Source organism: Ips typographus, linkage group LG3 (assembly GCF_016097725.1).
Source record: "Ips typographus isolate SLU linkage group LG3, UJ_Ityp_2.0, whole genome shotgun sequence".
In the NCBI taxonomy this organism is placed as follows: Eukaryota; Metazoa; Arthropoda; class Insecta; order Coleoptera; family Curculionidae; genus Ips; species Ips typographus.
Genome location: NC_138424.1, coordinates 6,008,122 through 6,127,721, shown reverse-complemented (window position 1 = coordinate 6,127,721; position 119,600 = coordinate 6,008,122). Strand labels below are relative to the sequence as shown.

The 119,600-nt window shown below is 34.0% G+C and overlaps 9 protein-coding genes and 1 long non-coding RNA gene across 32 annotated transcripts; 5 read left to right on the top strand and 5 right to left on the bottom strand.

Annotated features, from left to right (window-relative positions):
• The first annotated feature begins 9,181 nt into the window (after positions 1–9,181).
• On the top strand, positions 9,182–37,688 carry myo (growth/differentiation factor myoglianin). Its single transcript, XM_081975391.1, has 3 exons — positions 9,182–9,943; positions 31,228–31,607; positions 35,477–37,688. Exons 1-3 carry the CDS (start codon positions 9,472–9,474, stop codon positions 35,852–35,854), a joined length of 1,230 nt encoding a protein of 409 aa, XP_081831517.1. The 5' UTR covers positions 9,182–9,471; the 3' UTR covers positions 35,855–37,688.
• A 7,357-nt stretch (positions 37,689–45,045) lies between these two features.
• On the bottom strand, positions 45,046–49,692 carry LOC145727206 (uncharacterized). 5 transcript variants are annotated; one of them, XM_081976703.1, is made up of 11 exons: positions 49,533–49,692; positions 49,235–49,479; positions 49,034–49,175; positions 48,792–48,983; positions 47,799–47,962; positions 47,461–47,742; positions 47,259–47,409; positions 45,706–45,771; positions 45,576–45,638; positions 45,443–45,513; positions 45,046–45,291 (listed from the first exon to the last, which is right to left on the bottom strand). In XM_081976703.1, exons 1-11 carry the CDS (start codon positions 49,575–49,577, stop codon positions 45,096–45,098), a joined length of 1,617 nt encoding a protein of 538 aa, XP_081832829.1. In that variant the 5' UTR covers positions 49,578–49,692; the 3' UTR covers positions 45,046–45,095. The 5 variants fall into 5 exon arrangements, 4 of the variants coding, with proteins under 4 accessions (XP_081832829.1, XP_081832826.1, XP_081832827.1 ...); XR_014177805.1 differs by lacking the exon at positions 45,046–45,291 and having other exon boundaries at positions 45,379–45,513; positions 45,690–45,771; positions 49,034–49,187; positions 49,533–49,691; XM_081976700.1 differs by lacking the exons at positions 45,443–45,513; positions 45,576–45,638; positions 45,706–45,771 and having other exon boundaries at positions 45,046–45,305; positions 49,034–49,187; positions 49,533–49,691.
• A 3,087-nt stretch (positions 49,693–52,779) lies between these two features.
• On the bottom strand, positions 52,780–69,008 carry plx (PTB_TBC1D1_like and TBC domain-containing protein plx). 5 transcript variants are annotated; one of them, XM_081976693.1, is made up of 18 exons: positions 68,418–69,008; positions 60,406–60,531; positions 60,189–60,356; positions 60,014–60,137; positions 59,764–59,966; positions 59,586–59,706; positions 59,384–59,531; positions 59,171–59,332; positions 55,910–56,090; positions 55,667–55,851; positions 55,220–55,605; positions 54,795–55,111; positions 54,459–54,711; positions 54,231–54,400; positions 53,869–54,180; positions 53,466–53,815; positions 53,300–53,415; positions 52,780–53,242 (listed from the first exon to the last, which is right to left on the bottom strand). In XM_081976693.1, exons 2-18 carry the CDS (start codon positions 60,508–60,510, stop codon positions 53,094–53,096), a joined length of 3,450 nt encoding a protein of 1,149 aa, XP_081832819.1. In that variant the 5' UTR covers positions 60,511–60,531; positions 68,418–69,008; the 3' UTR covers positions 52,780–53,093. The 5 variants fall into 5 exon arrangements, with proteins under 5 accessions (XP_081832819.1, XP_081832815.1, XP_081832817.1 ...); XM_081976689.1 differs by lacking the exon at positions 68,418–69,008 and adding an exon at positions 68,227–68,411; XM_081976691.1 differs by lacking the exon at positions 68,418–69,008 and adding an exon at positions 68,227–68,411 and having other exon boundaries at positions 59,764–59,960.
• On the top strand, positions 64,506–65,123 carry LOC145727208 (uncharacterized). The gene is made up of 2 exons (XR_014177806.1): positions 64,506–64,642; positions 64,703–65,123. It is a non-coding gene; the product is annotated as an uncharacterized LOC145727208 (long non-coding RNA).
• A 498-nt stretch (positions 69,009–69,506) lies between the features above and the next one.
• On the bottom strand, positions 69,507–75,262 carry MFS16 (major facilitator superfamily transporter 16). 5 transcript variants are annotated; one of them, XM_081976695.1, is made up of 12 exons: positions 75,084–75,262; positions 74,859–75,035; positions 74,637–74,800; positions 74,361–74,581; positions 74,020–74,152; positions 73,774–73,934; positions 73,613–73,720; positions 73,450–73,494; positions 71,159–71,354; positions 70,957–71,105; positions 70,701–70,902; positions 69,507–70,407 (listed from the first exon to the last, which is right to left on the bottom strand). In XM_081976695.1, exons 2-12 carry the CDS (start codon positions 75,008–75,010, stop codon positions 70,244–70,246), a joined length of 1,695 nt encoding a protein of 564 aa, XP_081832821.1. In that variant the 5' UTR covers positions 75,011–75,035; positions 75,084–75,262; the 3' UTR covers positions 69,507–70,243. The 5 variants fall into 5 exon arrangements, with proteins under 5 accessions (XP_081832821.1, XP_081832823.1, XP_081832822.1 ...); XM_081976697.1 differs by having other exon boundaries at positions 73,613–73,696; XM_081976696.1 differs by having other exon boundaries at positions 74,859–75,015.
• A 223-nt stretch (positions 75,263–75,485) lies between these two features.
• Positions 75,486–103,938, bottom strand: CdGAPr (GTPase-activating protein CdGAPr). 5 transcript variants are annotated; one of them, XM_081976358.1, is made up of 21 exons: positions 103,798–103,938; positions 93,247–93,451; positions 92,946–93,133; positions 91,456–91,644; positions 91,211–91,395; positions 90,392–90,637; positions 90,202–90,333; positions 87,077–87,232; positions 86,854–87,016; positions 85,832–86,004; positions 85,534–85,774; positions 85,235–85,392; positions 84,796–84,982; positions 84,088–84,741; positions 82,001–82,329; positions 80,797–81,024; positions 80,034–80,705; positions 76,750–77,152; positions 76,453–76,666; positions 76,210–76,396; positions 75,486–76,152 (listed from the first exon to the last, which is right to left on the bottom strand). In XM_081976358.1, the coding sequence occupies exons 2-21, from the start codon at positions 93,413–93,415 to the stop codon at positions 76,080–76,082; spliced, it is 4,947 nt and encodes a 1,648-aa protein (XP_081832484.1). In that variant the 5' UTR covers positions 93,416–93,451; positions 103,798–103,938; the 3' UTR covers positions 75,486–76,079. The 5 variants fall into 5 exon arrangements, with proteins under 5 accessions (XP_081832484.1, XP_081832481.1, XP_081832482.1 ...); XM_081976355.1 differs by lacking the exon at positions 103,798–103,938 and adding an exon at positions 95,653–95,913; XM_081976356.1 differs by lacking the exon at positions 103,798–103,938 and adding an exon at positions 95,653–95,913 and having other exon boundaries at positions 84,796–84,967.
• LOC145727031 (uncharacterized) lies at positions 86,333–88,709 on the top strand. 3 transcript variants are annotated; one of them, XM_081976413.1, is made up of 2 exons: positions 86,333–86,470; positions 87,948–88,709. In XM_081976413.1, exon 2 carries the CDS (start codon positions 87,952–87,954, stop codon positions 88,525–88,527), a length of 576 nt encoding a protein of 191 aa, XP_081832539.1. In that variant the 5' UTR covers positions 86,333–86,470; positions 87,948–87,951; the 3' UTR covers positions 88,528–88,709. The 3 variants fall into 3 exon arrangements, with proteins under 3 accessions (XP_081832539.1, XP_081832540.1, XP_081832538.1); XM_081976414.1 differs by lacking the exon at positions 86,333–86,470 and adding an exon at positions 87,635–87,832; XM_081976412.1 differs by lacking the exon at positions 86,333–86,470 and adding an exon at positions 87,641–87,873.
• Positions 103,939–104,044: 106 nt separating the features above from the next.
• On the top strand, positions 104,045–105,529 carry LOC145727017 (co-chaperone protein HGH1 homolog). The gene is made up of 5 exons (XM_081976394.1): positions 104,045–104,271; positions 104,327–104,881; positions 104,937–105,129; positions 105,181–105,342; positions 105,402–105,529. The coding sequence occupies exons 1-5, from the start codon at positions 104,184–104,186 to the stop codon at positions 105,502–105,504; spliced, it is 1,101 nt and encodes a 366-aa protein (XP_081832520.1). The 5' UTR covers positions 104,045–104,183; the 3' UTR covers positions 105,505–105,529.
• LOC145727013 (uncharacterized) lies at positions 105,521–106,986 on the bottom strand. Its single transcript, XM_081976389.1, has 2 exons — positions 106,796–106,986; positions 105,521–106,745 (listed from the first exon to the last, which is right to left on the bottom strand). Exons 1-2 carry the CDS (start codon positions 106,907–106,909, stop codon positions 105,546–105,548), a joined length of 1,314 nt encoding a protein of 437 aa, XP_081832515.1. The 5' UTR covers positions 106,910–106,986; the 3' UTR covers positions 105,521–105,545.
• Positions 106,987–107,491: 505 nt separating this feature from the next.
• Positions 107,492–118,732, top strand: Nep3 (M13 family metallopeptidase neprilysin 3). Of its 5 annotated transcripts, XR_014177758.1 has the most exons (14): positions 107,772–108,160; positions 109,689–109,755; positions 109,807–109,976; positions 110,408–110,639; positions 110,696–110,869; positions 110,928–111,313; positions 111,372–111,520; positions 112,832–112,998; positions 113,049–113,231; positions 113,622–113,783; positions 113,839–114,111; positions 115,988–116,175; positions 116,276–117,078; positions 117,153–118,732. XR_014177758.1 is itself a non-coding variant. In XM_081976368.1 (13 exons), exons 1-13 carry the CDS (start codon positions 107,595–107,597, stop codon positions 116,450–116,452), a joined length of 2,340 nt encoding a protein of 779 aa, XP_081832494.1. In that variant the 5' UTR covers positions 107,492–107,594; the 3' UTR covers positions 116,453–118,732. The 5 variants fall into 5 exon arrangements, 4 of the variants coding, with proteins under 4 accessions (XP_081832494.1, XP_081832492.1, XP_081832493.1 ...); XM_081976368.1 differs by lacking the exon at positions 107,772–108,160 and adding an exon at positions 107,492–107,606 and having other exon boundaries at positions 116,276–118,732; XM_081976366.1 differs by having other exon boundaries at positions 116,276–118,732.
• The last annotated feature ends 868 nt before the right edge of the window (positions 118,733–119,600 follow it).

Here is a 119,600-nt window from a genome sequence, read left to right as displayed (position 1 = left end):
AAAAATGGGACAAGTGGAGAAGTCCGTTCAGAGTGTAACTATTTTGCCATGCTTGATGAAATATAGAGTGCCAGACCATCATCCAGTTTATGGGGTGACTCTTGACGAATATGAAAAAAGAAGTGCATCGGAACTCAAATGACACATCTCAATCGTTTCTGCGTTTTGTCAAAAGCTCAATCTAGTTTTAAAACGGAATTGAAAATTAGCATGGATACTCTAACAAATTTCAATTTTGAGACGTTTTAAAAACGCCTTCAATTGCATGGAAACGTACTATATACTAACATAGTATTTTAGTGCTGCTTTTTTTCATAAAACATAACATTGTAAAAGTTGTAGAGTAGTTGTATAGAAAATTAGCACTTTTCTCTCTTGTTGTCCTAATAATTATTAAATTAATTCTCCTTTTTTACATACATTTTTATTCCTGTATTTTTGCAACAATTTTAGACTTCTCTTTTAGATTCTTTATCCAATATTCTCACTTCGTTTTTAGCAAATGTCAAATACAACATGTCCTTGATGACAAAAAATGATTAGTTGCCTACTGATGATGTACACATGAAAATTGGTTAGTTGGTGGCACAAACATTTCACGTACCACAATTCTTGGGTTTTTTCATGTTGGGTCCTACGTTTTTTACAGAGAACTTTTCGGTCGTTGTTACGCAAGTTGTAGTTGTTATATCAATTTAGAATTTAAAATCAGATCTCTGAGTAGATTATGTGAAAGGAAAAGTTGCAATAAATTGTGAGAGAGATAATATTTGAAATTTACAATAAATAATTACACTAACATTGTCTGAAAATTGATAATCATGAACGAAGATTATTTGAAAATCTGCTCCAACTTACTTGGATAAGAAATTGATTTTGTGTATTGCTTTTAAAATTGGTTTAGGACGATTTTGTAAGCTGAATAATTTAAATATTACGATAATTACACTATCATAATTAAGATGTCAAGAACTTCTGAAATCTAAACTTACACTTATTTGAACGCAAAAATGGCATGCTAAATACAAATTTGTAAAATGGGAATAATTGTCTTGGTGCTGTTACACTTCTTTAGTAGACTATCATCAGTCATCAACTGTAAAAACTTTGAAAGTTCAAAAATTCTCTAAGGATTACCATGAGAAAAAGGAAGATGGATCAATACTTTTAAAATAAATTATAATGCAAATATCTATAATTTTAAAACCATATTTGGACAACTCCAGCCGTCTGCCATTGTAATAGAAGCTTGAACTCCAAATATCTCAAAAACGACTCTTTAAATTTTTCAATAAAAATCAAATCATATTTAATTATTTGGCGCAATAAGAATATTTCTGCATAACAATTATAATGTCAAGTAAATGATAATAAACAACCTATTTCTGGTCAATTTAAAATAAAGTTTGGAAGTCCCACGTTGGTGGAAAAAGTATCAGTTACTTCTTAGTATGCAATTTGACCACCAATTTGTATTCATCATCTTCAATGATCTTTTGTTGTAAACCAATACTTTAGCTAGACAAAGATGGACATAAACTACGCGTGTGTGTGTCAGTTGCTAATTTGACAACAGCGCAAGAAAAAGTCCAATTTGAAAATAAGAATATTGCTCAATATCTAAATTTAAATTACATTATTTCATTATTAAAAAAATTAGCTTTATCGATAAAATTTGTATTTAGGTGGTTGAAATGTAATAACTAGATTATACATAAATTTTTAATCAATTTGAAGACAGTCACGACAAAATACAAAGAGATAACGACTTTCTACAATTCAGGAAACCACAACTTATTTATGGAATCTTGTATAGCTTCATACTTTAACACAGACACACTATTAAGCTGTTTGACTCACCCTGTATAAACATTTTTTCAGAGTGCCCAAAGTTAAACCGTTTAGCCGCTAGAGGGCGCCTAGAATCCAACTAAAAATAAAATAGTTTTCACTAATGTCATCAGGATTCACTAATGCCATTTTAGTGTTTCAGACCTGCAAAAACCGTTTGAGAATCTCTTGTAAATAATACTTTCAAGACTCAGAAGACAGTTTGAAAGACAAGAGTGACATTTTGGTGTTTTTGAGTTGGAAAAAAAAAATTTGAAAGCTTCTACTGACTTTTTTTTTAAGGTTCAGAAGACAGTTTTGGAAGAAGTAATAGCATTTTCGTTTTTCTGAGCTGCAAAAAAACTTAAAAATGAATCATCAAAAAAATACAAAAACCTTGACACCCACGAACATGCTTCATAAAAAGTCATTCATTGGTTCATGATGTTTTACTAATGGCTCACTTGGTTGCAGATCAAAATAAACGATTTCTTAATAGTTAAAGTGAGATAAAAAAATATACTTATTTTCCTTACGTAGTTCCACTACTGGTTTCTTCAAAGAGCAATATCCAGAACAAAGTAATTTAGAAATTTACATTTTTTTTTGTCAAAATACGGTCCTGCCATTGATTATGTCAAAATTCAGATTTAAAGCACTTGTTAATTTTAGACATTTTAAATGTCAATTTTTCTGTTTTGTTAGAAAATTGAAAGTGCTTCAAACTATGTATTTATATGAGTAGCAATTACCTTATTTAACATTTTTTACTATTGTTGCTTCAATAATATTGTTTGTTTTAGTAGTTAAATTTCGCACACTCTGTACAATTTAATTATTTTTAAAAACAAAATTTAAAATTTTTTCTACTAATATCGGTCTTATTTCAATGTATTAGTCGCACGCACCTAGAAAATGATAAATGTCTCTGATTTCACCCGTTTCCGCAACGTTTTTTTTGAATAACAATTTCACGGATATATTTAAACTTGACCAACGCGAGTTTTGATTTGATGTTCCGATTTAAAAGTAAAATTCTATTCAAATTAGACGTTAGATTAGCCCTCATTCAAGCTTGGAAGTTACAGGATATGATTTTCCGTTATACAGCGAGAAAACCGTAATCAGCCCAGTATATCACGTACTGTGACGTAATTCGATGGCATTGAAAAGGTGAAATGCTACAGGAGTGACCTACTAGATTAAGCACGCCACTGTTGATTTTTTTCGGAAAAATGTTTTATAGGAGGAAGGCGATTCTATCGAATATTTCCATTATTTTATATGCGACAATTTATCGCTTACTTTGTCGATTCGATAATCGATAATCGAGCTGCATAAAATTATACCTTATCCGGCGCTGACAAGGATGTTGCCCATTTTCTGGTTTTTAATGCCTGCCGATGTCTAATTAAACATGTACGTATTTAAGATAATGAAACTAACTAAACAGGTAGGTACAAAGTAGTTTTTCTAAAGTGGATCAGGCACGCACCGTTAAACTACTATATGAAACTGCACCTAATCTAACAGAACAATATCCATTTAGCGGAAAAAAGTTGATCCATGAGGCCTTTACCTTTTTTGGCTTTGTCAACATTGTTTAGCTTGACGGGGCCCCGATTCCTCAACCCATCACGCAATTCCATTCAATCTTGGCTTTGTCAATACCAAAGTACTTTAATCGAAACGATTTGTAACAGTAAACTAATTAGACTCCCACTCAGTCACATCACTATAAACACTCCTGTTAGACCATTCGTTATGTGGGTTATGGTTAGGATGTGACTGTTAGGTAAAGAACCGCAGCCTGCAATGTGCAATTCTGATGACTTTTTTCCAAGCATCGCGAGATATGTGAGAAAATTTCATTCTTCGGCTTGTCAAGTTAAAATTCACGATTACGCGGATTTTTTGCTACCGATCGTATTCGATAAGAGCGTTTTAAAATTGCAATTCGTAAATGTGGAACGAGTCCATACATTTATAGAGCATGCTAAAAAATCGCTCCCGATTGTTTTGGCGTACATTTCATCGGGTCCAAGAGACGAAACAAAGACATGGCGCCACTTGAATATTTCAGTACTGGCCATTACACACATTTTGTTAACCTGATTACTCGTACAATTACTCTCTAACCATGCATTTGTTGTTCTTCCTGGTCAGTGATGTTATTTACAACTTTACCAAATATTTTATAGGAGAGCAAACTTTCCAGTCCTAAAAAATGGAGAAAATCAGTTTTTGTTCATCTTTACTATCTCTGCACATTTTCGTCATTTGTATGGTCAGAAGTTATCTATGTAATAACTTTCGTTGCAAGCTGTGCTAACTAAATTATGTGCAGCATTTGGGTAAATCACATCAGTGACTGTAGTTTGTGATTGGTCATAAAAAGCAGCAAGCTGGAAACTGCTTTTTTTACCAATCGCACAACTTGACTGTTAAGGTCACTTACAAAAGTCAACCAAATGATTGAAATCTTGAATTGAATGCCCTGAAATAAATCGATTTCTAATCAAAAAAGCATTACTTAAAGGTCATTTTTCGATTGCTAATCGATTGATCTTATGAATGTGGCCATTATCTATGTAATAACATTTCGAGGGCTCTATAAAACAGATACATTTGACAGTTGATCGGTGACACGTTGAGACGCTCAAAAAATTGCTCTAAGTAGAGTTATTAATTTTGTTCAAAAATCTTTGATATGTGCGTGAAAATCGTAAACAAAAACTTTAAATTTGTTATAAATAACCTATAATGTGTTATTAATTATATATGTATAAATATTTAGGAAAAACTAGTTTAATGCAACAAATTTTCAAATTAGTATAAGTTGCGGTTTGAAATTTGAACACCCTGTAACTCGGTTATTTCTGGGTACAGGGAGGTTAAACCACTCAATTTAACCGTCTTGAGCTCGTTTTTCCAGTGGTGTTGAGAAAAAGTATCTATCTGAAAAATTGCCTGTAGGGTGACCAAAAACAGTTAATCATCATAATTTTCATACACATTTTCATAATTTTCGCTACAACTCTTCTTATTACACCTCTTTGATATTTTTTCTAATAACCGAGTTATGCACTCGTTTTATTTTTTAAAACTGTTTTGAAGGAATATCTCCCTCAAATGACTTTTTAGGGCAAAAGTGCGCTAATGCAATCTTGTAGCGAATTAAATTCGCTACAACTCTTCTTATTATCCTTTTTTGATATTTTTTCCAAATAACGGAGTTATGCACTCGTTTCGTTTTTTAAAACAGTTTTGTTGAAATATCTCCCTCAAATGACCTTTTAGTGCAAAAGTGCTCTGAAGCACTGAAGGTAAATTTATAGTGTTATTAAACTATAAATTTACCTTTGCAGTGTTGTTAATAATAGCAGTTAAACATAACCAACGCCATCTAGTTGCTACAAAACTGTGCAAATTTTACTCTGATAAATTTGACAGCTCCTAACATTTTGTCAGTTATCAGGTGTTTTATGATCACCCTAAATGTGGTTTATTGCAATAGAGAAATATTTCAAGAAAATGGATAAATAATTTAAATGACATTTTGAATATGAGTAAATTCAAAAAACATTCCAATAGTTATTTACCTAAACAGTGTTGAAAGTGGCACTTTCCCGCACGAGATTGCAGTTGTTAAAGGACGGGAAAGACGCTTTCCGCATGTGTTAGGTTCAACATTTTTTCTACGAGTATAATTTTTCATTAAATTAAACGAAAATGTATAGTAAAATTGCTAAAATGAAAGCCTCTATTTACAAAGATGATTGAAAGTGTATTCTTAATTGAGAAATCAAATATACAGTTATGTTTTTTTGATATAAATGATGGTTTTTTAAAAATAAAATGAGTGCGGTAAAGTTAATATCCGCTCTCATTTTTTCTTCGCTTCATCTCATAAAAAGGTTGGTGAAATAGGTATATTCGTTGTACACATATAAACTTCAAAATTGCAGGTTTATTATTCACTTATAGTAAATTAGACTTGCAATGCGGAAAAGTACCTTTACCGCACTAGTGTTCCTACCACATCACTTGGCTAAAAAAGCTCCCTTTACGGACAACTAATTCAGTAAAGTTAGTTTACGCTTTCAATCAATGCCGTCACTATCAACGGGCGGTAAAAATGAACAACTTCTTTCAGCCCTCTATACGTAAATACCTTTTGTAGTGAAATTGACCGTTAACCATAATATGTGTTATGAGTGCAGATATACAGATAGAACTATGTTTAGAAACCTTAATCATTCTAATCATTTAAACAAAATGAGCCTCTAAGTTAGTAAAATTATTTTTGTAAAATTCTAGATTTATTGTCAAGAAAGGTGTTCGTTGTTTTAATCCGCACTCTTCAAGCTTCATAGTATCATAAACCGCAGAAATAAAACCTGATGGGATAAACTTAAGATAACTTTTAAAAAAAATTGCCGAAACTACACCTATTAATTTGCGTACAGGCAGATAAGAGTGGTAGATAGCAGAACGAAGAGAAATGGCCAATTATTAGGAGATAATTTCGGGGCCTTAGTGTTCCGCTTGGCACTGTTTCTGGGAGGGTTCTCACCGTGTATACCAGGCCAAACCAAAACTTATGTTTCACTCAAATTTATTAATTTATTAAAGTATTTGATTAATTTTTTCTACTCACATGATTAATCAAAATTTGCAGGTGTTGATTAAAGAATTTCAAAAGTTCTGTGCACGTGTGATTCTGGGGATTAGTCTAGATTAAGAGGTGAAGGCTGATGTTTACAGAGTGACCCATTAAATAAAGAATGTTGAAATTTGTTTTTTGGAAGCTAGAGGAAATGAAGTGTAGAAACAGCTAGTCTCTTATACAGAGTGTACCAAAGTCATGACAAACAGTCTGTTTTTATATAATCAGAAAACATCTAAATTATCAAAAAATATGAAAATAATTCAACAATTGAGATATGCAACACTACAGTTCTTTGGTTTTCAGTTACACATTATTAAGACAGTTTTTTAAAATTTATTAGCTTTTTACGACTTTTTAATTCTGAATACCAGCAGACCTTACATTTTTTTTCTTTGCTCTATCTTTCTATTGGTTTTAGTATTGTTACCTTTTTCCATTTCCTGGCTGTAACAGTATTTTCAGAAATTTTTCGTCGTAAAGATTAATTCTTAAACTAGATTACGTTCGCTATTTTTATGCAACTTTTTGATAGTTTTTTTTTGTTGAAGGTGGAGGAAAAGAACAGTGAGAGTAACAAGACAAAAATTAATGTAAATAGTATAATTATTATGAAAAATAACAAGGATAATTTCTACTGTCTATCTATAAGTAATTTGTTTAAAACTTCCAAATTTTGATGGTTTAGCAAGTGTACAATAACGATATTTAGGAACAAAAAATTGAAAGAATTGTTACAGAAATTGAATAAAATGCAGTGTTGCCAGTTTGAACAACAAAATGACCTACTTCAACATTCCTTTTCTGCTTATTTTTTAAATTTATTTAATAAAAACATCGTTGCCACACACACCAAATTTGCGTTAATTTTTTTACAAAACGAAACATTGAAAATTGTTTAGACACAAATATGTTATATTTTTATGGAAAGTCATTCATTCGCCTACAATGTATGTAAAAATAGCGCCACCCTCCTATAGGGTGGTTAATAATATTTACCCTCATATTCCTGGAATACATGCATTCCAGGAGCTAATTTACTTGTTTACAACACCACGAAAGGAGAGGCTGATAAATGCATTTTTTTCTATTACAAGCTCTTGGGCGAGAGTGATTAATTTGCACTATTTTTAAATGACCTGATGCCAAATCTACCAAACACTCAATTCCAGGGTCAAGTATGGCGTTCAATTGTGGGTCATATCAAAAAATTTGGAAAATCACAAGTTGCGTAACACGGTCCACCAATTTAGCTATGTAATTCAGTTCCCAGAACCCAACATTAAAATTAAATTTGATTTTTTAATTTTGATCGCGATGGTTCCTAGAAAGATCAAATCCGTATTTGCACTGTACTTGTTCGGGTTATGTAACGCGAAAAAAAGAGTGTTTTTCCCTTTGGTATACTGTTTGAATTACTCGACACAATTTGGACGTGTGTCTTTGTTGTGGTTTGGAAGGCGACCGTGAAATCATCCAAAGTCTGTTCAAAAATTGAATTAGGAAATTTTGTTACTGTAATTTGATGCAATTTTTGGGCACCGTGACGTCTACCACCGCGAATTGTTTGGTTTTTTTGATTGGTAGAATTCAACAGGGACGGGCTTTATTTTTTGTTTAACTGATTTTTGATAAAATCAAAATGACTTCGCAGTGGGTGTTTATTAGTTAGCTAATTGATTTGAATTAATTTTTGGTTAAGTAAGTAATAAATGAAAGTTGCCATAATTCTACTTTGGTCCATCCTGTATAAATGACAAAAATTTACAATGCATACCTGACATCTAATTAAAATATTTTTTTTCAGAATTAAAAATCATTTTTTTACAATCTTTTCGTTCTTAATATATCAAAGCTAATTAGCACACTGTGGACTTTGAAATAATCACTTTACCCCTTTCAAAAACTGCAAAAGTCTGTAATCATATTATTGAGCTTACAATATAAATCTTTTAGCATCTACTTCGTTATTTAGTGGTAGTGATTTTTTACTGTTACTTTCTGAAAAAGAAAAACTCTATTATTACATGTTAATCGTTTTCCAAATTTAAACTGATGAATATCTGAAAAGCTGGAAAAGCTTAACTGAAACAAATCAATTGTGAAACCCTGTATCACTGCAACAAAGCATTACATATGTTTATAGAAACATTTGCTTAAAATGGATCAGTCTTGGAAGGAATAACTCATTAGGGATTATTTTGTTCTTATTCTGCTTTCTCTCTGCTTTTTGGCCTCTCATAATTTTGGAGATATTTACCCAAAAAACAGCAAAAAAACTACCCTGAGTAACGTGAAATAATTTAAATATGCCATAGAAAAAGTTGATTTATTGGACATATTGGTAAATATAACAACATTAATATTTTATTTTTTAGTTTTTACACATACAATTTCGTAATTTTTTAAATATGTAGTGTGTAAACAAAAAAATTAATGCACACACTTTTCAGCTCATTTTCGTGCTAGATTTAAATAATTATTATATTTTGTTTATGTGTAATCTTTATGTGATTTTTGTTGTGCAATCTCTGACTTGACTCCTATAATTACTAGTGGTACTTGCAGAAGAGAGTAGAAATGAAAAATTCAGCCAAAAAACCTCAAAATAGCGCGCAGGCTGCGGCTTTGTCGCCGCGATACGACTAGCCCAATAGCGTGCGAGCTCTTTACACACATATATAGGGTCACTTTAGCTTACATTTTTCAGTATGCTCGCTAATACACACTCAAATCGTGAACACCACGAACATAGACGAGCTGGTGGCGCGCTACTTTCGAAAGATTTTTCCGAAATTTGCATCCCGACTCAAATCGCGTTCCTTGTGCGTCCGGACTAAAATTCCAGGTGCCAGTAATTAAGTGAGAATGCCCAGGCCCTTCGTTTTTAAGTGACTGAAATTTTTTTTGAGAAAAAAAAACGCGAAATTGTGCCCAGCCCTCAAAAACTCACTCCAAGAAACACCACAACTATGTTGGGAAACGACAAACGACTCACTGGAGAAATTACCACAAAAAAAATGTTAAAGTTCTTCCTCATCATCTCCGCGTTGCCCTTCACGATAGAAGGAGCTAAACCTTCCGAGTTCAATCAAGTCCAAAAGAAGAGCTACCAAACATTGGAAGAACCCATGTCAGAAGATTACCCTTCAATGCCCCCCTCGCCCCCTACAAGGGGATGCAGCCTCTGCAAAGACAGAGAAGCGCTGAAAAACATGAATCTGGCGATGATCAAGGATGAGATCCTGAAAAGAATGGGACTGAGTCGACCTCCAAACATCACGGGGAAGATACTCCCCCAAGTCCCTGCTCATTATCTCGCTCAAGTGGAGGAAGAGCGCGGCTACCAAAGCGATCAACCCTACAAAACGGGAGAAAGTTTTACCGAAGAAGATGATGATTATCACGTAAGGACTCAGAAGGTGCTTACGTGGGCCGAAAATTGTGAGTATTTCACTTTCTAGTGTTTATTTTGGGTTTAGAGTTCATTAATCTGTAGTTTTGGAATTATTTCACAAATAGTCAAATAGTTGGTAATTATTGCAAAATGCAGGAAACGCGATTTATTGCTGACCAAGTCGATTCGAAATAATGGAAAAACGAACAATTTTAATTGTTTTTTTTGCAAAATAATGATTTTTACGGAATAATTAACACAATTAATTAGTGACTAGTAATGAGTTTTTTTTGGCAAATTTTGTTTATCGAGTTTTCACCTAGATACGATACGCTGATGAATCAAAAAAGAAATTAATGAAAGATTTTCATTTTTTTTTACTAAGTAATTACTATACTAACTGATTACTTTGAGATGCTTTAGAATGTCCGATTAGCCGCATAACCGAATTTATTGATACTGCTTTTTTGCTGTAATACTTTACATAACTTTTATAAGTGGTTACTCATAGATTTTTTGGCAAATTGTTTTGTCTACTTAGTTGATTCAACAGAGAATGACTAGAAAGAGATGAGATAATTTTTTTTATTTATTATTTTTAGAGGTATCAGTTACACAGCAAAACCTAAATTATTGTATTACCAGAAACCAAATTAACTTGATTGCTGATCTAGTTGAGCCGATCCAGAAAAATAGTGTAATTTTTACGAATTTATTTATTACAAAAAGTAATTCAAGGAACCCTTTGTATTAAAAGTACTACTTAGTAACAACACAAATTTCTAGATATTTTTTTGAATATTTCTTCATATTCATCAATTTTAATAATAGTTATTTCTACTTTTCAACATAAATATTCATTTTTTTTAAATACTTACTACTAAATCTGAAAAATTAGTCAGTATAGGAAAAGGTTGAATTAAAACTTGAATTTCCTGTGGTGAAGGAATGTTTTCGAACTTATACCTTTTTCACGATAAACGTAAACATAATATGAAAGATACACGTAAACGAATAAGAAAACTTTAATGATACATGCCTACATTGTTCCCAATTAAATGCTGCTTTTCCTGAGGGAATCCAATTAATCATAACTTATACAAAACGTTGAAAAACATTAACTGAAACTTTATGTTTACGTTTATTGAGAAAGAGGCATTATGTTTGTTTGAAAATTGTGTCATATTTTTGGACATGGAACAAGGTGTTAAAATATTGCAAACTAATTTTAGATCATTCTTTATACTGCGTCAAAGTGGTTTTGACATGTTTTGTAAAAATTTAAAAAATTACAAGGTTGAGTCTTTTTTAGGCCGAAATTTGTATATCAAATACCGCTTATAATTGTGGGCAAATATGACAAAAACTCAGTATTGTTCTCTCATTTACTATTTGACTTTTGCACGTTTTCTACTAAATTTAGCAAAAAAATATAGGGTGTTTCTATCATAAGCAAAAACTTGGTTTTTGAGATACTTAAAAACGCGTTGAAATTTAGTTTCAATTTTTACAGTTTTTCAGATATTTACCTGGATTTTTAAAGGCTCTCACAGGGTTCAGTGTGTCAAATGTACTCAGGTTTATTAGGGTGATGTTTTTCTGAAGGGTTATGTGTTCTTTTTGGCTTAAACTGTTTTGTTGTTTTTTGTTTGATTGCTTTGCTGCTTTTTTTGACCAATCACAAACCCTAGAAAACCAATTTCAAACTTGAAAAACGCTTCTCAACCCAAATTCAAACTAAAAATCTTAAAATCGCCACATAGAATATGCACACCAGTCACGTGACCTCTGTAGACTCTGACAGGTCTGACAGGTTGCTAGAAATGTAAACGAAACTTGACCTTAGAAGGACTATTACAAACTTGGAAAACGCTTTTTAACCTAAATTTCATCTAAAAACCATGAAATTATCATACAGAACAGTCACGTAGGCTTCTGTAGACCAACAGCAAGCTTTACAAGCCTCTGGCAGATGAATGTAAAATGGAATCAAATCAGTCACGTGACCTTAGAAAGCCAATTTGCAAACTTGAGAAAACGCTGTTCCTGTACTAAAAACCATGAAAATACCAAACAGAACATTTTGGATTAAAATGGTTTTTGATCCAAATTTAAGATATAATTGTTAAAAATACCATGCAGAACAGTTACATGATTTTATAACCACAATTGTAAGGATAAACAATGCTTTTTAACCAAAATTAAAGAAAGAAAATGTCATGCAAAACAATCACGTTACCGCGGTAATCCAATTGAAAGTTTGAAAAAACTCTGACAGGCTTAAAAGTTATGCAGAACAGTCACATGACCTTAGAAAGCCAATTTATAAGCTTGAAAAAAGGTTTTCAAGTAAAATTTAAGCTAAAAGTCTTGTAAATGTCATGCCCAACAGTCACGTGACCACGCATCAATTCTCTATATCAGAGACAGAAAATTCACACAAACCACCAACTGACTTCTTCTCAGCCCGTATTTATCCACTCCTGGATGTAGACCTCTTCCAAATCCCTCCACTGTTTTCTATTTCTAGCAGGCCGGGTCCAATTCCTTCCTGCAACATTCTGGATATCGTCTCTGGGGCCTACCAATGTTCCGTTTGGTCTCTTTTGGGCGCCAAACTAGTATCTCTGCCACATGACCAGCCCATCTCCATTTCAGTTGTTTTAGTTACAAGCCTTAGAACATCTGTCACTTTAGTTCTTCTACGAATTTCCTCGTTGCGGATTCTATCCCTTAGAGTGATTCCTATCATAGCCCTCTCACTCGTTGGGTGGTTTGCAGTTTATTGGCAAATTTGCGGGTAATTGCCATTGTCTCTAGTTGATATGTGAGAACCGGCATCACGCAGGCATCAAACACTCTCCTTATCAAATTTATAGAAAATTCACTAGATTTAAGGATAAGGAAGGTAATCCTAGTCTGCTAAAGGCTGCCCAGGAGAGGCCGATTTTTCTTGTGATTTCAGAAGATTGATTTTCTTTGCCAAGTTGAATTTTGTGGCCTTAGTAAACATATTCCGAGACAACCTTCAGGGGTTAGTCGTTAACGGTCACTTGTATGTCTTCTGTACTCATGATTTTTGTTTTGTTCAAGTTCATTTCAAGTCCAATTTGCAGCGATGCTCGATGAAGCTCCCGAAGCATGTTTTCAGCTCTTCAACGACCATAATATCGTCGGCAAATCGTAAATGGTTTAGACGCACTCCATCGATATTAATCCCATTCTCTTGCCAGTCAAGCTTTTTGAAGACATGCTCCAGGGCAAGGGTAAAAAGTTTTGGTGAGATGGTGTCTCCTTGCTTTACTCCTCTTTTGATTGGAATTCTGTCGGTTTTTAACTTATCATCTATTTTTACATGAATGGAAGCGTTATTATACATAGATACACACCAACTGACTTACCAATCATAATCTACCAACTAACTGACGGTTAGTTTGTGATTGGTCACGTGAAGCAGCTTTTTTTTTACCAATCATCAACTACCAACTGACTTACCAATCACAATCTACTAACTGACCGACAATCAGTTTTACCCATGTAAAAACTTAATGTGGTGATATAATGACATTTTCTGTATACAAAGTGTGCCAGCGTCATCATTAAAAATCAAAGTTGGATTTTGCAATACCGTTTACGTTTCTGGGGACAAGCGTATACATTGGATAAAAATGTGAATAAAGTTCAAGACCGTTTTGATATACGAGAAGCATTTAAAAGATACGTGTGTTATACATAATATAGGTAAACTGCCAGTTAAAAATGTTGCATTGATGACCCTAGAGCGTTTTTATCAAAATTTTATAATCTGGAGGTTTGGTAACCGAATCAGCTGTTTTAAAAAGGTAGCAAACACCCGGCAGTTGTAATAGCAGGTGCCAACAATAGGAAAATGTCCAATTACCTATTACTAAGCCGGCTCGAAAGTCTAGGCCAAATCAATTCATCAATGATAGGTGTCTAGCAGTTCGTCTGATTGTAACGCTTTATTTTTGGAGTCGCCCATGGTCGTACTGACTTTTGCTTTTACACTTTCACTTTCCGCAATCATCGGACAAATCGAGATTTTTTAATCTTCTGACTGACGAGTTATTAACAGCGGTTTTTCAATACAAATTGCCGTTTATTGTGCTAGAGTGTGATAAAAGAGCACAAAAGCTTCTACGCCACTGATTGTCTGCAAATAATATACAATTAGAAAATTGATAATCGCTTTCTGACCTGCAATTTCGATTCTTTTTTTCAACAGCTAATTACTTAACTGATTTTGAAAAACCACTGTGACTATACAGTTTGCACTGCAATCTGCAATGGCTACATAATGAACACGCTAATTAGCGTTCTCACTTAGCAGGAAAGGTTAGTGTTTGGGTCAAGAGCAGTCAAGGCCACTTTGGTCAAACAAATTTTCCTTATTTTGTCAACTTTTTTAGATATAGGTACTGCACGCGCTCTTCTCATTAGTCCAAAAGTACCATCAAACTATCACGTACGCCTAGCTTGAACGCGTGTAAAGTTAAAAGTAGCGATCAAATTAGTGCGGTTCTTTAAAATTTTAATTTGGTCTAATTACCGCATTATATAACAGAATGGAGTAAAATCAGCCTTGTGACAAAAAAAAGTAGGTACTGCTATGTATGGTTGTCTTCCATATTGAATCGAAACAAACCGGGGAAAATTATGTATGAATGGGCACGGACTGAGGATAATGGGCCTGTCCCACAATTTTTTTTTATTTCATAACTACAAAGACGGATTGAAAATATTATACCCGTATTTTTTTGTTTTCAAAAATATTAAGTCTAAATAGAAAAAAAATGATGATAAAAACTACATTAATCTCATGTTTCAAACGCCCGCCGCCGGTGACGTACTACACTATCAACCAATCAGCGACAAGAAGTGAAACAGTTGGCGTGCAATAGCCAATAAAATCGCCCAGAATTACGTACGTCACATGCGCGCCAAAACAGATCTTTTAAATTTAATGGACAAATTCAAACTAATGTAGGAACATTTACGACCATAATTTTTTCTTCAAGAATATGAAAAATTAGTTTTTTGATCCTATTCTTTCATTCCAGTCATTAAAACAAAAATGTATGATATGTGGGATAGGCCCATTGACGCCAGGGGGTCAATTATTGAAAGTGTTAGGGTATGTCATATAGTTTCTCTGTCAAACTGTCAAATTGTGTTTAAAAATCCTTAAAACAGTCACCTGTCCGTAAATAATGCAGTTTTGACGTTGAAATTTATCTCAGCCGTCAAATTTTATCTGTTAAAGTACAAATCGAAAAAACTCGTTTAAAAATAGTTAAAACCGTCACGTGACCCTAATGAATACAGTTTTGAAATTGAAAATTTTCTGAAAAAATTAAATTTCAAACTGTCAAAGTTCAAATGAACGAAACCAGTTACGTCACCCTAATAAATTGTTTTGAACGAAAATTGTCTGGGACGTCGAATTCTCGGTCGAATTGTTGTCAAAGTAGAAATTGGAAAAAAATGACAGCATAACAACATGACAGCAATCACGTGACGACCCAAATAATGTAGTTTGGAACTTAAAAATGTTGCGGAACGGCAAATTTAAACTATCAAAATTCAAATTAAATTAGTCATGTGACTCTGAAAAAGAAATTGAATTAGCTGTTAACAAATGATATCATTTCACGACCCCATTCCTAACCGCAATCTTATCTGTAATATACGTCAATGTCATTTATTACAGTTGAGTTTGACAGTTGTCACGTGATTAACCTGCTTGATATGTTCTATATGTTTGTTGAGACAAGTTATTCATTAAAACGTGTGGTTTTGGCCACTTTTTGGTAAACTTTGTTAGAGAGGCAGAACCAGGCAAAAAACGACTGAAAAGTTAAAAAAGGTTACTCAAACGACGTAAAAATCAAAACAGAAGGTGTAAATTTCTACCAATTTACAAACTGTAATTTGTTTTTTTTGTCCGCGTGTGGTAAAGTGCATTTTCCCGCACTAATTTGAGTGTGAGGAAATCAACTTTTTCCATTTTCCAGAATGACGTCATTTGACAAGGTATGCCCCAAAGCAAACACGGTGGATAGATTGTTCAAATCACGTTTCCTGGAGTGTTTTTTTTGTCAAATTTGTCAAAAGAACAAGAATGTTTTCAATTAAAACACATTTTTCTACAAACATTCAATAATGATGCATTTCGCTTCCAAATCTCAACGAAAATTAACCCTTACTGAGGAGTTTACTTTATCGCGCGTTGCGAAGGGTAGCGAGCGATAAATTTTTTTTCGCTTGCTGTCCAGAGCAACCGCCACAATCCATGCCATTATTGGAAATGTCAGTGTCAACAGTTTGATGTCAGTATTCAATTGTGTATAGTTTTAGCTCGAATGATTCATTCTCAGCGCATTAAAGGCATACTTTTTGCGCTTAATACATAAATAACTATTAAAGGACAATATCGGAATTCTAAAACGTCTTGATATCAATCAGATCAGTAATTTGACAGTTGTCATAGGATAATAGTGTGTAAGTGTACAGGGTGGCCTAATTTGCTTGTTTTTATATGGAAACTGCCAAAACCATTAAGAAATCAAAAAGGCGTTGCCGGGGCCTTTTTTCAAGTTGAGTTCAAATTTTGACTTTTTGGACAAGTCCCTGTAACTTCGTTATTATGAGATTTTGGTGAAATATTAAGGCACAAAGTAACAGAGCTACAGAGTCGGTTAAAAGGGGAAAGTTTTACAGAATTTTAAGTGAAACCTATTTTCGGTTTCCAAATTCAATTATCTTTCTCCGTTTTCCGGAAAATTGGCTGCATTTTAAACAATTACTTACAGCGCTTTAACAAAGCCAAAGAAAGTTTTGAAACTCAGACATTGTTAAGGCACTTTTTTACGTAGAACTCGATGACGTAATTAGAAAAAATCTATCATATACACCGAGAAGATGTATAATGTAAGACATGTAAAACCAATTTGAGACACACTGTATATCTAATATCTCTTCTTTGTCAGTAAATATCTCTCAGTCGTCATAATATCTCTTCTTATCAGTGAATAACAAAAAATGTGTTAATTTGTCTTTTTTACCTAACGATGATTTTTATTGAAACGCATCACGTGACGGTGTATAGGGTGATGCACACTAAGCAGGGTCTTAACTGTAAATGAGTGACTTCAAGGTACCCAAGATACCTAATTTGGGGAGCTTTTTTCGACAAAACTGGATAATTGCAAACTTTTTCGCGATCCTGTATCACGCAGGAGTTGAGTTAGTGTTCTATTATGTTTTGCCCAATAAAAAATTTGCTCATTGTAAAATGAATTTTTCGACGACTGACTTTGAAAGTACCTCATGTACGCTTCCATTTCAAAGCAGAAAGTGAATCATTTTCTGCTCTAGAGCGTTTTCGCTTTCTACTAACAATCTACTCACCAACTTTTTCGGCGTTTCCATAACAACGCTTGACATACCTGTTTGAAATAAAGTCATTCCGTCAAAGTGATTCGAGCTACGGTGACAATGAGTTCGAGCTACGAAGATGTGAGTTGTCCTTCTACTCCACCCCACAGTAGTCGTCGAAAAAATATCGTTTATATTTCGAGCCGAAAGTACTTTTGCTGCTTTTACATGATTTTCATGTGCAAGCGGCAAATATGTACTTTCCGCTCTTAATATAGAATATTCTATTATATCCCAGTAAGTCAATTTCTCCCTTAGTAACAAACCAAGTTTTCATATGCAACATTCAACACTAAACGTATTACTGAATGAAAATTGAGTCAAGGACAAGTCAATTCGAATATTACACGCATAAAGGAGTACGTAATAGACCGGGGGTTGTGGGTGTTCGGGAGGTAAAGTTGAAGAAACGCGGATCTGACTTTACAGTTTTCGCGATCCTCGAGGCTGCGATTGGGTCATTCGCAGTTGTTTCGACAACCACATAAATCTAACTTTTTCTGGTGGTCGTGATGACATACAAAAGGATAATCGAAAGTAGCCGGCCACCGATCAACAAAAACCCCCTTAAACATACAGTCGAAGCTCTTTATTGCGATCGATAAATTGCCTATCGAATCGACAGAAAAAAGCAATTATTCTCGTTGAATCTCGAGATATTTCCTTGCGAAAGCCGGCGTGGACCTCCCAAAGTGTATATTTAATTCGCGCTGTACAGGGAACGAAACTATTAAACTTTAAGATGACTTTACTGCCGAACTGCCACACACACACACACCCGTTCGGCATACATATTTATATATACACATTATTGACTGGCAAAAACGACACTAAATTCTCTAAGCCTTATCTTGTAAGTACAGGAATAAGCGTTGTATGAACGTTCTAAACACTTGCGACTAATTTATATTATGATGAATGAGGCAGGTCTGTACTTAACTAATGCACTCCTAGCGTACACCTGACCTAGACCAACTACTACTTAAGCACATAAAATACTTGACGCACACGTATACTCGATCATAAATAATTTCTCTCGATACAGGCCTGCAGATCAGAGTGCCTACCTCAATTCCATTACCTCGCCCTATCTTAACCAAATTACTGAAAGAACAGCTGTTGCATGAGCTAATTCTGTCCTTCTAACATATGCTACGAACAAAAAACTCTTTCAAATCATCGACGATAAAAAAATCGTAAAAAAGTCATTTTCACTTCGGAAAGAAGGGAAAGTCACGGTTTTGCCCTCGAGAACAGCCCTTCAATTTGGCGGGCGGTTAAGTCTTATACAATTGGCCCACTGATACACTACAAAATGCGTGTTTGCTTGATTTTCATTTGATGCTTATCGCTCTTTTGTTGTTAGAGGTGATCTTAAAACTGTTAACCTAGTAATTATATGAAATCATTTTTGCAGTTTGTCCACAAATATGTTGTTGTTCGAGTGTGTGTTAAAAAGCAATTCAAGGGATTTTTATGAACTCCTCAATGACTGCTACTACTAAAACTGAAAATTAATAAGACACAGACACATTAAATGCAGAAGCAAATCAAGAAAAAAATTAGTAACATTGTATTGATCTAAAATAGACTACTCGTCACAAAGAATGGGACAAGCAAAATTTTTACTCTTTTTTTCAGCTCCATTCATCTTTTTGAAAGTTGCCACTGATTTGAGTATACAGGGTGTGACTGAGGTGTAGTAAAAAAATGAAAAACTTGGTCTAACGCTAATTTGAAGAATCAACCGCCGAAAAAAGAGCAAACATTTTGCTGTCCTACTCTTTTTGACGGGCAGTTTAGTTTTATTATTGCCACATTGCCGCTTGTATTCAAAAAAAACACCCTGTAGATTCTTATAAATTCAGAATCGCAATTTGCTTCTAGTAATTTTTTGTCAAGGCAACTTGTACCGTACTTTTCCCGTTTTCGAGATTTTGCTACATACAGGGTGATTCACGTTTTAATACACAAATTTTAACCACGTATTCTACGTCCAAAAATAATCCCAGTTTGTTCTATAAACTATATCCCGCGTATTAATAAGTCACCTGATAATTTTTAATAAAAAAAAGGTACGCCATTGCTTTTTATAAAAATAAAATTCATTTCCCGTTTAATTTTGAAGGAAAAACGTCTCTTGAAAATGTTTCTTCCGACGCACCGTTTTCCAGTAATCGAAATTCGAACTTATCAAGGCAATAAACTAATTGTAAGCAACAAACAACTAAACATTTAATAAAAAAATTATAATAATTGTTCAAAATGGTGTCCTTCGACTTCGATGCATTTTCTGCAACGTTGTACTAAAGAAATGACTGCTCGTAAAATTGGCAACCTTCTTTTTTTTATAAAACTTCAACACCCTGTATTTCCTGAAAGGCGCCATTCCGGGATATAGTTTATAGAGCAAACTGGGATTATTTTTAGACGTAGAATGATTAAAATTTGTTTATTAAAACCTGAATCACCCTGTATATTGTTTTTATCTACTACTAGCACGGTAATGATCCATTACATAGCTTCCTTTGAGTTACGTATTGAGAGATTTTACAGTCACTAGTATACAAGGTGATTCCAAAGTTGGTGCTTTCCTTTCACCTGCGAATAGGGCTTCAAAAAATAAAGTTTTTTTTCCTCTGACGCTTGTTCGAAATATGAACAATAACGAAGATACAGAAACCTAATAATAACTGAAGAAACCTAATTGTTCTTTTCGTGAATAAAAAAATGATAATGATATTTATACAGCAAGGGGTTTAAATCCCTTGCTGTATAAATAACTATTATCGCACATAGGAGTACAATAAAACAATCATTATCGCTCTAGTGACTGTAAAATCTTTTATTACGTAACTCAAAGTTAGAGTTAAAAATTGATAATTTCTGTGTTAATCGTACATCAAATATTATACAATACTTGTGTGGTATGGCAAATTAATGGACTCGTGTGATCACCACAATCTCGTCGTAGCAATGCTTCCCACTCGTGACTAGAAAAATGCTCATACCACACTAGTAATGTAAATAACTATTTTTATTGAAAACAGTGCATAAAATAAAATTTATATTCGGTTCCAAACAATTATTACGAGAAAAAACTGATTTTAAATGATACAGAGTGACTGAAAATTAATATTTTGGCAGTCAGTCATAAAAAGTTGTGTTTTTCCTTCCTATACTTAAAAATTACGTATTTCAAAATAAACACAAATTTGTGAAAAATTATTGAATTTGATGTAATTATCACTAAACTACAGTAGGTACAAAACTGTTTACATTAAAATTGGAGTAACCTAACCTAACTTAAAGATGTTCAACCTAAAAATGTCTATCGATAGTTAGATAAAACTAGAAGTCCCACTGTATGTCACCATCTTCATACCAAAACAGGAATTTTGGAGTTAGTGTTTAGGTATAGGGCCGATTTAATTTTAACTTATTCTGATAAAACGAGGTAGACTACACCTCACAATTTAGATTGGTACTTTCACTAAAGTTTCTAAACTAAATTCATCGTAGTCACAAAGATCCAAAAAGAATGGCGCCACATTTCAGTACTAACATATGTCAGTCTGTCAGAACTATTGAGAACTTTAACTTTACTTCCAAAATAGTGTAAACTGCTCTATGAAATGCCGATAAAATAAATAAATAAATATCAATAAAACATATAAACAATTAAAAAAAATTAAACATTTTATAGCAAATTGTTGTTCCTATACCTATTTTTGAATAAAATATTAATTATTATGCGTCCTTAAGGCTGGTTGTAGAGGTACAATCACAGTTCAAAGACCGGTTCAGTAGAATTACGACTGGTACTTGAACTTTCTCATATGAATTGCATTACTGTCAAAGTGACGTTTCTAGCTTGAACCAGGTTCAAACGTTGAACAATTGGGCGTTAGTTAAACGCCTTTAACGAAAATAAGTAACATGAAGTTAGTATGAGTATTTTTGCTCACTTTACCTTCAACTTTGGTTACTTTAGCGGATATTTTGGAGGTATTCCTGGTTTGATGCTCCATTTGGATCCAATCATTCAAAAATTGTACTTTTGGCTACTTTAAGTTAGAGTACGAGATCCTAGCTCGTTTTGATAATGCTCAACTACATTTAGTTTTAGTTTTCTGAAATAATCTGATATTCTCTTCCATTTTGTGTTTGTCAAAAGTTAAGCCACCTGGCATGGGCTAAGAAATACAATTTTCTAGTAATATTTTGCGGCTAGTCCGCTGTTATACATACAGGGTGGTCCAGTTTTAAGTGTCAATAATTCACCATTTGATAGCTAATCAAAAAATAAATTGACTTGCATTATGTCATTTTTCTGAAAAAGGTTTCCTAAGGAAGATACAGTCCTCCAAATTTCAATTTAAAAAATCGTTTTATAGTTTAAAACTGAACATCCAAACCTTGTGAAAGTGTCTAAAAACTTTTTTACTACTAGGAATGGTCTTATGTTTCGCTTTCTCAGACTGCCATCCTGGTTGAGTGTCTGAAACTGGCATTCAAGAACTAAAAAAAGTCTGGAAATCAAGACAAAGATTGTATTGTGCATGAAACTCATTTTTTACTACTAAAAATAGTATAAAAGTTTACTTTTAATGCTAGAACTGACCTTACTAGGACAAAAGAGAGTCCAAAAGTATATTTTCAAAACTTTAATTGGTGTACAACTCAATTTTCTGGACTGGACAACAAGTCTAGAAGTAAATTAAATTTTCGGACTATTTTATTTCTAAAAATTAGTTCTCAAGACTATTATTGTAGCATTTGGTACCAAAATTTTTTACTTTTATTACTGAAGAAACTTGACTATTGGAAATAGTCTTAAACTCGATTTTTCAGTCTTAAAAAGCACTAAAAAAGTCTGAATTTCTTAGAGGTATAATTTATTGCACCTATGAGTGTAGAAGTCAATTTAATAGTGAAGAAGCTTGAAATTACATTTTCAAGATTATGGTCAGTGGACACACTGGCTTTTAGGCCTGATAAGTCAAAAACTTTGTAAAGATAGTCTTGAAACTGGTTACAAACACAATTTTTAAGCTTCTGAAATTTTTATCTTTTCCAATTCAATTTTCAAAACTAAAGTCTTTTAGTTTGTCTGGAAACTATGAAAACTGGCTACAATAATATTTTTTAAACTTCTTAAGTGAATTTTCCGTTTCCAAGACAATTTTTAAGTTGGGTTGGGTTAGTTTTGGGTCTTTGACCGTAATAACGTGTAATAAAGTGCTTGTTCCAAATTTGATCAATATTGCTCCAATGGTCTGACAGTTATGAGAAAAAAAACGATTTTTTAAACAGAAATTGGACTGTGTTTTCCTTAGGAAGTTTTCAGGAAAATGACATAATGAATGTCAACTTATTTTTTAATTGGCTATGGATTGGTGAATTATTGACATTTAAAACTGGACCACCCTGTATATTGCGGCTAGTCCGCTGTTATACATATACTTGTTTTGCCCCATCGTTGTCGAGAGCATAGGTTTGCAATGGTTCTCTCTGGCTATTTTCTATTCTATATGAAGAATTTTTAATTTTCTATATTTACCCCATTCAAATTCTTCTTTAAAATTACAATCCTAAAGTCAAACAAAATGTAATTGACTAAGTAATTACATGCAACACATCAGAAAGACAAAGAGTAGTTGACGTTTCCAAAGTGTCGTGTGAACAAGACTGTTGGGGCTCTTAGAAAAACATTCAATATTCCCATTGATCATTAAAGACCGTAAAAGTTTGCACAAACATTGTGTATGTGTATACGAAACCCGAAGGCCATAAAACAGAAGAGCATCAATGTCGACCAAGTGTCAAGATGCAATAAGTGTACCATGAGCGTAATGTGTCAGTGTTAAACGCTTGAAATTACGGTTACTCACATCGTACAGCCTTAAAACAGCTGACCGCGTTTGCTCCGTCTTCTTTTGTACCCAATGCCTAATCGGTAAAAATTTACATCAAAATTATGACGTGTTTGGAGAAGTCAAAGGTTCTGAAACTTGTTACATAACACTAATTGGTCAAAAATTAAAAGAAAAATTGAGAGCACACAAGGATAAGAGCGTTATCAAGTTAATGCGATTACTTTTAAAATACACGAAACGGTCGGCCTTCCTCTGAATCCACGTCGGGACAATTATAAACGGTGTAAACGCAACCACTTTCAACTCGTCCATGAACCTGGTTGTTCAATAAAATCAAATTATTATCGCAAAATAAACGTCCCTTTTATTGTTTGTTTCTTCAGCATTGCACCGCGCGAATAGGGGTCACTCGCATGAAACTCAACGGCTTTGAAGCCTATTTGTTTACGGCTCTTAATGGGTGTAAACCAATGCAATTGCTGGTAATATGCATATAATATACTTAAACAGAAAGTTTCTTTGTAATTAAGATTATCATTTTTGCTATGGACTTACACAAAAATTTATCATTTATAAAAACCTTTTAAAATCACAAATTCAAGAAAAAAATATACAGGGTAATTCAAATTCGATCCTCACCATTGGGATCTCGGAAACTGTAAGAGACACGAAAAAGTTTAAATTGGGGACAAGTTGCGCGATTTAAAACTGAACCAAATGCCGTTTTAAAAATTATGATTTATCCGAAAAAAACTGAAATTTTGATTTTTTGTTTTTATTTATTTGCAAAGACATCCCAAAAGCGAAAAAACATTTTCGAAGAACACGAATCCGGTGTCCGTTTTGCTGTAACCGCCGTCGTTTTGTCACCGACCTTAAAATTGTGGCATTTTTGGCAGTTTTCAAGACATGGCACCCATACAAAAAGACATTTTGACAAATGACACTATACCTCACATATTTACTTTTATCCTAAACTAATAAAGGCAGTTGAAGACGATTTTCAAAATTCAAACATTTTCCAAAAAAATTATGGGGTACCCACTACAAAAAAATTGCAAAAAATCTGTTTTTTTTTATGTTTTCACTGGTGGGTTGCACGGAAAAATGTTATATTTAATAAAAAAAAGCGTCTCTTTGAGGGGCATAAATAGTAAAGTTTAAAAGAGATTTAGCAAAATGTCCGTAAAAAGGTAGTCAAATTTGACGTCCTCTAGAGGCCAAACGGGGCAACTTAATAGTGCACGTTGAACGTCACGTGATTAGCTACCTACGATCATATGATACGTCTACGGAATGTTTCAAATAATCAATTCATTTTTGAAAAAATGCATTGACATTTTATTCAAATGATGGGTTTTCTTGGCCTTTTATACTTACCGCCGCCATATTGGATTTAGACTTGTCAAGGGGCCATTTTAACTAATTTTGGCATGGAGAACATGAATCTGGTGTCCGTTTTGCTGTAACTGTCGTCATTTTGTCATTGACTTTAAAATTAGGGCATTTTTGTCGATATTCATAGCCAGCTAAGACAAAATTAATTTTTATTGAATTAATTTGTCATTTATAAAGGAAATCATAAGTTTTAGTCATACATCACTGAATGCTGTATTTGGTCGTGTAAAAATCCAATATGGCGTCCATAACAAAAAAGAAAGTTGATGATGACTGCCGACAGACAAAACGTCGGGCATCAAATACGTATCGTCGTATAGCTGATAAAAAGTGGCAATGAAAATGTTTTTTCGGTTTTGAATTATCTCTTCAAATAAGGTTAGAAATAAATAAAGAACAAAAAATCAAAATTTCAGTTTTTTTCGGATATGTTCTAGGAAAATCGAAATTTTTAAAACTGTATTTGCTTTAACTGTAAATTGAGCAACTTTGCCCCAATTTAAACTTTCTCGTATCTCTTATAGTTTCTGAGATCCCAACGGTGAGTGTCGAATTTGAATTATCCTGTATAATACAGGGTGTTTAAAATGAGTGTATCTCATTTTAACTGTTAAGCTAGGTGTATTGTATATTCATTTTCTCTAAATCTATTTTTTTAGTTTACTATTAAGTTTAGTAGATACTTACTGCAGGGAGAGTAGAAAAAATAATCTATTTTACATAAAAATTCTCAACTAATTTTAATAAAAGTCAGTTAGTTCCGACTCACAAGTCAAATATATGTCAAAAGTCAAAGTAAAAAGGGATGACGTAACAAAGTAAATGTTTTGAATATGACATTTCCTCTATTATTTGTCGTATTTAAATTATTTCAGTTTATATTGCTCCGTCGGTCCCATTTTACTTTGACTTTTGCCATACCAGGTGTCCAAGAGCACCCTGGACATAGGAGATTAACATGAGGGAAAACGGTTTTGATTTTTTTGCGCCTGTACGGTTGATTTGATTGAAAAATCGTATTAATGAAAGTTGTAGTACCTACAACGGACTAACTTTCTGTATTTTTTACAGATCTCTAACTTGATCCCTTTCGTCGTAAAACACGAACAAAAATGAGAAAATTTAAACTTTTAGCCTGCACTGTATAAGCGGTTGTCGAGCAACGGATAAACAGGTCATTGTTGCTGATACAACCATTTTCAAGTTTTCTAGACATTTTTCAAATTTTCTAGTCAATTTTCAAGTTTTCTACACAATTTTTTAGTTTTTCAGTCAATTTTTAAGTTTCCTAGTCATTTTTTAAGTTTTTTAGTCATTTTCAAGTTTTCTAGTAATTTTTCAAGTTTTCTAGACATTTTTCAAGTTTTCTAGTAAATTTTCAAGTTTTCTAGACATTTTTCAAGTTTTCTAGTCAATTTCAAGTTCTTTAGTCAATTTTCAAGTTTTCTAGTCAATTTTTAAGTTTCCTTTCAAATTTTCAAGTTTTTCTATCATTTTCAAGGTTTTATGGTCAATTCTCAAGTTTTCTACCTAATTTCCAACTTTGCTAGACATTTTACAAGTTTTCTGATCAATTTTCAAGTTTTTCAGTTAATTTTTATGTTTCCCGGTCAATTTCCAAGTTTTCTATTCATTTTTCAAGTTTCTTAGTCAATTTTTAAGTTTTCTAGTAAATTTTATATCAAGTTTATGGCCAAATTTCCAAATTTCCTAGTGAGTTTTCAAGTTTCGTAGTCAATTCTCAAGTTTTTCAGTTGAAACAGGTTGCTCGACAACCGCTTATACAGTGCAGGTAAAAAGTTTAAATTTTCGCATTTTTGTTCGTGTTTTACGACGAAAGGGCTCAAGTTACAGATCTGAAAAAAATACAGAAAACTAGTCCGTGATAGGTACTACAACTTTCATTAATACGATTTTTCAATCAAAAAAAATCAAAACCGTTTTCCCATGTTAATCTCCTATGTCCAGGGTCCTCTTGGACACCTGGTATATGACATTTTATAGTGTGATTCAATGTTAATAAAATCAAGGCCACTTTGTAACCTAATTATATTATGTTGTCTATGGGTTTTTAGGGAAAAATTTCAATGATACTGTACTATAGAGTATGAGTGATCTGTAGTAATAGTGGGATGATGAAAAAGAGTTGGCAAGGAAGTGGTCAATTGACCCAGAGGACGTTGATGCCGAAACGTGAAAGTAAAAAAAAAGCAAACAAAGTCGTTACTTATATAATTGCAAATAAAGGATTCGAAGCCGGATGCGCTCGAATTTAGGCACCAGCTCGGTCCCACAGTGTTGCATTTGAAAATAGTGCAATTTATAGGTCGTTTGCACTTCGGCGTTGACCTTTGAAGAACGCGAATAACTCAAATTTATTGCCTTCTTAAGTAGTTGCGCGGAATGAACGGACACGGCAGTCAATTACACTGCCGTATTGAAATCGGCTTTTTGCCGGTTTGTCAATATAGTTAAATGCAAATTAGTTTCTTATTTTTCCCATATAAAGCCGCAAGAGGTGCGTATTTGTCGCTTTCATGACAGGAAAAATGCGCACGACGACAGTATCAGGTTAAAAAATACGCGGTACAGAATTTGTTCAAAAAACCATTTTGGTTTATTGACGTCAATATAGGAAACTAGCTAAAGTTATTATTTTACTAAATTACTTCTATTATACAGGGTGGTCCAAATAGAATTGTAGGATACTTGAAGGGTAGAAAGTACAAAAAAAAAAAAACTTGAATAAAACTCATATGAAATTTGACATACTCGTTCATCATTTTGAAGTAATCATTTGACGTTTTTTTCATTTCTTTAAAATAATCTGGACAGGGGTACTAATTTTTTTCATTATGGTTTAGCGTATAATATTGACGGTATCTGAAAACCTATGCAAAATGAAAAGACAAACTTTTCTTAGAAAAAAGTATGGCCTATTGCATGTGCCCCATCAGAACGATCTAAAATTACAGTTTTAAAAAATTTAAAGCTGTCAAACTTTTTGAACAGCCCCCGTATTTGTCCAGACTATTTTAAAAAAAACTGAAAAAATATCTGAATACCACTTCAAAATGGTGAACATGAATGCCAAATTTCATTTGAGTAACTTTTTTCGTCTAGAAATTAAAAATTAAAAAATGGTTTCAGTGGCTTCATTTTTAAAGTGCAGTTTATATGACACTTTGGAGCTTATTTTTTATGTACTTTCCACTCTTGAATTATCCTACAATCAATTTGAATCACCCTGTATGACAGGTTAATTGACATTTGAAACTACTAAAAGCAGTTGATGAATGACAAATTGACATGAGCGTTGCAGGAGAAACAAATTGAATCGAAAAATGCGATTTTTGTCAAATATACCTGGCAGCATACCTACGTAGAGTATGTAAACCCTTTTAGGAAATTTTATTGGGCTATGCTCTAATTTAATGTTCGATGTAAATTAGTTCAAAATTGGCATGAAACTAGTTAGGAATTTAAGCGATCTGCACTATTATAACTTAGAAACCAAGTGAACCAAATTAGTTAATTTTGGTTTAAATAAAAGTGCTTCAAACCAGCGATTTTTCATTAAAAACCCTTTAAATACTGCCACTAGGGCCGATAGCCTTTTCTTTTGGAGAATAAAGATTGTATATATATATATATATATACAGGGTGTCTAAAAAGTCTGGAATATTGCAAATATCTCGAAAACTGCTGATTTTATTTTTCTCAAAATTTGCGTCTTGTTATAGTAAATAACAGCGCATGACGTGAGGGTGAAATGAGGTTCGCAAGTATACAGGGTCAGTCACAAAGTATACCAACTTTCTTAATTCAAACCTAACACACTGTATATTACTTCAGATTTTAAGAGTACTTATAAAGGCCAATTCAACGATATACGATTTTTATTTTTTTTTTGATTTTTTTTTTTTTTTTTTTTTTGATTTTTTTTTTTTGATTTTTTTTTTTTGTACCTGCCTATAACAATGATAGGTGTAACAATGACAGCTAACGTCAATATAATGTTAAATTAATTGGCAAATTTTCCTATTACTTAAAATGGTGTTTTTGAGTGAGAAGAAAAAGACTGACATCTTAAGTATCCTTCTCACTCAAAAACACCATTTTAAGTAATAGGAAAATTTGCCAATTAATTTAACATTATATTAACGTTAGCTGTCATTGTTACACCTATCATTGTTATAGGCAGGTACAAAAAAAAAATCAAAAAAAAAAAATCAAAAAAAAAAAAAAAAAAAAAATCAAAAAAAAAATAAAAATCGTATATCGTTGAATTGGCCTTTATAAGTACTCTTAAAATCTGAAGTAATATACAGTGTGTTAGGTTTGAATTAAGAAAGTTGGTATACTTTGTGACTGACCTTGTATACTTGCGAACCTCATTTCACCCTCACGTCATGCGCTGTTATTTACTATAACAAGACGCAAATTTTGAGAAAAATAAAATCAGCAGTTTTCGAGATATTTGCAATATTCCAGACTTTTTAGACACCCTGTATATTAGTGAATAGTAACATTTTACGTACAATATTAGAATGTAAATTAGGTCGAAATTAGTATGAAATTAGTTGGAATTTAAATGAAATTTACTGTTACAATATGTTTTTACATCCAGCCGATATGGGCCTTAATGACTTTATTTTGGTTAAAAAGTTACACTGTATCAGTTTTCCATAAAAATCACTTTTAAAAGTGGTAAAAAGTGAGTTTTTAATACAAATTTCTGATGTAGATTAGATTGAAATGAGCATAAAATTAGTTGCAATTTAATTTATGAAATCAAAACGTTGGTTAATGCGCAAAAAAAAATCGTTAAAAAGAAAAAATTTGAAATATCTGAAAATACATTTTTACAGCAACTTTTTGCATATAATCCAGTAGTGTACTTGTTGAATTTTGACTCTCTCTCTCTCTGACTGTGTAGATTGGTTGAATTTTGACCACCCCCTTAACTACCTTAATTTTGATTTTAGCAAAAAACGTTAAACACAAAACTAGTAGATATTTAGGTCTACCTTACTTTAAAATAAACATTTATTATACAGGGTGTCCCAAATTTGAGTAACAAACCAAACTTATGTTTTTTTAAATACAATGACCAACTTTTTATCCAATATTTGAATTCTACGTCAAATTCTAGGCCTAATTGATGTAAAATGTTTGTATCGATATTTAACTGTTTCCGCAGCAGCGTTCTTGATTGAATTTTGACCACCTCCTTAACTTCCTTATTTTTCATTTTAGTAAAAAAACTACTTGTAGCAACTTAGTTGTAGATATTTAAGTCTACTTTACTCTTAGATAAACAGTTATTATACAAGGTGTCCCAAATTTGAGTAATCAAATTAACCCTTAATCACATAATCGAGGCAATATTGTTAAATATACAATAAGTATAACCGATGCTGCTGCGGAAAAAGTTGAATATCAATACAGACATTTTACATCAATTGGTCCTAGAATTTGACGTAGAATTCAAAAATCGGATAAAAAGTTGGTCAATGTATTTAAAAAAACATAAGTTTGGTTTGTTACTCAAATTTGGGACACCCTGTATAACAACTGTTTATCTAAGAGTAAAGTAGACCTAAATATCTACTAGTTTTGTATTTAACATTTTTTGCTAAAGTCAAATTTAAAGAAGTTAAGGGGGTGGTCAAAATTCAACCAATCACCCTGTACATAGTTTGTTTCTATTGGACACGGTTTTAAAGCTACGCACATGGAACACCCTGTATATTATTTTATTTTTGAAAAGATTTACCATTCTAATGACATATAACACTTGATATTTCACTTTTTTTTAACGATTTTTTTGTGCGTATTTCAAAAACCGTGTCTAATAGAAAAAAACTATTTACACTAGTGGATTCTATGCAAAAAGCTGCTGTAGAAATGTATTTTTATATAATGTTTTAAAGAAAAGTACAAATTCTGAGAAGCATCTGTCAAACAGTGTTAACCAATGGTTTTCGTCATTAAGTTTTGTATCAAAATTCAGCTTCAGACACTGACATCAGTTTTTTTTTCCCAATTAATAAGAGCACTTTCCATTTAAATACATCCAATTTGGCCCACCCTGTACATGAATCTTTTGTATTTTTTTTTTCATTGCTGCAGCTGTATTTGAAACCAAGTTTAAAATGGTAGTTCATATATTCTAATTTTTACAACTTTGTTAAAAATTACTTGTATAGGTTAGACCAGTTTTATGAAACCAAATTTTAGATTGAAATTTTATACTATTTTCATTTATTTATTTAGATTTAAATTGAAGAAACAAAGAAGTAGATACAGTGGAATTTGTGTTCTTTACTATAAATATTTAATGAAATATGGCAACACCGCCCAACCCTTAACCACACCGGGGGTAATAAAATTGCATAAACGTCACGCCATCATTGACTTGCAAAGAGGCGAAAGCCTTATCAGATGTGTAAATTTCACTTTATGCAAGTCGAAGTCCTTACTCCGTTTCCTGATCTCGTTTAGATAACCCTGTGTTTTACTTCCACTTTACGTTTTAACGTACATATTTAGAAAACGAGCGCTTTTCGTTCAAGGTTCGACTTTTGTTGTAGATCCCCGAATGCGGCATTCATGGAAAGGGTACGAGATCCTGCACTTTCCGTTCACGGAGAGCATCACCAAGTTCCACGTGGCCAACGCCACCCTCAACTTTTACATCCGCGGTTCGGACAGGAGGAGCAAACAGGACGTCATCATCGAAATCTACAAAGTGCAGCAAATTGGGGATCACACGGAACCCCCCGCTTTGGTCAAGGTGGCCAGTTGGAAGGAGTCACAGCCCAATGGGAGAGGGAAATGGGTGCAAGTGGATTTTTCCGAAACGGTGGGGGAATGGTTCAAGAATGCGAAAGAAAATTTCGGATTTCTCATTAATGCCACCGTTAATGGGAAGAAAGTTGCAGTCACTGATGTTAGCACTGAGAAAACCAAGGTGAGTATTATTGGAGCAACAGAGAGAAGGCCATCTTCTATAAGGAAAATCAAAGTAAATTGGGATGACGTTTTACGTTTTGCATGATAGGCTAGGCTAGATGAAAAAAACCTTCACAGCTGTCACAAGAGCTGAGTTTAAGAGCTGTCAAACAATGTTTTGTTTCACTTTGATTTCATTTCTAGAAAAACGCCAATATTTGACGGTTTAGAAACTAAAGACAGCTTTAGAAACTTAAAAAACTCAATCTGCACCTGTCAAAATAACAGAGTTACAAATTGTCCAAACTTAGTACAGTTTGTACAGTTATCTGCACTACTGATAGTATGAACTAAACAAAACATAAATTAATGTACCTAAAAACTAAAATGGCCTACCTTCTATCTTAATTGTTACGGTAAATTCCATAAGTATATCAATTAATTTCATGCCATTGTCCATCCAATTTTTGTAAGTAAAATCTTTGTTTTAGGTTCAGAAGAAAATTTGTTCAAAATACAGTGGTCTAAACTGGCTTGAGCATTATTATTAAACTTGGCTGAAAGCATTATTGAGATGCAAAAGATACCCTTAAATAGGTTGATGCAACCGGCCATAACTCATCAAAACGCAAATGTAAATAAGGACCAAAATCGGCTATCATTATTATAATGGCAAATTTTTTAAAAATGCTAGTGGGCTTCGACCTTCAATACCAAGGACGGTAAACAGTAAAGGATTGCTTAATCCCATAAGAGCAATGTTGCCCGTATCGGCTCGGGCCGATGACTATTTTTACGTCACCATCAAGTCAGAGATCGCGTCAGAATTTCCTTTAAAATGAGGTGCAAGTCAATATTTTGGCAGAAAATTTAAAATGGAGGCCTGGGACGCCATTTTGTCTGTCATTTCTTGAAACTACGTGAAATTTCCTTTAAAATGAGGTGCAACTCAATATTTTGACAGAAATTTCAAAATGGCGGCCTGGAAGCGTCAAAAAATACAACTTTTTTATTTGTCAAGTTACAGTTGACGTCTCGGTGCCATTTTATGTTAAAATTTCCCGGAAAAGACGCTGGTGATATCTCAAAAACTAACAGAGTTAGACCTAAAATTTAACATTTTAACCATTTCTTTGCCAGGAAGTCGGCCGGATTAAGAGATACATGAAACCTGACTAAAAAATATTTACAATATAATATATGTGATATTATGGTTGGTAAAGGAAATTTGACGCCCTCTAGCGGCCAAACGGAGTTATCAATCAACTCATGTGGGGATATTTTTAGAAAGCTTGAAATCTGCTCTATCTTTTGTTTTCTATGACATTTTGACGTAGCTTGTCAAGTACGGGAGTAATTTAGGGTCAAAGCAACGTGTCTCAAAAAATATGCTATTTTTACAAAAAGTGCAATTTTGGCAATTTTTTATTTTGCTCCAGGACGGTTCCAATGTACAGGGTGCTGCATTTTCGATGGTTTTACGGGGTACAGAGAAAATGGTAATAGATAGAAAAAAAGTAGCATACGTGTTCTGATCTCTTTTTCTGAGCTGAGATGACTGGAGAAAAGTGGGCGTCGCAAACTTCTTTTGTTTCAAAGATACGGGGGGTTTTCGAAAATTGGTAATTTTTGAACCTCTTCAGTATTTCAGTTGCTCTTAAAGTTATCAAAAAAGGAAGAACGGTTCCCGGTAGAAGTTTTCATGTAGAATCCAATGGCGTAGTCAGTTTTTTTCTATTCCGTTTAGTTTCTGATATATGACAGTAAGTTACATTTTTTTAAATGGAACATCCTATATATTTTTACGTCATTTAATTCTGTTGATTTTTACCTTTTCAACGGTGTATTACAACATATGTTTGTAGAGGTTAATCCTGTTATTTTAAAAAAAGACCTTTGCTAAGCTAAAAAAAGGCTAATATCTAAAATATCAAACAAAATCGAAAATCATATAAACTAACACATCAGAAAATTAAATATTTTAAATAAATCTTATTAAAAATCTAAGTTACAAACAGTTCTACCGTCACTTTAATAAGAAAAGTGGCTATTTCTATTTTCTACTATTTTTAAGGTGGAAGTTGAAAAAACTGTTTATAAACGACATGTAACATGTTAATATGAACATAGCCAAATTTTGTTTCGACTGTGGGTATTTTTATACATATTATTTAGCACTTTTTTGTTAAGGAAACGCTTTTTTTCTAATTACCAAGATTAACGTTTACAAACTTATATGTTTTAATACACCGTTGAAAAAGTAAAAATCAACAGAATTAAATGAACTAAAAATATATAGGGTGTTTCATTTAAAAAAATATAACTTACTGTCATATGTCAGAAACTAAACGTAATAGGAAAAAACTGACTACGCCATTGGATTCTACGTCAAAACTTCTACCGGAAACCGTTTTTTCTTTTTTGATAACTTTAATAGCAAATGAAATACAGAGGAGGTTCCAAAATGACCAATTTTCAAAAGCCCCCCGTATCTTTGAAACAAAAGAAGTTTGCGCAGCCAACTCTTCGCCAGTCATCTCAGCTCAGAAAAAGAGATCAGAATACGTATGCTACTTTTTTTCTATCTAGTATCGTTTTCTCTGTACCCCGTAAAACCATCGAAAATGCAGCACCCTGTACAGCAAAGGACATGTTTATACCAAAGGACCTTAAATTAGGTAAAATAAGTACAAAAAAAGCACTTTAAAATTTTTCCATTTTTCAAAAAAAATTAATGAATGGGGGGGGTATTAGAGGTCTTTTTTTACTACTTTTTGAAATTCAATATCTTGGTAACATAAAGAGCTAGAGAGGCCAGTTTTGACCCATTTTGTAGTATTTTTTATCCTTTCTAATGGCGTTTTAGTGAAATCTATAGGAGTTCAAATGAGAAAGTTACTATCATTCAAAAATTGAAAAAATTTCATTTTTGCAAAAAGTGCAATTTTGGCAATTTTTTATTTTGTTCCAGGACTCAACCATGTGGTATTATATAGGGTGTATCTATTTAAAAAAGAATCATTATTAGAATAAGTTAATCATTAGAATATTTTAGATAAACGATCCTCATCAGCTTTTAGTGGGTTGTCAAATTTTTGTGACAACCTTAACAATGCAGTATTTCCGCTGTGACGTTATTGTAATTTACTTTGATTTGCCGCATATAATTTTAAACATTTACTTGTTAAAAAAAAACTTAAAGTCTTTACAATTGTATTCACGATTAGACTATCAGAATTATGTGAACATCAGTGACGATAATTATCAAAAGGTTATCAATACGCTAATTATAGCGAAACAGTGAACGATTACCAAACACCTTGCAAAGATTAAAAACAAAATTAGAAATGTGACATTTATGACAATCGTGTGACGTCACGTGTGAGAATTTTTTCCGTCTGCACCACAATCGGATCAGTGCCTGGTTTACATTAAGCGGGTTTATTAATACATTATCATCGCGATGCAAGAGCTATTTAAATTTATAAAGGACACCGATAAGAACCGTTTATCGGCAATTATGTTTTGTAAACACAAAAATTTTTTTCTTATTAATTAACTGATATTGACATGGATTATTTAAGCAAAAGTGAAAGAAACTGTCGTAATCAGCTGGCACCCGCTTGATAATGATAACAGACATAATTGGGTCAAGCTGACCCTTCCACCTGTAAGTAGGCTTACATCAGAAAAATTAAGCATTAATAATATTTTTGTATGAAATGGCAATTTTCTTATGATTGCACTAAAATAAACCGATTACTGATCGAAAAAGCATTACTTAAACGTCATTTTCCACATCACACCCAAAATCCGATTTTTCGATTGCTAATTGATTTGTTCTTATACGCTTAATCACAAATTTGACTAAATTCATTCTTATTGCAGGCGCCATTTGTCGAAACATCAGTGACAGAATCGAAACGTCGTAAAAGACGTAATTCCAGTTTAAACTGTGAAGAAGACGCTAATCAGCCGTTGTGTTGCCGTTACAGCTTGATTGTTGATTTTGAAGAACTGAAGATGGACTTTATCGTGGCGCCCAAAAGGTACGACGCCCACATATGCGCGGGCGAATGTCCTTACGTCACTTTGCAAAAACACCCTCACACGCATTTAGTCAAAATGGCGCAACCAAACATGGCGGCGCCGTGTTGTGCACCGCGCAAACTCTCCCCCATCTCCATGCTCTACTTCGACGACGACTCCAACGTGGTGCTGAGCAGTTTGCCGGGCATGGTGGTAGATCGGTGCGGGTGTGCATAATAGACGGTGTGTGCTTGTCACGTGTTTTAGGTAAAGACTTTTATTCAATTGTCACGTGGACGCCAAACTCGAAAATCTACATGGTGACTGTGAAATGTTAATAAAGTATTGCGCGTACTAGATTACGTAATTTACACCCGATGCGGTTTGTTCCAAACGCGTAAAAAGAAAGTATTTAAAAAGAAAACTACTATACCTACTACCATTTTACTTAATTTATAATATTGATCTTTTTTTGAAAGATTTTGTAAAAATGTGATATATGTAGAAAGTAAGAGTAAATCAATCGTAAGTTGCTTTTATATTAACTTTTATCTCGAGTATATCAACTACACACCGTTCAGATGGTCAAAGTGGTTACGTAGTTGCTAAAAAGCGGAGTTGCCAAGTTTTCAATAATGACAAAATGTTGTTGAACATGCTTAAATTACAACTTACCTTATAATGCTCAGTGTTTGACACATTGTAGATATCAGTTTTAAACATTGAAAATATACAGGGTGGTTCAATTACTATGGGTCACTATTGATGTTTTCTAAAACTTTGTATCTAGAGGCACTATTGCTAAACTTTGCTTAGTTTAATGAAAACTGTTTTGAAAAGTGGTACTACTTTGCAATTTGGCTTTGTGACCAAATTCCTTTCTCAAAATTAGTAGCATTTTCACCTAAAACGTCTTGTCTTATTGTAAAAGCTAAGAAAGCCGGTTCACCTACGTCTTTGTCAAAAAAAGATCTTTTTGACCTTTTAGTAACTTGGTTATTTGAAAATGCCCTTAACTATGGGGTTCTAAATAAATATATTTGGTGTGTAGCTTTCACCGTTTGACCGATAGAGGGCGCTAAATTCGGTTACTTTTACCGTTTAGGAGATGGTAATAAGAGCCCAGAGGAACTGGATCCCACCGTATAAAACTTTTCGTCAATTTTAATGACTCTAAACCACCTGTTGACATTTGACAAGTAAACAAAGCAACGTTGCCGCATTTGCTATTATAACGTAACTACTATCATCTGAACGTTCTGTATATTAAAATGGTGTGGATTTTCAAAGGATAGAAGGACTCGCGCGGTTTTAATAAACTTTTTTTTATATACATGGACTACGAAAAAAAATTGCATATTTTTGTATTAATCTTGAACCCATAACGAATTATTGCATAATATATTCATACAATTTAACACGAAAAAAAAACGTATTTTGGGTATCTTATTTAATAGGAAAATCGTACAAAAACGTAGCGTATAATTAATATAATAATTATTATTATTGATAAAAAAGTAAAGATTTGACAAAAATTTGTGATATCATGCCTTAGATATATTATTTTTAGAAACGGGGGCGGGAAATGTGATAAAGAATCAAAATTCGTAATAAAAATTAGTATTGACGAAACTATCATTGTAATATAATTATACTATAAATTTTAGTTTCTAAGACTGTAAAATTATTGTTTTTTTTCTATTACGTTTGTTAAAGGACGAAATGGTTAAGTTGAATTCAAATCATACACATACAGAGGATTTACTCCAATCGTCCTTTATTCCAATTGTAAAAATAGTAAAAAATAGATCTCTACAGTTAGCGTATTATAATTATTATTACTATAATTGCCATTTTTTTGTAACATAATACGGGGGTTGCAAAGGGCAAACTTCGAAAGGTTAGTAACTAATATTTAGTTCCTATATTAGCTCTGTTTCTCTATCTTTTTCTGTCTTGTACGGATTTTGAATTTTGCCTGCCGCCGGTCTTTAATTTTTTTCCGCTTATATTGTACATTTTATTCCACTGTATAATGAGATTTTTTTCATAATATACTTTTAAGTAAAAACTGTCTTTTTTTAATCCCTAATTTCCTAAAGATATTAATAACAGTAAGAATGACCAGATGTAATTTGTATGAAAATACATTATTACATTTTACCTTAAATACAAAGTTGTCCATTATTTGCTACTCTCTCTAAATCTTCCTCTTTTCTAAATCTACATTAATATTGAAAGTATTTTTACTTTTTACGAAGTAAAGTAAAGGCAGACGTTGATGTGCCTTCTTATTTGATAAATTACTCAGTGATCTAATTTCAAAAAGTACTTAATTGAGTTAATAGTTTCTGGCAATCAGAGATAGCAAGAAAACTATGAATTGCACGCACAGTGGCAACGCTGTAGACCCAAAATCTGATTTTTGCCCTGCTAATCCTAAAAATTACAATAATAAATTAAAATGACCTACCAATGGGTTTATTTTAATTTGCAGGTCATATGTTCAAGTTTTAGTTTAGTTTTTTTACTAAATTATGACATTTTTTACTTCCTGTCAGAGACTTTTAGTAATAAGTCGAACATACGGTTGATCTGAAATAAACTGTGACTTCTTTAAGGTGCAAATAGTCATGTGACTATTTTTTATCATCAAATTTAATTATAAACGTCACGTCTTAAAGATGGAATTTATAATGTCACGTGACAGTTTAAAATGTTAAAATATTATTCATAACTGACATTTTTAAAGTCACGTAACTCTTTTTACAGTGGAAATGGTCACAAGACGATTTTCAATCATCAAATTCATTTTTAATGGTAACGTGACTCTTTTTTAACGTCACAACAGAATCCTAAAGGCCGTATGATCGTACACTGTTTTATATTGAATTCCGCGACTATTTTTAAGGTGCAAATGGTCACTTGATGATTTTCAATCATCAAATTTAATTTTAATGGTCTCGTGACTCTTTTTTTTAACATCCAACAAATCCTGAAGATCACGCGACTAGTTTAAACTGATATTTTTAAACACACGTGACTCAATTTACATTACAAATGGCTACCTGACTTTTTTTAATGCCAAAACGGGATCACACGACGTCACGTGACGACTTTCAATCATACATTTTTTTAAAGGGTTAGTGCACCGCCCTCTATACTAGAAAGCCTAAAATGTCACTTTTAATGGCGATGCGGTAAGAAATATGATTTTTTTTATTATTTCCTGTAGTTGATTGTTAGTTATGAGTGAAAAATCAAAGAAAGGTTCATTCCTGATCCAGATATGTATAGATAGAGCTTTTTAAACACAATCGAGTTCAGCCTAAACAAACTGGTTAGAACATTTGTCCTGGAAAGCACAACACACAGCAAACTAGTTTAAACACTGTGTTAATGTAAGAAAATCTGTAAATCCTTGAAACTAGGTAAGCAAAATTGGTAAATGGTTCTTATATTATTTCCAAGAACATTCATTCAAAATTATTTTTGTTGATCTCACAATGAGGGTTGCTTTAAAATGAAATTCACATACCTGTGCATGTAACAAGTACTTAATAAGTTTACTGTACTAGAAAGCACTTGTACCTACCATTGAGTATAGTGTTGGAGTAAAATCATCCCACTTCAAAGTGTTCAACCACTGTTGAGTTAGATCCGGTTTTTTATAAAGTAAAAAACTGACACGGTTGGGCTTTTTCCTGAATTGCTGTTACAATGTGGATTGAAAACTTTATGAACGGCAGCAAACAAAAATAACTTACGCAAATAAGCTCAAGTCTTGATTTTAAACCGTAAAAATTCATCTAATCCTCAAAAAACTCAATTTCCACAATACAAACTGTCACCACTATTCCCGCCATATTGGAATTTTTGACAAGCATCTTCTAGGCTTTCTGTGTGGTTAGTGACTACAGTCTAGTTTTTTTAACGTCAAAACGGAATCCTAAAGGTCATGTGACTGTTTTAAATGGCAAAATCGTATTTGAGAGGTCACATAACCGTTCTTTACATAGTTTTAAGCACTGAATCACGTGACTTTTTTTAAGTTGACCTGAACTTGGAATGATCAACACCGCCCTCTGTACAAGAAAGCCAAGAAGGTGCATGCCAAAAATTCCAATATGGCCGAAATAGTGGTTGACAGTTTGCATTTGTTTGTATTGTAGAAATTTGTGAGTTTTTCGATGATTAAATTAATTTTTAAGGTTTAAATTCTATTCCCTCTACAATATGCCGTCCACTTGTTGTTTGCCAAATGGGCCTGTCCCACAATTTTTTTTTATTTCATAACTACAAAGACGGATTGAAAATATTATACCCGTATTTTTTTGTTTTCAAAAATATTAAGTCTAAATAGAAAAAAAATGATGATAAAAACTACATTAATCTCATGTTTAAAACGCCCGCCGCCGGTGACGTACTACACTATCAACCAATCAGCGACAAGAAGTGAAACAGATGGCGTGCAACAGCCAATAAAATCGCCCAGAATTACGTACGTCACATGCGCGCCAAAACAGATCTTTTAAATTTAATGGACAAATTCAAACTAATGTAGGAACATTTACGACCATAATTTTTTCCTCAAGAATATGAAAAATTAGTTTTTTGATCCTATTCTTTCGATTCCAGTCATTAAAACAAAAATTTATGATATGTGGGATAGGCCCATTGTAAAAGCAATTTGGTGAAAGGCCCAAAAGTACTTTCCAAAAGACCCTGCTCGAACCCAACCGTGGTTGAAAGCTTTGAACTGGAATGATTTTACTCCAACACAATACTCAGTGGTAAGTACAATATGCTTTCTCATTCAGTAAACTTATTGCCTCTTACATACATTGGTATGTGACTTATGTGAGTTACATTTTGAGGCCGCCTGCATTTTGAGAGCAACAAAGGTTTACTCTGAAGAAACAGGACAGCTTTTAGAAGTTCCATTGGCACATTTACATTTTAAAAGAAAGGTCTTGGTAATAATATAACCCCTATTTACCAGTTTTGCTTACCTAGCTTCAAGGATTTCCAAATTTTCTTTGATTGATCAGTTTTGTTGTACTTTCCAGGACAAAGGGTTCTAACCAAACTTGCTTTGGCTGGACTTTATTGGGTATAAAAAGCCATATCTATACATATCTGGATCAGGAATGAAGCGTTCTTTGATTTTTCACTCACAACTTCTAATCAACTACAAGAAAAAATAAAAAAAACATATTTTCTACTGCATCTGCATAGGTTTGTGTACAAAACGAAAACCGCTAACGCCGCCATAAAAAGGGACATTCTAGGCTTTCTTGTACAGAAGGCGGTGGATTTGGTCATGCTAGTATAAAAAAAAATAGAAAAACTCTTTAAATGACAGGTGAAAGTAACGTAATTGGCAAGAATTTTTGATAAAGTGGTCATGTGACCTTCCTACTTCGTCACTTCCGTATCAGCTGTTTTTCTTCATCTTTGTCGATAGTATTGGTTTCCAATGGTTCTCGTTTTTCACTGTTGAGAGGAATAACTTTGAAATTTCCACTCTTGTATAACACACATAAATAGCAATTCTAGGGCCTACCAATAACCTAAATAATAGAGATCGATTAGATAAAATGCAAATCCGTACTTTGTCCTTGTTCCGACCTAGAAAGGGCCGTTTCTGTTCGTCTGGATACAACGACCAGACAACACGGGGGCACAATTTTCGGTGAGGCCAAGTTTAGCCCCCGTCTAGACGGCGTCAAGCAGTTTCTAGGAAAAAAAAATAACCCTACTAATTGAGGGTAAGTGAGCCTCTTTTGAGAAATAACGGGGTGATCGGTAATTGTTGTCTGGAAGACGCCTTCGTATTGTACTCATCAAACTTAGATTTTTTTTGTGTGCTACACGTGAAATTTTCTAGAAACCGACATCAAGATCCAGGAATGTTAAAAGTTCATAGCCGATCATCCATTGATTGTCTAGACTTAATATTTAATTGCCGCAAGGCCGTGTCAAAGTGCGAATGCAGTGGTACTGACCTAGCGTCACTTAAAAATCAAATTTGTTAGTCTGCCGCATCAATTTGGATATTTTTATTAATTAGAATCATAACCGCCAAATTTCCTGACAGTTGACTAAGCAGGAACATATGCTGAACGTAAGAAGTGCAGTAATTCAATATCCATAAGAAAACCACGTATATAACATTACAACCCTAGCCAAGACCCTATTTTCGAATTTAGAGGGTACGTCAGTTGCGTAATAGTATATTTCTTGCGTAGATAAGGGCTAATTACTGGATTAAGGAGTTTTTGTAAGACATATGTTTGTATAGAAAACGCAAACACTTTACTCATATTTAAAACGTTTCTACACCATTTACACATGTAATTTAGAAAATATCACTTGGATTTTAAAAATATAAGTTGGATTTCAGAATCTATAACTTGTATTTCATTATCGTGTAAATTTGCTTTTAGAAGACGTAAGTTGTATTTCAGATTCGTCACTTGTATTTCAGAAAAGGTCACTTGTATTTTAGAACGCGTTATTTCAATTTCAGATTTTTTTGTGTTTCTATGTGGTTATTAGTTCATTGTTTTTTTTAATATCACTTTAAGCAAAAAAACCCGCCCATCGGGAGTACTAATTTATATAAAATATACAGGGTGTCCCGTAACTATATGACAATCTCTCGGGGGCATACAGGGGAGGTCAAAATAATACGATTTGTCAATTCCCAAGGGAAATATCGAGCCCCAAAGAACTGCCTTCCAATTAACGTTTTTGGTCGTAACTTTTGAAACACTTTGTATATTGTAATGATTATTGAGTTTAATGTTTTATCGAAAGAGAGCTTCTATTTGCATGAAAACCAGGTATCTCGTCTTCGAAAGGCCGGAACTAACTGGACCTAAGATACAATTTGCTTAAACTTTGACAGCTGTCATTATTTTCAGCTGCAAACGCCATTAATGGATACTCTTGACATTTTTATCGAAAAATTTTACTCTTCTTTTATTTCGATAAAATAAACGGTTTTCGAGATAAATCGATTTTTCATTGAACTGCTTAAACCACAATGTTATTAAAAATATTCGTTAAACTATTTACTTTTTTTTATTAACTTTTTTTGCTCAACTTTAATTTTCCAAATTACAAATGACCATGTCTAAAATCCAACTGCTCTTTTCTATACTACAAGTGACTAATCTGAAATACAAATTGCAATTTCAAAAATCAAAGTTATTATTCTAAAATTGAAAGTACCTTTTCTGAAATAAAAGTGATATTTTTTAAACTATTTTGAGTAACGTTAATGTAAAATTTAATATGTAACAAAAAAAATTTTTGAACACAGGACTAAAAAACAACTGTTAGTATGACTTGACATATGACAAAATAGAAACCTGACAACGTTCCATGTTGTATTTGTGATTTTGAATTTTATGACTGAGTTGTTATACTGACTATGACTAACTTTTTCCATATCGTGCGTAAAATGTCTCTTACAGCACTAGTTACTAAGAAAAATATACTATTTCGTTTCCTTTATTTCACCAATATGTAAACAGGGGTAACAAATAACCTTATTTTTAGAATATCCTGTATTGCTCCAAAAATAAAAAATTTGAAGACTAAAGTAATGTTACAGAACACCGCCTACTATACTAGAAAGCAATGAGTAAAAGAACAAGTATCAGGAGGTAACAATAATACAAATTATAACCCGTTTGTGCATTAAGCGAGGGGGACGGAAGTCCACCATCTTTGATTGCGCAGTTGAATTGACGCAAAGTCATTGAAAGTTTGGAGTTTCAAACCCGCAAAAATTTGTTGTTTGTATTTGTTGTAGTATAGTGTTAGTTTGTTTTGTTTGTTTGTGGTTCTTTAACAGTTGAGTTTTGCAAATTTAAATTAAGTTGTACAGTGGACAAGATTAAATTTAGATCCGATAGTGCCAACCGGAAGTTGACGGCCGCCGTATTACTCCCCCCGCTCCCCCTTGTTTCTGTCACCCACTTTGTTTGCTATTGCTCCTTCCTGCTATGTTTACATTTTTTTTATTCATTGCTAGTGCCTGTCAAAAATTCCAATATGGCGGAAATAGTGGTGACAGTTTGTATTGTGGAAATTGAGTTTTTTGAGGATTAGGTGCATTTTTACGGTTTAAAATCAAGAGTTGAGGTTATTTGCGTAAGTTATTTTTGTTTTTGTTTACACATTGTAACAGCAATTCAGGAAAAAGCCCAACCGTGTCAGTTTTTTACCGGATCTAACTCAACAGTGGTTGAACACTTTGAAGTTTAATGATTTTACTCCAAAACTGTACTCAATGGTAAGTACCAGTGCTTTCTAGTACAGTAAACTTATTAGGTACTTGTTACATGCACAGGTATGTGAGTTACATTTTAAGCATCCTTCATTGTGTGAGCAACAAAAATAATTTTGAATGAATGTTCTTGGTAATAACATAAGGACCATTTACCAGTTTTGCTTACCTATAGTTTCAAGGATTTACAGATTTTCTTACATTGAACAGTGTTTAAACTAGTTACAGTGTGTTGTATTTTCCAGGACAAATGTTCTAACCAATTTGTTTAGGCTGGACTTGATTGTGCATAAAAAACTCTATCTAATACATATCTGGATCAAGAAGAACCCTTTTTTGGTTTTTTACTCACAACTTCCAATCAACTATACGAAATAATAAAAAAAAAAACATATTTCTTACTACATCTGAATAGATTTGTGTTAAAACGAAAACCGCTAACGCTGCCATTAAAAGTGACATTTTAGGCTTTCTAGTATAGAGGGCGGTGTACAGAACAAACAAAAGCAACTCAATGCAATATTGGAAAACCAACGTCAGTTTTATCTATCCAATGTGACGTAATTAGTCAGTGGGTCACGTGACAGGAAATGGGCAAACTAACACATATGTCATATGAATTTTTCCATCTTTGAATTTTTCACACTTTTTATACTAATTAATTACTTTATGCAAATTGATTATTTCACAAATGTCACCTTCACTATATGGTTAATCCAGTGACATGATAACTGTCAAACTTTTTCAAAAAAGGAAATAGTCTGTTGAAATTTACGCAAATGCTGTACGTGTAGACTTATCACTTTACAACGTTGCCGAATTTACTAATATTGGGCATATTAGCTTTTACCGTATTTCAGTTAATGCAAAAATTCGCCAATATTGACGCACTTCATGATTCACCGGTTCTAAAATAGGGGACGAAAGTAACTAAAACTTTTGCACGAACTGCACTTCGGGGGCATCTTCCTGCAACACGCAACCGAAGACGCTAATGAATAATTAAGTCAATGATACCAGTGTCGCATAAACGAGGGTCAATTTCAATGTAAGGCACAAGTGGTTGTTTACTAACCTATCTCACTCTCTCATTCGTTCTCTTTACTGCGATTCACAAGGTTACGACTTATTTGAATGTGGTTTATTATTTTTTTATAACAATATTACAATATTTGTTTACTGTTCAGGGTTGTAGGGGTCTTCAGGCCTTTTGTAGTAGGGATAAGTCATGGGTCTCTTTTTGTATTTGGGTTTTTTAAGTGGTTTTTCTGGACAGTTCAAGCTGGGATTGTGGGGGTCTTTACAAGGTGGTGGATTTCCTTCGTCTCCTTTGATTTTCTTTCCTCCTTTCTTGTCAAGTTGCATTGTTTTGTCACTCAAAAACATCTGAAAAGAACATAACATTTTACAGCATTATCAATTAATATTAATAACAAAGATTCAAAACACATTTCACACACTTTTTTAATGTTTTATTATTTATTCTTTATTAACACATTTCAAATCATCTCCTTCTAATCTGGAAAGGTGTTGGTTTGTTCTTAACTTTATCCGCACATTTTTCTTTCTTTTTCCAACTTTTCTTAGTAACTTCCTAAAAAAAAAAATAAAAATATGTGAATCATACTCCCCTAAATTATGAAAAGTTGGACTAACCTGTTTGCTGCGAATGGTAACGTCTGGACAGGGTGTACAAGGACAATCCTTCTTCTTACCATCCTAAATATTTCTGCATTATTAAATACAGTAATTAAACATTAACCAACTTACAATTTTATTTTTGTACACAACGGTTTTTTTTCCCACGGCCGGACCACCAATCAACGTTTCCATATTCAATGGACAAATCTTCCTATAAACAATAACAATATAAGTGTAACTGCGCAAAAACTAATTTGGTATACCACAAAAAATAAATATTCCCACATTGTTCTAAAATGATGATTGAGTTGCTGTTTTATTGGATAACAATGTTTTATGATTTATACAGTTACACTATTATATTGTTATCGTTTTGTTCATTAGTAAAAATCTGGATCGGATCGGTTTTTTCTGTTAGTTGGTATGGTGCATTTATGTTTAGTGGTCTGAAAAACCATAATTAGATTTTTAAATGAAACATTGTTGAAATTGTTATGAGTCACCTGTTAGATTGATTTGAACAAAAATTGCCAAAATGCGGTTTGAAACTTTCCCATATTTATTTAATAAAATGACATGTTAAAGACATTTTGTCTTATTTACCAAACTAATGATCTAATAACGATTTAGAAAATAGCAATGATGACTTATTAACAATTTAACTACAATGTATAGTGGGAATATCTAACTTGAAATTAACTTTCACATACTTTTTAAATATTTAAAATTAAGAGTCTACATATTTTAATTTATAAAAGTAACATAACTAATCAAGCTTCTAAAGAATCCCTTTTAATTGGTAAACTTCATTCACTCAAGGTAGTTGCATTTGAAGAGATAAGAGTAGACATAAAAAGCTACTGATTTATTAACTATGGAAGTTTAGAAATTATAATCCAGAAAATAGCATGTTAAATAAAACCTTTATTTTGTTTAGTTCGTAAATTTAAATATCGCAGTGAAAAGACAAAACAGCCATAAACCATAATCTCTGATAAAATGCAAAATATTAGATTTTTGAAATACAAAGTTTACATATCAAATGTTTATATTTTTTTATAAAATCAATCAAATTGCTTTACAATATTCTTACTTAGTAAAAAGTAAAACCATTAACAGCTGAAACCTTTCAAATTCAACAGTACAAAGAACAAGTTTAAAGGCTGAATTTAAAAAAACGGAAACTAAAGTTAATGCTCGATTTAATGGAATCAAATGGAGTAGTTTAAACTTTTAAGTCAAAATTTAAAATTGTGAAGCTAGTGAAAAACTGAAAAAAAAATATAATAGTATCAAACAAATATAACATTTTACGTTTAAGAAAAGTTTAAAATTATGTTAACTTTTAAGTTATTTTAATTAAATTAGCGTTTTTCTCAGATTAGATATTCTCACTCTGAGTATAAGACAAGTTACCCATAGAACAAAAAATAACCAACTTACCTTCTAAACACTATACAAAATCACATGCACTAAAACATTATTTTTTTGTATGCGTATGGGGAACTTGCCTTAACTTATATTTTTAGTTTTGCTTAACTGAAACTAAATAAATTTGAAATAAGGAGTTTACATTGAGGGGCAAATTCCCCAACTGCATTTAAATCCGATTTGTACAAAACATTTAGGGTAATTTGTTATTACTTTCCGGCGGCTGAGAAATTTGCTCTCGCTAAACCAGTAAAAAAATCTACTTACACTTCTCTTGGAATCATCGGGACGTTTCGGTTTCTTGTTTCTCGGACAGTTGGGATGTTTGGGTTTGATTTTGTCCAGGTACATCGTTTCTCCATCAACCAAGTCAATCCACGAGTTTTGTCCCTCCAAAGGTTGATCCAAAGTCAACAATCTGTATTGGTACCAATAATCAACGGTTCTTTATAACAATATAGGTACTAACCTGACATCTTGATCCATTTCACTACCTAACACCATTCTGTTAGCATCTTGAGAGGCCTTCTTGGGCTTAGGTGGTATATGGATAGCCTTCTCTTTTCTCTTCTCTTCCTCCTTCTTCCTGCGCACCTCGCATGGACCTGGTGGTTGTTTGCATGGGGGTTTAGATTTCCCGCAACCACCCGACAGTTTGCACAAATGCTCTTGGACTTCACCAGCTGGCGGAGGGAGTAATGGTCCCACCACTACACCAGCTGTGGCCTCCAGGTGTCTCGAGCACGAGGTACTAAAATTTGTACAGTCATTTTGTTGCTTCTGATGGTTATTGTAGCTGAGACTCACCTGTAGTTTCGTTTGTTTCCAACCGGTTTTCCTGGTTCGATAGTGTCTGCAGAATCGCAAGTTCTCCAAGGACATTGGCTACATTCGGATGGGTCGTCTGGTAGTTGTTCGGCGCAGGATTCGCTGTAGGAGGGGTATGGAGCAAACTTTTTGGTGCAGTTAGGCTAAAAAACAAAAGAGTGATTTTAGTTTATACAAGATTTCCATTTTGTTGGAAAATTGTTTAACGATGTTATACCAGGGAAGGTTTTGCTTAGAAATGTTAAAAAATGTCTAAAACTTTTAAAGAATGAACATAACTGTCTAGATTTGTTTAGAAGTGTCTAACAAAGTTCAAAAGAGTCTAAAAATGTTCAGAAATATCTAAATATATTCAAAAGTGTCTAAGAATATTCAGAACTGTCTAAAAACATTCAAAAGTGTTTAGAATGTTCAAAAATGTATCAAAATATTAAAATCTTTTAAAGAATATTCCTAATTGTCTAGGTATGTTCAAAAGTGCATAACAAAGTTAAAAAGTGTCTAGCAATGTACAAAAATGTGTGACAATGTTCAAAATTGTCTAAAAATATTCAAAAGAGTAAAAAAATTGTTCAAAATTTTCGTAAGTATCTAGAAATGTTCTAGAGGGTCTAAATATGTTTTCAAGTGTCTAAACAATGTTCAAAGTTGTCTAAAAATATTAAACAACTTCAAACAATATGCATAATTGACTAAATTTGTTCAAAAGTGTCTAAAAATGTTCAGAAGTAACTAAATATGTTCAAGAGTGCCTAGGAATGTTCAGAACTGTATCTAGTCTAGGCAAAATATGTGGAAGTATCCAAAAACATCCATCATATGGCAAAGTAGAGTGAAATTGAGTGAAGCAAAAATTCAATTTTAGGACACAAAAAGGGAATTCATGTGATTGGTCAAAAAATCAGCTTTTTTTGAAAAATAAAAAACTACGAATACTGCATTGAACAAGCACTTGAAAACAACCAAACTTACGTCCAAATAATTCAAATTGCAGTTTGATCCTTTTGACTGTTCGCACGTCAAAATTTTAAATCTAGGACAGTTCTTGTTTGGTACTCTACAGTCCCGGTGTTTCGCTTTGAAACATTTGTTAACCTTCTTCTTGCATTTCCCTGATCCGCTATTGTCCGCTGGCCCTTTTGTAGCATAGTTGCGCGTTACAGACTACAAGTTTTACGCATTACTCACTAGAAAACACGACTAAAACCACTTACTGTAGAAAAACTTCTATGATTTTGACTGAAACCGGCCATTTTGTACTGGAGCATCTTGTCTTCGGCTTTTTGCTGGTCGCTGTAAGTGGCGTTAACGTTATTCTTTGGTTTGATTGAGGATGGGAAAGGGCTGTTATCGGAACTGAAATTTAAGCTACAATTTAATGCTGCAAATGTCACTTTGTTCGTATTTTAACTAACTATTTTTCCGCCCATTTGGGTGGGGTGTAGTCAAACTTAAATTCTGGTTTGGCCGAAGGCTGTAACTCAGCAAACAACGTTGTGGATTCCACTTCGAAATTCAGTTCGGGCATTCCTTCTGGTTTTTCCACATTGGTAATTTTGTAGCGATAGGGTTGATTTTTGACATTGTGCTGAGTTGCGGCGGATAACGGTAGCTTAGATTTTAATGTAGCGTCTGCACTACTTGAAAACAATTTGTTGCACTGAAAAAAAGTGCATCAGATTCAGGTGTATGAGAATGGGAGGAAAAACTCACGGTTTGTAATACTTCACTGGAAATTTTGGATGGTCTTAGAGCCATTTTGGCTCGATGATGTTAATTTATGAACAATAAAACAACAACTGATTTGCAGTTTTTTGTTTTGTCATGGTTATTGGTTTGCACAGCACACTTTACTGCCAATTTGACTCAGGTGACATTGTCAGGTTAAACATATGATTCAGTATTAAGGCAGGATTTACAAATATTCTTTCAGATCGTTCAATACATGGTCTGTCGCTGGCTGTTGTCTTTTTTTTTTAGTGTAAAGTTTTTATTAATTAAATTGAAGTTTTTCTACATGTTATAGGGATATACTCTGATAGATATTAATACATATTTTTAAATAACTTTAGCTGAATAAGCATCAGCTAAAATATCAGAAAGTACGGAAATGAATCGATCACGAATAGTAAAACGTACTTTTTTCTAATAATTCTGAAAATTGGAGTTTTTTGTCTCATCATGTTTAGACAGAGGGCTAATACTTTCGGTTGTTAATAGATTTTTTTTCGTGCTTTATTTTCATTGTTAGTCCCTTCAATACCAGTTAATCAAAGGTCGAAATTTAGTATTTTAGACTGACATTTTTTTCATCAATTTTTCGACAAATTTTCTTTAAAAAAACGTTTATGTCAGATTACTCAGAATGTTAAGAAGAATCGATTAGATTAATACAAAACTTTAAACTCTATTGGATTTTTTTACAAATTTTGCTCCAAAATTTTGTTTTTTTTTTGTCAAAAATCGGTTTAACCAATTTTTTGGTTATTCAATTATTTTTGAAAATTCGTCAATTTTGTATTTTTTTCGAAAAAATATCAGAAATTGCCTTTCCTTACTACACAGGCAGCTTGTACGGATACGATGTATATAGAATGCGCAAAAGAAACGCTCTAATTTGACAGTCCGTAACTCTGTCATTTTGACAGTTACGGCCAAGGTTAATGACCAAATTGAAGTGCCATTATCATCAAATAGTTATGACGAAATTCTACTAATTACAATAAAACATCCTGTAAAATTTGACATTTATTGGGCATTCAGTTTTGTTTTTTTTTAATTCCACTTTATTTGTAATATAGTGGTGACTCTAGTTGTCTTGTTATACTAAACCTATTTTGTCAAGAAGAAAATACATGTTATGACAAGTTATGACAATTGCAGCGTCGACAAGACTAATAATTCCATAATTTTCCAAATGTCTTGTTTCTTTCAGCTGGACAGTAAAATAATTTTAGTTTTTTAGAATATAATTCCATTGCAAAAAAATGGGTCAACTGTGACAATTTCGACAGATGTCAAATGTAATTTTTTTCATTCAGCTTGACTGTTGAAAAAAAATCAGAAATTGCCTGTTCTTACATTTTTTTTTGTAATGGTACAGGGTCTTTCACTGGGGACTGACCAACCCCCTTTTTGTGACTTCCCTGTATGTAATTAAAAAAACTGAAATAGCCATTTAATGTAGTTTAAAAAGTTGAATCCAAAAATGACCACAAAATTTTAAAATTATTTTTTTTTCTTTTATTTCTTAATATTTTCTTTTAGTTTGTTGTAAAATTGTAAAACATGTCTTATATTCTACCCTCATTTGTTTATGGCTATGATTCCAAAGTTATAATTAATGAATGGTCCTCTCTATAATTTTTTTTTATCAATATACAAGGTTAGTCAAAAAACGAATTTCGAAAAATGATTAAAGTTTTATTTTTTTTTTTTGTAAAAATATTTGCAGAAACATACGCTTGTTATTGGATTTAGAAGTGTCGTCTTCGTTGTTTATTATTTTTGACAATTATAGGATTTCTTCTTCTGTTATCGTAAACATTTCTTCCAATCCTTGTTTTCTCTCATTTTCCTTTTTCGTTATTTCACCTTTTTTGTACTTTTTTACCTATTTATTGCTGTAGTTTCTGTTGTGAATGCTTACTTAGTGCTTTTTTTATTTCTCTGTTCAGTTGTTGTTGCTTATCTTTATGTTACAGATGTTTTCTTAGTCATTTCCTTCTTTGTTTTATCAAATGTCGTTACCTTTATTTTTTGTTCGCTTTAAGCAGTTTTTTTTCTCTGGAAGGCTCTAAATTACTCTCTAGATTTCAATGAAAAGTACTACATTGCTTATACTATCAAAACTTGTATTGGCTTTGTTATTATTAATTTATTTTTGTGCACATAAAACACAATTTTTGTATCTTTAATGTTTTTAAGTTTATTAGCAAACTGAAACCAGCAGGAGAATTAAAAAAATTAATGGCATGAATAATGCGTAAATGCGGGGTTTCTTAACCTTTCTCTAAGAATATCGATGCTATGTTAGCGTCGATGGCGTAATTTGTCAAACATCTCATCATGTTTAGACAGAGGGTACATTTTCGACTTAACCCAAGTCTAATTCAAGAAAATGTAGTTTTACACAGTGAAGTATCTCAAAATAAATAGAAATATATCAAAACATACTTTATTATGTTGTAGTTATTATAAGTTTTTGAATAAAACAGAATCAGAAAATACAAGAGTTTTAAAACAAATTATCTTGTCAAATTTTACTCTGAACGAACCACGCAACTTCGTTCCTGATGAACCGATTATGTATTTTGAAACTTGTCACTAACACAGCATACTTTCATCTGTGAATGCTAAAAATATCAGATTTTTATTTTTCATTGTCAGAACAAGGTAAATTTTTGTTAAATTCAGGAAATACTGAAGTAATGGTAGCTACATTTGTGAAATCAAAACGTACATTCTCATAATAATTTTGAGATTGAACTTTCGGTTACACTCTGTTTATAGAGAGTCAATTTTAGAATCAACCCTAGTTGGACTTAGAAAGCGTAGAAATGTTCACATTTTACAAATATAAACCTCCGTTTCAATAATAAATATGCAACCAGCCATTCAATCCTAACCACCTTAAAATTGAGTTTGTTCGCAAAAATTGGAGAAAAATGTATCCATTGAGCACTAGTCACAAAATGTCAATGTCACGTAAGGTTTCAACCAATGAGAACCGATATCTCTTTCTGATTTGGAAACCATCAAAAATTGAATAGGTCTAACTAATATACTGTCAAGTCTAGACAGTAGATAGACCAGAGTATATTCGTTACGTACGTAAGTCAGTCGTTCTGATAATGTGGTCATGTGACTAACTATCAAATGACGTGATATCCATTCCAGCAAACTTACACATGTCTCTTCCTTGTCAGAGACTGTCAAGAAATAACCAAATTGTATGTAATAAATATTAAACGGATTTTATTAACATTTTCTTCTCTGAAACTAATTGGTTGACTCCTTAACTTAATGTCTTATTGGTTCTATTGTATATCAAGTAAAACTGAACTAACTATTTACTAAAGTAAACTATCACATAGCAATCTGTAAATTATTTGAATCACAAACACTATTACTATAATGCTAAGTCCACATGTGCAGTATATGAGTAGTTTGTGATTGGTCAGAAAAGCAGCTTCAAACAATCGCAAACTGCCCACTGTGCTGCACATGTGAGCTCAGCATATAATACTCGATTACCTAAACTACTGTTATGTACTAGCATTTCTTCAATACATCAGGACTAGAATTACGTTGATGTTGCTTCAGTATTTTCAGGTGTTTCAGTTCTTTAGTACCGCTGTAGGTAAAGTTAACATCGCAATTGCTTAGGGGATGACTGTCTGACGGTAGTGATGCACCAGGTTCTACAATACTTCTTAAGATATAAAATCAAGTTTAAAAACTTCTATGGCAAAGTTAACCTAGTTCTGGTTGAACGCTGGGCAGTTCAATTGACCTTGCAGACTCAGACCTCGTTTCACCATTTCCAAAGTCTTGGATTTCTATGTTGACGAGGCTGTTTTGGCTGTTGTGCATCCTGAATTTTCGGATTATAAGTACGCAATTTAAAAAAAAAACTATGATTACCTCTGCTGTTCCAGAATATTACTGTGAGATGAGGAGAAAAAGTGTGATTTCTTTTCGGTAGAACCTCCTGGACTGCTGGAACTCTGATTTTTTAACTGGGGAGTTAAAATGTTTTCAGCTTTGTAATTTAAACTGTTCGCTCTTGTCATTGACTCCAAACTCGATGGTACAGTAATTTTTCCCATACTCAACGACTTCATCATCACTTTGTCTGGAGGTTTCATCAGGTTTTCCTTTTCTTGCAGCATCTTGAGCAAGTTGTTCTGTCCTTTGCCTAAAGAATCATTTCTTTCTGAAAAGGAAATTTGAGAGACGATTCTTCTGACTTCATCAGGAATCTCTATGTCCACCTGAAAGAACGACTCACTACAACAAATCCCGTGTGCCAGACAAGTCAACATACCTTCTCTTCAATAATTTTGTTTATAAAATTCCCTAAAATGGCTATAGTTACGTCTGATCCCCTACTCTGCATCTCCAGCTTGTTCAGCCGGGATTGTTGTAGCACCCTAGTTTTCTCCAACCTCTGCACATTGGCCACCGCCAGCTCCAACTGACGCGTCATAGTTTTATTTTGCTCTGCCAGAATTTTATTTTGCTTCTCCAACTTGCGTAACGCTTCCACTTGGGGCTTCACCGAAGCCATTTCTTCTTGAAGCACTTGATACTCTACTTTGTACTCGTCTAGGTGTTTGCTGACATCAGTGGTGTAGACCTATTGCAATAATTATGTGGAGTTGTTCTGGTTTGAGGGTTGGGTTTTACCATTTTCATTATTTTATCCAGGGTAGGTTTGTCCACGTTGGATATTTCAGTCTTAAAGTAGTCCATCACATCTTCAAAGCATTCGCATTCAAGTAGGCTGTCTTTGTGGTAGGTTAACAACGCCAAAGCCACTCGAAAAATAACATCTGCCCCCTCCAAAAACACCAGATCTGTTGTGTTAATAGTTTTTCAGTGAAACTGAGGGTCAAAGTGGGAGAGATTCCTTACCGAAAACTCTAGCAACACAACCTAAAGGAAACTGTGACGCAAAAACGGTAAGCATCCAAGGGGCGGCATATAAAGTGGGAGAGACTTCGCAAGCTTCCAAATGCTTGTACAGTTCAGGCAATTGGTCGTGGACTAATCTAGATATCTGGTAGAGCTTAATCTGCAACCCGACCATATCTGGAAGATACTGCGACCGCATACCTCGTCGAAACATTAGGTGACGAAGCAACAAGAAAGCTTCAGGTTCCTCCATCTGCATTATTACACACAATTCAGCGTTGGAAGATTAACTTTATGAAATATAATATTGAGAAAACATCCTGTAGAATAGCTTACGTGCAACAGTAACACCCCAGCTACAAAGCTTAGCCCTTGGCAGTACCCGACTTCGGGATCGAGCAAAGAGTAGGCTTTCAACAGATTGAACAGCGCCAGTTGTCCAGGCCCTAAAGGGCTGCTAAAGTAGGAATGGTTAGGAAAGGTTCTTCCTAAATCAATCAAAATGGCGTGTTGGTGCGAGGTCAGCTGACGTAGCAACTGTTCGTAGGGGGTGTTGTAGTTTGGGTACTTTGCGGGGTCTGGTGGGGCAGATTGCATGCAGTGTCGTTCTGCAAGGAACCGCCATACATCGCCTCTTTTACCTCTAGGAACACCTAACAAATTTGTAAGTAATAAATAATAAGGGGTTCTCAAAAATATGGTAATATATATTAATTAAAACCGATATCTTCCTTCTCTAATTACCACAAATGATTGCCTACCTTGTCTGATAGCTTGCAACAACATAGGCTTGTCGCACTTAATATGAGAATCCTTATTGCTCATCATCTCCCACACCTCCATAACCTCACGCTGATTAGGCCTCATTTCATCGTACTCCAGCTTTACTCTTTTGACGGCAGATTCGACTTGTTGAGCTTTCAATCTTTCGTTCTGTTTCTCCATTCTGATCAGCAAAATGGTTTGTTTGATGGCGCGTTTCCACAATTCACGCAGCTCTTGTTCACTGCGTTTTTGATGTGTTTCAGTATCACCATCTTCCTTTTTTGTGGTGACTCTTTTAAAGATTGCTTGTCTCCAGGAGCCGGTGTCTGGATCGGAATCAGTCACTGGCGACTTGGAGTTTGGATGGCCGATTTTGAGGAAGCTAATTAAGTTTTAATTTAATTAAAAACATTTGTCTCTATATGGTTGATATATCCACATACATATCGATCATAAGTCCTCTATCCGGTGTACGTTCAGGTGAAACTGATTTCTGTTTATTAGGTTTATTAACCGGTTTATCTCCACTCTCAGACTCGATGGTTGAAGATCTGGACCTGAAACCTTCCGAGTTATTGTCCGAACTGTTTTCATTTATACCGGAGTTTGATGGGGTTGGAGACGGTTCCTGTAACCAATTAACCAATTTATTAACTTTAAAAACGTAAAATTGTTAGTAAAATCACCTTGGATAAAAGCATCATCGGATTGTTGACTGGAAGACTGGTTTGTCGTGAATTGGGGAAAAAGTTGCTGCTAGACGTGCGTCTTTTCAGGAACTGATCGAAGGAGTTTGAGATGGATTTTTTGGCCTTGCTGAAAACGTTGGTTCCTCCTACTCCCAAATATTGGTTCAAAAATTCCGACCTTGAATAATAAGTATTTTAGTTAAAAAACATTTTTCTCTGTCGATTTTTGTCAGGGTTGTAGGATAGGAAATTTAATGGGGATTCCAAAAATGTACAGAAAACACTCACTTTTCCACTCCAAGTGGGTTTTACAAGCGATTTTGTCCTTGACTGTCCTTTAAACAATGTTTCAGACATTTCAAATTTTGACGCCACTTTTCTCCCTGACTGTACCGAATTTTTTAGTGTTTTTCTAGGTTGGTGGATAGGAAATTTAATGGCGATTCCAAAAATGTACAGAAATCACTCACTTTTCTACTCCAAGTGAGTTTTACAGGCGATTTTGTCCTTGACTGTCCTTTAAACAATGTTTCAGACATTTCAAATTTTGACGCCACTTTTCTCCCTGACTGTACAGAATTTTTTAGTGTTTTTTGTAGGTTGGTGGATAGGAAATTTAATGAGGATTCCAAAAATGTACAGAAAACACTTACTTTTCCACTCCAAGTGGGTTTTACAAGCGATTTTGCCCTTGACTGTCCTTTAAACAGTGTTTCAGACATTTCAAACTTTGACACCGCTTTTCTCCCTGACTGTACCGAATTTTGTAGTGTTTTTTTAGGTTGTTGGATAGGAAATTTAATGGGGATTCCAAAAATGTACAAAAAACACTCACTTTTCTACTCCAAGTGGGTTTTACAAGCGATTTTGTCCTTGACTGTCCTTTAAACAATGTTTCAGACATTTCAAATTTTGACGCCACTTTTCTCCCTGATTGTACCGAATTTTTTAGTGTTTTTCTAGGTTGGTGGATAGGAAATTTAATGGCGATTCCAAAAATGTACAGAAAACACTCACTTTTCCACTCCAAGTGGGTTTTACAAGCGATTTTGTCCTTGACTGTCCTTTAAACAATGTTTCAGACATTTCAAATTTTGACGCCACTTTTCTCCCTGACTGTACCGAATTTTTTAGTGTTTTTCTAGGTTGGTGGATAGGAAATTTAATGGCGATTCCAAAAATGTACAGAAATCACTCACTTTTCTACTCCAAGTGAGTTTTACAGGCGATTTTGTCCTTGACTGTCCTTTAAACAATGTTTCAGACATTTCAAATTTTGACGCCACTTTTCTCCCTGACTGTACAGAATTTTTTAGTGTTTTTTGTAGGTTGGTGGATAGGAAATTTAATGAGGATTCCAAAAATGTACAGAAAACACTTACTTTTCCACTCCAAGTGGGTTTTACAAGCGATTTTGCCCTTGACTGTCCTTTAAACAGTGTTTCAGACATTTCAAACTTTGACACCGCTTTTCTCCCTGACTGTACCGAATTTTGTAGTGTTTTTTTAGGTTGTTGGATAGGAAATTTAATGGGGATTCCAAAAATGTACAAAAAACACTCACTTTTCTACTCCAAGTGGGTTTTACAAGCGATTTTGTCCTTGACTGTCCTTTAAACAATGTTTCAGACATTTCAAATTTTGACGCCACTTTTCTCCCTGATTGTACCGAATTTTTTAGTGTTTTTCTAGGTTGGTGGATAGGAAATTTAATGGCGATTCCAAAAATGTACAGAAATCACTCACTTTTCTACTCCAAGTGGGTTTTACAGGCGATTTTGTCCTTGACTGTCCTTTAAACAATGTTTCAGATATTTCAAATTTTGACGCCACTTTTCTCCCTGACTGTACAGAATTTTTTAGTGTTTTTTGTAGGTTGGTGGATAGGAAATTTAATGAGGATTCCAAAAATGTACAGAAAACACTTACTTTTCCACTCCAAGTGGGTTTTACAAGCGATTTTGCCCTTGACTGTCCTTTAAACAGTGTTTCAGACATTTCAAACTTTGACACCGCTCTTCTCCCTGACTGTACCGAATTTTGTAGTGTTTTTTTAGGTTGTTGGATAGGAAATTTAATGGGGATTCCAAAAATGTACAAAAAACACTCACTTTTCTACTCCAAGTGGGTTTTACAAGCGATTTTGTCCTTGACTGTCCTTTAAACAATGTTTCAGACATTTCAAATTTTGACGCCACTTTTCTCCCTGATTGTACCGAATTTTTTAGTGTTTTTCTAGGTTGGTGGATAGGAAATTTAATGGCGATTCCAAAAATGTACAGAAATCACTCACTTTTCTACTCCAAGTGGGTTTTACAGGCGATTTTGTCCTTGACTGTCTTTCAAACAGTGTTTCAGACAGTGCAAACTTTGACACCGCTTTTCTACCTGACTGTACCGAATTTTTTAGTGTTTTTTTAGGTTGTTGGATATGAAATTTAATGGGGATTCCAAAAATGTACAAAAAACACTCACTTTTCCACTCCAAGTGGGTTTTACAAGCGATTTTGTACCTGACTGTCTTTCAGACAGTTCAAATTTTTTTAAGTCTCAGGTGTCCTTACTTGACACGTGCTAACTTGGTTACTATGATATACCTAGAATTTTTGTTTAAACGTCAAAATGTATCCCGTAATTTTGCCTGAATACAATTTTCATAAAAAAAAATACAAATAACCGAGATATTGACCGTGAAATAGAACAGTCCAAGTAAGGGTATCGCCATTTGACAGCTCCTAACTTGGTCCCTATGACAGCTAGGAGGTTTGTCCAAACGTCAGAACGTAACTCGTAGTTTTGACTTTCTTTTAACTAAACATAATTGTCGTTCAAAAATTACAAATAACCAAGATATTTGACATGAAATACAACAGTATAAATGTACTACAAATATTAAAAGTATCACAATTTGACAGCTCCTAACGAGGTTCCTATGACAGTTAGAAGGTTCGTTCAAACGTCAAAATGTAGCTCGTAATTTCAGCTTTCTCAATGCAATTTACTTTGAAAAATCACAATTAACTGAGATATTTGACATGAAATACAACAAGAGCATCAATAAAGAGTTAGTAGTCACACTAGTAACACAGAATCGTTTATAAGTCAATAGTTTACTAAATTTACGTTTAAACAATGTAGACTTCCAAAACTATTTTAATAAAAAATTAAAATAACGAGTAATACATTTTTGGTCGTTCTTCTTAAATACTAACCTACAGCAAACTAATTTCTCCATTCAACATCTTCAACCTTACATACCTATTTTCGGCTGTATCATGCATATGTCTACCCTGTTTGCTTTCACAATGAGCCCTAAGCAAAGTTAGAAGAAAGTCATTTTGCTCTTTAATGCAGTCCGTATCTGCATTTTTAAATTTTGACAGAATTGCCATCTGTTCTTCTGGATCCAGCTGATCCATCCTAAAATTTTTTCTGCTTAGCATTTTTGGTATGTTTTGAGTAATTAATTACCGTCGCATTATGATGGATTGAGTTTTTCTATCTGACGTATTCTCCACTTCATTGGCTAACTTGTGGAACCACAACATGGGGCAATGCTCACATGATGTGATGGATGGGTTTGTATTGGACGTGGAGTGGACGAAAGCTTGAGTGATGGCTGCAATTTTAACGGATTTCTGAATTACTTAACTACAGTTTTATACTATTCTACCTGCCACAGCGTCCACAGATATAGCAGAAGATTCACATTTAAATATATACCCCATGAAATTTTCAGTTCCATTGTTGGTTTCCTTGCATATGAAGCCGAAATACTCTTGTTTAGCTACTCCCTAACAAACTGCAATTTTACTGCAACGATTTTTAAGGTGTAAGTGTAATATACAAACCTGTAAACATGTTGTAATATCTTTGCTATTCTTGTGCAGTAGAATGACTTTTCTATCTGGACTGATTAACCGTAAATCAGTCCGATCTACTTGCAGCACCATGGTTCTGTTATGGTCCTCTGAGTTTACTGGTGTTTTCATCTCTTTCAGTTCTGGGGATATTTCCTTTTGTACCGGGTCGTTAGCGTTAATCGTCTCTACATCTGGATCATATTTATACTTAAAATCATGTTATTAGTTCAGCACTCACCTTCTTCAGCCTTTTTAAGAGTATTGAGTTGTTTCTGCAGGAGTTTAGGGTGGTACGAAACTGATCGTTGTAGAACCGGTACAGCGGCTGCAGAACCATCAGAACTACTACTTTTCGTTGAATCCTACAAAGACAACCATGTGCAACATTTCTAGTTCGACTACTCTAAACTCACAGTGGAACCTCTACGAAGCATATTGCCCTCACTTTGCAGCCTACCAATACTTTCCAGCTGTTTACGATTTTTTTCTAGTTCGTGCAACCGAAACTTCTCCAAAGCTGCGTCTATGAAGGTTTCGGTCACGTAGTTTTCCCATACTCTGATTTTACCTACGTATAATACCTGCAACATGCATTGTAATAGGTAAAGGGGAAAGTGGAGGAGGACTCGCCTCAAAAAAGTTGCTGGAACTTGGAGAAATGTCCGCGCAGAGGGAGGTTAGATTGGCAGAACCGCTGAAGGATTTTGAGGGAGTCATGCCGCTTTGTTCTTTCATTTGTCTGTAAATCTCTTTTACCTGGAAAAAAGTTAATTTTGTTGGGTTTTTACTCAACTAATGCTGTCAATGATAATTTCGGATAAACAAAAAGCATAGCACTGAAATGGTTTGCAGAATAGAAGATTGATCTGTACTTTAGACAAGAAATTTAGCTTCATCAATAATTAACAAAGTGCTGAATTTTTTTCCCTGCTAATTCTTTGGTTTTTCTACATTTTGGCAACAATGTTCGTTTATGGCTGTGACGTCATCCATCAAATGTTAATTTTTTTTAGGAGTAAAGTATCATGTAGTTAATGATTGTTGACACATACCAGCTAACTGTTGATAGAACATCAGTGAATGTAATTAAGGTTATTTGATGTATTAATTAAAAACTACACATTTCTATTTAAAGTGTATTTCATGTTACCAAAAAGCAGGTACTTGGTAGTTTATGTGTTTAAACTTGTCGGATCGAGGTAAAATATAAATTTTTTGATACACTTATTATTAGTTACAAGGAACGCCACCAAAAAACACATGCAAAACAAGATAATTAAGCGTTTAACATTGGCCACAAGTCAAAAAACGTCATAGTCATGTGAGAATTCAACCAATGAAACTTGACATTTACTGTTTTTGAGTTGGAAACCAGTCAGGGATTGCCTCTGCGAACAAACCTAAAGTTTATGTAAACCTTATTGGGTAGTTTGTGATTGGTTAAAAATAGCAGCTTTTAGCTTGCTGCTTTTTTTGAGCAGTCACAAACCACGAACAGATGTTTCACATGTGGACTTACCCTAAGGTTGCTCCTAAATAATAGCTAAAACTACAGTATTGAAAAAATACAGGTTAATTTAGCCAAAAATGGCCACTACAACATTGATATGTAAAACGTTTTCCCATTAAACTAACCGCACAAACGCCAATCTGAGGTTTCCTGAACACAAAGGAGCGTAAAAGTCGTCAAAAAAAAAGAACAGTAAAGTAAAGTATCAAAAAAAAAAACCCAATCAAAGATAAAATATATAGGTATATGGAAATACTTATAGTAGGACTCAAGTAAAAAAATAAAATTTCTGTATTTTAAAACTGGTGAAGTTTTTTTGTATCATGCTGGTAAAGCTATATATCATATGGGTCACCCTGTATACAAGAGAAATATCATTGGCCGCATTCATAAGAACACATCGATTAGCAATCACTTGACAATTTTCTTATGAATGCACTGAAATAAATCGATTATTGACTGAAAAAGCATTACTTAAACGTCATTTTGCCCATCAAATTCAAAATCCGATTTTCGATTGCTAATCGATAAATGTGGCCAATGTAAAATCTATGTACATACAGGGTATTTCACTGGGGACTGACCAACCCCCCTTTTTGGGCTTCCCTGTATGTAATTAAAGAAACTGAGATAGCCATTTGATGTAGTTTAAAAAGTTGAATCAAAAAATTAGTACCAAAATATTCATAACTAGAGTCCGGATTAAAAAGCACTAAAATCGTGAAAAAAAGCGCTTAAAAAGCAAAATAATTTTCCTCCAAAAATGCATAAAAATCTGTAAAAAAGCATATTTGGCAGAGCATATTGAAGGTTCTGGAAGGCTTTAGAGGCATTTGGAAACTCTTACCCGGTTCTAGGATTTTTTGGAAGCTTCTAGACTGTTTCGATATCTTCTGGTTTTCTGGTAGCTTCTAAACTAGTTGAAAAGCATGTTCTAAATGCTTTTGGAAGCTTCTAGACTGTTTTAAAATACTTCCGAATGCTTTGGAGTTTCTGTAATGTTTTGAAATCTTTTTAGACTACTTTCGGAGCATTGAAGTTTCTGGACTGCTTTTAAGACATTTTACTTTGAACTTTTGGAAGCTTTTAAACTGCTCTTGAAGCATGCGGAAGCTTTTAGATTGCCTTGAAACTTTTTGAGAGCTTCTAGACTAGTTGAAGATTATTTGGAATGCTTTAGACTGCTTGAGAAGCATTTTGGAGTTTCTCCAGTGTATTAAAACCTTTTTAGACTAATTTAGGAGCATTTGGAAGGTGTTTGGAGAGTTTAAAAAGCCTTGAAGGTTCTGGACTGCCTTTTTAAGGCATTTGAAACCTTGTAGACGTTTGAAGCTGTTAAACTGCTCTAGAAGTATACGGAAACTTTTAGACTGTCTTGAAATATTTTGAGAGCTTTTAGATAAATTGAAATGCATTTGTTAGTGTTCTAAAAGCTTTTGGAAGCTTCTAGGCTGTTTTCTAAGCTTTTGTAAGGCATTTTAGAGCTTCTATAGAGTTTTGGAATATTTTTACATTTTTTTACACTACTTTAGGAGCATTTGGAAATTTTTTGGTCAGTTTAAATTTGTAAATTGATACTTATACATTTTGCAGCATGTTTTTGTCGTTTCAATACAGCAAAAGTCAATATTACCACTTGGCCCAATGGCCTACTGTGCGACGTTACAGAACCAATAAGATTACGTCAAAACTCCTGCGTTTTTCTGTCAAAGCAGTTATTAGTTTATTTTTAAAAACTTGAAAACTTGTTAAAAACTAGTTAAACCATACAAAAATAGCAGTAAATAAGCACAAAAAACTAAAATAAGCACAAAAAGAAGAAAAAAGCAAAAAAAGCATGAACAAAATCTGTCAAATGACGTGTTTTTGTATAAATCGTTCACATTAGATGTCAAAAGTTGGTTGCTTTTATTATTTACAAAAAGCTAAATTTCTAGAAATCCGGACTCTATTCATAACCTTTAAATAGAAGAGCTACAGTCAATAATGGTGTTTTTTCTAATAGATCACCCGGTATATTTAAGTGTTTTCGGAATGTGCTCGAAATTCTGCAAATATTTTTACAAAAAAAATAAAATTTTAATAATTTTTTGAAATTTGTTTTTTGACTAACTTTGTATATTGATAAAAAAAATTATAGAGAAGACCATTGATTAATTATAACTCTGGAATCATAGTCATAAACAAATGAGAGTAGAATATGAATATAAGACATGTTTTACAATTTTACAACAAACTAAAATAAAATATTAAGAAATAAAAGAAAAATAAATAAAAAAAATTGAAATTTCGTGGTCATTTTTGGATTCAACTTTTTAAACTACATTAAATGGCTATTTCAGTTTTTTTAATTACATACAGGGAAGTCAGAAAAAGGGGGTTGGTCAGTCCCCAGTGAGAGACTCTGTACATAGTAGAAATAATTCGTTTTGAATGATTTTCTTAATCCCTTAAGCAGAGTAAGAGTTTCATTATCTGACAGTTGGTCACATGACTGCCCTCCTGGCAAATCAGAGTGATATTTTGTGACCAACTGTCAAACTAAATCAGATTTGTTCTGCTCGACCTATAAGGGTATTTTTGAATTTTATTTTTTTTATTACCGACATATTATTTCACATTTTATAGTTACTGAACTCCAATTGAGCCAACTAATTTGATTCACACTGTACCTAGTTCTACACATTTGTAAATAAAACTCTAATAAATAAATTTGGCTAACATTTCTCTCACAAAACGATTGGTTTTCAAAACAACACATAAATTACTTAAATTTTGAAAAACGTATTTTTCTAATAATTTATTTTTGCAACTATATGCGTCTCTACTATATGTTATGACTTATTGAACTAGTAGTGTAAGTCTAAAGTTCATATTACAGCTATTAGGGTAATGGTTATTTAATGTAAATACTATGCAAAAAACTGTTTAAAATCAACTGTCCTGTGAGACAAATTCATTTTTCACATTCAAGGAAAAAATATACTATTGACTTAGCATTAAAATCTGGTTTATACAAGTGTGGGTGTATAGTCAGAGACACCATGTACTACTATATTTTGTGTGTAAAAGTTGTAAATAACAAATTACCTTGTTTCAGGCTTTATCACTACACAATATTTGCACGCAATATATTTTCCTCAATATAAGGTACACACTCAATTATCATCGATCAAGCTACATAGTGTCACAGTTGGAAACTGACGACGTACAAGTCACAGCCAAGGAACAACAAAAACCGACGTAACAAAAATAAACTCGCACATTCACACATATACAACAACTAAACACCGACTCCGGATAGTCTGGACGTTGTTGGTTACTGACATTCCACGATGAAATTGTTTTTCAAAATAGGTAAATGTGTAAGTTTTTCGGATAAAACGTGTGCGTCACTAGTTTTATTTTTTCGTAAAGGACAAAGTGCGTTTTATTGTCGTTTCTCCAACGAAACTCGTCTCCCAACTGATCTATGTTCACCTGAACCCATTAGACGTGTGATGTAAATTGCTTGGACAAAATGTTACTCAATGTGTATTGTTGTTTTATTGCCTCTGTTATAGTTTGGTATAAAATTTGTTTGGCGCTAATTGGTTCGAATTTAGATGGGAATTGATTGAGTATACGCTGGCTAAATTTACACCGCATGCGGGATGTTAACAACAGAGTGTTTATTCTATTATTATATCGAGTTTCAGTAAGATTTGGGCCTGTTCCTATTCTATAAGTCGGTTAAAAAAATTAATTTTGATAACATTAGACAAAATTAACAGAGGAAATGTGGTAATCTAGAACAAGTTGTTCCTAATTAGCAAACATTATACGGTTAACGTTAAAACCATTTCACTCTAACCATTTTAAAAAAAAAACCACCAAATATACAAAATAAGATTCACGTTGGAGAAATGGGACGTCACGATGACGTAATTTGACAAAAACTAAATTTAACCAACTGTCATATTACGTCATCGTGACTTTATATTAACTTTACTTGTTTCATAGATAGACTTTTAATAACAATCGATAAAATAGGATAACCATACATTAGTAGTGAACTAAACTTGCCAATGGAAAAGGTCATACAGACGTCAAGTCTTTCACACTTGTCAAAAGAACTATTGCATTCATAAGTATTTTTCTAGCTTCCATATAGTAATATTCTAGCCAAAACTTAACGTTATTTTGATTTTACAAACGGTATATGAATATGATAACATTACCTATAATGGATAAGTGCTACTTTAGGCTACTAAGTTGTGACATTTTGCACATGACCTGTCACAGTCAAATTACAACTTAACTTAAATGGATTCAGAGATGTAAAAGCGGTAATTTTCGAGTCGGAAAATTTCAATTTTTGAATAATCCACTGGAAAATTACTTCATGTTTAATTGAAAATTTTTCATGATAGGGAAAACAACTGTCAAACTTGTCATTGTTTCTGTCAAACTTATCATGCATTCTAATGAGATAATTTAAGACATCTAACCGCCATTTGCACCGTCGTACTTTAAGTTAAGTTAAGTTAAGTGTGGTTTAGAGTGTGACTTTTTTCATCTGTACTGTCACAGTCTAACCCACACTTAAATTAAGCTCGGCTTACAAAACGACGGTGCAAATGGGGGTAAATGATTAAATATTATTTATAAATTTATGCAAGGGTATAGTAAGTAATCTGATTTAATTGATGTTCTATATGTTCTCCCTTCTGGGCTGTCACAATAAAAACTGTCAAAATCAAACCACTCAGTTTTAACAGTAAATAACTCAGTTATTCGACGTTTTAGGTAAAAACGCTATGCAGGGTGGTCAAAAGAGAATTTCAAGGGCTACAAATTGGTATATTGAACCAACCGATAATTGTCAAAATAACCGAGTGATTGACAATACAATGGAGTAGTTTACAGGATGATTTATTGAACTTTTAACATCCTTGTAACTTGTTTTCATTCTATAAAAAAATACCAAATATGAATCTTATAGATATTTACGTCTACTGTATTCCTAGATAATCCATCAGTATACAGGGTGTCCCAAATTTGAGCAACAAACCAAACTTAAAATTTTTTATTCGATTTTTGGAATCTACGTCATATTCTAGGCCTACTTGATGTAAATTGTTTGTATCGATATTCAATTGTTTTTGCTCCTACAGCCTTACTTTTTTGACCACTCTCCTCGAAAGCAGAAATTCCCAATTTGAGCGAAATTTTGGTGCGAAAAATCGTCCATAACTCGCTTATTTCAAACACCCTATATCAAACCACCGTATAACAAAAGAAAGCTAATGAACTGGGCTATCACGTGACGTTGAGCGGGCACGGCAAAGTTGCCCCGTTTAGCCACCAGAGGGCGTCAAAGTTGACTCTCGTTTTTAACAGTTTTTGCTCAATATCTCAGGAACGATCTCAGGTTAGAAGTCTGAAGTTTTTACCACAAATGCACCTCGATGGGATGCAACTTCTACCTTCTATACACTTTTTAGGTATTATGCACCGTTTGACCTCGAAAAATTAAAAACTGGAATTGTCAAGAATTTTCAAGGGTGACCTACTGATTTTTTTCAGAAAATTTTTTATTTTCAAAATTAATGTCAACTGCTTAAATACCTTCAGGTTAATAGTACAAAAATGACGTAAAGTGTCATTTGTCAAAATGTAATTTTGCAAGGGTGCCACGCCCTAAAGTGTCAAAATTGACATAATTTCCAGGTCATCTCCGAAACGGTGCCAGTTAGAGCAAAATGGACGTCAGATTTGTGTTCCCCAGGTTCAAATTAGTTAAAAAAATTACTTTGATTAAGGAAAGTCCAAAATAGTCGCCGTTAGTATAGTAGGCCCAAAAACTCCCTAAGTTAGATTAAAATTTCGTGCACATTTCAGAAAATCGTCCATAACTCGCTTATTTTAAACACGCTGTATAAAACTACCGTATAACAAAAGAAAGCTAATGAACGGGGCTATCACGTGACGTTCAGCAGGCAGGGCTAAGTTGCCCCGTTTAGCCGTTAGAGGGCGTCAAAGTTGACTCTAGGTTTTTGCAGTTTTTGCTCAATATCACAGGAACCTTTCAGGTTACAGGTCTCAACTGCCTGAATACCTTCAAGTTAATAGTACAAAAATGTAAAAAACAAATTATTTTTGAATTTTCAGATTTTTCAATTACCGAAAATTTTCTGGAAAAATTTCCATAAATTTAATTTTCCGGAAATTTTACATCCCTGGATGGATCCTATGGTGCCCTCAAGACATCGGTGCAATTCGCCATTAGTGTTTGTTATTTAAAAAAAATGGTTAAAAAAAAATTATTAAATAAATAAATAATTTCTGCTGATGCCTTCCGAAATTATAGAGCAAAGCCACTGTAGTTGGCTGTTACGTCATAATGGCGTGACGACTGCCATATTGAAATTTTCTTATGTTTTAACTTAAACATGGTTTTTCTCTTTGTCCTTTGTCAGACGTTCACATTATCTCATGTTTATCCTTTTGTTTTTTATCTGTCTTGCAGAAATAATTGTAACTATTAAACTTTTTTTTAAATAACTTATTTAGGTTTGATATGTGCTGCCACGAACCAGTGACGTTAATGTTTAAAAGAGTAGTAAAGATTGTTAAACCTGTTAAAATTTCCGCCACCACTGATTTTATTTAATTACAACAATTTTCTCAACAACGATATTTGCATTAAACAATCAGAGGCGTGCACTTTGCCGGATTCGGTTTCATTTTCTTTGTTTTCATAAGTTCAGTAAACGGATTTTAGCAAACGTTTTTCTGAACTGAATCCACTGGATATAGATATACATTTCTATCTAATTTTAGTTTTCATTTATGTTGAATACGTGAATAATCAAAAGAGGACCAATCAAACTTAAATAACTGTGGAGCAATTTCGAAATATTACTCGACGAATCTGATTTTAGGATTACTTAACTTACCGTTTTCTTTTCAATATAAGAAGCATCACTTTTACTGTGATGTTCCGCAATATAAGGACTGTTCAACCCAACAGGAACAGACATCATTTTTGTCAACACTGCAGCACTAAACACACACTATTAAAGAGATTTTAAACAACCAGGACACGCAAAATTCAGTGGTTAGCACGCAACTCTCCTTTCGTACTTACTGAAACGTTTTTCTCTTGATTGAAAGTTTAATTTTAGACCGGCAGTTTAATCCTGATCGACGAAATGAAAAACAGCCTCTTTTATAAACGATACGCGTTTTATATTTGATGCACAATAATTATTATGATTGAATTGCACGTTATTGAGCGGCACGCGGAGACTTGGTGAACGTGGAAATCATCTGTTATGTAGTTTAAACGGTTTGGATACTGACTTGGACGGGTTTTCACTTGGTGACGGTTGTCCCTACGTTATTTTCGGGAATCACTCGCCGAAATTGTGAACCATCTGTTGGCATGTAGGAAAAAATCAGAGGCGTAACAGGATTTTTATTCCTTTTACTAACAAGAAGTACATTAGAATATGTCAGTCCGCCACTGGAGAATCTTTTATGAAATAATATAAGAAGCTTCCAAATCAAACCAACTTAAATGCTTGGGTGTACATGTTTTACCATTGACTTCTCGCCCTGAAAGTGTCCCAATATAAGTGTAAAATTTAGTTTAAGCCCTCAATAACAACTTTTTTACAATAAATGTTCAAATTTTTCATTTCTTCAAGCATCATTATAACTTATCACTTAACTCTGTGACTACAATTTTTGCTTTTTTCATCTTCATTCAGCAACCAAGCATAAAAAGGATGTGAAACTACATACACGCGCATTCTAATTGCCATGAAAATAACCATTGTTTTTATTATACTAAAAAGCCATTAATTAGCATTAACAATAGATCTTTAGCAAAGCGCCAGCGGTATAAACAAGGCGTCGATTATCGTTGCTGTAATTAAAACTACAACAAAACAAATATATTTAAAGGTGTTCTTTAAGTTGAATGTTTAAAATATTTCCAGGCCGAGACAAACAACGCGGATGCCGTAGTGGCCGATAGAGTAAAATTAGACCAAAACACAAAGGTGGTTGCTCACACGGCAACAGGACTTTGTCCTCACATATTTCACATTTGTGTTTTCTATATAAAATTGGCTAAAAGCCAAACTCTAGTAGTGTTCGAGGAAAATCTTGAATGAATGTTTTTGAGTGTGTTTATAATTTGTTTGGAGGGCAAAAGGCAATAATAACTTAGTTGTAGTAAAATAAATTTGTATATTTGAAAAGTACTTAACACAAATAAATACTTTTGTTAATTAGTAATCAATTTTACTGTACAAAGGTAGATTTATTTATACTACGATGAGGGATTGTAGGAGATATAAACCTCAAAATTCCTTGGAATACACAGATTAGTATTACACTAACAAGATCGTAAAGTATTTTAGTGTTATTGAATGGCAGACAGTATTGGGATTAAAATGTAACTAATGTTCTAAGTAATATTGTTTAGAAGAGGGTTTTTAATACAGGATGGACCAGATGATGTATCTGAAAATTTCTAAACATGGTCGGTGGTTAATAATGGTTTGTTCGAATAGTAGCTGCAGAAAACCATCTAATTAATAATACTAAAATTTAGACCTTTATTACAGTTTATACATTAAGTTTTGCCGCAGTTCATCGTGATCCAACCTGTATGCCTTCTAACTCCAAACAGATGTTTTTGAAGAAAAAAATTAAATACAAAAACACTCAACTTCTGTTACATCAGAATTACAAGTAACTCTTTACATTAACCCATAAAGTAAAATGCAGTTTAATTTTCTAAGCATCTTTTCCAATTTGGTCGAAATTGAGCAATCAATCAAATAAATAAAGTTTTAGTTTTATCAATCAACTCAGTCATCTGGGTACATAAAAACAAAAATCATAAAATAAAGTAACAATAATTAAATACTTTTTTTCTGTAAATGGCTCTAGAGATGAAATTTACTCTATCCGCCTTCTGTGCGTTCTAAATCTCGAAATTTCAGATTTTACTAATCGAATCAGAAAAAGTAACGCTAGAATATCCGAAATAATTAACATGTAAAACACGTTGGACCATCCGTAACTGGATACGAAACCGGCCAAAAGTGGCCCAATAGCAGCACCTAAAGTTCGTTTAGTCAATGTCAGAACTAAAATTATACAGTCTTGTCAATGGTAAGATTGCAGTGACGTTAAGAAATTGTTTTGATTAAGAAATACTCAAAGGCACCATGATCAGTATCACGTGATATTAGAAAGTATTTGAAGACATTCCAAACTTTACTGCACTTCCTCAAAGCTGGGCTATGCAATCCAACACTCTATTTCTTCAAGATTATTAACGAAAACCAAAAGTTTATCATGCTACTGACATCACTGAAACCTTATCTTTGACAGACTTTAAACTAAAACTCACCTATTGACCCAGTGCCATCTATAATGGCAGTGACAGTAGCTAAAGCTTTGGAATTCCCTTCTAAAGAACTGTGAGTGCCCAGTTCAGCTGACACTGATGTGGTAATGAGAGCGTAAGGTCCGTTGACCAATAAACCAACCAATAATAAGAGCAACATGTTAACGCCGATACTGACTACGCTCAGTTTTTGGTAGATGAACATCTGTTTTGATTAATACAGTTAAAATGATATAAACAATACCAAACTGGTTTATACCATTGGTGCTGACAGGAAAAGCATACCAACGCAAGTAGTGGCCGGCATTTCAGATTTGTCACTGATCACGCCTGCAACTATTGCCCCCACTATGCCGCCCACATCGAACAACGTTGACAGGTCTGCGCTTAAGGTTGCACCCATTGTTGCTAGAAATTTGAATGTCTCAAATGTCCTAAAATCCACTTAAAACAAACCTTACTTGACTTATTAACGTATAAAGGCAGCCAATATAAGAAAGTATAGCTGACTAGCTTAGCAAAGAACAAAGTCAAGGAAAATTCAATCACGCCGGGAATTCGAAGAGCTCCCATAAATCCAATGGCCTGGTGATCAGAACTTGCTAAAGATTCTCCCATTAAAGGGGTTCGTTCGGAAGTTGCTCTTCGAATCACCTCCTGCAATCATTTATTTAATAATTTCAAATGTTTCAGAAATCAAAAGTTCACTAGAAGCGCAATTCTTTAAAAGCGTTCTAAACCACACTATATAAGCACTACTAAATAGTAGGAGTTATGTAAGATCTGCCACCCACTTGGCACAAACTCTAAAAAATGGTGCAATGTTTGAAAATTTCAGTAGACGTTATACCTACAGGGTTTCAAAAATATTCATCTTGTATTGCATGTTCCAATTGTGATGCTGTATACAGGGTGATTCACGGTGATGGTATATTAGAAATATCTAGAGAACAACTCAATATTTTTCACTGAAATTTGGAGTGTAGCCTAGGTTGGGTCTAAACTCTCTTTCCAAAATATTTTAGACTTTGGACAGTCGGAAAGAACACCAACTTTTGATTTTTAAATGGAACACCCTGTTTTTAATCTCACTCTCAGTTTACCCGTGCGTCATCCCCTTGTGATTTAGAAGTAGACATGCATTATTGACTTCATCCTTGTCTATTGTTCACTTTCAGAAAGGGTAAATATTTAAGTGAATGTCTTTCAAAAAAAAACATTTACTGATTAGCGCAAAACTGTTTATTCGATTCGGAAAAAGCAAGCAAGTAATCTTTTTTTTCCTCACCTAGAAAACGTAAATCGAGACTTTATCGACGGGCCAAGACCACTGATTTATCTGAAAGCATTAAAATGGATGTTCGAAATACATTATATGATATGTACAATGATAGTATGTTAATAATAGTAAAATATATCTACTTTTGTAAGAAACATCTATTAACATTTCAGTGTTTCCAGAGACTGAGATTTTTGGGTTGCATTATAGATTTTTCATAAAAATTTCTTCAAACATCAATTCATTTCTTCAAACAAGTCATAGAAAAAATAAAATAAGCGTCTAAAATGATTTCCAGCTGGTTTAAAATAAAATAAGTGGATTGCAACCTAAAAATGAGATATAAGATACTACAGCATCACTCAGAAGGTCTTATTGAATTTTTAATTTGTTGTATTTATTTTAGAGAAACATGTAACCATCCAGAACCTAAATCAAGAGCTAAAAGTTAAAGAAATACTACATATTGGTGATACATCTCTGCGAATTTTGGTAAATAAATTAGGTTTCAAATTTAGACGGAATTCTATGATCCAAACGGAGACTTCTCATAAATAAAAAATGTTATTTCGGTCAAGATATTTTTGATTTGCTTTGGTATAAGGTTGTTTTAGTGAAAATTTGCAGCCAAAGATCTCTACTTTCTGACTGACAATACACGCAAAATTTTAAACGTGACGAAGCTTTAGACACGCCCTTTTCTATAATATGAACACAACAGGTTTGTTGACGAAAACTTGATTTGATTCATATGATTATAAATGACGTAGTCTTCGTGACGCACGGGTAAACTCACTCCGCAAGAACAGTAGAATTGTTCTAAATTTAATGTTCTTTTATTACAAACCATAATACATTGGCAGTTTTTCTATCTATCCGACTTAAAGGAATATATTGTGCACCCTGTAGGTTTTTTCATTTTCAGTCTTTGAATATTTCTAGCATGTGGTATTCTCTAACTGAGAACGAAAGGTCATATAAGCAAACCTTTCAAAACTTGACAATTTAATTAATGTTTAGACTACGTTTTGCTGACAAATTCACAATTTTTATGAAATATCTAAGAAACGGTGCAAGATAGGTATAGGAAAGTATTAACATTAATTACTAGCCTTCTTGGGAGGAATTCAAAAATAAGATTAGAACCAGAGTGTTCCATTTAAAAATCAAAAGTTGGTATTCTTTCCGCCTGATCTGGCAACACCAAATTTCAACAAAAAATATTGAGTCGTTCTCTAGATACTTCTAAAATACCATCAGCGTGAATCACCCTGTATATTGCTTCAATAAAACCACAGCAAAATGCTGCTTGTGGTGGTAGCTTAAAAAACACAGTTTCACCATTATTTGAGTCAAAAAATGCTTAAATGGGTGGCAACAGGATATAAGAATAAAAAAAAGCCCCACATTACCCCTATAAAAATAACAACACGCCCCTCTTAACTCTCAACTCTTCCAAAAAAGTCAACTTACATCATTTCTCATATTAATTGCGTAATAGGGCTTTCCACCCCTACCCTAGAAAATATAGACAGAAATTGCAGTAAACCAAACTAGAACAAAACTGCACCTGAACTAATACTGTTGCTTATAAACATTGAATATTGGCCCTTAAAATGTGGCAAAAAAAACTTACATGTTCACCAATCATTATTTCTGAATCGTCCACGTCCGAGTCCGATGATCTTCGGGAGTTTGAGCTTGAACCAGTGTTGGCAATCTGATTGTTTAAATGTTTGTAATGCTGTAATTAAAACTAGTCAATCGAGAATTTTATAAGTTGAATAAAAACCTCACTGTAGAATCAATACATGGTTCACTAACTACACAATTAACGTCGCCAGGATTGACCACCAAAAAGAGGAAAAGTAGGAAACCAGCTACAGCAATTATCAATCCAGGCATAATGAAGGATAGAGCCCAGTCTGTTTCCACATACTCAGCAGCAATGAGAGAACCTTTAAACATGTTTCAATTTTTTGATCTTATTTAATTAATTACTTCATACTATTAATAACTTTCTATATTTCATAAAGGTCATACCTAAAATATTTCCTATACTAGTGTGTGAATTCCACAGCCCAAAAATCAGGCCTCTTTTAGACTTTCCAAACCAATTACTCATTACTGTGATTACACCAGGCCATCCTGTTGTTTGTGCAATGCCTGCCAAACCCTGCATTAATTAATAATATCAAATTAAAAAAAAAATAGTTCACTAGCAGTTGTTTTACTATGCAGCCATACATTTAAATAATAAGCCAAGGCTAACCTTGGCATTACTGTGAATTATGCACTGATATTATTCACCACAATGCGAAACAAAATTACTTGGCCAAGTGCAATATAAAATTACTAAATAATTTTGGAAATAAACACTTTACCTGCACAACAACATAATACCCTAAACTGTGAATTTCATAAGTTTTTCCAATTCCAAAGAGATAGCTAAAAATCCCTGAGAACATCATCCCTAAACTGAGAAAGTACCTCAAGTTCACTCGCTCAGCTACAAAACCAGAAATAAACATAGCTACAGCATAACAGAAAAGAAATGCAGAATCTAATTCTCCCAGTAGTTGAGAGGCTGTAGAATCAGACCCATCTGCAACAAAAACAAAAGTTGGAGTCTATAATTTACTGGACTCAAAGTAACAGACCGAATGGGGCCCAATCACACCAATTTGGTGGTTTATCTGGTCCTGGAGGGGTTAAACCACTGCAGTTCCTATGTAACACTGCTTTGACTACTGAAATGGGCTTTCTGGATAAATGATATGACATGTAGGCAATGTAAGTTAAAAACACTACACTGGCTTTGTAGCTGTAAACACACAAAACTGATATGTGACCATTTAAGTATGATTCAAGGAAGTACTTACCACATCTCCCTTTTGAAATGAAAACTCTGTGGACAGCATTTTCCCGCAACTTTCTGTAAAATCCTTACACCCCATGGAATTTCACTGAACATTAGACTCATTTTAATGTTTCTCCTTACAACTCGAATTAGTCGGGACGGGATAAATAACATAAGTCCTCAAAATCAATGTTCTTATCTAACTTGGGGGGTGGTTGTATATAAACGATGTTTTTGATTAACTTACTTGAGGATTGCTTTAACCTGGGCCAAAACTAGACGAACGATGATCGGGGATTATATAGAATTCATTTCAGTAAGCTGTTAATTCTTTGTTTGCCCATAAATGCGATAAAATCGTGAATTGAATTAAAAGCTAATTTTCGACCAACATCAACAAAGCTAGATTGCCACATTTTGGGATTTGATAGCTGTCACTGTCATTTGTTGTATGAATGACAGTTGATCAATATTTTTGATAATTGACGGTGACTGAAGTTTGGTTAGTGTAAAAAAAAATGGTGGAAAGCGAGTATTTTGAAAAATAAATCAAACACGTTTGCTAGGTTTTTTAAATGGGGTTTTGTTTATTGATGATGCTCTTGACAGTTTCTAGACTGAGAATGGATTAGAAAAAAAAAACAATTAATCAAAACGTAACTAGCTATATTTTTGCACTTCCAAGCTTAAATACAGTATATACATAATGGTGAATAATAAATAAAAGAGGCAAATAATGTCAAATAACGTAAGAAATAATAATTATAAAAATATATTTTATTGTCCTATACAACATTATTTCAGTTCGAGAGCTTAAAACAGATGCATTTTCAGGCCATCGGCGATCTGGTAAAGACAAATCTACTAATTAGACTGAAGTTGAGAATTTAACGTTGTTGTAATATCCTTTACGAGTTAAACGTTTAACGCCAACACCATTTGCTTTTTCATATTTATGTATATTTATTTATATGGGTCCTATTTCATTTGTCAGGTTTGCCATAGTCTTCTTTTGTATAACTACTGCTACTCGCATTGCTAAGCAAATCTGTATACTACTGTAAAGTATTTCTGAGAATCAACGAATGTACAAGTTGCATAACAAAAAACACACAAACGTGACGCAAATACTCCAAAAAAAAACTTAAAAATAAAAATTATACAAAAGTCAGAAAACACATGTTGAAAACAACCTTTCACGCGGCGTCATGTAATCGTTACTAAACCATTTACAACCTAAATATTATTGTTTGGATTTCGATTCAAAAATTGCCTTCATATCCTTAATGCAGTAGGTTGGCGACATTTTCTCCTTCCTAAATAGATTTTTATTAGTAACACTGAAATTTGAGGAAAACCCATTCCAGATTTACCTTGTAGCGCTTCTGGTTTCCAAACTAGTCCGCTTCAATCTTTCCGCATCATTTTCTCGCTCTCTAGTCTCGTATGTGTGTCTCCTCTTCTCTTCTTTTTGGCCCCCTTCATCACGCCGCCGATGACGTATAAATTCTAAATCTTTCAGGTCACTAGGCACGTTGTCGGCAACGGAATTGGTCATTCCTGCAATAATAAGGTTAAAAAAAAACTTGGAATAATCTCCTATGTGAGCAACACACCTTTATCTGGAAAGTTTGATAAACGAGATTTGTCAAAACGCAATGAACCGGGACGTCCACCACGTCCCAGCTCAACGGTGACTGGGGTGGCTTTTTGGTTTTGCTGCTCAAAAATGGCGGCCCGCACTTTAAGGCTATTTCCCAATGGTGGTTTGGAGGCGATTGTGTTTAACGAACCTAAACTCCTTGCTGGACTTGGAGAAGGAGTGGAACCCTACATTAATATAGATGATTTTAGTTTTGCACTATTCAATTTTAAAATAAAAATGTTACCACAAAACTATTAAAACGACTTACACTTCTGCCAGCACCAGAATTTTCTTCTGTTTTCCCTTCCGAATTTCTCCATTCATTCACGCCCTCACTCTCGCTTTTTGTACTTTTTCTTCGAGTTTTTAATAGTTCCGATGCCGGATCTTCAATCGGTTCCTCTTTGCCTTTGAATATCTTTAACCGACTTAGCAAAACGTCTTTGTCTTCCTTGAACGATTCGGAGCGATACTTTTCGCTGAGCACCCTTCGCCTTTCCTCTTTGTACTTTTCGATTCGTTCCCTCTTTTTTTGCTCTTCTTTTTCGTCCGGTACAACGCTGATTTTTTCATTGCTGTGCGCCAAATGGAGCGACTCTAATTCACCATCCGGATCGCTTGGCAGAAGCTTTGGTTGGTTTAGCACTTTAGGCAGTGAATTTGTTTTGTAACTGAAAAAATGTAAAAACAATATTATACATAGTAAACCAAAAATCAAAGTAAATTAGAGTTACCAATTTGAAACTAACAGTTTATGATGTTAATACTACAAGTATTACCTTTTATTGACCATGACCATAAACAGTATGGGTAGAGTGAAAAGAAAAACGTCAATTAAATGAATTAATTTTATTATTGAGAACCTTCTAAAAAGTGCCAGAGGTCTCCACAAGTATCTTAAACCTTCCCAGACTTATTTTAAATTGTCAGAGGCCTTTAGGACCATTTCAAATCTGCCAGAGAGCTCTAAGTACTACTGACAACCTTCTAAAAAGTGCCGGATGTCTCTGCAAGTGTCTTAAACCCTCCATGAATTGTTTTAAATTATCTAAAGCTTCTATATCGCTTCAGAAAGTGCCAGTGGCCGCTAAATGCTATTGACAACCTTCTATAAATTGCCAGAGGCCTATACAGGGTGGACCATAAGTAATGGGACATAGAGCTACAGCATATTCCTGACATAAAAATAATACGATTTAGCGAAATTGTTCTATACCAAAAATTAATATTAAGAAAGATACAGGGTGTGAAAGTTGAAATTTTATTTTTGTTTTTTTATCATATCTTCACGGTCGTTTGATATAAATTACTGAAAGTTGGTATAAAGGGGTTTTGGCAGGCGGGAAATACGATGCTTTCATTTGTTTTGTAGTAGCTGATAGGGGGCGCTAGCTGCAACCATATCCGTTCCTTCAAGAGACTCTAACTTTTTTTTACGGAACTGAAACGACCATATGCTCTCAAAACATGATTCTAAGATGTTTTCTATGTAAAAAAGGTATACTTGTTGTAAGTCTTAAAAGTTGACTGTTTTCGAGTTATTTAATGTTTTATTATTGCATGCATTGTCGTATGTTAATACGATATGTGCTGTATACCCTTAAGTTACACACATAACAGTTTCTGTATGTAAATTTGACTGTTTAAAAAATGTTTGTAAACTTTAAAATAAAGCTAGTTGTTATGAACGCCCTTTTTGTTTTTGTATCAAATCCTACTTAGAATTAAAAAAAAAATAGTAATTAAAATCTGCTGTACATGTAAATGCATGCAATAATAAAAGATTAAATAACTCGAAAACGGTCGACTTTTAAGACTTACAACAAGTATACCTTTTTTACGTAGAAAACATCTTAGAATCATATTTTGAAGTCATATGGCCGTTTCAGTTCCGTAAAAAAAAGTTTGAGCCTCTTGAAGGGACGGAGATGGTTACCGCTAGCGCCCCCTATCAGCTACTACAAAACAAATGAAAGCATCGTATTTTACGCCTGCCAAAACCCCTTTATACCAACTTTCAGTAATTTATATCAAAAGACCGTGAAGATATGACAAAAAAGCTAAAATAAAATTTCAACTTTCACACCCTGTATCTTTCTTAATATTAACTTTCGGTATAGGACAATTCAGCTAAATCGTATTATTTTGATGTCAGGAATATGCTGTAGCTCTATGTCCCATTACTTATGGTCCACCCTGTATAATCATGTTGAAATTTGCCAGAGGCCTATACCAGTGTTCTAAGGGCCATTTGCACCGACTTTTTTAAAGACACCCTAGGCTAAGTTTCATTTGACTGTGACATTTTGCACATGACCTGTCACAGTCATAATTTAGCTGGTGAGATCTAGAGCGCCATTAAATACATCGGTGCAACATAAATATTCTAAGAGTTGTTTAACATTGCCAGAAGCCTTTGCAAGTATTCTACACCTTCTGATTGATTAATTGTTGGTTTATAAACAATTAAAAAGGAAAGAGAACGAAGGAGTACGCCAGGGAGATATGATGTCTCCAAAACTGTTTATCACCGTCCTAGAATATATATTCAAAAAGCTAGATTGGGACCAAAAAGGTGTAAAAATATACGGCCAAAGTCTGTCAAACTTACGGTTGAAAGATATTAGAATAATGCTAGAGGAACTTCAAGAGGTATGTGCAACAGTAGGTGGTAAAAATGAACATCGAAAAAACAAAATTTATGACAAAGCTCGTTACTAGCAACAACCTAATAATTATTGAAAACTCTGATGTAGAATGGGTAGATAAATACACATATTTAGGCCATGAGATAAGCATATCCAAAGCCAACCAAACATGCGAGATAAACATTATACTCTCCTGGGCGGCTTACTGCAAACTTAGAGACGTTTTCAAAAGCGACCTTCCAATATGCTTGAAAAGAACAGTTTTCAAGCAATGTGTTCTACCGATTATGACCGACAGCGCCGAAACACTAACCCTTACCAACGCTTCTGCTAAGAAACTAAAAGTAAGCTGCACAGCGCAACATGGAGAGACCGATGCTTGGTGTTTCGTTACGTGACCACATTAAAAATGAAAAGTTACGCAGAAGAACAGGCGTGACTGATGTGGTTGTACATGCAGCAAAACTGAAATGGAACTGGGCAGGACATGTGGCTCGCATGCAAGATGACAGGTGGACAAAAGATTACTTGAATGGAAACCCAGATCCGATAAAAGAAATAGAGGAAGACCACCAACTCGCTGGACAGACGACATTACAAAAATTACTGATTTGTAGCGCGCAAGACAGAAAAGAATGGACTCAACTAGGGGAGGCCTATGTCCAGCAGTAGACGCAGAGGGCTGATTGATGATGATGATAATGATAAAAACAACCAAATTGGAATAACGTGGTACTCAGCAAAAATAGCAAGTTTGCAGAAAAAAAATTACAATTTTTCGAAACTTCACAAAAATTGCAAGAGGTTTTTCCACAATTTTTTTAAAATTGTTAAGAATCATTTTATAAATAACAAATTGCAATTTCATTTTTGCAAAATAGCAATTTAAAAAAAAATTGCTTACCCTATACGCTCATCAAATGATTTCCTCCTGGGATTAGAAACAGCAAACTCCTTCTCAAACTCGTTCTCGTCCAGCGATCGAGTTTTATGTTGCGATTTCAAATTCCTGGCGCGCAAACACGGTGGCAAGCCATCTTTTTCGTAGGTCCTCCTCGAACGTAGCGAATTGGAACACACGCCAGGTTCAGTCTTGGTTTCTTCATCTTTGGATACGTCTTCTTGCTCTAACTTGTGACTGCTGCTTACTTCAGCCAAACTTCGGTCCTTATCTCCTACGTCAATCGCCAACAAACTAGCATTTTTGCTATCAGCTTCCTTAATTTTGGCACATTTCTCCTCAAATTTGTTTTTCAAATCGTGCACGTTTAGTGTTTCTTCCGGTTCTTCTGCGTCTTCGCTGACATTATTTGTATTGACAATTTCCGGCTGTCGCAAACTGGCTCCTTCCAGGTTTTCGTATACGTGACCATCGTTTTTATCTAAAGAATCACAATCACTATCGAGCTGTTTTTCTACTTGTTCTTCAGCGTTTGCTTTCAAAGAGTTTTCAAGTTCTAGCAGAGCGTTCACTTCGTGTATCGACCTTCGAAAGTACTTTACTTGTTGGTAGACGGCGGTATCGTCGTAGGATTCAGTTTCGTCCGATTTTCTTTTGTCGTTTTGAAGAATTTGTCTGCAAAAACAAGTCAAGTAATTGTAGCTTAGTGACAAACTGAATATAATTTTTCAACTTGGAAAAAATATTAATAAATAGCAGCAATCACCTGCTAGGACTATCACACTCATCTTCCTGACTAGTTCCCGTTCTGGAATTGCACCAAACGTCAGTTTCTAAAAGGTTTTCGTTGCTTACATTCCTGCTGTCCGTGGTAGGACTTACATTTAAACTGAAACTGTTCCTCGTAGGACTAACTGGAGTACTGAGCGACGTTGTCAGATTTTCAGTCGAACTTGGAACTACTTCACTTAAACTGCAATCAGTCTGACTTAATCTAGAACAATAAAGTATAAGATAATTTCTATTTGTTGACCATAAAATGATAGTGTCTTGAAAATAAGGATTTTTTTTTCAAGAAAATAAAGAAAAATTTTTTATTTAATTTATAGAAAAGGTACATTTTTGTAGGGATGTCAAGTGTTTACCATTATAGTTAGTTGTAGTAGGATTGCCCCCTGGATAACAGTATTACTTGATGAACTTCAAAGGAGGTGAAAAAAGTGGTACGTGGAGGTAGAAGGTGGGAAAAAAGGTTTTTTTGTTTTTGGTTGTTGATTGTCAAGAGAGACTTTTAATAAGAGCTGGAAAGTCAGTTTTCTAAAAAATTCGAGCAAAAATCAGACTATTGAAGATCAGGGGATCTTAGAAAGCTGTTTCTTTCCGGAACGGAAGTTACTGAGTGTAATACCGAGTGCTACCAGCAATGGTACCGTCTAGTCCACGTTATGACATGGAGCAGATTGTGATAGAGGACCTATTCCAGAAGTGGTTAAATCGAGAACCGAGGAGGCCTCCCGGCTGTTACCGAGATACAACTTTTGCAGTTAAAAATCCACCTCAACGGAAAAGAAGAAGATTGGTCAACTGACGGTTTATTTTGGACAATTTGGACTCTTTGACGAAGAGTATTAGTTGTAAGTAGTTTGTAATTTTTTGTATTAAAGATATTTGTAGTTTCAATGATATATTTAGAAGCAGGATTTTTAGGTAGAAAGTAAGTTAGATAGGTTTAGTTATTTACCTTAAAAATAACTTGGCATCCCTATAATAGAATTTTTATTCAAGCTTATTTATTTAAATTTTCTTTATTTACTAGAATATTAGAATGAATGGTCAGGGTGAATCTGATGCCAGTTATGACGATATTATCATGCAACTAGGAGGTGAGGGAGATTTGAGTAAATCTCATCTTCAGGATGATAATAATCGTGACAATAGCAATAACATAAAAACTAGTTTATAATCCTTACCTATCAGTGGCCTCCATATAATAATATGGTAAGGCTGAACTCAAGCTGGCGGTATATTGAATGTTCGAGCCCGAGCTTTGATTCGAACTAATTGAAGTTTTTTGGTCGTTAAGGCTGAGAGTCAGTGACAACGGTTCGCTGGTGTTGCAAATGGCACCGCTGCTGTTCGCTTTCAGAGTCGAGTCGGTTGAACTCAGCGTGTCTTCTAAAGCGCTGAGGCTCTTTGGTCTGTCCGAAGGCTCGTTTTGCGGTATCGATAGTAAATCGATTATATCTGGTTGTGACGCCTCTTGGACTGGTAAACTGGCCGTGCTCGTTGGTATATCAACCTGAGTAAGTTTGGATATGTTTAGCTCATTTTTATGTTTTGACAGTTTTGATGATGTTGACAGTCACAACAATGTTACTGTAACACCTAAGTTTATTTTTTTAGCAGTGATTATATAGTCAAATTTTTACCCTTTGAGAATGACGTCATGCAGGTGAAAAAACACGCATATATAGTCAAAATTTTACCCTTTGAGAATGACGTCAAGCAGGTGAAAAAACACGCATGTCTGGAATTAGATCACAAATGTTAACCTACAAATGCTTTGAAAAATGAGTGATCATGAGAGTTTCAGTTGACATCTGGAAACTGTTTCTTTTCGTACTCGAAAAAAAGCAGCACATTTAGAATTAGCATTTGGGCCTTCTCATTGTAGCACAGCATTTTTATACCTTTGATATTTGTTTAAATCCAAGTGACAGTAAATGTCAACGTTTTTAATTTGACAGGACGACAAAATTAACAACGTGCCTTTTTTACTAAAATTGTTTATTTCACATGTTTGATATGCGAGAAACAAAGATGTAAAAAGATGACGTCATTCTCAAAAGGTAAAAATCCAACTATAGTTGGCACGTTAAAAGGCACGTTGTTAATTTTGTCGTCCTGTCAAATCAAAAACGTTGACATTTACTGTCACTTTGATTTAAACGAATATCAAAGGTATAAAAATGCTGCGCTACAATGAGAAGGCCCAAATGCTAATTCTAAATGTGCTGCTTTTTTTTCGAGTACGAAAAGAAACAGTTTCCAGATGTCAACTGAAACTCTCATGATCACTCATTTTTCAAAGCATTTGTAGGTTAAAATTTGTGATCTAATTCCAGACATGCGTGTTTTTTCACCTGCTTGACGTCATTCTCAAAGGGTAAAATTTTGACTATATCTGGAATTAGATGACAAGTTTAAACCTACAAATGCTTTGAACATATAGTGCGTTCGGAAGTGACTGATGATCAAGTGCCTTGAAAATCACATGATCATGAGAGTTTCAGTTTAATCATCATTCATTCAGTGAATAGGTGTGCTTGCACTCACTTAAAGATCTCTTCTACTCCTAATAACATAATACTTTATTAAAGTTCATTGATTTTGTGCTGTGTTGTTGTGCTGTGCACAATAAAGCGAAAATAGTAATTTAGCATAAAAGCGGTTATTTTGGTTTTACTGACCGACATTTTCTTAGAAATGTTGGTAAAATAGGAGTCGTAAGCTGAAATTCCAGTCTTTTTCATTCGGCATAGGGTAGCAGTACTCACTTTTAAAGCCTGTGATGCTCTATCATACACATTGGAATAATCAATTGGGATGACATCTGGAAAATGTTCCTTTTCGTACTCCAAAAAAAGCAGCACATTTAGAATTAGCATTTGGGCTTGCTCATTGTAGGGCAGCGTTTGTATACCTTTGATATTTGTTTATATCAAAGTGACAGTAAATGTCAACGTTTTTAATTTGACAGGATGACAAAATTAATAACGTGCCTTTTTTGTTAAAATTGTTTATTTCACATGTTTGATATGCGAGAAACAAAGATGTAAAAAGACGACGTCATTCTCAAAAGGTAAAAACCAGTAGTAGTACAGTAGTAGTATTAGTTATACAGTTACTGATCTGAATATGAATGGAAGGGCACTGTATTAAGGTTAGTATCATTCTAGTTAGAACTATAAATCCTATTTGCAAAGTTTCTAGCAAAAACCCACAGTCATACAACTACTAAACAAGCCCATTTTTCTTTAAACAAACAATAATTTACCTTTTCTGGATTTAAAATCACATTCTCATATACTGGACTCTTAGCAGGTGATTCGGCTGCACTTCTTGGTGGTGATTTATACGTAATACTAATCGTTGTTAAGATATTCTCGTAGTTAGGGCTCTCTCTCCTAACAGGACTCTCTGCCTCACCCTTTCTCAAAAACTGATACTTAATTTCCGAGGGAGAGCTCTCCCCATTGGGTGAAAAGCCTGGAGTGGTGTTCCCGCTAGACTCTCCCAATTGTTTGTAAGTGGGAGATGTGGGCGTGGGAGAGGCTAAACTGTTGGTGCCGATCAAAAATTGCCTGCCAAGATCCAGGTCAGTGACAGAGTGAATACAGTCCAACATCTGCCGTTTGTCGTCCAAGTTATTTGAGTTTCTCGGGCTTTTGTTCTTTGGTTCGCTAAATCCGCCGTCCTCTGGACTGAGCGGTACCGCGTGCACTACCGCGGTCGTGCTCACTACATTGTCTGGAGTATTACAGTCGATGTATTGAATATCAGATAGTTGGTCTTCAAGTCTGGTGCGTTTTCGCGACATTGATTCTGGTGACATTACCACTCGAGCCTGTTTTTTCGGTGATGGGTTTACCGAGTTTGTTGCACTTACGAATTCTTCAGGACGCGCTCTTGTGAGCGGACGCCTGTAACCCTATAAATTAAACTTAATAAGAAACCAAACTTGAAAACAATAGGGCGCTCTTACGTCTTTCTGCACTCGAGGTGAACTAACTAAACTCTCATCTTCAGAAAATATCCGCATTTCGGACTCTTCCAGATCGAAATTCAGATGAATCTCGCTCAGATCTAAGAGAGAACCTTCCGAGTTATTTTGCGATGATTGCAGAGTGTCGAAGTAGGAATCGTGCGACACTGACCTAGATGGCAATAACCTGAATTGTTATTTTTGTGTCAAGAGTATAGTAAAATGGATAAGAATAAAAATCTATTTAAAAAGCTTAATTAATAGATGAAATAAATATAAAAAATGCATCAAATAAAAAAGGCCGAATTGTTACTTTGACTTTTATATCATTTAAGTGCCTAATGCTCATGCTCTGTAACTGTGTTTTAACTCTTATCAAATATAGATGAACAAAAATTAAACTTTTTATTTGAAAAGTTATCGGCAAAAATCAAAATACCTGTTATGACCGGGAGTCTTATTCATCGAATGCAAAGGCCCTAGAACGTCTTCAGTGCTAGCGGGTTCTGAGTGTCCGGAAGTGAGACTTTCGGCCGATTTGACCGTGCGGAGTTTTCGCCTCATGTCAGTAAGATCTGACTCGGTTACCGACTTGTCCTGAGGGTATAAAAAAACGTAACCTAATCTCACTCATATAGCAAAACAAAGCAAACTACTTTTTATTAAAATTCAGCTTATACTAAGGCTGTAACAATACGTAATGCTTGATTTCATAGTAAAAATACAGAACCTACTTACATTGATAGTTATCGGCGTGGAGATCTTTCTGGTTTTAGTCACAGCCCCTTGAGGGGCGCTCCTGGACGACCGCGTAAAAAACAACTTCCACCCTAACGGAGAACGTTTGGTATGACCTCGTTTTCTCGCACCCGGAGGTAAGTCGATTACTGTGTGGTATTTTTTTGGTAGATTGCTTGGTCCTCCGCCCACTTCGATATAGTTACAATCCTCGGCCTTGTTGTTCATTAGGTGTTTATTTCTAAAATTTTGCGTTTTACTAATTTTTGCTCATCAAATCTGAAATACAAAGTTGTACCTGGCTTCTTCAAGGGTAATCAGTTTAGTTGGCGTTGAAATGTTAAGACTATTAGGCCTGCACTTTCTGGCCAGTAAGTTTTCCTTTTCGGACATTTCTGGCCGGTCTAGATTGGGCAGGTGATCGCAGAAAATCAGGTCGGCGTAACATATCAAAAATTCGGTTACCACCGCCTGTAAAACCACAAAACAATAATTATGTTTGTAAGCAGAATTTTTTCTAAGAAAAAGTGTTATTTGAAAAACGCGATACCCAGTTAAGTTGTAATAGATTAAAATTATCATTTTCAAAGAAAATGCAAACATCTTAGATAAACACTACCTTTGTGTAAGTGTAATTATTTTATACATTTCGGGAAAACTTTGCTAAAATGATATAAAGTCCATAGCACAATTCAATTCAGTGACTTCTACCGTTAAACAATAATATCAGGTGGCGTAGTAAAATATATCATTAAGCAAGAACAAATTGTATAATTTTTAAGCTAATTGTCGGGTAAACAATACACTCAACCTGTCGTCCTTCACATACATAAACTTTACATTTTAACGCAATTCTACACAGTCGTCACATCATCTGTAAAACATAAATACCAAAAGTGATTCAGTGAGAAATATTAGTCGATTGAACTAGTCAAAGGTAAGCGCAAAATTTAATATTGGTAGTTAGATTTGTCAAAACAGTTTGTGAAATTGTTATTTATGATACTTAACTGTGAATTAAGTCATTTCAATTATTGATTCAAGTCATCAAACCAACATATTTTGACTATTGCGACCCTGCAATTTTTTTATTTTAGTAAGCTTTGATTAGTTTACTTATTCTTTATCCAACCAGTAGACAAGTTGTAATTTATGAACACAATTTACTACAGATTTTTTCTGAGTATTATATGACAATAAATTAATAAAATAATTTTCTGATAGGTATTGCAAAGTGAGCCTAATTTAATGACTCACACTACCTTGTAAAGAAATGCAAATTGATAAAACAATTAAAAATAAATAACTTCAATATTTTACCTGTACGCCTACTCCTTGCAAAGCAGCCACTCCTCCCACTTCTAAAGCTTCACATCGCAACAAATTGGGCGCCCACACTATTGCCAAGTTCCTAGTAGTCATGCCGGTGCTTCCGCTGTGATTGGCTACCCTGGCTAAGTGGCGCATCAAGTACTCCAACGTCCTTTATCCCCAAATTGCCCGTTTTAAATGCACCGCACTAATTAAACATTAATTATATCACCTGTAATGAGGAGGAGGCAGTTTCTGAACAGCTTCACGCATTTTCAGAAGCCGTTCGTGGTCGGTTTCGGTAGTTCTTAGGGCCGTACCGCATCCTTGAACCGCGTTCACAAAGCTTTGGTATAGTTGGTACGTGCATAATGGATTGGGCAGTTCCCTGTAAGAATATATTTGTTATTTTTAATAGATTGTGCTTTTAAAACAAAAAACTGCACTTTCTTATCATATCAAAAACTCGATTAAAATAACCTCTTAAAACAAAACTGCAGAAAACCACTTGATTTGAATTTGAATACAGACGTTCCAGATAAAAAAATAACATCGTTAATCTGTGTGGGTAAGTCAATATTAGTCTAAAGGGTTTTGTTGCTTTTTATCGGCATAAAAAAATTCTGAAGCATACATCATCGTCTACGTCATTCCTTTACTTGGTCCCGCAATCAAATCCTGGCTTAATGCCGCGTTAAGTATTGTAAGCAATTTTTTTAATTAGAAAATGATCTTAATGAACCCAATTTTGACGCGCAGATTTAGGAGATCTGCACAAACAAATACCATTGTAGGATAATGCTATGAGGTTATTGTCAGAGCCCCTGGGTATATAAGACTTTAAATAAATACTGATAAGGATGGACTATAAAATATTGATAGACTTTTTCACTGAATCGCAGTGTATGGCAGATAACGACGCCAGGCTGTTAAGTCGCGAGTAAATCAACCGAGTAGAGTTTTGTAGACGTAACAATATTGACTCGGGGTAAAGGTTAATTTTTTAACAATACTAAATAATAATAATTGGTGAGTGTCTGCAAAAACTGTGTATTAATTTAATTCAACTTGAATTTTTAATATATTATACCATTTTGTTTCAGAAAAATGACGCGTGCACTGAGATTAATGGCTGTGATATTTTCTACTGTTAGTTTCTCAGTTCTGACAGATTCCACTCCTGTAGAATCCCCAATTTGTAACTCCAATTTGGAAGATCAAAATATCGCAGATTCATCACATTGTGAGAAATACTTTCGTTGCGTTTACGGCCGTCCAGTTCCCAAACAATGTCCAGAAAAAATGCGCTTTAACCCGTCAATAGGCAATTGCGACCTGTACTACAATGTGGACTGTCCTTCAGCCGATGACAATGATTTGGATGAAAATCTGGCGGAAGCTATAGAGAATCTCACCGGAAGATCTTTTGTCCAAAACCCCAAGGCGACTGTACCACCAAGAAAAGACCAAACTTACATTGAAGAGCAAGCCACTACCGGTTTTGAAGGGAAGTCCGGAGAAACGTCCACTTTGAAGTTTGTGTATCTACCGCATGAAAGTTATAAGAACGCTTATTATAAAATTGAAAATGGGGAGAAATTGCTCATGTTCTGCGAGCAAGGGATGGTGTTCAGTTTTGACTTGGAAATTTGTGCAACACGGTGGAACATTGATCAAAAATAGCAATAAAACCGTTTTGCTAGAAAGAAAACTTGAGGTTTATGGAAACGAGGTACTCTAAAAATGGTTGGGAGCAACCAAGCAGCTGGAGTTTAAGACAAAATACCAAAACAGTATTACGGACCTGAAAATCCCTGAAATTCTAACCTTTAAAAAAGAATAAATCAGTGATATTTTGATATAAATTCTAGTTTTTTTTACCACTACTTGTTATATTGACTTGAGGTAAAGCTTAGTTTTGACTCAATTTGGGCTCAGCAAAATAATAAATTATTAGCTACAGAAGCATTAGGCTAACACACCTAAATAATAAATTAATTATTAAAGGTTAAAACTTGTAACACGCGCAGGTTTGGGGCCCACCTACATAAATCGCAACTTTCCATGAAAAGTTTATCTTTTGTTGCAATAATTATTATATTTTAAGTGGTTGCAAAATATCTAAACTTATCAGAGCTGAAAAGATAACTTTATGCAGTAACAATCTTATAAAAGTATGCTTTTTAGACCATTTTTCTTCTAATTGGCGATTGACATGGTTAGGGCAAAACCAGTGTATTGTCATACTGTTTCCATGACATTTAATGGAGCAGGATACAGATACGTTAGTTTTGCACCAAACTTGCCATTTGAAAATGCCAAGTTACTATAATTGCACGATAAAAACGTACACTCTAGTAAAAGGATTAGAAAACCGATAATCGTGGAGACGCATTAAAATCCCGATAAAGTAATAGTCTCGATTAAATTACAATTGTCAGGAATTAATGTCGAGAGTTCGTTTACAATACGTTTCAGCCACGTCAGGAAAGCCTGATTATCTCATCTTAGATCTACTTATCTCTAATCTACCAGTGGTTTTACGATCCACCTAGGTGAATTCCAGATGTATTTGTTTTTATACAAGGAAGCCTAAAAATATAATCCAATTAAGTTTTTACAGATCACCCTGTACGTTTGCACAGTAAGCTGAATAATTTTATTGTGATCTGTGTTTCACGCTGTCAAAACCTTTTTATTCTCGTCACATCATACATAAATGCTCATCTTAATCCCAAAATAAGTATTTACAGAAAAAAAAATTATTAATCGCTTCAAGTGTTATTGGACATTTTTCATGATAATTTTAAATAATTTAGATTCTCCAACTAGTGCTAATTAATCAAAAAGCGTCGACAAACCTTTCTTATGAAAGAAGTTTCCACTATTTCCTTAATTTCTATCTAATCTTTGCATTTTTGTACAAAATATATTTATGACTAGTATTACTCACAGATGGAGATATTTATGGCGTGCGTAGTATAGACGTGTCCCCTACTTAAATTGAGTCAATTATGTAAATATCTGATGCTAGGCAATAAAAATACCAAATTTGCAAATTGTCGCTTTGGGATTAAGATACCGAACAGTAATTCTATTCGAGATTGAAGTGGATTTTTAATTCCAGAATTATTTAGAAAATCTATCATCACAACAATAAATTATCTTTAAAATCTTTATTTTCATAGGGAAAAGCCTATCGACCACATTTGGTCTTTTTGCCTTACCTTCATATTTACAACCAGCACTAAGTTTAGTTGTCCAATAGTTCTTACGTATTTCACGTGACATTCGGTTTAGTTATTAACTCTGAACTTTTTTTTTGGTTCTCTATGAAAACATGTTTAAATTACTCACCTAAAATACATTTTAAGCAATGAAGCCACCGAATGAATATCCTTCAGGATGTCTTCAGTGTGCAGATCAGGTACTCGGTCCTCATCAAAAGCGTTCCGCAGTTTCTGAATGTTCGATGTTATACCGGATAATCTGCATTTTTTAATTAAATCACTTTCATGTAATAGTTTTTGAATACTTTGAAACAGACCTGTAAATTCCATCCACGATTCCGTTAGCCTCAATAAATTCGGCGCAGCTGCGCAACACCGTAGGCACGTCTTTGCCCGAATTGAGCAGGTGCTCACCCAAATCGCAACCAAAAACTCGCTCCTTCAGGATACCGCTCTGTTTCAGGCGTCTGCGCGACGGCCTGTTCAGGATGAAGCTGCGAAAGAAGGTGATCAGTTTGCCGTGTTTACGCAGTACCGGTTTCACGGGACTCAGTGCCAAAGACCTACAAACGAAAATAATCTACTCAGCAGAAAGTTTGTTTAAATTCCCAAATTTACATGGCTTTAACAATCCGACCAGTAGCTTAGTTTTTTTTTCAAGACTTTCTCACTGCCTGATAACAAAAATTTAAAAAATCAACAGTTTTATGCATATAAACACTAATTTTAAGTTATAACCTAAACAGCACACTGTTCAAGTCACACAAGACACATGTCAAACGTTAATTAACGTGTGGTGACGTCAATAAAAAATAGTCGAAATGCACTTTTTATAGCACATTTTATTTTGAATCACAAACTACCGATTGTGCTAAGATTTACTCAATCTGGACTTACCATTATAAATCCTATTTAACTAAAACTTTATTCCTTAACTCAATTTTACCTATGCTACAATTAGATACTACAGTCTGCTCTAATTTTTTCATTTTTTCCACTTACAAAGGCAGTTCTTAGGGGACCACCTTGTATATTAAGACTGTAAAGTGCAACTAGAATGACGTAAATTAAACCATATTTGTGAAACATCAATCAAAAGGACACACATTTATAGACCTGGTGCAAAAGTCACTTACCCAACTACAGGCGGAGGCAGAGGCATATTCCTGGGAACCTTGTCGCCTATAATATGTACGCAGTGTTGCGGAAAGAAGCCGACCTGGAAGCCGCGTTTACCCCGCCACCACATTGACTCGCCCGGATTGGCCATGTCTATCACCGAAATCATGTCACCCACTTCCAAATTTAACTCGTCTCTAGCCTAAAACCAAGAAAAAAGTGATGTAGGTGTTTAGATACAAAAAAAATGTTCTTTTAGTACCTGAGAGACGTATCTTCGAACACTGTAGGCAGCCGCTACAGCTGGTGTGTTGATGCTTCGGCTTTCCTCGCTGGGTACTAGCAAACGGTGGCCTTTGTTGTCCATCTGGAGCCAATTCAACACAGGTCCGCAATTCACTGAATTGTCAGCGATCAAACTGAACCGTTCCAGGTAGGTACTCAATGTTTCCTGCAAATTTAAAATCATCATTAATTTTAAAGGTTTGTTATGTAGCAGAAGTAGTACTCAATTGAAAGTTTCCACCATTTATATATTTTTTTCCTGTTATCATTAGCCCAATACGAAAGCAAGTTGTATTTGAGTAACTAAAAATAAAAATAACATAAAACTTGACTTTAAACCGATAAACATCCTGTGTAACATTTCGACTCGATGCGACATTGGCAAATTGGCCTATTCCTCGAAACCGGCGACGGAACGTCTAACATTTTCTGGATGATATATTTTCTGGGTCGTTGAGCTAACGCACTAAGAATATATGACTGTCCTAATAACGCGAATGGAACCGAAATATTTTACAACATCGTCGAGTTTCTTTTAGAGTTTCCGCATCGACAAATTTACGGCGATATTATCCGAGACAAATGCCTTACATTCTAGCCAGTAGCCTTAACATTTCGCCTTGGAAATTTTCAATCTCGGGCTTTCTAAACATGAGTTAAAAACCCGCTTGCACAACTCAAGAGAAGTTTTGCATTAAACCACCAGTATACGCGACCTAATTGACAAGAGGATTGCGGCGTATTCGGGCTGGATTAAAACGACTTTGCATTAGACTTGGCTGGTTGTTTTATTGGATTTTAATGGCAGACCGACGACTTAGAAATTGAGTGTTAGAACTGTGATTTCGTGGTAATCGAATTCCAGTACAAGACAATTTTAAAAGCACTTTACCGTAGATCAAGTTTTATACAGTTTGCCTTGGTCAACGTACTGACACTTTAAAAATGTAAAAGTAATTAGTAATCGATAACTAGTTATGCTACCGCTATGCTGCGCTTGAGTTATTCATTAAGATATCGATATCAGTTCAAAAATTTGTGTGCAGGGCTTATTTCCTATTCATTCCTATTTCCCACTTCTTTGAAACAATGGTTGAATCCGCCACAGCAATCCACCATCCGATAATCCTGACAGACTGATCGATCGTTATAATCCAATCATTTACAAAAACTATCAATAGGTTATCATACGGAAAATCCACGTTAATTAGGATGACATCAGAAATTTTGTGTAAATTTAAACGAAAGATGTTATTAGAAAGAGATCATTCATTCATTCGGGTAAGCAGCCATGCACTGCAAAACGACGCTTATGCTTTCTATCTTTGTTTGTTCTACACTGTGACAACAGTGCATTGAAACAAATTTACGCATACCTACAATTCTACCCTGTAATTTTTAATAATTTCTACTACTCTTTTAAATAAAGACAGATTTAGCTAATCTGAGTGGATAAAATAAAAGTACCTCGAGATCCTCTTCGTTGATCGAGACCTTCGATAAGTCGGGCAACAGAGAAATCTTCCTGTCGAAAATACACTGGTGCAGCTGCTCGTCCAGCATCTTGAAATTTTCAAAATTCCTTTGCACCAACCAGCATTCCTCTCCCGATGTAACTTGTACCATAAACCATTCCGACTCTTCCTCCTCATTTGCTAAAGAAAGTGATTAATGTGTTACTGAGAAAATATTTATAGGTCAACGTAACCCGATACTTGGTAAAACAGTTTAAAAACGCAATTTTAGCGCCAAGTGATAATTAACTTACTATGTTGGGAATGTAGCGACTGATCCATACTCGTTTGTAAAGCGACTTGAAGGGAATTGGGTAATTGGACCCGTTCGTAATGAAAATGGGCGCACTCCTCCAACTTGGGAAAGCGGCAGGGCTCCACTCCCGGCTCGGGGGCCCCACCAGCGGCCTCCGAAATCTGCATGTCGGCCGGGCAGCCTCCCGGTTCAGAGCATAACGTCTGGAATAGAGTTGCGATTAAAACGTTACAGGCTCGATCTCTGGATAAGTAACAGATCTAGTAAATAAACAACCGATAATATCGTAGCAAACGACAAAAAATAGTATATGCAACAGGCAATGTGCGTTCCCAACGTTGTTTGCGTTCCAAGGTTCATCAACTCTGATGGTTATTTTAAACAATTGTCGATTTTTCCATTCACACTTGTTCTGTGGGACACATGTGGCTGAGTGCGTGTTTTAGTTTTTTATTTTGCGAATCGCCTCAAGACATATGATGCCTAAATATTTGAAAATAAAAGAGGCCATTCGTCTGCGTTGTCAGTTTCATAGCAGGAAATCCGTCAGTCTCTGCGCCTATAAAGTGCTACAAACTTGTTGGCTCATTATTTTTAGATGAAAGTATTAACACAACTAAGCGCGTTGTTAAAAGTTTTACTCTAAAGTTAGCAGTTAAGTTAAATAATTTAACGAGTGTAGAATATACCTAATAACTTAGAAACTAGGCTAAAATGCGATTACATCCCAACAATGTACACCATGTGTAAAGTTACACATTCTACAACAAAATGTATAGTTCAAATGTTTGATATTTCCTACCCTTTGTTTTGACCATAATGCACATTATCACTGTGACGCCTTCCTAATTTAAATTGATTTCATTTATAAATAACTTATTTCAAAAAACTGTATTTTTGGTAATTTGATTTTAACTTGGTTCTACTGGTGGTAGTTACAGAGTGACATTTAATCACTAATTTGTAAGTCAGAAAATTCACTTTTCTCTATAATAAAATAACTAGATTACTTCGTGGTTAAAACAAACTTGAATTCATAAGAAAAAAATAATAAAAAAAGTTGGTTATAAGTTCTATAACGTGTTTGAATATAAAATGAGCATCATTAGTAATTCAAATGGACCTGAAAAGAAGCTGGAATATTAGAATAAGTAAACTGAAGCCTCCCTTTTATACTTTTAGGTCTAATGGTGGGTTATAAGCTAAAACGGGGATCTCATCTTACATTTTAAAGTAAATATCCCTTAATGGGATTCTTAGGAAGGAAGGAAGTTTCTAAGTTCTTAAAAGAGTATAAGTAAAACAGTTTATTTTAAAGGCTTTTTCGTGACTTTTCGAAAAATATTCCAGGTGAATTTTTGTGTAATTTATACTTCCAATATTCAAAATTATATTCTATAATAATAATAACTGAAAATCCAGATAGAATGAAGATAGACTTGTCTATTCCAAGTTCCTTAGAGACCTTTTTTGGTCAAATTTCCAAAAAGATTAGAATTGTATGGAACTTAGTGCCAACCTTTGGAAAACAATCTGTAAAATTTTGATAAACAAGTTCTCGCTTACACTTTTTTCCCAAAGTGATCGGAAAAGTTAAGTGGTCGCACGCTGTTTAACTTATTTATTTTCAACACTTTTCCATTTGCACATCATACCATATTTTGTGTATTTTTTCAGAAACTCAATAGTGTTGACAGCGTCCTAATGCTTTAAAATCGGAAAGTTTACATTGGCCAACTGTTCACTAGACACTCTAAACTTGTTGCAAAAAGTCGCAGATGTTTCAAGCAGATAATTTATTTCGAGCTCGGTTAATTTTTCAAGTACATTTCAGAATCTTTCCAAAAATGGGTGAATTGGAAAAACTTCATTGGTGCTCAGACAACCCATTGATTGACTTCCGTTAATTCTTCATTTTTATGGGCCGTTTAAGCACGCAATTAAACACAACTTAATCCACCCATAAACAGGAATAAGGCAGTTTTGCGGTGATTTATATCTTCTCCGCTTAGAAGAAAATGTTGCAATTTATTACAATCGCGAGCGATTTCCTTTCTATGGTCGCTGGTTTTATATAAAAACTTCCAAGCACTAAAATAATTAATTCCGGCTGCATATTACTGTAAAACTATAGCGTAACACGTCCTGGTGCCTATAAAACGTATTAAACTTTAAAACACATTTATGGATCGGGGGGTAAACAAAATTTTATAGAACGCATAAATCTGGAGTGTGTGTTGGCCAAATGGGTAATAATATTGGCAACGGAGTTACATTTGGAACGTCGAGGTTACGGCCTGGATTGACTGGGAATTGCATTATTGTTTACAATTCCAGACGCCTTAAAACGGTTTGTATAAAAATACATTTGAAGGACACTTAACTCATCAATAATCACACCTACCGTATATTTGGGTGACACCCCTGACAGGAGATTTAAAACCGCCAAAGGGTTGCTCTTATTTGGTATGGCTAGTTGCAACATGTTTATGGTTTCAAAATGGTTGTGGTGAAAATACTTTTTATTGAAATTCCGCAATTAAAACACACGCACGCACCACGAATTCATTACAAGATGCGCAAAATGCACCACATACTCGACACCCGATTGTTGTTGACTGACTAAAGTCTTTTCGAAATTCCGACACCACCGGACATGGTTGTCGCTACACTGGCTACTGCACTAGTTTATTGTCGACCAGCCGAACGCGAAACAAGTACAACACTTTTACTTTTCTAACCCGTTATAATTATTATTATTGTAATCGGGGGGCCCCATTAAAATTTCAAACGCGACACCGCTACAGTTACACGGCGATCCAACCTTGATTAGAAATTTCGGTAAAAATCCTACATACTTACTTATTCATATAAATATTTTATTATTGCCTAATCGACTAGATTGGTGTCGAAAACAATACAGTTATGGGCAGATTTAATTGAATTATCGAGCAGGTTGCGGTCGAGCTTGAAAGCGAAAACGACATGAAAAAACTAAATACCAAGTATTTTTCATGCTTGAAATTCACTACAACAAATTATTGCAACTAATTTCGTAAATGGCACAAAATCTATAATGTTTATTTAAGTTGACAATGAATGTAAGAAAAACTGAAGGCTTGTCATGCAAAAACATGATGCTGCTACTATGAAGTTAATCAAAAGCGATCAGTTTGTGGCTGTGCCAAACACAAACTACTGTGAAAAATAGAACAATTAATCAGTAATTTAATTTCTATAGCGTCACGACACAAATTAGTTTAACACTTAAGTATAACATAGTGTGTCCCAAATTGGTTATACATGTTTTGGGATATTGGTAACCTTAAGAGCTACAGGCTCGGTTAAATGGAGAAAGTTTTAGAGGTTTCTATAAGAAACTTAATCCCGGTTGCCAAATTGAATTATTTTGTCGTTTTCCGGAAAAATAGATACTCAACAGAGATGAACTGAAAGAACTTGACTGATTTTTTATTACTAACTGTCAAACTGTATCACATGAATATCCCAATATACAGGGTAATTCAAATTCGACCCGCACCATTGGGATCTCGGAAACTATAAGAGATACGAGAAAGTTTAAATTGGGGCAAAGTTGCGCACGGAAAAGCTCAACCAAATGCCGTTTTAAAAATTTCGATTTTCCGAGTACTTTCGAAGATATCCGGAAAAAACTTAAAAATTGATTTTTATTTATTTCTAACCTTATTTGAAGAGACATCCCAAAACTAAAAGCATCTTTTCATTGCCACTTTTTCCCAGATATTCGATAATGGATTCAAATTTGCCACACGACGTTTCGTTTTTTGTCAGTCATCATCAACTTTCTTTTTTCTTATGGGCGCCATATTGGATTTTTAGCCCACCAAATAGTACGTTTTATTCTGATTTTAATGATGTATCATAACTTATGATTTGCTTCATAAATACCAAAATAATTCAATAAAAACTAATTTCACCTTAGTTAGCTTTGAGTGAGACGTTTTATGAAGATTACTTGGTAGTACTTGTCACACGCAATTAGCCTGAACATACTTAGTCACAAAGGTGTACAAGTGACTTAAACCGGTTTATTCACTCGAATAAATATGAATAAATAAAAAATGGTTTAAGTCACTTGCTGTATAAATAACTATAAACTTGCACTAAACATTATAAAGAATTTAAATTTGGCAAAAAATAAAGTTCCTAAAATGATGATATTTCTCTTGGAAACATAAATGAGCTGTTTAAGTTAGAGATAATGCTGACAAATCTCTTTTTCTGATTAACCTAAATAGTTCAGCAATGCTTGTATAATAATAACATTTTCTGTGGGGGTTTCTTTTCTAGATACATTTTTAACTATGATTGACTTGCTCTAATGATCGTCCGAATTATCGTGTTTGACAAGTACTGTCAAATAATGACATTTCACAAAACAGCCCATTAACTCAAAGCCAATAACTAAAGTAAAATTAATTGATTTTGAAATTTTATTGAAATATTTTGTCATTTATCAAGCAAATCATAAGTTATTATACATCACTAAAATCAGAATAAAACGTACTATTTGGTGGGCTAAAAATCCAATATGGCGCCCATAAGAAAAAGAAAGTTGATGATGACTGACAAAAAACGAAACGTCGTGTGGAAAATTTGAATCCATCATCGAATAGCTAGGAAAAAGTGGCAATGAAAAGATGCTTTTAGTTTTGGGATATCTCTTCAAATAAGGTTAGAAATAAATAAAAACAAAAAATCAAATTTTCAGTTTTTTTCGGATATCTTCGGAACTACTAGGAAAATCGAAATTTTTAAAACAGAATTTGGTTGAGCTTTAAATTGCGCAACTTTGCCCCCATTTAAAATTTCTCGTATCTCTTATGGTTTCTGAGATCCCAATGGTGAGGGTCGAATTTGAATTACCCTGTATGTACAACTAATTTGAGACACTCTGTTCAAAGTTAAGATATAATGTGAAAGAAACAAGGGACGACTTTAAAACTAAAACATCAAAACACAAAGTGTTCCAAGTTTTATTGGAAAATATACACCAGAACATAAAAGTAATGAGAAATCCTCATGTAAACGCGTTTGTTTAAATGTTTCGTTTTCGAGATACAAAAAATCAAAGTTTTTATACAAACTTAGGAATCAGATCGACTAAAGGATATTTTGCTGTATACACGTTAGTATGCAATGGCTTCGTTTAGGAGCTACAGGATGTTGAATTTCCAAAAAAAAAAATGTGTGTTATGTGTGGTTATGGATACATTTTTTGACTCTTATGGCAACAATCGTTTTTCTAAAATGTCATTTATAACTTTATTTTGCTGAAAACTGAAGAAAACAAAAACCTAATGCACCAAAAACAAATTGCTATTGTCATACATTGGGGTGCATTACCCCTAATTGAAATATTTGCGACCCCTTTTGACGCAATTTTCCAATTTGCACCGTGTACATAGATTGGCAACGTCCCGATTTTGCCGCACACCCTTGATAATCCGTACAAATGCGGACAATTTCGGCTTTCAATACGAACAAAGTCAATTCCCGGTAACAATGACAGAGCGTTTCCCTTTCCGGCGGGGCACAACAATAAAGAGAAGAAACAACACAAACCACGCTTGAATCGATACTGTGCCGTCGTCCAAAGGACTTTAGTATGAACTAACTTAATTACCGTTCTTCTGTACGTAATTCCGACTAATTTAATAGTCGCATTGGGGCAGGCCGACAAATTTATGATTCGGTAACCAGCAATAAATTAGAATTATTAAATGTCTGATGTTTCCATAGGTCAGCATCTGAAAATATGAGAGGCTCAAAATATATCAAAATGTTTTTTATTCACTATATTTTTATTGATGAATTCTGCATTATATTTGAAGTCTATTTCATGTATGGTTTCAGTCTGCAGAAGGCACATGTGATGTCATATAACAATAGGTCACATGACCACTTTAAGAGAAAGCCTGATTGATTTCTTGTTGCGTCACATCCGCTCCTACAAACTGACACATGCCAAACTATAATCTATAAGTTTTACATCTCATTTATCTTTGTCAAAAGTATTAGTTGCCAATGGTCGAGTCTCTTCTTTCCATTGATGTCATATGGGTAATTTTGAATTTTCCATAACTGTGCTTCTAAATCATGCATTAATGGGACTCATTGGCCGCATTCGTTTTCCAGCTCCATAGAGCGAGTAGAGCGCAATGACGTAATTTGACAGTTGGTCAACTAATGGTTTTCCCAAATTACGTCATCGTGACGTCAAAAAAGCTCCCCTCACTCCATGAGGCTTTTCAACTGTTCAATGCACAATTTTATCATAGGCAACCAAATACGCTCATAGGCTCATAGTATAGTTCTATCCTTCTTTATTTGTATTAAACATAGACGCACATTATTAAGTTGACATCCACCATTAACGACAGAACTAACTGTCACTGTTATTGTCAAGGGTGTATATGATTTCGGTTTACCTTTTAGGATAATAAATGTTTATTATAGACTACAGTAGACGGAAAAATTTTGTAACCAACTCTTATATTAATTGGTGATTAATAATTTCAATTTTATTTAACCAAATTTAATTTATATTGTTATTTAATCCATTTCGATTATTAATCGCTTTCATTAATACACTCGTTGGTTAAATAACTATTAAAATATACATATAACTAAACTACCATGTTGGCAATGGGGCCACCTAACTTAATTTGGTTTAGCTTAATGTGAACGGTCTTTAAGCTTTGTATCTGAATATCTCTAAAAATGCCACGTTCAAGTCTTTCATCCTTTTACTAAATTAAATTGATACTAAATTATTATTAACCTTTGGCTATTGCGTGACAGACATCTTCTAACCCTGACTGCGCCAGTAAATCAAGACGATTCCCCCAATCCCATTAGGGAGGATATCTTTTTGCAAATGATTCCCTTAATTGGGTTACATTTCATACAAAAACTATTTGTTCTATCAAAAAAACTGCATTACTACACTGTCACAGAATTAAGATAAGGAGTAAAAAAAGAGTTTATTAATTAATGGTGAACTCATTCAATCAACACTTTTGATAACATAATTAGTGCAAATTTCCAATCAAAACCACATGCATTGTTGACTGGTATAAAGGCGAAACGTGTAACTAAAGCTGGATATACTTGACTGCGTTTGTGATAGTCACGTAAGACAAAGCCGTAATCAGAGTGAGACCCACAAAACCGAAAAACTCATGCTAGAAGTTTTACCTCTAATTATTATTAGTTGAATGCCACACACAAAAGTCAATTCAAAGAAATTACTTTGGTGAAATTGACGCAGAACACATCGTAGCAGCTTAGGGTCATGCTGATGGTCGGGCTGGATCTTGGTTGGTTTCACACTGTTTCTATAGTCCCTTAAAACTATTACTCATTCTTCCGTATTGATTCCGTATTTTTAATGAAGGTTGGAAAAACTGACAAAGGGGGAAATCCACCTGCGATGGAAAAATGCACTAACACGACAAACTCACCCCAGCAGATTGTCACGTTATTAACTGAAAAGAGATAACTATATAACCTAGAGGTCAGGGCCAAAGCATTTTAATTTAATCCAACCCGAATTGAACACACCCCTTTTTGGGATAATGTAGGTTATTTGGCGGTTTAAGCCTAGTTTAAACTGAAGCTGAGCTTGAACGCAGCCAAGCTCCCGCATGAAACTGGAAATTCGTTGGAAAACTCGGCCAGAAAACGCCCGGGCTCGGTCGCATTCGAGAAAACGGAAAAGCATCCAATGAATTTATAACATTCCCTAATCTGTGGCCGCGTTCAAAAATGTCATCACACCCAAAAAAATAAATAACCTGTGAAGAATTTACTGATTAAAAAACGTTGAATCTTTAACAATGCAAATAGTCAAAACAGTTAACACGATTAAAACCACCAACATAAAACATCTGTCCTTTTATTGTTATTGCAACAGAACTCTAAAATTAGCCTAACGGTAGTTGGGCCAAAACTCCAGATCTAATCTCTGTCGACTAATTGTTTTTTGCCAAACTATCAAACAACAAAAGGTACTCTTTTAGATACTTTACCTATTTTGGAGCTGCTAAAATTAATACATTCAATTAGACAAGTTTTTTATTGGTAGCACACACCCTTTTGCCCGTTTACTTATTAGTGTTACTTAACAAACAGCCTCGCAACTATTCTGGTAACGGATGTCTTAAAATTTCCCAAATAAAAACGTCTTCCTAAATTATTTTCTACTTGCCATATGGCCGTACCGTTTTTTATATTATTAGATGACAAGCCGTACTGTACCTGACAAATATTTCGTGTTTTTGTGTATGCCAATTTTGCATATATTTGAAATTTTAACGGTACATAGGAGATTAATGCTAATTCAATAGAAGGTTTAGTGACCGAGGTCCTTATAAGAGAATGAAAGTCATAATTATCACTTTAGCAGATTAAGTACCAATATGCTAGTTAGTAGGCGATCATTTACGTAAGTTTTGTTTATTAATCAAGCAAAAATATACACTAAGTACCGTAATGCTGGTTAGAGGTCACCCTACTATTATAAGTTTTGAAGGAGAGTTCAAAGAACTTGATTAGGGTGCTGATGTAGCCATCAAATCTATTGGCAAACATCAAAGGACTTTCCCGCATTAGGGTCGCCAGATAATATCTTTTCACACCCCTAGAGACTAAACCCAGCAGATTTCCCTTGATGTATTATCTTCCCTATAAAAAATCATAATCTATGTCAAGTGAAACTAAATTATAGAACTTACAAAACTAAAAAAAAATATTAACCAGTGTCTTGAGCTGTCAAGGCTATAATCTCTATATTCAGTAGATTAATCAGGACAACAAAATATCTGTCCAAGCTTCAGAAATAAGTAATATACAGTGGTATAAATAAAACCAAAGTAGAACAATATGTACATACACTAAATTACAGCCTACTCATGTTTATCTGGTGTTTGCTGTTCAAATTTACTATACCTACAGTTGACACAATTTGGTGGAATTTTTTTCATAAAATTTAACTTTGATATCAGGATTATATTTTATAATTTGCAGTTAACCATTTTAAAGTTTTTCTAATGAAACAATTTGAATTAGTAATATCACATAACTTGTATAGTCCAGCTCAAGTTTAAATAACCTAATGAACAGATACAAAACATAGATTTACTGCAGTATTTAATCTTCTATGTTAATAGATAATTAATACTCTAGAATAAACACGAAGTAGTAGTCAACACAGAATGCTTTCATAAATTGTGCAAAAGTCTAAAAATCACAAGGATTTGTCTCCACCAGTTTATTAAAATATCCACTGTGTGGAAGTCAAACCTGAAATTACTAAAATAAACCAAAAGGATGAAACTAAGTAAAGCAGCTGACTGAGATGTAAAAAACCAAATAATAAATCTAAAAAGCTACTCTACATACACAGCTTGAATCAATTTATTTCAGATATCAAGTGCTCTCAATTTAAACCTTTATACTTGCCAATACTGCATTAGCATACTGATGGCAATACTGCATAAAGTGCAGACTTAAAATAAGCAGTTTAAAATTTGCCATTCTTTTTATCCAACCTGCATTTAATAAAGAAATTACTTCTAATACTTTGTCTCATACACATATTCATGCTACTGTTTGCCTATATGAAAGTTTTTTTTTTTTTTAATTCAAGTTTTGGTATACACATACAAACTACAAACAAATTGAAGAAACAAGTATTTTTTATTCAACAGTACTAATATTGTATTCTGGTGTCCTAACAAAAATTATCCTATAATTTTTTTTATTTTACAAGTTAACCTTTTGCCAAGCTTATTGCTTTCCTTAGTTAACTTGTTCCTAGTTCCTATAAATTCTATGAACCTACTAAAGAAAAATGTCTCAGCTTCAAAAGCCCTACTCAGTTTGAACCTAAGTTAAAACAAAAATATTACTACTAATTGCTATTAAATTCTATGTATTCATAAGTAAAGTGATAATTGAACCTAAATTTTAGTTATCAAAACCTAAACAAGATTTACCAATAAACATTACAACCACATAAAATGAGTACAATTTATGATCTACCATATAAACCATGTAGCTGAGCTGATAGTGGCTTGAATATTGAATACTAATACTTTCAAATGAAAAAGCTAACAAGGAGTAGGTACTAGAAGTGGGCATCATTAAATATCAATTGGTATCACAATGTACAATGTCCCAATAATCATTAATACAACTCATCAAGTAATTAAACCTACTGAACATGACTTGAATGTTAATTGGATTAGGCCCCTTCCTATCACCCATATTTTAATTTCTATTATTATAAATATTTTGCCAGTAACATGTTATCACATGATGTAACACATCACAATGACTGTAAAGCAATGAAATTGGAGGGCGAGGCAGTTATTTGATACGTATTAGTAGTTAAAAACTGACTTTTGAGCTAAATAAAACATAAACATATACACAAGAGGCAGTGTTCCAGTTCAGTGACATGACGCGTCCTAAAAATCGGTTTTTTGAGTTAAATACTTACCCAAAGTCAGTCAGTAGAACGAGGGGTGAATAATTGGATATAAACACATATTTTTCACTCACTACAGTCTCAAACAGCAAAAAAATAAGAAGGTTTATGTTAAGCTAGATATTTCTGTAAAATTCACCTCCATTTTTTACAACAGTCAACACTCTCTGGTTTGTGACATTGACGTTTAATTCGACAGATGGATTGACTATTGACTGTCATTGCATTGAAGAGACAGTGACACTATAGCACGTTTGACATTTGACAGAAACATAAACACAAAAACATGGGACAGTAGTCTAACCTCACAAATTTTAAAGTCAAAATTTTGGAAAATTTCACATTGAAACCATATTTGAAACAGACTCCTACTAACTAGCAATATTTAAAGTTCAACGATGGACGAAGCGATACAAGAACTACTAAAATTTGTACAGATCGGTGCTCGTCTAGATTTAAAGGTTGTTGCAGTTGAACACATTTTAGGTAGGTCTACACTTTAATTTCTAACCATTAAAAGACAATCCAGCTAATTAAATAGGTTTAACGGGAACTCCCGAGGGAGTTGAGGCAATCTATAAATGCCCGAAGCTTCTCGTGTCGCTCCTTAGTTTATTAGGGGACTCAGTCACAGCCATATCAAAAGATACTAGTTTGTCTCTCATTAACATTTCTGCTAAAGAGGAAGGGGCTGCTGCTTTGTTGAACTTATCTACTGAAGAATGCCCACCTTTACAAAAGCCGCCGGGAAATATAGTGGTGCAATGTCTGGATCATATTTTTAATAAAGACAGCAGAATTGCAGATCAGTGTTGCATGATTCTGTCAAACTTAACCAGACCTAAGCATTTAATTGAGAAGATTGTGGATATTATAGAAGAAAGTGGCAAGACTTTTGATAGTTTGATTGAGATTTTTACTAAAATTGTATACAACAAAGGAGCTAACTTACACTATCTAGGGCCAGTTCTATCAAATTTATCCCAAAGCTCTAGAGTGAGGGCATATATCCTAGAAAAGGATAAATGCACTATACAGAGGTTGTTGCCTTTCACTGAGTATAAAGATTCTTTAATTAGAAGAGGGGGTATTGTGGGTAAGCTAATGAGCTAAAAAAGTTTTGTTGTTTTTTTCCTAATTAAACTTTCTAGGCACATTAAAAAACTGTTGTTTTGAAAGTGATTTTCATGAATGGTTGTTGAGTGAAGAAGTGGATATTTTACCCAGACTACTTTTACCTCTGGCTGGACCTGAGGAGTTTGATGAGGAAGATAATGACAAGTTACCTTTAGAGCTGCAGTATCTACCTTCAGATAAAAGTAGAGAGGAAGATCCTGACATTCGGTATTTAAACAAATTTAGTTTCTGACTATTTACTTAATTAATATATTACAGGTGCATTTTATTAGAAACTCTGACACAGTTGTGCGCTAAAAGAATAAATAGGGAATTTATTAGAAGTAAAAATGCCTATATTATACTAAGGGAACTGCATAAGTGGGAAAAGGACAAGAAAGCTTTGATGGCTTGTGAGAACTTAGTGGATATTCTCATAAGGTATACTATATTTAATTACACACATTTTCAGGTTAATTTTAAAATCATGATTATTTTAGGACTGAAGACGAAATTGGAGAAGACAATTTGAAAGAAATAGAAATTCCAAAAGACCTACATGAACAGTTTGACAAAATTGATGGGGAACAGCAGACTAGTTAAGTAAATAAAAGTCATATTTGTGTTTTTTCCTTCTTTACTACCTATAAATATTTAGAAAAGTCTTTGGTACTAAAAATTTCAAAACTTTTATGCACACTCTTCAAATGCTGTGACAAGTAACTCTTGTCTATAAACCTTTTATCACACTGACTACAACTGAATGGTTTCTTGCCAGTGTGAGTTCTTATGTGTCTTTGGAGTTTTGAATTGTCATAAAATTGGCTAGGGCAAATGTGACACACAAACTTTTTAACTCTTAACACCTGCTTGCACTCCCCCACTCCATGGATTTTATACAAGTGCTGATCTAAACACCTTTTATCTCTATAAAGTTTGTCACATTGAGAACATTTTAAAGTTGCAATGTTTGAGTGTAGCTTGACATGTTTTTTCATTTCATGATTGCTGACAAACAGCTTTTTGCAAACATAACATTCATATTCTTTGTTACCCTTGTGTCTTTTAATGTGCTCATTCCAATTAGCCTTCATTGCAAATCTTTTAGAACAAATCGGACAGGAATACTTCCACTGGCTAGAATCTGTGTGAACAACATAGGTGTGCGTTTTCAAATTTTGACTGGTGTTAAAGGTTTTATCACAAACAGTACAGCTGTAGTTTCTTTGGTTGTTATGCAGCTTTTCATGTCCACTTAGGTCCCTTCTTGTAACAAAAGATTTCCCACATATGGTGCATATAAATGACCTAACACCAGTATGGTATTTTTTGTGTTGGATTAGTAAACTGCAGGAAGCAAAACGTTTTTGGCACTCATTGCAATGATATGGTTTTATGTCTTTTTGTAGCATTGAATGTTCAGTAGTACAGTGGTGTAAAATGTCTTTAAGAAGTGAGAAAGGTTTACTACAGTTTTGACATTGAAACTTTAACAACTTAGCTTGGTTGGGGTGCTCAGTTTTGCTGTGAGATTTCAGCTCAGTCTTTGAAGTAAAAGTAGCTTCACAGTTCTTACATTGGAAGCTTTTATGTGATTGTTTCAAATGAGTTTCTAGTTGGGCTTTTGTACCACAAACTTTATCACAGTGGTGGCAGATAAATGTATCTGAGTCAGAGTTTTCACTTTTAATGTCCCCATCATCCAAGTCAGTCTTATCAAAAGAGTTGCAGTCTATGAAGGGTTGTAAGTGATTATGGTTGTCCAAGCACAGTTTCTTGAAGTTGTATGCAGTTTGCAAACTTGTCCGGCATTGGCTACATATAAAAAGGGGCTCGGACCAATCCTGAAAATCAATTTGCAGTTTGGGAGCTTTAAATGTGTAGAAAAGTTTACTATTTCAGGTGCTACAAACTGCAACTGTTTTTTTACGGTTTGATTGTCTGAATCTCCAGTCAGTGTCTCTTTGGTTGTCTTGCTCATACAAATCCGACAGTTTTTCCAATCCATAGGGCAAAAAACTATGCTATTTATTTCTATAAATTTTTATAAACAGAAAATACAAAACAAACATAGACAAGCTGTCAACTGTCGTTTTCAATGTTAATTCATCGATTTCAGTTGTATGCAATGAAGCGCCCCCTATAGACAAAGATTATTACTGTGTAAATAAGCAGTTTCGTTAGGATTTGCTTTCACTTTTTTGAATATTTGAATTTTTACCTTTTAATTTAACAGGAAAAGAAGTAATTGTTTAATTTTGCTAGCAGTTTACATAATTACACAAAAAAGTTTAATTTGCTAAATATATTATATGGGTTGTGTGTTCATTACAATCAATAAAAAAACGAAGGTGTTTCCGCTAGATAAGGAACATTGGTCCCACAGCACAAATTGATGGATAAAAGTTCCGGGGATAAACTGTTATCAATAAAGCAATATTATTTTGTTACAATTACTGTTTTAATTTCAAGAGAAAAAATGTATTGCTTTTATTACTGAAACACGTGTAACATTATCATTTAAGAAAAAATCATTTGTCGGTTCCGATTCGATAATCGTCCCTTCGTAAATTGAAGGCGCCGCGACGCCGCAAAAGCGACGCAGGGCGTCGACACCACAACATCAAAATAAAATCGTTTTTTATATCACCGTCCTCACAGAGTTTATTTGTTGTCTGTGCTACTTTATCAAAATGACCGCCAAGGTAAGTGGATTTGGTCGTTCTTGTTTGTTATCGCAATTATCGAATTAAACGTCCGATTTGACGAAATTAGTTTGCCAAATTGTCATCAGTGGCGTTCGATGGTTAGTTATTCTTAGTCAATACTGTCGGCAATACTTTGTTCAATGTTACAAATTTTAATTAATAGATTGTAACTCAATCAGTTTAATTATAAAACAATTTCAAATCCATGTTAATGTGATGTCAGCAGCATTTTAGTTCAACAATAACATCAGTCCAACAAACATGCATTAAAGCACAGATTTAGCACTCTGATCCTAAATTTTTCATTCAACAACCAATTACCTCTCGATCAACAGCGAAGCTGTATGGGTCAGTGGTTTGTGTACAGTGATGGAGAGCGTTAACAAGTCATAACAATGAAGTAATTTGAAACGATTTTGTCATAAAACGATAAACAAGTGACACGGCCCTAATAATAAATTGGTGTTTTTTACTCATCATCTTAAAAAAAAATAATGGGAATTATGGTAAAGTGTGACTCGCAAGTTATTTTGCAAGACAAACAAGAACAAGTAAGTAATTTAAGAGGAAACGTGTCAAAAGTCAATCAAATTTATGGTATAAGTTTGTTTTAAAGTTTTCTATTATTTTGGGTACCCAGTACAAAGAAGTGATAGTTCTGTTCTCTTAATTAAGAATGTTTTCGTGTTTTTCTTGTCGTTTAAGTAATTTTAATCTTTCTTCAACTGTTGAGTAATGAGTAATGTATTTTTTCTTAAATTTACATGTAAATACAGGCCAATCACAATTAGAAACTTGAGAGATTTTTTGAACTCAGGAGAGTCGTTCTATTTGGAATTGAGTAAATGAAGAGACATGAGTAAATGAAATAAATTCTTTGGTAACCCAGCTGAGGCGTCTTTTTTTGATTTTCGCTTTACTAGTGGACCAAAAATTTTTCACACAAACTCTTCTTTTGTTTTCCTCAAATATTATATTGTACTTTTGAATCACCCTGTACAACCATTGGTATCAGCGCATTCACCTTCATGAGCAGATAACGTTTCTATTCCTATTCCTTCGGGATTTGAGTCAAAACAAATCCAATATTGGCGTCGTTTTTTCCACGAGAAACCGGTTTAATCTAGTGAAACAGATCGATACGGAGGAAAGAAGCGCAATTTGTGTCCTTGAAAATAATTATATTTACCACGAGTAATGCAGTAACTAATTGAGAGCTACCGTCATGATAAAGTATCAAAATATCGGCAAAATTTGCGGTTTTTCGCTGAACTTTCAATTCTGACGTACACGTCCGATTGTCTAATTGCATATATAGTTACTGCTGACGTCACTGTATCCATAATGTGTCATGTATTTGTCCATCTACATAATACACGCAAACACACACACATGTTTACGGTTAAATTCTTTATTAACCCATTTCGTTTATTTAATTATTGGTCGCTCACATACATGTAGTTTAGTTTATTTATTGTTGGTGGCATTGTTTAATATTAGGTGCATAAATTAATGGGTTATAGTGGAGTTAATTTTCACTCATATGTAAATGTTTGAATTATACAAAACACATCAGATTGATGATAAGAGAGATTATATTCCCTGCGATCAAAACGCGCACTTACGTATAACCATGTCAGGTTTTGTTTAGACATTCAGTTAGTATTTTTAGACTTGTTCAGTACTCAATAAGCGACCCTCAACGGTGGCTCTAGCCTCTCTCGAAATGAGTTTTTTGAGGAATTTACGATGGTTTGGAAACGCCAATAATGTAAGTCATTTTTTTTTTTATTTGCCTAAATTTACGTTTAAATCCTACTTGTCCTGAAAGCCTCATGTGGTAATTATACGGGTAGAGTGGATGACATATAGTTAATTGCATTTAAATAATAGTACAGTACAGTTCCACTTATTGATTATTGTTACTCAGTTTTAGGTCAATCACTAGACATACTAATTACAACTAAAACTTTCTAGAAATATTTCTAATAAACCTATTTGCGTCTAAAATTGTTTATTAGTTTAAGACCGCTTGGATTTATGTGTTTTTTAAGACTAACCAAAGTTGTATCTTTCCAGATGACACGTTACACTAACGCAGATTTTGGCGACGACGACAGTATTAACAGTGTCCAATTAACCGAAGGTACGTCAATCATTTTGTTACTACTTTTTGGTTTTACAAAACACTGCGCAGGCATTAGTACCAGCGCCACACACATTCGTTACCATCCAGGTGCTAAACTATGGGAAGTCAGGTCCACTTTGGAACGGATCCTCCTGTTTTTAGGAGGATTTCTACTTATGGTGATTATAGTGCTTTCAGTCGTTATCAACGTGCTGGAGAATCACCTGAATGAAGTTAAAGTAAGTAGAAGTTAGTTAGTTAGTAGTTAGTTAGTTCTTTCTTAATGAAAATCTAGAATTGACAATTTTGAAAATCAGGAATTTATTATTTTTTACTTCGTCAGACTTTATAATTCCCAAAAGAGTAAAATTAGAGTTTAATGCTTTATTTAAACGTGTATGTTTTCAAAATCAAGGTTAGTTGGAAAACGATAGTCATTAATCTGTTATAGTTTTAAAAATATCTTCAAATTTCGCCTGTTTCTGACCACTTTTCTTTCAGGTAATTTGTTATTTTCAGCTTCAAAGGTATGACTGGTATGTTTAATGGATTAAAAAAAAGTTGCAAAATTCACATGTTTACAAAAACAGCTTTCTTTTACTTGATCAATCACCAACTACCCTCACGGTTTTTTAACATTTTGTCCTATGAACAATCAAAACTATTGTAGCAAATGGGGTCCAAACTGAAAGATGAACAACCATGCCTGAATTCATCCTGCGTCCACCTAGCTAGCCGTATACTGGACTCTTTGGACTTTTCGGTTGATCCCTGCGAAGATTTTTACTCCTATTCTTGTAACGGATGGATCAATGCTAATCCCGCTCCTGAAGGCAAGAACAACTGGGGAACCTTCATGAAATTGGAGAATCAAAACTATTTAGTCATCAAACATGTTCTTGGTGAGTTGATTTTTATACGTTCTCTGTATTCGTTGTAGTATAGCTAAGATTGTTAGAGCAACCTCGGAGTAGTTTCAAATCCAAGGCGGAAGAAAAGGCCAAGATGTACTACGAGTCGTGTTTGGATGTGAACGACACTGTGGAAACGTTGGGATCTAAACCAATGTTAGAGCTGATTCAAAAGTTGGGTGGTTGGAATATTACCAATCCTAAGGAGTTCAATCCTACTAGTAAGTAATTTTTCACCTCTATGTCACATAGTTAGGTAAAAGGAGAACTATTTTGTAGATTGGAGCTTACAAAATACCCTACAATTAGTTCAAGCAAAATACAGCGTGGGGGCGTTGTTTTCATTTAGTGTTGGTGAAGACGACAAGAATTCTTCAAGACATGTGCTGCAAGTAGACCAAAGCGGATTGGCTCTTCCTACCCGAGATAATTATCTAAACAAAACTGACGCTCATCTAAACATCCTCAAAGCTTACTTGGAATATATGACCAAAGTTGGGGTTCTACTTGGTGGCGAACCAAATGCCACCCGCGACCAAATGCAAGCTGTAATCGACTTTGAAACACGTTTAGCTAATATTACGACTCCTTCCGATCGGAGAAGGGATGAAGAGGCGTCGTATCATCAGATGACTTTGGCAGAACTACAGGATAAAGCCGGTTTTGTAAGTTGTACCGTTGTATTTCTTCTTGTATTAGCGTGTCTGGAAATTTGATTTACAGATAGACTGGACGCAATTCTTTGGAAATATTCTGAGGATAGTGCAGAAAAAAATCACCTCCAAGCAACCTGTTGTGGTGTATGCCATTGATTATTTGAGTAACTTGACCTCGCTGATCAAAGAATATGAAAGTACTAATAAAGGAAAAATGTAAGTTTCAAAAAGTTTAATACCAACAAAGCTGTCGCAATTACTCAAAAAAAGTAATTAAATTACAATTACCAACTACTCTCAAATTCGTGAAAGTAGTTGAATTACAATTAGTCAATGTTTTTAAAATGTAGTTGAACTACCAATTACTTCAGTAAAGTAGTTGAATTAATAGACAATTACGGTAGTTCAACTACTGGCATTAATTCAATTACTGATAAAATGTAGTTGAACTACTCAAATGTAATCAAATTACTCAAATGTAATTGAACTACTAAAAAGTCATTTATTTATTGGCAGTAGTAAATGCACAGGGTGTCCAAATAAGAGTGGCACTCGGCTTTTTTGACTTAACGGTTAATCGTAGAGCTTTGAAAAAAAAATATTTTGTTATAAAAAGGGGCCAAAAGAATCGCTAGAAAATATTTTCAGTTTCAGGAAATGTCCTCAAGAGGGCGTACTAACAACTTTAACTTAAAAAAAGTGCATATCTCCAAAATTTCAAATATAATGGTACTTTGAAAATACTTGCAAACGGAAGCTACGTTTACTAGCAACAACTTTGATTAAAACCTTTTTTCTCCATTTGTTGACTTAAAGTGGTGGGGGTAAATCAAAAGTTGCTTTAAAAAAACTGCGATAACTTCGAAACCTTTTGTCGTAGAACATTAAGTTTGGCACCATTGAAAAGAGCAGGTTTTTTTCTATTAGATGCTCCATAAATAATTATTTAAAGTTGTTTTCTTTCGTCCACAGGTGGCGCTTTTTACAAAGAAATATTATTTTACCGCCTAACTCAAAAAAATTGAATGTAACCTATAGCGTTGTTTAATGTTAAAATGAAGAGAACAAAATACTACACCAGGCAGCAAAAATCGCAACTTTCTAACTTTTTTCTATTTTTTCATTTACCCAACCAAAACGCCGCTCTGAACCCGGTTCAGTAAACCGCTACTTCTCGACCGCGCAAAACACAACAATCGTATCTAACCTCAAAAACAAGTAGTTCCATTACTTTAACATTATTTGTAATTCAACTACTCTGAAAGTAGTTCAATTACTCTGAAAGTAATTCAACTACTTTCAAAGTGCTTCAATTACAGAACAAATCGTAAAATCAATTACCAATTACAACTACTTTTTCTGAGTAATTGAAAAATCAATTACAATTATTGTTTTTGAAAAGTAATCTAATTACAGTAGTTCAATTACTTAAAATTAATTGAACTACATTTTCCAATTAAAGTAATTCAACTACCGACAGCTCTGAATACCAATTAACTGAATTGAAGCAAAAATTATTTATTTTAGAGTGCTTAATAACTATCTCGTCTGGCAAACCGTAAAAGGATTCACCCTGTGCCTCTCGAAAAGTTTCCGTGATGCTTACAAAGGCCTACGGGTGGCGCTCCTGGGTACGGACGGCAGTGATGAGCCCCAATGGCGCTACTGCATCCAGGACACCAACAATGCTTTAGGTACGTTCCAACTTCAGGCCATCAAATTTTGGTTAATAGGAAAATTGCAGGTTTTGCTATTGGCGCCCTATTTGTCAGGGAAGTGTTCAATCCCGAGTCAAAGGAGCAAGCCGAGGCCATGATCTACAATGTGCGTAACGCTTTCAAGAAGAATTTTAAAAATCTACAGTGGATGGATGATCAAACTAGGAAAGTGGCTGAAGAAAAGGCGGATGCCATCTCTGATATGATTGGTAAATATCATTCTACATTACTTACACTAAAGTTGTTAAAAATAAAAGATACAAAACATACATGTTATGTAGTTAATAAGAAAAGTAAAGGTAATTTGATGACTCATATATGGTAATTTAAATTGAACTGCCTCCTAAGAGATTACTTTGGCTTATCTTGTACGATTAAAACATTCAAACCCACGTCACCGTCAATGTCTGCCTTTGGTCTACCTGATCTGGTTTTGGCTTTCACAATTTCCGTTTCATTGTTGTTTTTTTTACCAATTTGCTTGGGTTTTGCAACAGAATTAGGAGAATCAGATTAGATCTTAATCTTAAATAATCTAATTGTAAAATATTACTTTACTTGAGTGTTATCTGTCTTAATAGCTGTATTTGTTTGTATAGGATATCCGGAATTCATTAAAGACGTCCACCATTTGGACGAAATATTCGAAAATCTCACTATAAGGCCGGACACCTATTTCGACAACAACGTCAACATCAACGCCTACAACTTCAAGAGAGAACTGGAAAGAATCAACGAACCCGTTAACAAAACCACCTGGAGTAAGACAGTACGATATAAAAAAAATGTTAAAAATGGCATGAAAAAAACTTTCAGGTATGGTACCGTCAACGGTGAACGCTTATTATACCCTGACCAAGAACCAGATGGTGTTCCCGGCCGGTATTCTGCAGAGTCCTTTTTACAATTTGTCGTATCCGCCCTCGTTGAATTACGGGGCCATGGGCGTGGTTATGGGGCACGAGCTTACGCACGCTTTTGACGACCAGGGGCGGCAGTACGATAAGGACGGTAACCTCAATCATTGGTGGAATAATAAGACGGTGGCCAATTTTAAGGAAAGAGCTGAATGTGTTGTCAAACAGTATAGTAAGTAAAAATATCTAAATTTTGTGGGTTTGTTACATATGTGTCAAAGTAACAGTATCACATAAGAGCCTTAAAGGTAAGTCCACATGTGCGGTATTTTCTTAAATCACAGCACAGTTTGAGATTGGTCAAGAAAAAACAGCAAGCTGAAAGTTGCTTTTTTTACCAATCATAAACTAGTCACTGTGCTGAGATTCGCGCAAATGCTGCCTGTGTGGAGCTGTCTGGAGGGTTAAGTGGTATACAGAGTGATTAGTTTAAATCTTGTGACCACTGTCAAATTATTACGTCAGATCACTTAGGCAAACTGACACATGTCATATACAAGATTCTTCAATGTTCGTCTATTGGCGTTTCAAGATAAGAGATACTCCCTCTGGTGATCAGTTTTGAAAACAGTTTCGGGAATTCCAGCTGTCATTTCTCCATTTGTTTACCTTGATTTTGGTTAAAAAAATAGCACTGGTTTCATAAATATCAAGTGACAGTGTCATATTATTTATAATGTTAGGTTAGGAATGGGTTGCCCGATTTTAGTTCAACTGGCGCTGCGATCTTAACTTGAAACGACAAACCCATTGATTTGTAATGGTTATCTCTTCTCATTATCATTGAATTCATGATGAAATTGCTGATTTTTATTTGCTCAAATTTATAATTGACATAGAAGATGTCAACTTTCAGTATCAACTGTCAATCTCTCGTCATATATGTCAATTATTGACACAAAAAAAACTGTTTATTTTACGTTTTCTTTTAAAACTGCTGTTTTGTTAAGATCGGTTTAATTCCAATACAAAAACTTGAAGTGTATGTACATCTATCGTTTATTCTATTTAATTTATTTTTATTCCTAACCTAACATTATAAATATTTATATGACACTGTCAATTTTTCTGCGGTTTTAAAAATCTTGATTTTCCGAGTACTTCCGATGATATCCGATCCGAAAAAAACAAAAAATTTGATTTTGTGTTTTTATTTATTTCTAACTTTATTTGAAGAAATATCCCAAATCCAAAAGCACATTTTCAAAAAAATTGAATTTTTGTCAAAAGTGCAGTTTTAGCAAATTTTTTTTTTTGTTCTATAAGGGTTCCAATGCATAGCAAAGGGCATATTTATACCAAAGAACCTTAAATTAGGTAAAATAAGTACAAAAAAACCACTTTTTCATTTTTCAAAAAAATGGGGGGTACCTACTACTTTTTGAATGTAAATATCTCGGTAATATGAAGAGCTAGAGAGGCCAGTTTTGGCTCATTTTGTAGTATTTTTTATCTAATCTATAAGAGTTAAAATAAAAAAGTTACAATCATCCAAAAATTGAAAAAATGCAATTTTTGCAAAAAGTGCAATTTTGGCAATTTTTTATTTTGCTCCAGGAGGGTTCCAATGCACAGCAAACGACATATTTATACCAAAGGACCTTAAATTAGGTAAAATAAGTACAAAAAAAGCAATTTAAAATTTTTCAAAAAAATTGAAAGGACCGTTCTAAATTCCTAACCAAAATCAACGTAAACAAACGGAGAAATGACAGCTGGAATGCCCGAAACTGTTTTCAAAACTGATCACCAGAGGGACTATATCTTATCTTGAAACGCTAATAGGAAAATAAGATAATAAAAAATGGTCCAAAATTTTGAAAACTTCTTAAACTCAATTTTCTATCAATCTTACCCTTAAAAACCTAACTTTACTTATTATAAACGTTTCTTAGGGAATACCACCATGTACCTTATAGGTATATCCGACTTTTGATTTAGTTTCTCTTTGTTGTGGTTAATACAATTTCTTTTAAAGTCAAGATTTCTCTATAAATTACCTTTTATGGTATTTTTCCAAAATTAAAAACATTTTTTCTTACTTTTAGATAAGTACGAAATCGACGGACTTCATATAAATGGAAACCAAACTTTGGGCGAAAATATTGCCGACAATGGCGGACTAAAGGCTGCTTTCCATGCTTATTTGGATTTGATGAAGGATAAACCTGAACCGAAACGTTTACCCGGCGTACCTTTAAACCATAAACAATTATTTTTTGTTAGTTTTGCTCAGGTAAAATTTTTTCTATACTTTTTCCTGTTTTATATCAGCTTTGTTTTCCTCAATTTGTATTGTCAGTAATTATTGAACAAACAATTTTTTTTTGTCATAGGTATGGTGTTCAACCACCAATAAACAGTTAACCAATTTAGAAATCGAAAAAGACGCTCATTCTCCTTCACCATTACGCGTAACTGGAGCGGTAAGCAACCTGAAGGAGTTTGCGGAAGTTTTCCAGTGTAAACCCGGCTCCAAAATGAATCCTGTCAAGAAATGCGAAGTGTGGTAAAGGCCTAAAGGAAGGGTTTTATGTATTTTGATCTGATTTTTGAGAATGGCTGCTGGTTCGGCTAAATTTTTAAGGGTGCTTCCAGAGGGCATGGAGGAGTAATGTGGGACAAAAATGCTTTAATTTGACTTTATAAGGATAGTAAATTTTACACCGTGAAGCTAAATTTAAGACCAGTTCTGTTTAAACAAAATCAATTGTAAGAAAGAAAATGCAATTTTTTTGCGCTCTGCAGTATCTTATTACCCTACTCGTCTGCTTTTAATTATTGTTATTATGTCGAAACCATGGACATATTAAAGTATTCAAATGGACGTACGTACCGGGTGATTCAATAAGACTGTTCCTCTGCCATATCTTGGGAAACGTTTGTCGTATGACTTTTAAGGTAAAAAAAATAATGGGCAAATTAGCCATGAAGGCTGGAAAATATTTTCAAGTTGTAAAAATGACCACCGGAGGGCGCAACTGCGATCTTAAATTTTAAAATTGCATTTTCCATACATTTTGCATAATAAACTGTTTTTCATATTTTTAAAAAGAACCAGCTTATCTCTCATTTTCGTTAAACAAAAATTTCAGTTAGTTCAAAAACAAAGATGGTGGGCGTGGTTCAAATTGTTTTTGTAATAACCCGCTTTAACTTCTTAACGGTTTGACCGATTTTAACAAATTTGGTATCGATGAAAAGAGCAATAAGAATCAACCAAAATATAGTTAATTTAGTTCAATATTACTCCGGCAGGGGACAACATGATCCAAATTCCACCACCAAATTTAAGATGGCAGTTACGTCCTCTGGTGGTTATTTTTAGAACTTGAAAATATTTTCCTGCGATTCTTCATAATTTCTGTTACCTCAAAGCAGTATGGATTTGGATCACCGGGCACATCAGTGGATTACAAAATTATTAGTAAAACTATAAATCTACTGGTCGTTTCATATTTAAATATTTTGATGATTTAAAATGGTACATTTAAAAAAAGCTTCCTATATGAGATAAGTTGTATTTTTGTTTTGCGATGTTGTAGTTGTATCTTTTAGATATAGACGTAGAGTGTACCTATTTATTTAATTTATAAATTTTACTTAGTGTATAGTTGAATGATTCAAGCAAAAAGTGGAACCAAATTCTTCCGTAAAATGCCAAAAATTTGGAGAAAGAGGTCTGAAGAGTATTTTATTAATCCAGAAAAATTAGTATATTTACCTTGGAACACATACCAATGATCAAAACGATTTAGTGAGAAAGTCTGAAGTAAACACGCGTAGATTGTATCAATTCATAAATGTTTATTTTTACATTTTTGTATATGCGTTTTAAATAAAAATTATTGGGTACAGTTGTAAATAGACTAGGCATACAGGTGCATGTTAAATTATAAATCGCAACTTAGTAAAATTCCTAAGAACATTTGTGTTAATCTTCTAAAACGTGATTATTTGTTATAAATCAATATTTATTTGAATTAGCTTTGATCTAAAAAAAATTATATAAAATTGGTATAAAAATATAAACAGTGTTGTCAAACTGTACAATGTTAATTTAGGCTAATTTACGTTTTGGCTAACTAAATTACTAGAAAAGAAAATCACATCATATCAATAGAAACCGTGATAGAAGTGAGTATCAAATTTGGTTGATTTGACAACCCTGACATTTACTTTTTGACTATAGTGAAACTGATATTAGGTCTTCTGCCTACAAACAGATTGTGGCGTGGCTGTGTTCGTTTTGACGCTCCATGGCGCGAGCAGAGCGGATGTGACATCCCGATGACGTAGTTTGACAGTTATTGCTCATATTAAGGTTTTATCCAAAGAAAAAACGTTTACATTCGCTCTGCTTCGCTATAGTCCGAGAGTTGAGATTTTTCTTGCACCGAAACATTTTAGTCGATTACAAAACTATCCTAGTTGCTACAGTGCCCATTATCATTAAACGAAAAAATGTTTGTATACGGAAAATGCAGCAAAATTAGGAAGACGTCATAAAAATTTCTGTCAACATTTTCAGACAGTCAAGACATCAGCATTTGCGTAAATTGCAGCATTGTTCGTATTGTTTGTGATTTGATAGATTCATGACCAATCACAAACTACCTACTGTGTTGAAATTTACCTTTTTAGCAAAACATTTTCAAGAAACAGTGTGGCATCAATGCAATTTTTTCCGGCTGAGACGACGTCATCCTGATATTTGTTTGATTTTCAGTATATATTTATAGTTTCTTCTGTATATTTTCACTGTGATAATAAAAATGTATATAAGATATAAATTTAGTTTGAATGCAACTTGATCGTGATTAATCCTTGTAGTTTTAGCTCTGCCGACACACCTGAATCTTTGCTCACCTAGTATAAAACACAGGAAAAACAAAGTTCAAGCGTAGCGACAAGAGCATTATTGTCATTGGGGGGAATTCCGCATCCGGTGTTGGCAGGCTTCTTTATCTTTCTCGACATCCTTCGTTGATTTTGTTCTCTATTGTAAAAAGTACCTAAGAAATAAAAAGAAAAACATAGTAATTATTTATACGTTCTGAAGTAGGAACTTACATCAATGTTGCCATATTATTCAATTTAACGTAAAAGCTACGCAGTTGATAATAAGGTAGCTACTGCTAGCCTGTAGGTTCTCTTACTGTTAAAAACAAATGACTAACGCCTTAAACAACAAGTTTTATTAACATTAAACGCGAGCCAACAATAAAAAATTATTTACTCCGCCACCTACGAATCGTATTAATTATTAGATTAAACGGTTCTGTTGGTGAGTCACTTAAAAATTATCGTGACTTATCACTATTTTCTATTATTAGGTAGTCGTTAATTACTATCTATCTAGTTTTTCCATGATTTGATCTTTCTGATTCAACTGTCAAATCAAGCAAACAAAAAAAAATCTTCAATTTTCTGGGAAACTGGATCAATCGGGAATAGAAAGGAAAAGGGAGGAAATAATCACTGGCGATACGACACTGAAAACAATTTGAACGATCGTCGACGGGCCGTGGTTGATTAATGGTAGAGTGGCGAAAAACAATGGAAAATAGAACACAAAAGAATAACGGCGAAGCTTTGATGTTTCTTTGATTGCGTCATCTTGGTATTTAGACCGTTTAACGCTTTTTAGTCAGGATGGCG

Coding starts and splice junctions, on each gene's coding strand:
- MFS16 (XM_081976695.1), bottom strand. CDS start 75,010: ATGTTATTTATCCCGTCCCGACTAATTCGAGTTGTAAGGAGAAACATT. Junction 74,582..74,636: donor GTGTGATTGGGCCCCATTCG/GTCTGTTACTTT, acceptor TTTTTGTTGCAG/ATGGGTCTGATTCTACAGCC. Junction 70,903..70,956: donor TTTTCCTGTCAGCACCAATG/GTATAAACCAGT, acceptor TAATCAAAACAG/ATGTTCATCTACCAAAAACT.
- LOC145727031 (XM_081976413.1), top strand. CDS start 87,952: ATGACGCGTGCACTGAGATTAATGGCTGTGATATTTTCTACTGTTAGT.
- Nep3 (XM_081976366.1), top strand. CDS start 108,104: ATGGGAATTATGGTAAAGTGTGACTCGCAAGTTATTTTGCAAGACAAA. Junction 111,314..111,371: donor TACAGGATAAAGCCGGTTTT/GTAAGTTGTACC, acceptor TTTGATTTACAG/ATAGACTGGACGCAATTCTT. Junction 111,521..112,831: donor AGTACTAATAAAGGAAAAAT/GTAAGTTTCAAA, acceptor TATTTATTTTAG/AGTGCTTAATAACTATCTCG.
- myo (XM_081975391.1), top strand. CDS start 9,472: ATGTTGGGAAACGACAAACGACTCACTGGAGAAATTACCACAAAAAAA. Junction 9,944..31,227: donor GCTTACGTGGGCCGAAAATT/GTGAGTATTTCA, acceptor CTTTTGTTGTAG/ATCCCCGAATGCGGCATTCA. Junction 31,608..35,476: donor TTAGCACTGAGAAAACCAAG/GTGAGTATTATT, acceptor TTCTTATTGCAG/GCGCCATTTGTCGAAACATC.
- LOC145727206 (XM_081976703.1), bottom strand. CDS start 49,577: ATGGCTCTAAGACCATCCAAAATTTCCAGTGAAGTATTACAAACC. Junction 47,743..47,798: donor GGAAACAAACGAAACTACAG/GTGAGTCTCAGC, acceptor TACAAATTTTAG/TACCTCGTGCTCGAGACACC. Junction 45,639..45,705: donor GTGGGAAAAAAAACCGTTGT/GTACAAAAATAA, acceptor AGAAATATTTAG/GATGGTAAGAAGAAGGATTG.
- LOC145727013 (XM_081976389.1), bottom strand. CDS start 106,909: ATGGATTGGAAAAACTGTCGGATTTGTATGAGCAAGACAACCAAAGAG. Junction 106,746..106,795: donor AGTTTGTAGCACCTGAAATA/GTAAACTTTTCT, acceptor ATTGATTTTCAG/GATTGGTCCGAGCCCCTTTT.
- LOC145727017 (XM_081976394.1), top strand. CDS start 104,184: ATGGACGAAGCGATACAAGAACTACTAAAATTTGTACAGATCGGTGCT. Junction 104,272..104,326: donor TGCAGTTGAACACATTTTAG/GTAGGTCTACAC, acceptor CTAATTAAATAG/GTTTAACGGGAACTCCCGAG. Junction 105,343..105,401: donor TTAGTGGATATTCTCATAAG/GTATACTATATT, acceptor TGATTATTTTAG/GACTGAAGACGAAATTGGAG.
- CdGAPr (XM_081976355.1), bottom strand. CDS start 95,733: ATGTTGCAACTAGCCATACCAAATAAGAGCAACCCTTTGGCGGTTTTA. Junction 91,396..91,455: donor TTCGAAGATACGTCTCTCAG/GTACTAAAAGAA, acceptor TCTTGGTTTTAG/GCTAGAGACGAGTTAAATTT. Junction 82,330..84,087: donor TGATTTTAAATCCAGAAAAG/GTAAATTATTGT, acceptor AAACTTACTCAG/GTTGATATACCAACGAGCAC.
- plx (XM_081976689.1), bottom strand. CDS start 68,313: ATGATGTCTGTTCCTGTTGGGTTGAACAGTCCTTATATTGCGGAACAT. Junction 54,712..54,794: donor CTGGGGTGTTACTGTTGCAC/GTAAGCTATTCT, acceptor GTAATAATGCAG/ATGGAGGAACCTGAAGCTTT. Junction 54,401..54,458: donor TTGTGTTGCTAGAGTTTTCG/GTAAGGAATCTC, acceptor TTAACACAACAG/ATCTGGTGTTTTTGGAGGGG.